The sequence below is a fragment of the Toxorhynchites rutilus genome, chromosome 2 (assembly GCF_029784135.1).
Source record: "Toxorhynchites rutilus septentrionalis strain SRP chromosome 2, ASM2978413v1, whole genome shotgun sequence".
In the NCBI taxonomy this organism is placed as follows: Eukaryota; Metazoa; Arthropoda; class Insecta; order Diptera; family Culicidae; genus Toxorhynchites; species Toxorhynchites rutilus.
In genome coordinates, this window is record NC_073745.1 from 183,078,430 (window position 1) to 183,222,608 (window position 144,179).

General features: G+C 39.4%; 5 protein-coding genes across 17 annotated transcripts; 3 read left to right on the top strand and 2 right to left on the bottom strand.

Moving 5' to 3' along the window:
- The first annotated feature begins 7,630 nt into the window (after positions 1 to 7,630).
- Positions 7,631 to 73,447, top strand: LOC129770059 (hillarin). 12 transcript variants are annotated; one of them, XM_055772666.1, is made up of 12 exons: positions 7,631 to 7,723; positions 33,059 to 33,599; positions 42,332 to 42,476; positions 43,599 to 43,789; positions 69,190 to 69,306; positions 69,372 to 70,033; positions 70,097 to 70,180; positions 70,240 to 70,598; positions 70,655 to 70,929; positions 70,995 to 71,108; positions 73,030 to 73,193; positions 73,279 to 73,447. In XM_055772666.1, the coding sequence occupies exons 2-12, from the start codon at positions 33,411 to 33,413 to the stop codon at positions 73,418 to 73,420; spliced, it is 2,442 nt and encodes an 813-aa protein (XP_055628641.1). In that variant the 5' UTR covers positions 7,631 to 7,723; positions 33,059 to 33,410; the 3' UTR covers positions 73,421 to 73,447. The 12 variants fall into 12 exon arrangements, with proteins under 12 accessions (XP_055628641.1, XP_055628635.1, XP_055628638.1 ...); XM_055772660.1 differs by having other exon boundaries at positions 7,648 to 7,723; positions 33,045 to 33,599; XM_055772663.1 differs by having other exon boundaries at positions 7,649 to 7,786; positions 33,045 to 33,599.
- LOC129766479 (uncharacterized) lies at positions 17,097 to 22,885 on the top strand. Its single transcript, XM_055767011.1, has 2 exons — positions 17,097 to 18,097; positions 18,808 to 22,885. Exons 1-2 carry the CDS (start codon positions 17,097 to 17,099, stop codon positions 22,883 to 22,885), a joined length of 5,079 nt encoding a protein of 1,692 aa, XP_055622986.1.
- Positions 73,448 to 73,524: 77 nt separating the features above from the next.
- Positions 73,525 to 84,776, bottom strand: LOC129770064 (uncharacterized). Its single transcript, XM_055772680.1, has 4 exons — positions 84,512 to 84,776; positions 84,271 to 84,459; positions 73,901 to 74,015; positions 73,525 to 73,844 (listed from the first exon to the last, which is right to left on the bottom strand). Exons 1-4 carry the CDS (start codon positions 84,589 to 84,591, stop codon positions 73,680 to 73,682), a joined length of 549 nt encoding a protein of 182 aa, XP_055628655.1. The 5' UTR covers positions 84,592 to 84,776; the 3' UTR covers positions 73,525 to 73,679.
- A 6,973-nt stretch (positions 84,777 to 91,749) lies between these two features.
- LOC129770061 (uncharacterized protein K02A2.6-like) lies at positions 91,750 to 97,275 on the top strand. 2 transcript variants are annotated; one of them, XM_055772675.1, is made up of 3 exons: positions 91,750 to 92,696; positions 92,750 to 96,842; positions 96,897 to 97,275. In XM_055772675.1, the coding sequence occupies exons 2-3, from the start codon at positions 94,688 to 94,690 to the stop codon at positions 97,115 to 97,117; spliced, it is 2,376 nt and encodes a 791-aa protein (XP_055628650.1). In that variant the 5' UTR covers positions 91,750 to 92,696; positions 92,750 to 94,687; the 3' UTR covers positions 97,118 to 97,275. The 2 variants fall into 2 exon arrangements, with proteins under 2 accessions (XP_055628650.1, XP_055628651.1); XM_055772676.1 differs by lacking the exon at positions 96,897 to 97,275 and having other exon boundaries at positions 92,750 to 94,894.
- A 23,236-nt stretch (positions 97,276 to 120,511) lies between these two features.
- LOC129770063 (lysM and putative peptidoglycan-binding domain-containing protein 4) lies at positions 120,512 to 121,652 on the bottom strand. Its single transcript, XM_055772679.1, has 3 exons — positions 121,494 to 121,652; positions 121,274 to 121,436; positions 120,512 to 121,216 (listed from the first exon to the last, which is right to left on the bottom strand). Exons 1-3 carry the CDS (start codon positions 121,505 to 121,507, stop codon positions 120,635 to 120,637), a joined length of 759 nt encoding a protein of 252 aa, XP_055628654.1. The 5' UTR covers positions 121,508 to 121,652; the 3' UTR covers positions 120,512 to 120,634.
- Between the last annotated feature and the right edge of the window lie 22,527 nt (positions 121,653 to 144,179).

Sequence of the window (144,179 nt, forward strand, 5' to 3'; positions counted from 1 at the left end):
TCCATCTGGAGGAGAGTGATGCCACAAACGGTTCCCCGGGAAGATCTCGAAGCAGCCGCTACACACACAAACACACATACACGCGCGGAATTCTTTCCGTTTGGATGCCATTCAGCATCGAGAAAGATCCGGAAAATAATCTGCCAGTTCCTCTGGGAATTTAAAATTACATTCATGTGAAAGAGTTTATTTGAATGTTTTCTATCCATGTAACACTGTGACCAAATATGTTTCAATCAAGTGCTATTAACAGATGGTTATCGAGTTAGCATTCACCACTGGTGGGCTTCCAGTATCGAGGAAAATGTGGAAATATCTAATCGTTACTGAAAATAATCTGCCAGTTCCTCTGAGAATTTAAAATTACATTCATGTGAAAGAGTTTATTTGAATGTTTTCTATCCATGTAACACTGTGACCAAATACATTTGGTTTTGTGATTTTTCAATCAATCGCAATTAACAGAATAGCTTCTGAAGATTATTCTTCCCCATCAGTAGGATATTTCCGTATCCAATATTGTATGCGCCCGCAATCGATTATTGCTCAGTCGCCGAAAGTTCCGAGCTCAGAGAGTTCATTCCCCTCTAGTTTGCCTTCCAAATTGCCATCGTAAACCACGCCTTCTCTCGATTCAATCACGCACAAAAAACATACTAAAGCGATATTCTGGTGGTGAGATGCATTCATTTTTCGTGAGGACATCGACAAGACAACATCGTTGCTGAGGGTGCTGGACGGCAAAGGATCGAGATCTGCGCTGAAACGCAAGCAGTTTGTTTGAAACTGTGAGGAAGCACAGAGAAGCCGATCCTTCAGGAGAAGAGAAGGTGACCATCGAAGCAGCCGCTACACACACACATATACGCATGAAATTCTTTCCGTTTGGATGCCATTCAGCATCGAGAAAGATCCGGAAAATAATCTGCCAGTTCCTCTGGGAATTTAAAAATACATTCATGTGAAAGAGTTTATTTGAATGTTTTCTATCCATGTTACACTGTGACCAAATATGTTTCAATCAAGTGCTATTAACAGGTGGTTATCGAGTTGGCATTAACCACTGGTGGGCTTCCAGTATCGAGGAAAATGTGGAAATATCTAATAGTTGCTGGAGAATAATCTACCAGTTCCCCTTGGAATTGAAAAATACATTGATGCGAAATAATTTATTCTAATGTTTTCTATCCATATAACACTGCAATCAAATACATTTGGTTTTGTGATTTTTCAATCAATCGCAATTAACAGGATAGCTTCTGAAGATTATTCTTCCCCATCAGTAAGATATTTCCATATCCAATATTGTATGCGCCCGCAATCGATTATTGCTCAGTCGCCGAAAGTTCCGAGCTCAGAGAGTTCATTCCTAATTTGCCTTCCAAATTGCCATCGTAAACCACGCCTTCTGTGGCTGCAGCTCAGGCGAATTTGCAACCCGGAGGAGAGATCCTCTCTGGAGCCACCAAATGTGGCTGTAGGTTGCGCTAACGCGAAAGTTTTCTGTATTAGCCGCCGAATGTGGCTACCAACGACCAAAAGGGGAGGAGGAAGGCTCTTTATCGGACGCTTTCTGGTAGGCCAGATCACGTAGAGCACATAACGAGTATGCGCCTACTGATGCGATCCGGTGGTACCACGTCACTTAGGAATTTCTTGGCCGGGCGGAGCCAAAGTGGGAGGGAAAGGGGATAGGGAGGATGGATTTCGGATTCTTTTGCCGAAGCTGTTCGGCACGTGATACTTACCAACGCCCGATGCGTTGGGTTGGTTCCTGTTTCCACAGCGTCCTTCCTGGTCTCGTCGATGCCGGTGTCCTTCCTGCATCTCCTATAGGCGTGTTGTGGATGTGATATTTGCTCGCCACGATGCGTTGGCATCCGTGGTCTGATTTAGAGACAAGGAAAGTGCCACACGGCTAGGTTGGAAGTGAGTTTGAGAGAGAGTGAGTTTATTTCAGGTTAAGCTCGTTTTTATATACAAAACATTGCCTCCTTGTGAGGTCTTATCTACCCCAGAAGGGCGTAGCATAACAGATGGAAAACACAATTATTCGTTCTATCTATACCAAACGGGAGAGCGAGGGCTGATTATTTACACACACACAGTCGTGTTATTTTTTCCTCTTCAAACATTTGTTTATTATTCTTAGCGAGCTCTCTTCGAGATTCTCGCCGCCTACGCAATTGTTTTATTGCCCTAACTCGGAAATAGACTCCGTTAATCGCACTCATTGTGCTCTCTCTGGGATTTCTCCCGTCCTTCGGTATTTTACGATCGGAGATAGGCTCCGACTGTAAACTCATTGCATCTATTTGTTCGTTTACCCGGCGGGTTATCGCTAGGCGGAGGGTTTTTGTGCTATTTTCTGTGTATTTAGGATAGAGCGTGATCTAATCATCTGCTCTATCATTCTGCATCGAATCATGCTCTAAAAGCGTGATCCGTGCGGCAACACCTTCTCTCGATTCAATTACGCACAAAAAGCATACTTAAGCGATATTCTGGTGGTGAGACGCATTCATTTTTCGTGAGGACATCGACAATACAACATCGTTGCTGAGGGTGCTGGACGGCGAAGGATGGAGATCTGCTCTGAAACGCAAGCAGTTTGTTTGAAACTGTGAGGAAGCACAGAGAAGCCGATCCTTCAGGAGAAGAGAAGGTGACCATCGAAGCAGCCGCTACACACACACATATACGTATGAAATTCTTTCCGTTTGGATGCCATTCAGCATCGAGAAAGATCCGGAAAATAAGCTGCCAGTTCCTCTGGGAATTTAAAAATACATTCATGTGAAAGAGTTTATTTGAATGTTTTCTGTGACCAAATATGTTTCAATCAAGTGCTATTAACAGATGATTATCGAGTTAGCATAAACCACTGGTGGGCTTCCAGTATCGAGGAAAATGTGGAAATATCTAATCGTTACTGAAAATAATCTGCCAGTTCCTCTGGGAATTTACAAATACATTCATGTGAAAGAGTTTATTTGAATGTTTTCTGTCCATGTAACACTGTGACCAAATACATTTGGTTTTGTGATTTTTCAATCAATCCAAATTAACAGGATAGCTTCTGAAGATTATTCTTCTCCATCAGTAGGATATTTCCGTATCCAATATTGGATGCATAAAACCTTGTGCCTCCAACGTAACGCTCTCGTTTTCGAAGTCCCCCAAATATTCATTCATTCAGAATGAATTCAGATTCAACTTCAAACAAATGATCTCTAAATCAACGATAGTCCTACGTCACCCTTGCGGTTATACCATAGATATAACCCACTTCCTGTTTTTTACTATATTCACTGTTCATGTTTGAAGCAAATAAATTGCTGGATAAAATTCCTGTCTAATGGTATACAACACAGCATATGTCGCAATAACGGTTTTGAGTAATATGCGTTTGAAATCTGAATAAATGGATAATTGATTTTTAAATGCTGACAAAAAATTTCAGCCAAATCGATCAAGTAGATCCTAAGATATCGATACCACCAGCTGAAAAACATGGTTTCGAGAAAAACACATTTAAAAATTTTCAAGGAGTATGTTTATTCCTTGTTCGAAATAGGAAAAGTCTTACGATTTTTTTTTATGTTAGCTGTTTGGATACAACGGGCTCTGTCTCTTCATCAAATGCCGGTTCTGCTGGCAACTGAATGAGTTTCTCATATGAAAGGGGTTCCCTATCAGCTTCAAGTAGATAAAGTTCATCACATCCGTTCAAACCTTCAAAGCTAGATCATGTGCTAGATCCAAAATGTTTTGCCTGATAACTTTTGCATCAGTACTTTTTAATCATTTTGCCCATATTTTTTTTTCAAACATGATTCATTGTTAAATTCATTCCATGATTCACTGATGCTGTCAACAAGATCCTTGATGTTGTAGTTTCACCATAATGTTTTAATTGAAGATTTACCATCGATTTCCCTTATAAAATGTCGGAAAGTTCGGCGTAGGTAATGTCTTAAAAGAGGCTATTGCATCCTGATCAGAGCTATTGTATTTTTATGAAGGTAATCTATGACATCTTCAGATAGTGCGGGTTAATTAGAAGGATGCCAAAATTCGCAAAGCCTGTTGCTTATTGTCTCGCAAATATTTTTTCACTTCAATATGAATGTGATTTTTGAACCAATCCCCAAATATTTTTTTTTGCCGTTATAACAACACATTTTAGGCCGTAAATCGAAAACGTGCCTAAATTGAAGAGGGCCGTTATTGGCGATCTAACGTACAAATCTACACCTAGGCGGCGCTGCGGTAAAAGTGATGATGGCTTTAAATTTTGCAATGTAAGTTTATGGAAGGCTTGTAGTTTCCATAAATCACAATGTTATAGTCATAAAAGATTATTTGATTGCGATTAGTTTGTAAGAAATTTAATTCTGCGCAATTTTATGTATAACATGTTATTTTCTTACCTCTTTCAGTAGTGAAAATTGTATAAATGTTGACAATAGTTGAATCAAAAAAGACGTGATTTATTTTTGAGTTTTAGGTTACCTTATCATCATTTTCTTAATTAAAAAAACAAAATCCAGATGTCTCACCGATCGTTTACGTTTTGCGTTAGATCGCCAATAGCGAAATGCCGTATAAAGAGCGGCCGTATAGCGAGGTATGGTTGTACAACAATACTATACCCCTTGAGGTAATCTCATACTTTTGGCTGTAATCAAATATCAAAAAATTCTTTTAGGACAAAATTTCCGAGGGCATAAGCTTCCTAAAAATGCAAAAATAATAAATTCGATTTTTTCGACATTCCAGACCGGGGTCCCCCCAAAAACCGAATTGTAGAGCGATTGATTTAATTTGGTTGATAGAAACAATCAAATTCATGAGGTACTTTTTGGATAAAATTAAGAATGACACCTTAAAAACCACTAACTTTTAAGTTTATCAGATCTAAAATGTTACTCAAATTCACTTATTTGGAAGTTTCACAACTGTATCCTGTATTAAATTGTTCTCATCTTTCGAATGAAAAAAAAAACTGAATTGTCCTACGTAGCGTAATTTTTTGAATTAGAGCCAGTTCAAGACATACATAGCCCGAAACAGAAAAAATGGGTGGGTTACATATATGATATAACCGCAAGGTTGACGTGAGACTACCGTTGTCTTAGTAAGAATTCGTATTCTATTGATTAAATTATCGATTGAATGAAACAATTTCCGAATTCCATTGAATTCATCATTTTTTCTTTGTAAGTAAAAAGTTTGAACAGTTACCATGTAAGATCAATTCATTCATTGTAATAGATTATGTTCTTCGTTACATATAAATTTGATGACCGTCCCTTAACTTTTGATATGATGCCCAGGACTACAAAAAAATGTGAACGGAAGAATTGTCAAACTATCATTTTATTTTACATTTCCCTCTGAAATTATTGCATCTCTCATGTTCACGAAGTTCTCGAACCGTGAAATTTGTTTGTTTATTAATGGATTATATGCTGTAAGCCCGTGACCCTTCTTTTAAAGAGCGACCGAAAACGTCTGAAACGTATAGTGTCGCTAATGACGATTTTCCCAGGCTTCTCAGTTCAGAAGTACGTTTTAGGGAAACATATTCCGGTCTGCGCAAAGACAAGCGAGTACAAAAATACAAAAACACATTTTAGTGTACACAAAAATACTCCTACTTGCATCTATTTGCAAAGCGGATTCCCCCAGGTACATTGATTTTGAAGTCTGTGTTGGGGAAACCGTGAATCGACCCAATCGAAACGAGGCTGTTAGGGAGTTTAGATAACGCTTGACATTTTACAGTTATTCAATTGTTTATCTCATGAAAAAAAAACTTTTTATTAATTGTGCTGGACGCGTAGAAATATTTCCTATCAATTGATGCAAACATCATTCCGATCTATTAACAAATGTTCGAGTAATAAGCATTCGGAATCTTTCATTTTTTCCTGCATGTTCTGTGTTTAGGTTTTCATTTCATTTCAGTAACTCTGTCTTTGTTGAAATTCGACCATATGCGTAGAAGGATTTTTTTGACGTGGGACTATGTATAACCGGAATATATTGGGGGGGAGGTTCATGGAGCGTGGGGAAATTGGCATTGCAAATTAATGCAGGTCGGGAGTATTTTTGCTCCGACTGAAATGTGTTTTCCCAATACAGACTTCAAAACCAACGGGAAATCGGCTTTGCAAATAAATGCAAACTGCGAGTACTTTTGTATTCACTTATTTTTGTGCAGACTAGAACATATTTCCCTAACACGGTCTTCTAAACATAAGAACCTGGGAAAATCGTGCAGATACTAGAGGCGAATGAACTTTCAAGTTAAAACCCTCTATTGTATAAGAAGAAGTTGAAGTTGTTGATTCAAGCCGGGGGTACTTCTGCACCTGCATGTTTTTTATGCACTCCAAAAAGTGTTTTCCCAACACGGATTACAAAAGCGGGTACGAACACAACGCTTTGGCTTGGTTATTCAAAATTGCATTGAACGATATGCCTTCATATCTTCTGTTTACTGAATTTCTACGCATACCATTAGATGATTAGGCAAAATGTTGATAACCATTTGCGGCGAGAACGCCTATTGATTAAACAAAATGCATTCGAGGTACATGTCAAAATCGAAACTGAGTAACTGAAGTTCATCAAATCAAGAAAGTTCGCTGTTCGAGAAGTACGTACACTTGAAAGATGGGAAATAAGTTCTTTCGTTCACATATTTTGTCATAGGCATCATACCAATCGTAAAAGGACTATCATTAAATTTACTTGTAACGAAGAACATAATCTATCACAATGCATGAATTGACCTTACACAGCATTTGTTCAATCTTTTTACTCACAAAGGAAATATATTGAATTCAATTGAATTCAGAAGTTGTTTCATTCAATCAAAAATTTAATCAATACAAACAAATAATTGCTAAGCTAATGTAGTTCCACGTCAACCTTGCGGTTATATCATGGATATAACCATCCCTTTTTTTTCATTCAATATGATCCTCTATTACCTACTGAAAGAATTTGGATTTTTATGTGAGAAAGATATGTTATGGCTTTAAATGGATGAATCAAAAATTAAATTCTTCTTTTGTATTCAAAAGACGAAAAATTTATGTATAAAAAGACAAATGAAAAAATATTTTTTGACTCAATTATATACAGTGAAAAGAAATCGGAGACTGTTTATAATCGAGTTCGCTCCGTAAGAATACTTCAATGCACTTGAACATTGCTGCATGGCCCACGCCCAATAATTTACTAGCTTTTTTGCAGTTTACACGAATTTTGAACTAAATCGAATGATTCGGTCTCCGTCAACAAATAAACGGAGTTTTGATCGAGTAATGACTCGCGTGCGGTATACATCGAGGTGAATTTGAATTTTACCACCACACCATACCATCATCATAGGTGAAGCGCGCTGCAATCGCCTTCTTTGGTATGTATTTCACCGAATATACACTCTTTGAGGTTTCCGCCTCGATATATGCCGCACGCGGGTCATACGGCGTAGAATCTCATAAAAGCTGCACGATCGGCTTGGAGGAATTCGCTCAGCAGTCAACAAAGCATAACAAGCATGAACGCGGAAGCTCTAAGCGATGAGAACATCGCCGTCTGAGTACTTGGCTCATCATCGTTCAGTTTCGACCTTACATTCGTCAGACATGATCGTGTTTGTTATAATTTGCAGCGCTCCATCTGTCTCTAATAAGAATTGTTAGCGGTAATCCATTTGAAAACCATTGAATGCGACGAAGAATATTGAATTCTTTAGCGTGTGTATTCGGTCAGTGCATTAAATGAATGAAAATAGTGTCGGTTGGATGAATTTTATGAATTGCGTTGTTCGAAAGAAGAGATGTGCGAATTCAACTCCGTGTCAAAGCAAATATGAGGCTCTAATCTAGGATGGATGCCGAAATTATACAGGTGTCTTATTGTGAGGTGTCCATCCCAGGCATCTGTTCTTCAGTCATCAGTTCCTGCATAGTGAAATGATTTACTTCACCTTAATCCGGAGATTGGAGAAAATAAATGATCATCATCTGCTCATTTTCTACAGACGCACAAATGAATGGATATGCATCAACTCTTAGACGACAGTGTTAATCTCTAGCCATCATACCACTTAATTTACGCGTCCCATGGTTCGCCCAGAAACATTGGGCTTTATTGAGACTGAAAACCCACTAAACCGAGACTTAAGTATGTTGCGAATTGCAACTGTTTATGTGTATTGAAAGCGTTGTGTCGTGTGTGTATTGGTGAATTCAGCAATGGAAAGCTCAGCCTATATTTCTCGTCCGACTCTTTTACGAAGGCAATGATGAGCGCGAAAATCTAAGATAACATCGATGCAATAAACTAACGAAAGATTCAAGCGACGAACGCTTTGACGTAATAAGTATGAATTGTACCGTTCAGCTGTTTGAGACACATTCACATAGCTATAATTGGCATGATGAACACTCAGATATATGTTCATTTTTCTAAATGAGCTTGTGGAAGAGAAACATTTCCTGTAGACAATATTCTACTCTTTGGTAAAGTACAATTGAGTGTACATATGCTACGATACTCTCCATTAATTTATTTATTTGTTGAATACATTTCTTTTTGTGATGCACATTAATAACACACACATTTAACTAACTATGCGTGCAAGAAAATTACGCGAAAAGTTTTTTGCTAATTATTTTTTTCCTAAAAGTTCAAAACGATCTCTATTCCAAGCATTGCAAAATTGAGTGTACATCTCAAACTTCTCCAAACAAATTAACCTTCTACACTACGTTTCACAACTATAGAACCGCTCATTTTTACTGAGTTTCCAGAGATATGTAAGAAGTCGGTTGAATTCAAGTATATAGTGTAGGATATAATAACTATCTTCATTTATAAGACTGGCCATTTAAGATTTATTGTTGAGTCCAAGGGCGAAACATTCAAAGAACTAAAATTCCGGCGTTTCAGATGGGAAAACTCTCCTTTTCAAAATTATCGTCAATTTCACATGAACTACAATAAGTTTCTAATTCGTAAGTCGTCTTTAGTTATCAATCAGTTCAAATAACCCATTCGGGGCGGTTTCGACCAAGCTGTGCCATGTTGTAGTGTGAATCTTGTTCTACGCAGAGGATACTGCTCGTTTAAGCTCTTTAAATTACTCATACTGCGTGTAAGCTGCATTTTTTATTCGTACGATCAATTCTCATAAGTTCTTGATAGGGTTTTAAGTGTGGTAAACAAGCTGACTAGTCCAAAATCTGAAGCCCCCATTCATGAAACCACGCCATGAGTTTTCGGATTTTATGAATTGATGCCAAATTACCCATTTAACACGGCGTTTTTGACGCAAACATTGTAAGAGGTTGTGTCCAAGACACGACCGCCTTGTTGACGTAGAACTACGCTGTTATTTTATTTAAGTCGCTTGTTTATAACTTCGGATATTATTTTATAATGCTGTGAAATTTTAGTAGAATGTTTAGTAGAATAGTTTGATCACCCTGAAATGGTATTTCAATTTGTAGAATAAGCGCTTCTGTAGGCACTCCTTAAGGTAAACCTGCCCGTTTACCGTGCCGGTCATCACGAAGGGGGCGCTCCGCTTTCCGCAAGAGCAGATCGCTTGCCACACCATGTACTTTTTGGCAAACTTGGATAGTTTCTGCTTGCGAATCTCCTCCGGGATGCTGAATTTGTCCTCTGCGGAGAAGAACAACAGGCCCGGCAGCTGACGAAAGTCCGCTTTGACGTAGGTTTCGTCGTCCATTACCAGGCAATGCGGCTTCGTCAGCATTTCGGTGTACAGCTTCCGGGCTCGCGTCTTCCCCACCATGTTTTGCCTTTCGTCGCGGTTAGGAGCCATCTGAACCTTGTAAGTACGCAGGCTCTCCCGCTACTTGGTCCGCTGGACGAATGAACTTAACAAATTCAGCTTATTGGCGACATCCCGGACCGAACTTCTCGGATCACGTCTAAACTACTTAACTACGCGCTTGTGATCTTTTTCACTGACGGAGCATCCATTTTTGCCGTTCTTCACCTTCCGGTCGATGGTTAGGTTCTCGAAGTATCGTTTTAGTACTCTGCTGACCGTGGATTGGACGATTCCCAGAATCTTACCGATGTCCCGATGTGACAACTCCGGATTCTCGAAATGAGTGCACAGGATTAATTCACGACGCTCTTTTTCGTTCGACGACATTTTTCCAAATTTACGAAAAATTCACAGTGAAGCATGGTCAACGTGATCTATACATTCTTATCTGATTATAAGCGAAAGCTGAAGATATAATTCCTAAAAATTAAATTTCTACAGCGTTTTTTCCGTGATGCAATTTGATGTGACACACCCTTTACTGTAGGCAAAAATTCCCCTTCATTCTTCTTCTTTTCCTTTGTTCACGGAGATAGTGATCCCCGATAATCGTTCGATTAATCGATTAATCGAATACTTCCTACAGAAATCGATTATTAATCGAACGAATACTGCACAACCAATAATCGAAGCGAACGAATAGTTTACGTCGATTAATCGATCCAAACTCAGAGAGAAAAAAACTTACGGCCGCTTCAGTGTTATCCTGAAAATAAATCATTATCTTTGACGCTCCCCTAAGTTCGTAAACGAAGCTTAATGCCGTCAACGTGAATTGAGCTTCGTTTACGACTTTAGGGGTGAGTAAAAGATAATAATTGATTTTCAGGCGGAATGAACACTTTTTTGATTCCATTAGGCTTTCTAGTAAATGAGAAATATTAATCTAACTAATTATTTCTTTCAGTGTGGCGATTAATGGATTATTTGGGCCGATTAATCGTATCGAATAACAAACTGCTGAAAACTATTCGATTAGCTGATGAACGAATAATTTCAAAAATCGGGGATTACTACACGGAGACTTTAAATCTTACGATTTCCTCTTCGTTGCTCGTTATTGACAGCTCTGTTTGGGAAATCACACAAATGGACAGAACAAATGTATGGGGAAATTATATTGCTTCCAATTTTCATAAATTTAAACCATATACACCCTATGGGATAGTAATGTATAACATATCAAACAAATCTTAGAGAATTTCCGATTCGATTGGTATGTAAATCGTGAAAATCCGTTCACAGCAAAAATAGTTATTAACGTTAACTTTAGTTCATAAAAACGTGACCTGTTTTCTGATTTGGCACCCTTAATGTAAGACGTAGTTTTACGTCAAAAACGGAGAAAATGATTCTGAATTCCTGTCTCCTGATGAAGAATGGGTAATTGTGCGAACATAGCGAAAGAACCCTAAAACAAACATTTCTAAATTGACTGTCAAAATAGCAGGCACTATTGGAAGACCTGTCAGCGCAGACGCTGTCCGGAGAGAAGCAAACAGGAACAAACTAAGAGATCGTGTTGCCTGTAAAAAGCCTTTCATCCCAAAGGTGAATATGGAAAAAATTGTAAGGGGATGTGCCTAGGACACGACCGCATTTTCGACCTACTACTACGGAATTATTCAATCCGCTTGTTCATCAGTTTGAATATTACTCTAGAATGCATCGAAATTTTTGAAATAACATTTTAGAATGATATTTTAGTGGTGATATGCAAATCATAAGAGTTCGTTCAGAGTGAAACTAGTTATTACCGTTAACTTTATTTCATAAAAACGTGACCTGTTTTCTGATTTGGCTCCCTTCCTGAAAGACTTAGTTCTACGTTAAAACGACTAGAGTTTGCTAAGGCACATGTAAATAGACCTAAGAAGCTCTGGAACGAGGTCCTTTATAGGGATGAGACGAAATCCAATCTCTTTGAATCGGATGGAAGACGGATGGTGTAAAGGAAACCAGGATCGGTACAACAGATTCAGCATTTGGTCCCCACAGTAAAACACGGCGGTGGCAGTCGGCTGATGTATAGTACAATGGCGGCTTCTGGAACTGAAACCATGGAGTTTATCGATTCGGCGATGAACAAGATGGCTTAATTGAACATCCTGAAATGAAACCTGCAGTCTTCCGTGCAGAAATTGTGTCTCCCTCGTGATTACTACTTTCAATAGTATAATGACCCAAAGCACACTGATCTCATTGTGCGGGAGTACCTCCTCTATAATGTCCTAATCAACTCAAAACATCTCAGCAATCACCGGAATGAACACAATTGAGCATCTATGGTGGTAAATCGAGAACCATCTGAAAAATAAAAAACCAGGGAACAAACCAGAACTTGAAACGACGATTGAGGGAATCAGAGAAAGCATTCCGTCTACAGTGACTAGAAATCTCGCCGAATTGATGCCACCGCGCTCGCAGGCAGTGCTGGATGCCAGAAAGGGCCATATCAGACACTAGGGGGTTGATTCTTGTTATCTGTTAACGTTTCTGAACTGATTTCAATTTTTCTTTTTAAGAAAATCTTGAACTGTACACTCAATTGCCGCGTCGTAATTGAGAGTTTTTGTTTGTCGAAGTCTCGGAGTAAAAATGTGATCATTTTATTGTTTTCTTAGCATTACATGATAGTGAAAAGGATCGATTTATATAAATATTTTTAAATTATTTATTTTTGAATCCTGATAAACTCAAGTATACCGAACCATCCAGGCGTGTCCACTCAATTTTGCGACTGGCTGTATGTCTTTTTGAAACTCAAGTCAGATTGATGTAATAAGATTTTAATTAGCTAATGTTCAGTTGTCCAGAGAATTCTCTCTCGAATTGCTGCCAAAAGTCGTGGGTTGGTTGAGTGTGTCTCGATTCTTCATATTTCAGTACGAAATTATTGATGTCTATTCGTATAAAATAGAAAACACGTGGCGAGTCTGTTTTCTACAACTAAATTTCTCCAGATGTTAGATCGTATATAGCAAATCCCTAGCGTACATCATGGTTCCGTCTCACAAGGCTGATGAACGGACTTTCAATGTGTTTCCTCACTGCTAACAGCCGCACAACTGAGCCAACATGTACATAAAAGCTAGCCAATAGAGTCACATTTTGTTTCACCTATACGTTCGCGAAGTTGCCTCCGCGTTCAAAAACAGCTCTTTCATTCATAATATAGTTCGATTAATTGCACTATGTAGGTGTGCTTTGCTCTGCCGGGAAAGGTGAATGAATAGACGCCACTATGTGAGAAAATGCCGAGGAGGTTGCGACAACTGTTTGGCTGTTTTGGAAGGCACTTATCGGTCTACTTTCCGCCTTCATGTCGATTTCGTGACGTAGAAGTGGCGTTATGGGCCTCGTCGTTTAGAGCCGAGGCGTTTACTATTGAATGAATGGTGCGATCAACTTAGGGTACAGGTAACCGAAGAAACTATGTGTGTAAGAATCGCACGCCTGTTGAATGAGCAACACACAAAACTCGAGAAAGAGTCATTGAATCCAACCAAAGCGGACCTCCACCACCGAGGTGTGTGGAGGCGCGTAAGGCGTTAATTAAATCACGGTTCGGTTAGGAATGTGTTCGCTGTTTATTATCGATTTTCGACACTTGGTCCAACTTTTACAAATGGTGACGTCATTCGAAAAAGAAATATCATCAACGAGACAAACAACCAGAATGCTTACAGAAACATTGATTGGCCAACAGAGTGCGCAGAAACAACAAAATTAAGCCGGTTATTTAATTATTTAGTTGAGTAATAAGCCAAATTAAGTACAATAAAATGTCTGTATTGTGATCGCGAAAAAGTCGCGCCGTTCACATGACCTAGTTTTTATAAATTTTAAACTTCGGCCTAACAGATACGTCTAACTGCACGAACAGCTGGACGCATTGGCTGTCGTTGCATAGTCAAGCGAGGGCAATGAACTGAACAACTTCATTTGCAGACATAAAACAGGCTGTCAAATCTACATTCCTGATATTTTACTATTAGTTCAAACTGTTCTCGCATGATTATAATATTTCTTTTGAATCAATATGTTTCACATAATATTATTTAACAAAAAATATGAAATGATCCTGATTTTTCCTGATTTTTCTTGATTTGTACTTTTTACATTATTAGAATGGAAATTATTCGTAATAAATATACAAAGTTTTTCTGGTTGGGAATGAGAATTGTCATAAAAGCCTACAAAAAAAAAGCTTACCAGTACGCACTTGCATAATGTTTAATCTTTTTTATTGTTTATTATCTATATATTCTGTAGCGATTCGCTTTATCGAAGATACCCTGTCGACATTTATTAAAGCTTGAAATTGGCGTGAAAACAAGATACTCTATCAGATTAGCACGCCCAAAGGCAGTTTCAAATCATTATATTTTGAATGAAAACAATTACTTGTTACAATTGAATAATTAAAACACGTAGTCCTAGTTCTTTCTTTACAACTGTGTCAATAAATTTCCTGATATTTCCACAAAAACTCATCATCATTAGCATAGTCTTACGAAACTAATCTCGAAGCTGAACTTATTCATTATTCTCGAAGCTCCATTATAAGCTTCTACTAATCTAACAGTCGATAAATTACCACAACTACTGCTCGCAACAAACTAGAGGAACTTCCAGAATTAGTCAATGCGATAGCCGTCGTATTCCATCAGAGCAACGCCAAACTTCATGTCTCTTTGCCAACACGACAATTTATGGTGGAGTCTGGCTGGGATGTGCTATATCACCAGCTGAACTAACCGGATATTGCACCATGAGATTATCACAGGTTAAGGTTCCTGCGAAATTCTCTCAAGCTTGCGAACTTTGACATTATTGACAGTATAGAAAATATATTTCTTTTGTATATGAAACAGTTTTCGGCGAGAAAGCAAACATATTCTGAGAGGATAAAACTTATAAGCTGCGTGAAAGATCGTGGAACAAAACTGTGCGAAACGAAACTTATGGTTTTTGGTACCAATAAAAATGGTTATCACGATTTTTCATTCAGAATTTGCTGCGAAATGTTGATTTGCACGATTATATACTCTTTGCAAAATATTAGCTCATTCGAACTTCATTTATTAGTGTCACAGACGTAAAAAATTGAGTTTTTTTGATAAACGAAAGATCACCGAAAATCGGGATTTTCAAAAAAAAAAATTGTTCATTCCAAATGTCTTAAAATTGCATTACTCGTCGGGATTTACTGCTATCTCGAAAAAAATAATTCTTTTTGGCGCTTCGTTTTTCCGTCTGAAAAGTCAATTTTTTTGAGATAACTGTAAATCTCGATGTGCCATGCAATTTTAAGACATTTGGCATCAACATTTTTATTCGAAAACCCCGATTTCCGGTGATTTTTGGGTTTTCAAAAAATTCAAATTTCAACGTCTGCAACACTAATAAATGAAGTTCAAATGAGCAAATATTTAGCATAGAGTATATTATCATGGAAATCAACATTTCGCAAAATGTTCCGAATATAACATCGAGATACTTATTTTTATTGGCACACGTTTCGTCTCGTATGCCGAATAAGTCCCAGAGTGTCGATTTTTGACATTTTTTTTCGAGATGACACTAGATCTCGACGTTTCATGCAATTTTAAGACAATTGGCATCAAATTTTTTGTTCGAAAACCACAATTTATTGGGTGATTTTTCAATTTTCAAAAAACTCAAACTTTGACCGCTTTGCGCCACTCTCCCTTGAGTCCGATTGAGCTGATATTTGACATAGGGTGTTTTTTCGAGGTGGTAAACAATTTTAGGGTCGATTTCTTCCCATACATTCATTGGCACCCTAATGAGCATCCTGATTTCTCCTGATTTTTATTTTCATTCTCCCTGATTTTTGAAAATAATAGTTGGCAACCCTGGTCACAACAGTCCTTCCGACTCATGTATTCGTGTGTTCAATGAAGTAGGGAAATATTTTGATCTGATATTGTCCAAAAATGAATTCATTCGTAGAATGAGGAAATAACTTAAGAAATATCAATTATACAGTCTGTACGAATCAATCGAAAACGGTGTGAATAAATAAATAAACAAAGATCAATTTCGATAGCGCAGACATCAAATGGACTAACAACGCTTATCACGATGTAATTGTAGAACATATGGAAATTAAATTTTTCGAGTTTTCCCATTTTCCTTCAGAGTTTTACGAAAATTTTCAATTGTCATGTTTGGTTGGAATATTGTTGGTTGAAATATGTGTAATGTTTTTATGCGACCCCACTCCCCCTTCCAGAGGAAGGAGAGGTGTCAAACTATCATAGGAACAATTCTTGTACTATTAAATCCTCACATTCCCATTTTAGTTCCATTTTCACTGTAAACGCAAGCGTTTCAAGCGTCACCGTGCCCTAGAAAGTTACATATGGGAACATTGTTATGGAGCGTAGTGTATTAACGGAGGGAACGGAAATGTCAAAGGAAGAATAGATAGTCATTCGTAAAAATATTTTTGATTGTTGAAGTTGGCGTGTGAATGGTAATCGAGCAACTAGAGGACAATTCATTTTATTATAAAGAGAGGAATTCTTATATCAATAGTTTGTGAGTACGTATTCATAATATTATTACACCGATACTTATAGAGTAATTTGCAGATTAATTTTGAGGAAATCAAATTAGCTGAGTTGAGAGAATCAGAGGTTATAGGTTATAGGCCGTTACTGAATTTGTGAGTATCAAATAAGCACGCCATAGAATATAAAAAAACAACATTATATTTGCAGCTTTAAAGCTTCGTTCGAGGTGTCAATAAATTTAGAACAGCTAAAAGAACAGTGTCTTGGATGATTTTAATCCCTGATTTCCACTAGCAACAATCTTTAAAGAAATTCAATTCATAATTTCGGCTAAAACGGTGACATTCAGGATGTCGTCAACCCAAGAAATTCCGGAGGAGGAAACGCAGTATAACTGCATTTTGTGCAAGCGTCCAGATAATGCGTAAAACAAAATGGTTGCCTGTGATAAATGCAACCGGTGGTGCCATTTTTCATGTGCTGGCGTGAATGACAACATAGAAAATCAACCATATTTTTGTCCGAGATGTGTGCATAAAGTGAGGCAGATTTCTGATTCGAAATCTGTGCGAAGCACTCGTTCCGTCAGGATTCAGTTGGAATTATTGAGACTGGAAGAAGAAAAAGCAGCAGAAGAGAAAATTTTGCTGCAAAAACAACAACAAGAAATGCAAGCGCTGAAGGAAAGGGAAATGTTACAGAAAAGATATTTGGATCAGAAATATAACCTACTTATCACTGAGGCGGAAGCAAGTGAGGCTGGTGGTAGTGTAAGAAGTGAGTGCAGTTCACCAAAAAGTACAGCAAGGGTTCGAGAATGGATGGAGAGGCATTCGGAGCAGGTGGCAGAAACTGGCGCGGAATGTGATCCAGCAGTTTTGATGTGCAATCGTACCGCACCTATAAATAATCCGAATATCAATGAGACGGCGAAAGTAAATACGCAACGTAATACACCATCTGCTCAAACTAGAGTGATTGAAGAAAACGAACATCGACAAAGACGATCACAGCAGCAGTATAACCCTCAGCAGCTCACACAAGGAATTAATGCATACGATCAACAAATACCACTTGCTGCCGTCCATTACTCGATTTCACCTGGAGTGCCTGGAGTGTCTCAGCAACCTGAATTGGCAGCGATACTACAACATCGGCCTCTACCGATTGAACCAAATAATTTGTCACAGGTTCCCCGGATAGTACCGAATGCACTTCAAAACCCACCGATTACGACAAATTTACAGGTCCAACAAAATAGACTACCTGTCTGGGGAGCAACGCAACAACAAATAGCGGCAAGGCAAGTGGTACCTAGAGAACTCCCAGTGTTTTCGGGCTTCGCAGAGGATTGGCCACTATTTATTCGCAGCTATTGGAATTCAACGGAAATGTGCGGCTATTCAGATGCGGAAAATTTAATGCGACTACAAAAATGTTTGCGTGGCAATGCACTAGAAGCTGTTAGGAGCAACCTACTCATTCCGTCTTCGGTTCCCCAAGTCATTGCGACTTTAGAAACACTATTTGGAAACCCGGAACGTCTAATAGGAGCGATGCTGAATAAAATTCGTAGCGCACCGATACCAAAACAAGATAAATTGGAGACACTCGTCACCTTCGGTGTTGCAGTGCAGAACTTAGTGGGACATCTAAAAGCAGCCAACCAGTATGTACATCTATCTAATCCAACGCTTTTACAAGAGTTAGTAGCACGGCTGTGCACCCGTGGCCGAGTGGTTAGCGTCCCACACTATCATGCCGGGTGTTCGGGTTCGATTCCCGTTCTGGTTGGGGGATTTTTCGTCAAAGAAAATTCTTCCGGCTTGCACTGTGGTCACGCGTATTCTAGAGCTTGCCACTTTAGAGTACATTCAAGGCGTGTTATTCGGCATAGAAATCTCAACCAAGTATTAATGAACGACGCTAGTTAATGAATACGTTGAGACGGCAAAAGTTCCACAGGGAACGTTAACGCCATTCAAGAAGAAGAAGAAGAAGAAGAAGTAGCACGGCTTCCGGCTAATATTCGCCTGGACTGGGCACTCTACAAAAAACGAATTGGTACTGTAGACCTGAGTAGTTTCAGTGATTATATGACATCGATTATGATTGCGGCTAATGACGTCACACCATTTGCTGATGGCGAGTTCGGGCGACATGCAAGGAACGATGGATCACGGTCAAAGGAAAAAGTTTTCATCAACGCCCATTCGCCAGAAGAGGAACACAAGGTGGGAATAGTGTATAAGAAATCGCAAGAAGTAGTTAGGCCATGTTTTGTCTGTGAAAACACAGGCCATAGAGTTGTAGTATGTTCAGATCCATGCCGATTGAAAATCGCTGGGAAGTAGTTCAAAAATTTCAATTATGTAAAAGGTGTCTTGTACCGCATGGTAAATGGCCGTGCAAGACAACACGAGCCTGTGAGGTTAATGGTTGCACAGTGTATCACCATCCGCTATTGCATTCGGGTCAGCAAATTGATAACACCAGTGCCTCGAGATCATCCGCAGTAGTTTCTGTCCATCAACAGAGACAAAGTTCTATTTTATTTCGCGTCATTCCGGTGGTTCTGTATGGCAAACGTAGTAGAGTAGACACCTTTGCGTTTCTTGATGAAGGATCGTCAGTGAGTTTGATCGATAAAGATTTAATTGATCAGTTGGGAATCGAAGGCGAAGATCAGCCACTCTGCTTGCAGTGGACATCAAACGTAAACCGTCATGAGGAGAATTCTAAAAAATTTTCTGTTGAAATTTCTGGCAAACATGGTCAGCAACAACGGTTTTGGTTGAATAATATTCGAACTGTTAGAAATTTAAATCTTCCGGTGCAGACACTCAATTTTGAAGATTTGTCGAGTCGTTTTCCATACCTTCTGGGATTACCAGTAAGCAGTTTTGGAAAAGCAGTTCCCAGATTGTTAATAGGTCTGGACAATCTACGTCTAGCGATTCCAATAAAAAGACGAGAAGGGCTAACCAATGGACCAGTGGCGGCAAAAACGAGACTCGGTTGGACAGTTTTCGGCAATACTGATAGAGGGTCAACCGGCGATTTGAGTCCCCATTTTCATATTTGCGAGTGTGGTGGCAGCCTGGAATTAGAGCAGATGATAAAAAAAAATTTCGTGGCAGATTCTTTAGGAGTATCTTTAACCCCAGTATTAGAAAGCGAAGAAGAGCGGCGAGCCAAGCGAATCCTGCAAACTAAGACTGCGAGGCAAAGTGATGGACCGTTTGAAACTGGTTTGTTGTGGCGCTATGATCGCGTGGAGTTTCCGTCCAGCTACGCGATGGCTGAGAGAAGACTAAAATGTTTAGAAAAGCGCCTGAAATCGAATTCAAATTTGAGAATAAGTATGGAACAGCAGATTGCGGCATATCAAATTAAGGGTTATGCCCACAAGGCCACAGATCACGAGTTAAAGAATGCTGACCCAAGAAGAGTATGGTATTTGCCATTGGGTTTGGTAATCAATCCCAAGAAGCCTGAAAAAGTGCGCATTATTTGGGATGCGGCAGCGAAGGTGAATGGTATCTCCTTAAATTCAATGCTGCTGAAGGGACCGGACCTATTAACATCTTTGCCAGCAGTTTTGAGTCGGTTTAGACAGCGACGAATAGCAATTACAGGAGACATAAGGGAAATGTACCATCAAATCCGAATCCGTGAAGAAGATTGTCAGTCACAACGGTTTCTCTGGCGTACTGATTCATCACAACCTCCAGATGTGTACATCATGGATGTAGCGACGTTTGGGTCAACATGCTCTCCGAGCTCAGCTCAGTACGTCAAGAATGCCAATGCTAAAGATTGGGAGAAGGCATATCCCGAGGCAGCTATCGCAATCGTAGAGAACCACTACGTCGATGACTACCTGGACAGCCGGGACACTGACGAAGACATGGCACAATTAGCGATCGAAGTAAAAGAGGTGCATTCGAAGGCGGGGTTCGAAATTAGAAACTTCCTATCGAATTCCAGTGTTGTTCTTGCACGGGTCGGGGCAATGAGTCCAGGTAGTAGGAAGGATCTCGTCGTCTATAAAGAGAATTCAGTAGAAAGGGTGCTGGGAATTGCATGGTTACCAGAGCAGGATATCTTCACATTCACGTTGTTACTGCCGGTAGAACTTCTAAGTTTAGTGTCCGGAGAAATAGTTCCAACGAAACGCCGAATTCTGCGTCTAGTTATGAGTTTGTTCGATCCACTAGGCATGATTTCCAATTTTCTCATACACGGCAAGGTTTTATTCCAAGAACTGTGGAGACATGGCATTAGTTGGGATGAGAAAATCCCAGAGGTGACCCTAGGCTGGTGGGATAAATGGGCTGGGCAATTTCCCCTACTAGAACAAATCTGTATCCCACGGTGTTATTTTCCGTATTATGACGTGGAAAGTTACAACACCTTACAACTCCATGTGTTTGTGGACGCCAGCGAAACTGCATTTGCATGCGTCGCTTATTTCCGTATAATACACCGAGGTCAGCCACGATGTTCTTTAGTGGCTTCAAAAGCCAAGGTGGCCCCTGTGAAATCACTATCGATTCCACGCTTGGAACTGCAAGCTGCTGTGATCGGCAGTCGTCTGATAAAGTCAGTAACTAACAATCATACGCTGTCCGTAGCCCGACGATTCATTTGGAGTGATTCTAGCACTGTATTAGCATGGATAAAATCAGACACACGAAAATATAAGCAATATGTAGCAGTTCGCATAAGTGAGATTCTGGAAGAGACTAAAATAGAAGAATGGAGATGGGTACCGACAAGATCTAACGTCGCTGACGAGGCAACGAAATGGGGTAAAGGACCTAACTTGGAACCTACCAGCAGATGGTTCAATGGACCAGAGTTCCTCTATGAGCCGGAAAATAAATGGCCACAACAGAAGGTAGATCAAATAGTAACAACGGAAGAGCTTCGAGCAGTCCACGTTCACCGTGAAGTTGTACATCAAGCTGTGATCGCTCACACTAGGTTTTCAAAGTGGGAGCGTTTATTGCGAACTGTAGCTTATACATTTTATTTTATCGATAAATGTCGCAGACTACGAACGACGGAAAATTTACAGCAGCTTTCACAATTTGACTATGAACGTGCCGAACATGCATTATGGCGTATGGCTCAAGTCGATGCCTTTCCCGATGAAGTTGTTATACTAAACCCACAAAATAAAAGTTCCCAACGAGTGGAGAAGACCAGTAAGATAAGGGCGTTGTCACCTTTCATGGACGAATATGGTGTCATCCGAATGCAAGGACGAATTGAATTATCATCGGTTGCAGAATACGACACTAAATACCCGATCATTTTACCGTCGAATCATCGTGTTACGGAATTACTAGTGGAGAAGTTTCACCGAATGTTTGGTCACAGCAACGGAGAATCAGTGGTTAATAAACTAAGGCAAAAGTTCCAGATATCGAAGTTAAGAGTCCTAGTGCGAAAAGTTAGAAGCAGATGTAATTGGTGTAAAATCAATCATGCCTTACCAGAGGCTCCTAAAATGGCAGCATTACCAGAGGAGCGTGTTACGCCCATGACTAGACCTTTTTCACATGTTGGTCTTGATTATTTTGGGCCACTGATGATTCGTGTCAATAGAAGTAAGGTGAAGCGATGGGTGGCATTGTTCACATGTTTAACCATACGTGCAGTGCACCTGGAACCTGTTGCGTCACTGTCCACGGAGTCTTGTAAACTTGCCATCCGACGTTTTATAGCACGTCGAGGAGCTCCAACCCAAATATTTTCAGACCATGGTACAAACTTCAAAGGTGCTAGCAATGAATTGAAGGATATACATAATGCGTTAGCAGAAAGTTTCACGAATGCAAACACCAAGTGGAATTTTATTCCACCTGCATCTCCGCACATGGGCGGTGCATGGGAGAGAATGGTGAGGTCAGTTAAATCAGCGATGGGAGTTCTGAACCAGTCACGTGCTCCGTCCGAAGAAGTATTCATGACAGTGTTATGTGAAGCGGAGTCTATGGTAAACTCTAGACCTCTAACGTATATGCCGTTGGAGGATTGCAATCAGGAAGCGTTGACTCCTAATCATTTCATTCTGCTGAGCTCCAGTGGAGTGAAGCAGTCTGAGAAGTTGCCGACTAAAGAGTCGGATGGACTAAGGAGTGTTTGGAAGTTTTGTCAGTACCTATTGGATCAGTTTTGGCGAAGGTGGATTCGTGAATATTTACCAACAATAACTCGGCGAACGAAATGGCATGACAATGTGAAACCGATCAATGAAGGCTGTTTGGTGTTGATTGTGGATGGAGCAGTTCGAAACCGTTGGATTAGAGGGAAAGTTGTGAATGTTATACATGGAAAGGATGGAATAGTAAGACAAGCGGACGTCCAGACTGCAAACGGAATACTGCGTAGGCCGGCGGTAAAACTAGCTGTTTTAGATGTGTTACAGAATAGTAAAGCCGCCTGAAATGGGCTGCATTACGGGTCGGGGAATGTAAACGCAAGCGTTTCAAGCGTCACCGTGCCCTAGAAAGTTACATATGGGAACATTGTTATGGATCGTAGTGTAGTTACAGATGGGAACATTGTTATGAAGCGTAGTGTATTAACGGAGGGAACGGAAATGTCAAAGGAAGAATAGATAGTCATTCGTAAAAATATTTTTGATTGTTGAAGTTGGCGTGTGAATGGTAATCGAGCAACTAGAGGACAATTCATTTTATTATAAAGAGAGGAATTCTTATATCAATAGTTTATGAGTACGTATTCATAATATTATTACACCGATACTTATAGAGTAATTTGCAGATTAATTTTGAGGAAATCAAATTAGCTGAGTTGAGAGAATCAGTGGTTATAGGTTATAGGCCGTTACTGAATTTGTGAGTATCAAATAAGCACGCCATAGAATATAAAAAAACAACATTATATTTGCAGCTTTAAAGCTTCGTTCGAGGTGTCAATAAATTTAGAACAGCTAAAAGAACAGTGTCTTGGATGATTTTAATCCCTGATTTCCACTAGCAACATTCACTATTAATTTTCGAGCTATGCAGAAATTTGTAATTTGTTTGTATGAGAGCCCCCTCTTTCAGAGGAGGGTGATATTTCAATCCATCATAGATACATTTTTCTTACTCAAAAACACTCCTATGCCAAATTTGGCTTCATTTGCTTGATTAGTTCTTGAAATTAACAGAAATTTGTGTGTTCATTTGTATGGCAGCACTCTCTCCCCTCCTTAGAGAGTGGGGAGGAGTGTCAAATCAGCATAGAAACATTTATTGACTCCTAAAACCTCCATTGGCTCCATTTGCTTGATAGTTCTCGAGTTATGATGTACTATGTGTTTCATTTGTATGGCAGAGGAGTGTCGTATCACCACAGAAAAATTTACTGCCCTCTAAAACTTCCACCCACCTGATTTGGTTCCATTTACTTGATTAGTTCTCCAGTTATGCAGAATTTTGTGTTTAATTTGAATAACAGACAAACCTACCACCAAGCAAACTCCCCCCCCCCCTCTTCGACTGCTTTCCTGGAGTGATCATTCAGTATATTCGTACCTAACATACATATCTAGAGTGAAGTGACCAGATGGTCAGAGGTCTTACGCGGGACACAGAAAACAAAACGTTATGTATATACGTTATGTGAACATAAACCATAGTTTAGCGAGTCTAAACTGATCAGTGTTATTTCTTTCTGAGTATCGGCACTCAGTTGTGATTTTTCGGTGGTTTTGATTTTGTTTACGCCCGAAAATCACTCGCTCAATCAGAGCATTTACGCCTGGCAAGCACGATTCAAATTCTACAATTTTCTTCAAATTACCGAATGGAATGCTCGAAAGTTCCAATTAATTTTTTAGTGTTAACGTATGCATTCAAAAAAAATGGACTAATTTCGGATGGCGATGAAAAATAATTTATAGAAACAAATTTTCTTAAATCTTACGTTTATGAGGTTTACAACAAAAATGATTCAAGGCTGTTGATTCACAGTAGCAGCACTGTCAAGCAACTTGATGATTTTTCCATATTGTAAGCTCCACCCCACAGCGAAGGAGTTGGACATCCTGAGACACTTTGTGTCCGCCAGATATAGCCGATCTGGTATTTACAATATCATCTCTTTGCCGCTCCTTAAGCCGGGAGATCGAAGCAACCGGCCAAACGGTGGAGAAGAATCTGGCCAAAATGGACTTTTTTATGCGGAAGCGTCAGACGAGACCGGCCGTATCTGAGCAGCAGGCAATTACCCAGAAGGAGTACCTTGAGGTGCTGGTGAAAAACACTGAAGGATGGATCGGCTGGAGAAAAACATTGTCGCGAAGACCACCAACCTTCCCAACATTCCCCAGCTGCACCCGATAGAAAACTTTTGGACGAATGGCCAAAATAGAGAGACAGACGAACACCAAAGCCACGAAAAGTTAAATAACACGCTGATATACATCTTTCATCGGCCATGGTTCAGGTTCCGGCCAACTTCCGTAAGACCGCCCAGCGCTTCATTTACGATACTTCACCACACAACTCTGCCTCTTCCTGTCGAGTATACACTAGTTCTTCAGGCTTATTCAAAACGTTAAGCGCTGACCGAGCTAGGGGACCAAAGATGAACTTTTCGTCTGACTCACGTTGGTCCCTACGGATCAATAGGGGACTATTATAAAAATCATTTTTCGAATTTTGTTGCTGTCGCTTCCAGTTGACACTCTCTATACAAAAAGCCCAATGTCAGTGCGATGAAACCTGCTCAACGTATTAATCTTTGGATGCATTAGAAGCGCTCTTGAACAGTTTGCCAAATAAAAGTTTTTTTGAGGTTCATCCATTTAAGAAAATCAACATGATCAAATTGTGATATTGAAATATTTTTTTAAATATTTTTTATATTCGTTTCTTTTGCCAAATGCGGGACGGAATCTTACGCGGGACATTTTGTTGAAATGCGGGACTGTCCCGCGTAACGCGGTCGTCTGGTCAGTTTAATCTAGAGGCCTTTGCTAACCGCAATCTGCGATGATTCGTCCGTTAAGTTACGAACGTTGAGACACTTGTGTATATAGAGGCGAATGAACTGCAAAGTTTAAATCCTCCTAAAAACAAAGAAGAAGAAGACACTTGGATAAAATAACAAAAATCTAGGCCTTTCCTGCACCGAAACTAGCGTTGGCAGAAAACATTTTATCTTCGACAGGAAAACTGCTTTTTCTTGTGCTGAAGGGTAAAAATGAGTAAATAAAAGCATATTTTTCAAAAACTTTAAAATGTTTGTATGTATGGGAGCAGACATTTTTATTTTTTTTTTTCATCTCTTCTGGGATTGTAGCCAAAAAAAAAAATCCAAAAGATGTCAACAGGGATCGGACCAAGACCGGCTAGAATGCAAGGCTGTTTTACACGACCACGCTATCCACATAGCTACTGGTGCTGTTGCATAAATACGTCGACAATGTCAACGCAACAGTGATACAAGATTGCTTTCATGTTATTGGACACAAATTGCTGGGCCTGATAAATGAATCATTGCAAACTGGGCACGTGCCTGAAGTTTGGAAGGAATCTGAAAAGAGAATTTCAAGGCTAAAGAAATTTTTGCGGTGTTCTTGGATTTGAAACGCGCTTTTGAAACAATTTCTAGGGCCTTACTGTTGCAAACATTGAAGCGCTTTGGAATTGTAGGGACATTATACAAATGGTTTGAGAGCTACTTGTGTGATAGAATTCAAAAGACTCGATTCAACGATTTTATTTCTGCTCCCATCGATAACACACTTGGTGTACCACAGGAAAGTGTGTTAGGGACCGTTTTATTCATTTTATATATTTATGATATGCGGCGGGTTTTACGTTTTTGTGATATCAACTTGTCGCGGATGACACTGTTCTGTTCATCACAGCTAAGGAGTTAAATGTAATCGCGGAGCACTTGAATGAAGATCTTCATTCTCTCGCTCGGTGATTGAAATTCAAACAATTAAAGTTAAATGTTAATAAGACAAAATACATGCTCATTTCTTCAGCAAACTCCAGATATAACGGTAATTTTGAAATCGATGGTGAGACTATTGAACGCGTTAAAGAAATAAAATATCTGGGAGTAGTTATTGATGACAGACTAACTTTTAAGTCTCACATTAATAATGTCATCAAAAAGGTTGCTAAAAAGTACGGCGTCATTTGTCGTTTGAAGAATGAGTTAAACGCAATTAGTAAAGTCAAACTATATAAATCACTCGATAATTGTGTGATCGAATTGAACGAGGAAGTGAGTTGCATAGATATAATACAAGAAACGCGATTGATGCAAGAACATCTAACTTTTTATTTAGCAGGTTCCAAAATTCACTATTGTATAAAGGATTAAAATTCTACAATTCGATGCCCAGAAATATTAAACGAGCGGCAACAATGGCTGAGTTCAAAGAATTGTGTCTCTTACATGTAAAATCTGTGTTGTGAATTTGTAAAAATGTTTCAATGTTTCTATGTTTGCATAAGCTATCATGTTCGTATTGATGATGATGGATTTTTGTTGCATTATTGTTGTTGTACATTAGATTTGAAAAAAAAAAGACGGGTGGGTAATGTCGGGGACATAACCGGAGTGACGTAGGACTATACAAAGGGGACAGCTTTTGTTAAATATATATTTTAAATATATTGTTTTATTTTCTTCTCCTACGTGAATACCTACCTATCTACCTGAAAAATGGATTAGTTTACTGTTTACTCTTTATGAATATGTTGAGGGTTGAAAAGAACCTTTGGTGTTGTGTTTTTGTTATCACTCGATATTCCCATCTTGTTCGGTTAAACCTTCCTGTTTAGCTATTACGTTTGCCACTCGCCACAGCTTTCACAGTTGGAAAATTTCTTCCTATCTAGCTTGTGACATATTGTTCAGTAAATTACATTTAATGCGACGTGCCGGAGAAGCACTTTGCCACTCACTGAAACTAATTGTTGCCTTGATGAGCGCCGAACCGAAGCTGCTCTGTTCTTGATGCGGGTTTTCTGATTGTCGTGAGCAGCTTTGCAAGCCAACTCGAGCACTCCGACGGCCGAAACTCTATAATCGCTGTTAGGTATACTGGTGCTCCGGCACCAATCCGTTCGGCCTAGTTACCCTTGCGGAGCAATCAGTGAATGCGACCAACAGAGAACTGGAGACCTGCACGGTTCGAGTGAGACTTTGCCTTTCCCTTAACTTGTCCTCCTTTGTTACGTCCACGATGCCGATGCCGTACAATCACACGGGTTTACGGTTTGAAAGAAAATAAGATATTTTTTTGGGGTCCGCGTGTTTTATACTCTAGTGGTACACACTCACAGGATAGAGACAAATCAGCAGACTCAGCCAGAGGGGCGAGTCCAACGAGACGAACGAATGAGCGTTAAAAGGGAGCGATGGCAAAAAAATACATTCATTACGATTTGTTCGCTCATTCTTTGTGTGGACACCGACTGGACAACATCGTTGCTGGACGGGCTGGACGGCGAGGGATCGAGTGCCTTTCTCAAGGCAAGAGGGCGGAGGTGGTAGCGCTGGAGTAAAATAGAGTAGTGTTTTCAAAGGGCCTTTCTCAAGGCTAGAGACGAATGAACTGAAAAAGTTTAAAGTCTCTAGAATACAATACCATTACCAATACCATTTGTTCGCTCGTTGGATTCACATGCAGGCTAAAAAGGGTCCTTTTCAGGATCACAAAATTATCTTCAATCTAAAGAGTTTATTGTTTTGTTGTCACTCGATATCCCCATCTTGTTTGGCTAAACCTTTCTGTTTAGCGATTGCATTTGCCACTCGCCTCAGCTTTCACAGTTGGAAAATTTCTTCCCATCCAGCTTGTGACATATTTTACAGTAAATTACATTCAATGCAACGTACCGAAGCGCCACTCAGTGTCGCATTGGAGGCGATTTGAACCTGTAATTGAACATTTGCGATGACAGTGGTACAGTGTCGACTTTCAATGTGCGGTCATAATTTGGATCTCTATGTTTACAAAAATGTCCAACTAAATAAGTCGCATTACATGTCCGTCCAATTAGCTAAATGTCGAACTAATTGTAAATTACTGTACTTTCAATCTGGAAACAATTTAAGAGTTGGTGAAAATTGAATAATCTTGAAAGTCCCCAACTATCAATAAGCTCAGAACTACTGCCAAATTCACATACTCATCAGATCCTGGCGAACAAATTATAAAAACATCAATTTGTGTTTTATTATTATTTTGGATAATGTTTTAGAACGCATTGAACTTTATTTCCTAAACTCTTTTTTGGAAGGTTTAATGGCCCTGAAAAGCGCCTTGTTTTATGGAATGGTTCCAATTTAGAAAACTTAGTACTCGTGGTTTTGAAAAAAAAAACATTTCGAACGCCCTCGATGCCGCCTTGTTCTGGATTTGCCACCAAAGCAGATTGTAAAAAGAGCAAACTTTTTTCTTCTTCTACCTGATGCCGTTTTGCGATTGCGTTTGCCACTCGCCACTCGCTGCAACTGCCTGTTGTTGTCTTGATGTGTTCTGTTCTGAATGCGGTTTTTCTTATCGTCGCGAGCAGCTTTACCAGCCAACTCGATCACTTCGGCGGCCGAAACTATATAACGGCGGCTAGGTGGACTGGTGCACTGGTACTAACGCGCTCGGCCTAGCTACCCTTGCGGGGAACTCCATATCAACACGGTTCGAGCGGGATTTTGCCTTTCCCTTCACTTTTCCTCCTTTACCATGTCCAGACATGGGTGCTTGGGTTGGTTTGTTGATGTGTTGTGATGCGAACCGATGTGGTGTACGGTTTGAATGAGAATGATCGTTACGGCAGCGGAGCGGGGATTTTTAAGCTGACTGGCTGGCTCGAGAATTACGCATGTGTGAGACTGCGACCAATGTTTCGTTCATTTTTTTCTTTTTCCTTTCCAATCGTGCTTCATTCTATTTCGCTGCTGCTCTGGTTGCCCGTTTTGGTCGGTACGATTTGAGGAGCACAAAATGGACCAATCAAAAATGGGCACATAGTGAATTTTAAGAATGCTTGATATTTCACAATTATTCAATTATTTATCTCAAGAAAAATGAAATGTTATTCGTTAGAATAGATGCGTAGATATATTTCCTATCAATTGATGCAAAAACCTTTGCGATCTATTGAGAAATGCTCGAGTTATAAGCGTTCGAAATCTTGCATTTTTTCCTACTTGTTCAGTGCCTAGATTTCCATTTCACCCCCTATATCTTCCGGTTAGACGTAGTCCTACGTCAAAATAAATGAGTAGTCTACAAAAGCTCGATTTTGAACACTAGCGAAACAATGAAATGTTCTAGGATATTCAGTGGAAACCGGAGTCGAACCAGGGACAGCCCAGACGGAATACTCGTTAACTATCGTATTAGCAGATGGTTATATCGATTTTTTTTCTCTGTACCGCGGCAGATCTCAGTGTAAGTATCTAGTGGAAACTTGAGGATATCGAGTTCGATTCCCGATCAGACAAGGATCTTCTCGGGTTGGAAATTTGCTTGACAAGCCTTGGGATTATATCTTTATTTTTCGGTTTCCGTCTTTTGTTTAATGTTCTTACGATAGCAATTTATGTCTGCAACAGAACCAGTTCGTTTTATTTTGCATACTGGTTCCTGATGTGCTTTGTTAAACCTTAAAAATTATCTTAATGATAAATCGTCCTGCTCAAACCATTGTAGGGGTCTTATAATATTACATCTCATTATAGTATAAAGTTGGAAAGTATTTTCTAAGAGTAAAAAGGAGAGCATAAATCTATATCTTTCGCGGTCTGGGCCGTGTATCTGGCAAGGTATGCGAGAGGCTTTAATGTGTGCTTATTTGCAATGTATATCTTGTGTTGCTCGCTTACGTTGTTCTTATATTGCTATAGCATACATATTATATAAAGTTGCGTACTTGCGCATTTTCTGTTATTTTTAGGCTCATTTAATGTAATAAATCGGGATGCCAAAACATGTGCTGAAAATTAAATTTGGGTGTGGTAATGGATTTTTCAGAAATATCGCCTCAAATTATATTAATGTGAACTTTGAAAATATACGAAAAATCATCATTTGGGAACTTTAAAAATGCTTTCCTATGGTTCGAAGAAATGTTTATACAAGCATCGGGACTTTACTGAACGTTAATCGCAGGAAAACATGTGGATTTTGAATTACCCTTTTTCTTCAACTGCAACTACATGATGACTACCTCGGTGCACTGAATCAAACAGCAACAGGTGAAAGTGAATTCCTGCAACGATGTTATTTTTGCGTATTAAAAGGAAAATGATTTGATTAGCCTTTCAGCGGCTGCAGTCGTTTCAATTAGGTAAATTCACGAACAGTTAGCTGTACAACCATATCGAATCCATTCGGAGTTTCCGACGCAAAATTTAAACGGTATAATCAATCACCAACGAAGTTGAGCATTATACCCTAATCGTGGAACACGCCAGGCATACCCATCTGCCAGGCTAAACTTAAAATGACATCATACCAACATATTTTTATTTTGAGTAATTTGATACTGCTAGGATTTTTGAGATGATGAGGCTTGTTTGTACTAGTATACTTTAAAGCATGGGATGACATAAATCTAACATTTTTAAGATCAAATGACTAACTGCAGCTGGCGGTTGTCAGAATTATGCAAGGTCCGGAATTTATGAAAACAAATAAACCAAGCTATCGCTATATATTTGGTTTGTCTATATACCAATGGATGTGGTAAAAACATGCGGAAAATTCAATTCATGGAATTCGAACACGCTCTCACAAAAGAGCAAAAACAAACGAAAAAAAACGCAAAGTTCCAATGCATTTCCCTTCATTTACTTCGTTCGTGCATTCCAATGAGAAATAGTTTCGTACATTGCATTTTTACTTGTTTTCTCTCGCGAAATCTTGTGGGGTTAAACAACAAGATCAGCTCAGTTGAGTTATTACAAATAGTCTTAGTTCTGAAATAGGAAGAATATTTCGTAAGGATTGAGACATTATGAACAATTCCTGCAGGAATACTAACATGCGATAATGCAGAAATGATAATACATAAATACTAATGAAAAACGCAGCTTTGGTCTATCAAAGCTGCGTTTTTCCATTAGTATTGCGTTGAATCATAACACAAAGTTGTTTTTTTTTCTTTCTTCCTATAATACCACACAAACGGGAACTATGTTAGTTACAACGTTTCGTGAAACTGTTATGACTGAGTCCGTAGTAAACAAGAGAAAGAAAATAGAGAAATAAGGCCTGTGTGTTGATCTGTGAGCGGATCGCGGAAAAATGAATAGCTCTGAGTCACCACATCGCAACCGCTCGAAATGGTAGTTGCGAGTTGTCGTTCGAAGCGGTACGGACGTGTGCATGGCCAAATCGCGAACGCGGACCCCGAAGTAATTCTTTGCTTGATCTCATGAAAAATGGAATGAAGTGAAACGAGTTTTCGAAAAGAAACGCCACATATAGCATCTGAAGAAATTCCGGAACAGAAGCGATGTCGCGAAAGGTAAAAGTGTACGAAACAAGATGTACCTAATAACATTATGCCTGGCCGAATATTCCTGTGCCACTCTGCTCGGGGTGAAATTTTTCGCCGAACTTCTACCAATGAGTTTATGGCTGTTGAAGAAGAAATAAAAACACATATTCGTGGAACGTTGGTTTGTTAAAACATGTTAACTGTGTTTCCAAATATGCATGTTCAGTGATGGCGATTCCAGTTTGTGAAGCAGTGTGTTCAAATGTGTTCAATGAACAAATTGTCTCATCCAAATTTATCAACTACCTTTTTCGTTGATGGTGTTGTAAAAAAACAAATTCAAGCCGTAGAACAACACGCATGCAATGCAACAATTGGGAATATATTTTGTGCGGTTAAACACCGATGACTCTGAATATACCTACATAAGCATAAGTTACAAAATCACAAACTTTCGAAAGTACGTATATGGTTAGTACATGATCTGCCAATCAGTTATATTGCGAATAAGATAAAAGGCAGATGTCATGCTCAGAAATAATTTTAATCCTCATGTCAAGGTTCGTCGTTCGCCTGTACCGGGGACGCGTTCAAGTCTTTAGATCATCATGATCATCTCAATGAGTTTTCACTCTTTTTAATTGTAGTGGCGCATTCTTGTTTCCTTAACTTAGCAAATTCTTGTATCACGAAAACATATGTTCTTGGAAAGGCAGAATAGGGCGCTTAGCAGTCAAGCGGTGGAAAAGATTTATCTGCAGCAGACGTTTTTCAGTTAGGAGTGGTGCTTTTACTTTGTTATTTCATGCGCCCTTATAACATCGTGATAAATTACGCTTACGAAAGGATTACAAAACTCTGTGACCGTTATTGTTATTTATTTCGCGTTGTGTTTTCATTGCTTTTTCAATCCTCATAATCCTTTTACTATTTAAACCTCTAGGTTTTCCCAAAATTTTATGAGAATACTTACAAAAATCCAACATTTTTCCATCTAGTAACTACTCAATCCAAAATTGTTTGAGATTATCCACATATGCTAGAAATCGTTTGATTCGATATAAACAACGAAATTTGCTCATATTGAGAAGTAACAGTTATTAACCATTATTCAAGATGAAAATCTACAGCAAGCATAAAAATGGCAAAGTTTTCATTTCGCTAAAATGAAATGAAGATGTTGAACAGATACTACGAGAAACTGAGGTTACTGTGCGATGTCCAGGTGAAAATTTGAACTTAGAACCAATCCCAAGCACACACGTGTGGCGCGATCGCCGATGAAAGTGGAAGTGAGCGAAAAGTGAAACTCGAATACTACTATCGTAATGCTGATTGGGCCAGTGCGGTGAGTCTGAAATAAGCGGCCCATGAAGTGAAGTGAAAGAAAACTAGCTGAAACAGCGAATATTGGAAAAAACAAGTGCGTTCAAGGGGGAAACCAGCCAAAAATTGGATAGCGAACTACAGGCGAAGTTGAACATGTATCGCCCAAATTTCTACGAATCGACGTGTTTGCGGTGCAGTGAGGTCGTCTATCAGGTGGACCGCGTGGGTCCTCTCAAGGACTTCACCTTTTTTCACTCGGGCTGCTTCAAGTGTAAAAAATGTGGAACCAAACTCACGCTCAAAACCTATTACAACAACCAGCACAATCATGATGATAAAGAGGTAAGCACGGCGCATTTATTTCATTGATCAATTGTATTTTGTTTCGTCCCATGAGCTTCAAAGTCAGCAAACAAAATGTAAACAGGTTGATCATCACGGCAAAGTCACTATTTGTTCTGAAGAATTGTTGTTATTGTTATTTTTTTCGAAATTATATACAAATATAAATGTTAGATAAGCATACCCACCCAACCTGAAACAATAAACACTAGAAAGACTGAAACTTGCAATCTAGGAAGTCCAAATCAGTCAGAATTACTGCATTGCGAGAGAATAACTAACGTGTAAAGAAATCCGTTTGAAATTAATTTTTGATTTTTTTTTATACAGTTAAATGCCAAGTTATTAGTAAATATTAAAAATGAACAGAAATATTTCACTTTGGAAAAAAAAATAAGCATTATTATTTGTATTTATTTTTTTACAAAGGAAAGTGAAAATATTTTTATGTGTAAATCTTCTGCAAAAATACTTTTGATTTTTTTATTGTTATTATTTGTATTTATTGTTTCATTGTTGCAGCAATTTCACAATTATTTCACAATTTTTGCGTTTGTTAGAATCGGTTACATTTGATGATTTTGCAGTTGATCTTTGTGCGTCTTCATATTCTGATGAGTTTATCTGTCCTGCAGCTCTGTATTCGGTGGAAAGATGTTCTACTAATTGGAACAAGAAATCTTCCCGTTTTATTAGGTATTACTGTATTTAAGCAGTTTTCTGCACCTGACTTCTGACGGAAATAATTGTTCATCTAGCATTTAGTTGATAGCAAGCCTGACTGTTTTCAATGAACATATTCATATTCCATAAAACATATTTCCTAAACCAACACAAATTTATTTGTTTGTAGGCGTCTACTTTTTTGGTTATTCTCTTGAAACGAATAAATCGTAGGATTTATTCGTAGAACTTTTCTCTTGAAACGAATAAATAGTAGGTAGAATCGTAGAACTTTTCTGTGGCCATAATTTTTCTAAAAAGATGGAACCACACTTTGGTGAGTAGTAATAACCCGGTTAGATTTTTCCTGTCTTGTAATTTCCACACGCATATAAAACCCCAATATATGCACGTATACCCGCTATAACTGTTGTCCAATCGTTCCTCAAATTAGGCAGCCTTCTTCTTCTGTGCACTTTTTAATGTGTTTGATAATATTGTTAATATATGTTAATATATGTTATATTATGTTAATATATTGTTATATTATCAACGAGATGCACTCATAAAATTATCTGATATGATGTTCTTTTTTGCGAAGCCTGATCACCCTTTCCAGTGCTTGGAAATATCTGTATCACATCAATCTTTTCAGCTGAATTTCCACATTCGATCATTATACCATTGCATTCGAGATACCGAAAATGAACCAACGCCGAACCTCACAATCACAGCAAGCCCCTCACAGTTGATTCATCCAGTTTTGTTCATTCTCTTTTTCGTTCTGTTCTGCGTTCGCGGAATGTGAGCAAAAGAAAATATCCCTAGTTTTGTCATTCATTGATATTAATATACCAGTACATTCACTATCAGCATCGTTCTCGGACACTGATAAAACGGAAAAATTCGTTGAGGAAGATAACGAAGTACAGAATGCTCATAATAGTGACAAGAAATTAAATTGTTCAAGCATGCAAGGTTTCCACCTAAGTTAAAATGCTTTCATTTTACATGGTGAATATGCAATTCCAATTCCACTTGTCAGAAATGCTTCAACTCCAATTCCGATGTAAAAAAACACCGTCTTGACTCAAATTTCATACATTTGATTTTTGACTCAAATTCCGAACATACGAATATAAAATGGTGGTGTCCAAGACACGACCGCAATGGGAATATTTCGAGTTTCCTTTTGCAAACGGATTAAACTGTGCTATAGGATTAGCGGATGAAATTGCCAACATCCAGCTTTGGCTGACACGGCTGCATTCGCTACTCGGATCTATTCTGCAGAATGCCTCCTCGCCGTCCAAACCTATGAAATCCTTAGCTGTGTGTGTGTGCATGCAGATCTTGCTCTTTTGTTGGCATTTTCGCTTGCGCCACCGATTTGCGTTGCCCTTTCGGAGTAACTTCAAAAATAAGCAAGGCACTGACTCAATGAGAAAATCACACACATATCGGGATATTGAAAATGAACAGTCGCAACATTCCTGAAAATTAAATGGCAATGAATAAATGTGAATGAATTCTCATGACTCGAGCTTTGAGGAAAGCTCAGATAACACAGAATGAATATCAATGAACTCAGTTGTAAATTTGTTTGTCGTCGAATGAATGACAGCAGCATCGACAAGCAAAATAAACGCGTTACACTGATAAAAATATATTTTCAATATTACTTAACAAGCTCAATATTTCTAAGCCCTGACCCTTTCACACCTTTGAAAGTAAATGATAGCCTTCCAGGAATACCACCTTCGTAAAATTTTAACCACACAATACCATTTTCGTCAAAACGTACAGATTGGTACAGATTTTTTTTCCGCGTGTGAAATTTCTTACAGTTGGACAAAGCAACATGAGGTACATGACGACTTTTACGCCGCGGACTTTTTTCCGTAAGTAAAATTGCAGACAACGCCGTAGCTGAAAAAAGTCTTTATATTGCACTCTGCAATCAAGTTCTAAAACGATTTAATTTCAATGATCCTTTGATTACCAACATGCCGATAATTGATCCATCTAATGTCATAGAAAGGAAGCATACTACCTTGATCAAAAAGTTCCCGGAATCACCACCGTGTGACGCTCTCAGTCACTCGATTTTATTTTTCATTTTTTTGTAGGTAGGTCATTGACATTCTATAAAATTTGTAGTTTTACATTCCTAAAGGTTACTCTGTATTGAGTACATCTGCTATTGTGCCTGCCTCGATTTTGTACAATATGCAAAATTTGCAAAATCAATCGTTATTCGTAAACATTTGGCTAAAAACGAAACGAATATGATTCAGCTACACCCAAACTAGCGTTGACAGAAAAAATTCATCTTTGGCAAAAAAATTATGCCATTTCGTGTGCTGGAGAGTCAAATGCGCAAATAATGAGCTGTTTTAAAAGCTTAAAAATGTTTTGTATGTATGCGAGCAGACATCTCTTTCTGTTTTCTTTTCTCATTTCATTTGGGATTGTGCCAAAAAAAAGGCAGGAATGCAAAGATATTCCACACGACCACGCTATCCATATAGCTGCGAGCGCGTTATATTGAAGCGTGATAATATTACACCTCATCATAAAATGAAGTTGGAAAGTGTTTCCTAAGAGGATAAAGAAGAACATGAACGAGAATATATGTTCCTCCGTCTGGGCCGTGTATTTGGCAAACTATACGAAAAGCTTTCATATGCCTTAATTTAAATGTGTCTTCTGTTCCGCTCGCTCATATTGACTCTAGTATATATATTATACAAATGATATACATGTATTGGGGAGTAGAACATTTTTTGTAATTGTTCAACTCATTTAATGTAATAAATCGGGATGCCATAACATGCGATAAAAATTAACTTTGGGTGTACCATCGAATTCACCTCGTAGAGGGACTTTTTCCTCGAGTGACTCAAGAAACCACGTTTCAGCACCCGAGATGAGATAATGGAAAAATCGAAGATGACACTGATGGCCATACCGCAAATCGAATATAAAAAATGTTTCGCGGATTGGATCAAGCGCTGGCATAAGTGCGTTGCAGACGATGAAGCGGACAATATCGATATTGGTGAATGATTTTGTATTTTTCATTTCCTGAATAAATTCAGAGAATTTTTTGAAAATGTAATATTTTTCCGTGAAAGACTAGCTAATTGGCTTTAATATGATATGTCGATCATCTGAATCGATCCAGTAGTTCAAATACTGCAAAAAATTTGGATTTTGATTTTTTAATTATTGATTTTATTTGTTTTTTTTTTTGCTGTTTGCATGGCTTTGGGCTAGAGGGCGCTATATTTTTTTATATTTTTTCTTGAAAGCTGATGTTTTTTTTTTAAATAGAGAATGTTTATTTCAAAAGGGAAATATTGAAGCTCAAACCATCGAAAATGCTCAATTCGCCCGCTCTTACTGGAATCCGTCGTTAAACATGTCCTAGAAAGGTTCAACTATGACCGAAACCATAAAAAGGAAATGAATCTGGGCCTAGGGTCACGGGCGGAAACTTGATTGGAGGTCAAGAAAAAAAAGAGGTTCTATTATTATCTTTAAACGGGTAAGATGAGGTAGAATCCGAAACCACATTCTAACTTGAGCACGAGGAACTTGACACTATTTGATTTTTTTATATCGAAGTTCAAAAAAGTGCACAAAATCCATCATTATCTTCTTTTTATTTAATTACTAACTGACCCAAAAATTTGTTCCTTTGTTATCAATACCTTCAAACATTCACGTTTTCTTATGATTTAGATTAGATTTAGATTATTTAGATTATTTTCAGACACAATTCTCGTTAAAGATTTTTCAACCACTTGCAAGAATAACATGTTTCTCCGTTACATGGAATAAATGTTTGATACAGAAAATATGATAGAATAAAGACAGACCTCCCCTCTTTTCCCCTTAAAGAGAGGGGAGGAGTGTCTCTTCACTATAGAAACGTTTTGTTTCCCCTAAAATCTTCACATGCCAAATTTGGCTCCATTTGCTTGTGCTTGATTAGTTTTCGAGTTACGCAGAAATTTGTTTCTCATTTGTATGACAGCCCACCCCAAGAGGGGGGGGGATGTTAGGAGGAGTGTCGAACCACCATTGAAACATTTATCGCATCCTAAAACCTCCACATGCCAAGTTTAGTTCCGTTTGCTTGATTAGTTCTTGAATTATGCAGAAATGTATGCTTCATTTGTATGGCAGTCCCCACCCCCCTCAGAGAGACTGGAGAAGTGTTGATTCGCCATAGAAACGTTTTGTGTCCCCTAAAATCTTCGCATGCCAAATTTGGTATTTTCTTGATTAGTTTCCGAGTCATGCAGAAATTTTACTTTCATTTGTATGGCAGCTCCCCTAAGAGAGGGAGGAGGAGTATTTAACCACCATAGAATCATTTATTGCACCCTAAAACCTTCACATGCCAAATTTGGTTTCGTTTGCTTGATTAATTCTCGAGTAGTTCAGAAATTTGTGTTTCATTTGTATGGCAGCCCCTTTTTAGAGAGGGGGGAAGGGTCTCAAACTATCATGAAAACCTTCCCCGGCCCCAAAAACCCCTACATACCAATTTTCATGTCGATCGGTTCAGTAGTTTCCGAGTCCATAAGAATCAGACAGAAATCCATTTTTATATATAGATGCAGAAGAGGAGAAGGAGTCATCAGTTATGAGCCCATTTTTGAACACAAATCTAAATAGCTTATATCTACATAGATATAAACTTAAGTCTACTAAATCTATAACTAAAGAAATATATTATGGATAAAAATAGCATTTTCTTCTACGTTGCCATGTTGTCCGGAACATTATTTGTAGAGGGTTGTAATAACTTTATTGCCAGGTGATGGTCATGAGGGCTCTCTTGGGAAGTCCGTGTAGCTGCTGTAGTAAATTGATCTCATCTGGTACTAATTCTGATTATTTATATGGAATGGAATGGTGAACGGACAAGTGAATTCAGGGAAATGAAAAATAATAACATAATTACCTCTAAGGAAACATATATGGGTAACATAATATTTAGATCGCGATTACTTAAGCTATTATGATCTGACCTGTGTGAGTATCTTTTCAATCCTCTAAATCAGCAAACCGTTAAATTCTTTAATTATACATTTCTTTAAATAACATGCTCGATATAATGATATCCTGGACGACAATTACATTAATTGTTAGTAGCAAGACCTACACGATAAAAACGTGAATTGAGCATGAATAAATCTCTATCAACGTTCAACCTTTGAGTCAGGCTCTCGTCAAATTTTTGGGGAGAATAGAGTAAAGGGTGTGTCACATCAAATTGCATCACGGAAAAAACGCTGTAGAAATTCGCCCAGTAGACCGATCCTTTTGAAAATTTTAGACAGTAAAATAAAAACTATTAAACAACTTTTGGCATTTTCTTTTTATTGATACTTCGAGCCCAAGCCCGTATGCTCGCACCTTCCTCTTTACCCCGTCCATAAGGTTTTGTACAACGTCAGGTTGTAGTTTTTTTTGAACAGAAATCCATTTTCTCTTGAAGTCCGCCTCCGATTTGACAACTTTTGGGTTCTTCCGGAGGGCCTGCTTCATAATCGCCCAATATTTCTCTATTGGGCGAAGCTCAGGCGCGTTGGGCGGGTTCATTTCCTTTGGCACGAAGGTGACCCCGTTGGCTTCGTACAACTCCAACATGTCCTTTGAATAGTGGCACGAAGCGAGATCCGGCCAGAAGATGGTCGGGCCCTCGTGCTGCTTCAATAGTGGTAGTAAGCGCTTCTGTAGGCACTCCTTAAGGTAAACCTTAAGGTTTACCGTGCCGGTCATCACGAAGGGGGCGCTCCGCTTTCCGCAAGAGCAGATCGCTTGCCACACCATGTACTTTTTGGCAAACTTGGATAATTTCTGCTTGCGAATCTCCTCCGGAACGCTGAATTTGTCCTCTGCGGAGAAGAACAACAGGCCCGGCAGCTGACAAAAGTCCGCTTTGACGTAGGTTTCGTCGTCCATTACCAGGCAATGCGGCTTCGTCAGCATTTCGGTGTACAGCTTCAAGGCTCGCGTCTTCCCCACCATGTTTTGCCTTTCGTCGCGGTTAGGAGCCTTCTGAACCTTGTATGTACGCAGGCCCTCCCGCTGCTTGGCCCGCTGGACGAATGAACTTGACAAATTCAGCTTATTGGCGACATCCCGGACCGAACTTCTCGGATCACGTCTAAACTGCTTAACTACGCGCTTGTGATCTTTTTCACTGACGGAGCATCCATTTTTGCCGTTCTTCACCTTCCAGTCGATGGTTAGGTTCTCGAAGTATCGTTTTAGTACTCTGCTGACCGTGGATTGGACGATTCCTAGCATCTTACCGATGTCCCGATGTGACAACTCCGGATTCTCGGAATGAGTGCACAGGATTAATTCACGACGCTCTTTTTCGTTCGACGACATTTTTCCAAATTTACGAAAAATTCACAGTGAAGCATGGCCAACGTGATCTATACACTCTTATCTGATTATAAGCGAAAGCTGAAGATATAATTCCTAAAAATTAAATTTCTACAGCGTTTTTTTCCATGATGCAATTTGATGTGACACACCCTTTAAAACCATCCATAATCATCTCCAAAATAATTCCAAGATCCATCCCTTCATTGATTCTGCCAACTGATAGATGCCTGTTCGAAATAACTTTTTACTTTTTTCTATATTCCCTATTCATGTTTTAAACAAAAAAAATTGCTGGATAAATTTCATGTCTAATGGTATACAACATAACATATATCGCGGTGACGATTTTTCGTAATATGCGTTTGAAATCTCTAAATGAATGCTCGTTACATTCCTCATTTCGTAGTGTGATTCCTCTATATATAAATCCAAGACGTAGTCCTACGTCAAAATGAAACGAAGATTGCCTAATTCACTGTTTTTCAAACTACGTTTTGCTATTGATTGTTGAATTGTACAAAACAAACTGAAACACCCGAATTCTCTCAGATTACCGGAACACTTTATTTTACTCTCTCGAGCAATACTACAGGACTGAAAAGTCCCGGCATTTTTAACGAAAACAATCGTTTTAGGGCCCAGCTGTATTTATTCCTCAACATAGTTTCATTCGAGGGCAATACACTTGGAATAGCGAGTTTCCAACATTTCGATTCCTTTTTTGTAGTACGAAACGTCTAAATCTTCGAAATACTGAAATACCGTGCCACTCTGCAGACTTCCTTTTGGACTCAGGAGTGTGGTAATGGATCCCCGTTTCATCCATTGTCATAAAACGTCGAAAGAAGTCCACTCGATTACGCTTCAACAACGCAAAACCGGCTATTGAATCATCAACGCGCCGGTGTTTTTGGTTAACAAACGCGGCACCCATCGCGCGGATGGCTTTTTCATGTCACAAAATGTCGTGCAACATGTATCCCATTCATTATTTTGAAATGCCTACGCCTCAGCTAACTCGCGTAACTCCACTTTACGATCGTTCAAAACGATTCGTAGTCTCTTTTGGCCTTCTAGAGCGAGGTACATGTGCAGTGCTTATACGGCCCATTTAAACTCACTAAACCACCGACAAACTGTTGCTCTCGAAGGAGCAGAAGTGGAATAACATTTCGCCAACCACCTCATTGATTGTTCAGGAATTTGTTTGTTTTATCAAAATACGTTATTCCTCTTTTTCCAATCTCTATACGAATGCTCAGGTAGTGACACTTAAACAACTGTAGTTTGTGAACTCCACACATATGCTAGTGACAGATAAACCTCTCGAAGTGAATCTTATTCATTTTTCCCAAAACATACCTTTTCCCAAACTATTCATGTCAGGCGATCATGTAAGATTCAACGTATTGTAACAGGTGATCACGTATATCCAAGTACACTCGAAAAATGTTTGAGTCGAAATGAAATGGGCTATTATTGATTGGATTCAATTAATCGTCCCCTATCTTTTCAATGGCCATTGACACGTTGCTATTGAATGTTTTTTTCTTCGAATCCAAAATGCAAACAAACGTTAGATATCTTCATACAGATGTAAACATGCTCAACAAATCGTTTAATTATCTTGTATTGATTGACTATTCCAACAGGTTTACTGCTGCTCACATGTGCCAAAGAGCGGTCCAGGGCATTTGGATCAGACATCAGTTGGCATTAGGCAAGCGTTGAATGTACCCAAAAGCACAAACTACGTCAACGAACAGATAAGGGGTCATCGAAACGACAGCGTTGATGGTAAGTTCGTATTGCTCACTGAACATGTTAAATATCCAATCGTCATCACTCAATCGTGAAATTGATGAAAAAATTGAACGTCCTAAGAGCAATTTACCCATGTCTGTTTTTTGCCACTGAATCATGTTTTATATTCCATAAAAACACACTATGCAGCATTGTATCAGTTACTATAAGACTATGCAGATGTGCATTCATGGTTGAAATTATAAACGCAGGTACGATCGATCAATCTTGGATATGCGGTTGTTAGCTTTTCTCATGTATTGTTTTACTCGGATGGTTACACTTTGGTAGCCATAAGCAATTTACAACGATTTCTTTTCAGTCGTCCTCACGTGGTATGTACTTTTGCGAAGACGACAATCGGTGGATGAAGATTATTATCGAAAGTGTGTGCAAACAATCTATTTTAGACGTTGAACTTAAATTTGAGAATATGGAAACATTGAATGGTTCTCTGAAAGATAAATCAACAGTAGAAGTTTTATTGTTGCCACGGTTCAATTTTGGTGATTTGATACAGCATTATGCTCAGTCAAAAAAGATTGGAAATTATTCAGTAAAACACTAATTGTTTATTTTTCATTCGATTTTATTGTATCAAATAGTCCAATCATAAAATCGTCAAAATATTTAAAAAATCCAATGAATCTACCACAATGGAATGTAGTTCTAAACTTGAATTCTCTTTTCATTAGATTATTCTTTACGCGATTCAGTGTGTTAAGAAAATTCCTAGAACTGGTTGACTGACAACAACATGGTATGAATGTATTCGTAAGACACGGAAAGCTCACCGGCTATCTCTCTCAAGTTTTAAATTTCAGTTAAAAATGTTTATTGCCAAAGGCAAACTTTTCGCCACATCACAATCAATACAAAACGCTCTCAGTATAATTCATTCGTATGCGTTCTTTGATGGAGTATTTTTTCGACATGTTAAAAAATGAAGGTCCTAAACCTAAGAAAAATTTTACAAGAGATATTCATTGCTCTGAAAAAATACTATAATTGACATATTTCTTCAAATTGTGTCCTTTTGAAATATGTATGACGTTTTAGAAATATATATATGAAATAACCTACTCCAATACTAATTACATCCACCAATTTCCATAGGACTGCAACGACAAACAACACCTAACGGCTTCAATGGAATCCGCGAAGGCAATTCACCTCCACAGACTGATCCTGACTACAAATATGGTCGCTTTGATGCCAGTGCCCTACACATTGCCCACGCACTCAAGCAAACGGAAATTCAGAAGGCGTACGACAAACCACGAGAAAAACCAATCGATTATTATTTGGTAAGTTCATGTCGGCCTCTTTTCTAAAATTACAGTGAACAGCTCAGGTCTATACATCGCGATCAGTACTCCCCCAACTCCCCAATGCGCTCTCTTTGAATTTATTTTGAGTTACGCATCGCCAATGTTTTAATTACTAGAGCGTGGATGACTCAATCTCTCAATACGTCTTCACAAGCTAAACATTGTTTATCAATATTTACTGGCGGTATATTATATACAGCCCCGCTTGCATCTGGAATTCAACCATCTTCGCTGTAAACGAAGTAAAACAGAAACATTAGCCGCGGATTGCATTATGGCTGCGACATCTCTGCGCTTCTCTTTGGACGCTCAGTGAGGTTACGGTATATAAAAGCGATTAGATTTCAAAATGAAATAAAATACGGTTGTTTTGGGCGAACTTGGTGCGAGTTGATTTTATTAGATGGTATAATTATGATTTAAATTATAGGTGATACAAATTATCGGTCAAGAGTAAGGTTTTTTTTCCAAAATATATATTTTTATCAAGGCTCATATGGCGTTAGCCTCACGGGGCCGGGAGTCCAATACTTTGACAATATTTCTTATTATCTATGTTAGTAATATGTAACCGATTACTCGCGGTTGGCTCGAGGTTAGTATTACAAGTGTTTTCGTAATTGGGATGTTGCTGTCTCCAATGCTCTGTACGTGTGCCCGACACGGGATACTTCCTATTGGGATGCAGCTGACCATTAATCAGCAACGCCCCCCTAGCTATACCTCTTATCTAGCGCGGTGCGTCTTTCTCGGCTCGAGGAATCCAGGATAGAATGGTCACTAGCCGGCGCAATCATCAGTTCGTGTAGAGTTGTCATGAGCGGTACAACCTTTGGCTCTTGTTGAATGATCAGTGGACTGCACAACCTTTGGCCCGTGTATCTGTAAAGAGTGTGTGTATGTATTGCCGCGACTAAGTAAAAGTTTATCGATCGGATAGGAGGGATATGAAACGGGGACACAACGAAGGAAACATCATTAAACGTTGACATCGGCGTTTCTGAGGAACAGGTATAGATGAAGCAGAAGATCAGGATCACGGCTACCTAAGATATCACGGACGGGGATATCCGATTGTCTGCCTTGTGCTCTCAGTACTCTAGAGAGCTGAGAGCGAGCAGCATGGAACCGGATACACGACCAGACAACATGCTCGATGTCGTGGTAGCCATCGCCACAATCACAAAGATTGTTTGCTGCGAGCCCAATGCGATAGAGATGCGCGTTTAGGTTGTAGTGATTGGACATAAGCCGAGATATCACGCGAATGAAATCACGACCTACATTCAATCCCTTGAACCATGTACTCGTCGAGATCTTAGGGATAATCGTATGTAACCAACGACCGAACTCATCTTCACTCCACATGCGCTGCCAACTTACGAGCGTGTGCTGACGAGGAATGTGAAAAAATTCGTTATAAGCAATTTGCCTTTCAAAAAGTGTGCCTTCTGAAGCACCCACCTTAGCTAGCGAGTCCCCGGAATCGAGCAATGAGAGGGAACCCATGCTAAGGTAATCTTGAATAATTTTTCGACCAAAACACTCAATAGTTGTCTTATTCTTGTTAGGAAATAAGATGAGCGTTTATCAACTTTTTCCCCTCCCTAGAGTAAGGTTGCCAACTATAATTTTCAAAAATCAGGAAGAATGAAAATAAAAATCTGGAAAAAATCGGGATAGTTCATATCGGGTTGTCCGGACAGTTCGTGCCAATGCAGACTTACGTATATTCAATTTGATTCTACATTTTTATTATTTCGTTCTACAATCTTTCGTCATATTTTACGCAGCTTAAAAATTATATCCTCCAAGAACATGTTTGTTTGCTCGTATTTTTTTAATACTGGCCATAGAGTTGAAGTTCTTGTGATTGAGAAAATTTTGCAGGGATTTTTTTATCGTTTATATATTTTTCCCAAAAACCTACAGCATCACTATAGTGATTTGCTGAGAAATCAATATTCAGAATTTCTTTGAATTCATCATCCATACTTTGGAATGAACCCTTACTCATTAAATGAAGAAAGTGTATCGGCGGTGAATGAATTGTTGCTTTTTTAATTTTTTATATTATTTGATTCAACTATACATATATTTACTACAATTGGTTCTACTTTGAATCTGACGATAAAATTTTATTAAGAAAATATTATTATACAACAACTAGTAGTTCAACAGAACACAACCTTTCCTCAATAAGCTTTTACTTTCCATTCCCTTCCTTTCATCCTGTGTCTCAGATCCTAAAAGTATTATAGTATAAGTTATTTTTTCTAATTGTTAATTTTGGTTTTTGTCTGCGTAAATTATATTTTTATTGTTTTTTATCATTGTTGATAGTTATTTGTGATACCAATTGGTGTGTAATTATTAAATTGTATTCCTTACTTGGTTCCTCAATGCACACGTTTTCTTTTCTCTTGAATTTAGCTTTGAGAAACTATATGGCTGTAATAATGGCTAATGGATTCCAGAGTAGAGGCACCAGTATCTCAGAATATCAACAAATATTCACGAGAAACGAATATGATTTTGTTCCAGGTAAATGACTTTTTTTCAGCTTGAAACACACTGTCCTCATTATATAGATGACAATAACAAACGAGTTCATTTTGTTCATATCGCTGTTGCATGAGCAAATTTAATATAATGAATGAATGCGACATTGAGTGGGGTTCATAACTTTGCTGTTATTTATACTTTGGATATCAAAAGCAACAAATTGATATTCAGCACATCCGAAACGATATTCGTTCTGGCAGTGAATTTAAGTTCAAAAAAAATTTTATTTGGCGAGACGGTAGGAACAGCATATGCAGAATGGATACAACGAGTGGTTTTAGCTACCGTCAAGTCATTTGCGACATCGGGAATTTCATAAGGTGTTTCCGATTACGGCATCCGGTAACTGCAAAACCCAACCGCACACAGCAGCCTCAGGTTAGAAGTTAACAACAGCTGATATTCATTCGGCTGAAACGAAATTCAGTTCTGACGTTTCCGATAATCAAGATGAAAATGACACTGGGTGGAAAAAATAAACATCAAAACATATTGAAGGACAAAAGTTCATTTGCTCATATTCAATGGTTGCCAGGATCTGTCATTTTAATTTTCGTTTGGAATATATAGGTTTTCGATGCAACCTAGCCCGAAAATCTATGCATTTGATCTTAGCGAAGATGATTTTTTCCAACACTGAGAGGCACATCTAACGAGTTGTGTATTCCGGGTATAGTAATGAAGTCCTCTCTGGTTGATGGGAAACTTTCCATGTGTTGCATGAACAGTCAGAGCATTTGCGTAAAAAGATTGACAAAAATAGACGAATTGCGAAAAAATAACTCAAATTTCAAATGTCGATATAATGTGTGTTGGTGAATCGTGGCTGAACGATAGGATTCCCGATGATTTTTTGAAGATTACTGGCTATACGATTATTAGGAACGATCGCGTATTTAGACTAGGTGGTGGAGTATTAGTATACGTAAAGGAATCGATCAAGTATAAAATTCTTAAGGTATCCCAAAACGATACAGGGAAGCTCAACACGGAGTTCATACTGAACGAAATCGACATTAACGAGGAAAAGATTCTTTTCGGTTTTTTCTACAATCCACCGGACTGCGATTGTTCACAACAGATGACCGATATTCTGAGCGATTTAGCGATTTAAGATATCAGTACTCCAGAATAATATTAATGGGTGATTTCAATACCAACCTTTTGAACAGATTATCAAATAAAACTAAACGTTTTGAAAATGACATGGCTAATTTTGCGCTAGAATCGGTAGGTATTAAACCAACTCATTTCTTCAACACTGGATCCTCACAAATTGATTTGGTTTTAACCAATACTCCTGAAGATTTTATTAAGTTTGACCAGGTTAGTGTACCTTTCATGTCAAACCATGATCTACTGTTTGCCTCTGTTGATGTCGGTCCAGTTTCTATAAGACCATTTCAAAATTAATAAGTATTATCAATGAAAAACTCAAAACGGTCGGCTGATTTACATATCAATAATTGGCAACTTTGCCATTTCGGCTAAAAACCTGGAAAATTCTTGTTGGAATACTATTTACCAAATGCTGCTGAACGATTTTTTCGATTTTTTTTTAGTGTTTCCGAAATTGCGACCTTGAGCTCTTCAATCGTGGTGTACCGTTTTCCCTCAATATAGATTCTGCGTACAAGGATCTCCCTAAGCTTTTCAACGGGATTCAAGTCTGGAGAGCGAGCCGGCCAGCCCAAAAAAAATAAGTTTTTGGTCCTTAATCCATTGCTTAGTTTCCTTGCTGATATGAATATGCTATGATATGTGAATTTCTTGTGACGATATCCATGCAAAACGGTAGGAGAGAGGATTCCAGAACTTGTATGTAATGATGTGAAAGCTATCATGAGCTTTCCGGTTGCACAGAATCCCGCCCAAACCATGCACGAGCCTCTACCAAAATCCTGGTTGAAAAATACTGTTCCTTCTACCGTAAATCACGCCAGACCCGAAGAAACCATCAGGACCATTCTAATTGAACTTTTTTCGTCAGCGAAGATAACCTATTCATTGAAGAACTTTTCGTTATGGTATATAGCAAAATGTATTATTTTGGAAACATCTTTTGTCACAACATAACATGTCCCACCTTCCGATGTAAGGTGGTGTAAGATTAGGAGCTTTAACCTTTTAAACCCTCTTCATGTGAGGATTTTTTACCAAAACTTAACGAATTGTCACCCAAGTAACATTTAAATTGAAATATTGCCTCATTTTCATAAGCTATTTTAAGGTATTCGAAGCTGTTTTAGCTATTTCCCGCTTATTGCGGTCAGAGAGCTCCGATTTACATGGAGCTCGCTCCTTCTTACCGTATCCTTGAGGATTCGTCAAATAATTGAGCACTACTTGATGGGATCGTCCATTTCGACAAGAAATTTCTCTTATACCAACATTTTTTTGCCTTTGGCATTTTCCAGATTTATTGATCAAAACTACTAAAACAACGGAAAAATGTAACTGGTCTTATACAAACTTGACACTTGAAAAATACAAAACCTTACGAAAAAATTAGTGGGTTATATCTATGACATAACCGCTTAGCTGAGCAATCATTCGTTTGTATTGATTAAATTCTTGATTGAATGAAACAGTTTCCAAATTCAATTGAGTTCAATATATTTGCTCTGTGAGTGAAAAAAATGAACAAATGCCGTGTAAAGTCAATTCATTTATTGTGATTGATTGTTCTTCGTTACAAGTAAATTTAATGACGGACCTTTTACGTTTGGTATGATGACTAGAACAAAATATATGTACGGAAGAATTATCAAACGTTTGATGAACCAGCCTAAGGCTGAAAATCTTTCCAATAAAGAAAAAAAAATTATCAAACGATTATTTTATTTTACATTTCCCTCTGAAGTTTACATCCCTAAAGGGTACATACTTCTCGAATCTCGAATTTGTTTGAAACTGGGAAGTTCATTCGCTTCTAGTGGCTGCACGATTTTCCCAGGTTCCTAAGTTTAGAAGATCATGTTAGGACAGACATATTCCACTCTGCACAAAGGCAAGCGAGGACAAAAGTTTGCATTTATTTGCAGAGCCGATTTCCCCAGAAACCTCGGTTTTGAAGTCTGTGTTAGGAAAACACATTTCAATCGGAACAAAAATACCCCCGATTTGTATGAATTCGCAATGCCGATTTCCCCACGCTCCATGGATTTGAAGTCTGTGTTAGGGAAACACATTCCAGTCGGAACAAAAATACCCCCGACTTGCATGAATTTGAAATACCGATTTCTCCAGGCACCTTGGTTTAGAAATCTCTATTAGGGAACACATTTCGGTGGGAACAAAAGCTCCCCTACTTTCGTGTGTTCTTTTTCTTCTTTTTGGCTTTAAGAGGGTTTAAACTTTTCAGTTCACTCGCCTCTAGGCTCTTTCGTGTGCTTGCAATGCCGATTTCGCTGCTTGGTTTTAAAGTCTGTGTTAGGGAACATTTTTCGATGAGAACAAAAGTCCCCCTACTTTCATGTATTTGCAATGCCGATTTCCCCAAGGCTGCTTGGTTTTGATGGCTGTGTTAGGGAAACCGCAAATCGGGCCAATCAAAACGATGCAGTTAGGGCGTTTAGATAACGCCTAATATTTTACAGTTATTCAATTGTTTATCTAATGAAAAACAACATTTTGTTAGTTGCGATAGATGCGTAGAAATATTCCCTATCAAGTGATGCAAACATCTCTCCTATCCAGTACGAAATGTTCGAGCTATAAGCATTCGAAATCTTTCATTTTTTCCTGCATGTTCTGTGTTTAGGTTTCCATTTTACCCTCCATATATTCCGGTTAGACGTAGTCCCACGTCAAAAAAACAAACGTTTACGCCAGTTAAGATTTCACGGACGTGATAATCTTTTTAAAAAACGCGACCACACTTGTCGATAACCTAGCACTAACTAACTTTTATTTGATTATTTAAATTTTTCTACAGTTCATAATGCAAAGTTGCAGTTTCGTGCCTCTGCTTATCCACGCCGAAAACTGCCAAAGTTTATTGATCCAAAGTTGTCGTCAGCATACTTCGATGACCCCGTTCTGCTGGCTCGATTGCCAACGACCGCCAATGTTGTTGTCAGCAAATTGTTGCTGTCGCCGCCCGGGTACCTCCGTTGCTAACTCGTCCCTCCTTTAGAGATGAGGTTCCGTCCGAATCACATCTCTAATCGTCATGGGTCTGAGATTTGGTTGAATGTCCTTCAATGGTTCCTGTGTTGGTGTAGTACTGGGTATTTGTTTTATTTTGACTGTAGCTGATCTGTGGGAAAAGATTTTCAAAAGAATCACGATACCTATTATCATGCAGGGGAATGAAATGATTCCACCCATAATGGACCAAGCTGGCCATTCTATACTTGTGTTGTTCAATCGAATATATTCCATCTCCTTTCTCATCTCCAGGTGTAGGTGGTGTAAATGTTCCAAGCTTAGGTTTGCTATTGTAAGTTGCTTTTGTATTGTAATTCCATCCAATGGTAGTTGGATTGGGCTTCCAACCATGTTCTGTATTTCGTTAGAATAGGATATGTTGTTGATGTTGATTTCGCAATCGTGGAACGTAATTAAAAATGTTCCGGTAAATGTACGATTTTTGAGTCCGCAGGTTGAAGTGAAGGAAATGTTTTTATCCGAGTTTAAGATGATATTTTCGTCATTGATTATGGTGATTTGATCCTCTGGCGGATTCATGGTGTAGTTACAGGTTGCTTGGTTCCCAAAAAGTAGATTTGGTATGCATCTTGAGTTGTCGAATACTACTTCGTAGGTTTTGTATATTGTTGGTTGTAGTGTATTGACCATATAGTTGCCGGTTTCGTGAGTTAAATAATTTCTGTTTGTCAGATGAATTTGCTTGTGATTGTTAGTAACAGGGAAAACATGAATCTTATTGAATATCCTTTTATCTAAGATGGGGGTTTTTATCAGGAGAGTCAATTCCTTGCCGTTCGTTGCGATCGTTGTGTCTGCAAAGTTGAGGGCTTCCACTGCATTATGAACCGTAATATTTTGTTTGAATACATCGTGATATAAAATTTCAATTTCATCTTGACTAAGTATTTTCTCATTAAGGATTCCTGCTTTTGCTAACGATATGCTATCAACTATCTGTTCTAGTTTTTCTGCTAAATATTTCAAATTGAGTAAAATGTTCATTGAATATATTTCTAATGATTTTGAATTCGACAGTTCTATTGCGTCTTTAGTTTTGAATACCAGTTCTTTCAATTGTAAATTAAGTGCTCTATTTATTCTAACTTGTTGATTATTATTGGAGATAAGATCATTAATTGAGGAGTTTAAAATTTTCAAGTCGTTTGCGTCCGGACTTCCGGCTATAAATTTCCAGGCTGTTCCTAGACTATTCCAACGTTTTTGCCGCCGAGAAGGGGCTAGATTTTCTAGAGTTTGATGAATCTGTTCGAATGTTTGTTTTGTAAGGCTTGTAAACTGATTGGGTTTCAATTGCTCGAATTGTATCTTAAGAATTTCTACATGTGTTTTCAGAGAGGTGACATTGAAATGGTGCATATAATAGTGAGATGTTTGTTGAATTCTAGCGGTACCTAAATTGAAAGCAATAATGGGAAGATGGTCTATCCTCTTAACGTCTATCTTTTCAGTTATTACTATTTTTAAGAACATTAGAATTCTGTAACGAGAAAAAATAATAAAACAAGATTATATTTTCCTAATCTTAACATCATCTTTATGTATCCTTCTTCCATCGTCCATAGTTACGGTGCTTTTGTTAACTTGTTTAACTTTATTTTTCTTGTAACGTTTTTTATGTTTCATTCTCTGTCTGGCATTTTCATAGATCTCTTGATTAGGTTCTATCACCACGGCTTTCTTGAACTTATTATGGTATTTTAAATCTTTCTTTTGTTTTTCTGAAATGTTCTTGTAAACTTTTTCTATAATTTCTGGAGTTCTTGAGGAAGGAAGTATAACTTCGTAGGGGGTATGTTCAGTGGAACTATGGATGGTGGAATTGTATTTATTCAGTGATAGGAAAAGTAGGTCAGTAACGGATTTTTCTGGATTCTCGTGCTTGGTTATTCTGTAAATTTCTAAAAGAGTGGAGTGGAAACGTTCGACAATTCCGTTCATTTCGCTCCGTCCTGTAGCTGTGACATACGGTTCGATATGATGGGTATTATAGAAGTTTACCAGATCTCCAGTCATGAAGGATTTTTCACCGTCCATGACTAATATTTCCGGAGGATTGTATTTTAAAAGGATTTCTTTAACTGCAGGAACTATGTCAACTGCGGCTCTTGAATCTATGGGTTTGATTTGGGCGAATTTAGAGAATTTGTCGACATAGGTTAGGAAGTGGCCGTTTTCAAGGAATAGGATATCTATGTGGGCGATTTTAAAAGGAGCATTTGGAATTGGGGTTTCTTGAAGTGGATATTTGATTGGTTTTCGGTCATATTTGTTTTCGTTACAAATCTGACAATTGGTAACAAAATCTTTTAACTTTTGAAAAATTTTTGGAAAATAAAACTTCCTCAAAAGTTGTAACTTATTTTCTTCAGCACCACGATGTGCACGATAATGCTCGCTTCGGATAACGTCCCATTGGTCGTCTTCTTGTTGAACATCTTGAAGTATTTTTTGACAAAAACGAATTTTTAACGATCTCTTATTACCAAAGTGTTTTTTGTAAACTTCCTGTATTTGTCCCATAAAGGGTTCATCGGCTGACAATCCGTTTACTTTGGAGATATTAAAGTGATTTTTGAGTACCTGTAAAATAGAAGCTTCATTAATATTGGATAATGATATATCTACCCTAGTATAGTTTGGAAATGGATGCGTGACAGTTGTTTTATCTGGACCTTTCTTCAGTATTACTTGATGCTTGAAGGAGTTGAGCGGAGCTTCAGTCGAAATAATGTAAAAATCATCGCTATTCTCGGCAGAGTGCTGAGTTCCTGTCATAGAACATACCATTCTGCTTAGAGCATCAGCGACTACGTTTGTTTTTCCCGGTTTATAAATGATTTCGAAGTCGTGCTCTTCTAAATAAGCCTTCCATCTCTTAAGCTTTGCGTTTGTATTTTTAGGCGATAAAGCAAAAGTGAGAGGCTGATGGTCCGTTAGAATCTTGAATTTTGCACCGTAAAGATAGTTTCTAAAAGTTTGAAGTGCCCAGAAAATCGCTAACATTTCTTTTTCTGGAACTGAGCAATTCTCTTCTGTTTTAGATAAGGTCCTGGAGGCAAAATGTATGGGTTTATCCTTTCCCATCTCTCCTTGAGACAAGACTGCGCCGATTGCAAAATCAGAAGCGTCAGTCGTGAGAATGAATGGTTTATTGAAATCCGGGTAAATGAGAATATCAGAAGAGGAAAGTAAGCTTTTCATTTTGTGAAAGCATTGCTTTTCCTTGTCATTCAATGAAATTTTCTTGTTAGATGAGGGTACACTCTCCCACCTTAGAAGGTTTGTCAAGGGTTTTGCAATTTTTGCAAAATCTTTGACAAATCTACGGTAATAACCCATCATTCCTAAAAATCCACGAAGTTCTTTTAGGTTTTTGGGTTCTGGATAAAGATTGATAGTTTCAATTTTTTTCTGATTCGGCTTAATTCCTTCAGAACTTATTATGTAGCCAAGAAATTCAACCTCTTGATGGAGGAATTCAGATTTATCTAATTGGATTTTAAATCCTGCTTCATTCAGAGTTTTGCAAACAATATCAAGATTTTTAAGATGATCTTCTAAGTCTCTACCGAAAACTATTACATCATCGATGTAGACGTAACATATCTTTCCTATATGTTCTCTTAAAACATCATCGATTGCCCTTTGAAAGGTTGCGGGCGCATTCTTTAAACCAAATGGCATTCTAGTAAATTCATACTTGCCATTATTGATTGAAAATGCCGTTTTTTCAATGTCGGATTCTTTCATTCTTATTTGATGAAAACCCGATGCCAAGTCTAATGTTGAGAAATATTTATGTCCTTTCAATTGGTCAATCACATAACCAATTTCAGGCATTGGATAACGATCGGAAACGGTTTTTTCATTAAGTTTCCGATAGTCAATCACCATTCTAAATTTTTTTTCACCGGAAGCATCTGCCTTTTTCGGCACGATCCATACTGGAGATGTCCAGGCTGACCGGGAGGGTCTAATTATACCGTCAGCTAATAATTTATCCACTTGTTTTTTAACCTCTTCTGCATAGGCTGCAGGATAAGGGTATACCTTCTGATGAACAGGTATGTTATCAGTGGTATTGATCAAACATTCAACGGTTGTTCCACATGTAAGTTTGGAATTTGGTTGATGAAAAACTTCGTTATGTGCATCAAGTACTTTCAGAAGTCTACTGCTTTCATTTGCTGACAAGTGGTCAGTTCTGAATAAATGATTTGATGTTGAATTTATTGAGCTGTACTGCAAAAGTGGGGCTTCCAATGTCTCGTTACCTTTTTTCAAATGTATGACACTATTTCCAAGATCAATTTTTGCATTCAAAGATTTCAAAATACCTGTTCCAATAATACCTTTAAAAAATGGGTGAAATTTATGAAGTAAAAATTGAGCGGAATGGTTTATTTTCGGGTAAAAGAATATTATATCAATTGCGGATGTTGCTCTGAACGTACCATTTGCACTGGAAATGTTATCTGCTTCAAAATTGTATGGCTTAGAAATTTTATACGAATAGGCTAATTTTGGTTCAATTATATTAATGTTCGCTCCAGTATCTATCAAGAATGGGAATTCTCCAATGTTAGTTTTCAAATTAATATACGGAAGGGTTGGCTTTACCAACTCGGCTTCCATTCTAAAAAATTAGTCTGTGATGAAGAGGGTTGAGGTTCACTTTCCTGCTCAGCTGCGGTTTCCTCTGAACTTGGCTCACCAGAACAATGAGCATCAGTTAGAATTTGTTCCTCTTCCATTTTATAATGATTGTAATAATGGTCATATTCAGGTTCATAATCATAATAGTGTTGATCGTCCGTGTATTCAAGCGGATGTGCAACACGCTTGAAATTGTGTATCTGATTTGAATGTGGGTGCGGTCTTTTGTTGTCTATAGGAGGTCTGTTACCGTAGTTTATGTTGCGAGATCGGATGCTGTGATCAACCTCCATTGGTTCGGGTCTAGGTAGTGGTTTTGGAAACCAGGGCCTAGGAGGTGGTTGAAAATTTTGAGGAGAAGTTGGGAATTGAGGTCTAAATCCTTGGAAATTTTGCCTGTCAAATGGGAAGTGTTGGAACGGTTGAAAATTTCTGGGAGTCGGAATTGGAGCAAACTTCCTGAGAGGTGGTCTAGGAGGGATTTTTGAAACATCAAAGTCTCTCGGCTTGGGGATATGTATGGGATGTTCATTGCGAAATGGAGCTGATCGGGAATCCATATTATAATAATCCAAGCAGAATTGATATGCTTGGTTCATGGTTTGTGGATTAAATGTTTTGAGGAGTTGGCACAATGGTTTCTCCAACCCTCTAATAAATGCATCTACAGATTTTTCTCTGAAAAAATCTATATGCGAATCAATGTGTAGAAAATATTTCTCTTCTGTTTGAATTTGAGCTATAATCGAAGATAAGAGTTCATTAACTCTTGAATAATAACTTCCCAAACTTTCATTGCCTGACTTCTTAATGGAGGTCAGTTCGTAATCTAACGTTTTGAGATCACGTTTATCTCTATAATATAGCAGAAGGGTCTTTTTAGTGTCAGCCCAATCGTGTTTAATATTATTTGCGTTTAAAATATCGGCGGCTTCGCCTCTTATTTTTCTACGCACGGAACGTTCAATTAAATTTATTTGGCCTGCGGTTGCCCCGGCGTCTCGGTACATACCAAAAACGCCTTCGACATCCATCAACCAAGCTAAAAGCTCGGTTGCCTTTCCGTCGAATGGTTGCAGATCACGGATAAAATCTGGCAACCTACCTAAATCTATAAACTGTTGCATCGTTAAAGGTGCAGCAGCTGGTGCAGGGATTGGTACACCTCCTGGATTTGACATTATTCTGTCGAAATAAAAATTGAATCTACTCTTTTTTCGACTAATTTTTACAAAACGATTTAATAACTATTTTTTTGGAAACGCAATTAGCTTTTTTGTTTTCACTCTTGAAGAACTAAATCACTCTGTTCACTATTTTTGGTTGAGAAATGAATTACAAATTTCACTTTTTCTTGAAAAATCACTACACTTAGGTTTCTAAAAATAGAAAATAGAAGAATAACTTACATAAAGGACCTAGTCCTGGATATGGCCAACATCACACGTTGGACTTTTCGGTGGCTGTCCTCTGTAAACGGGGGATCTACAAGCAGGCACGTTTGGGTATCCGTTTTACTTCCGCTACTCCGGGCCAGCGGTGCCGATCGGGATCAGGTCCTCGGTGTCTTGTAGTTCGCTTTTGCGATGTGTAGTACCTGGCTCTTTGAACCAGTAATATTCGAACACAACCTGGCTCTTTGAACCAATAAAAACACTTTAATCAAGATTTTGGTTGCACTAATTTTTTCTTAAGAGTTTTGCACTACACTAAACACTTTATACAATTCCCGCTTTAGAGGATCTCGCCGGAGCCTCCAGTTAAGATTTCACGGACGTGATAATCTTTTTAAAAAACGCGACCACACTTGTCGATAACCTAGCACTAACTAACTTTTATTTGATTATTTAAATTTTTCTACAGTTCATAATGCAAAGTTGCAGTTTCGTGCCTCTGCTTATCCACGCCGAAAACTGCCAAAGTTTATTGATCCAAAGTTGTCGTCAGCATACTTCGATGACCCCGTTCTGCTGGCTCGATTGCCAACGACCGCCAATGTTGTTGTCAGCAAATTGTTGCTGTCGCCGCCCGGGTACCTCCGTTGCTAACTCGCCTTACGGTTTACGCTCAGCGCTTGCACACACACATATGAAAATCATTCAGTGTATGGTAGTCACCAATGCCAATACACTAGAATATAAGTTGCAGTGTTTGGATTTCGATCAAAATCGAATGATACACAATGTGTCATGCAAGTAAACTCTCACGAACATATAACCAAATATGAGAGGATCATTCAAATACTTGTATGAATGTCAGTAATCACTTGTGTAACATTTAGTGATTAAACTAAGAGAGGAATGAAGACTGTTGATTGCATACCCGATCTGTATCAAACATCGCATACCATTTTCGAAGCCTGCATACAAGTTTGAACCGCATATATCCTCCCATTTTACTATAGCGAAACTCACTGCACAGAAAAGTGCAAAGCAATAAATGATACAAGAAAAATTACGTCATCATTCAGTCACCGTTTGCGGAGAGCAGCGAATGGGAAAAGAGATAAAACGTGAGAGTTTTTGCTTCTCACTGTAGCGGTGTTGCTAGTAAAACTATGCGGTCTATATGAATATACATATTTCAAGGGATAGCGGCGTTGAAAATGGAAAATATAATCTGACTACCCTCCCTTAGCCTCTATCGAGCTAAATAATAATATAGTTTGCACTCTCTGAGACTTAAAAATCAGGATCTGCTACATTAGCTGAATATGAATCTTTCGCTTTGCGTGGTCCGTATGATCCTGCTGTTTCATGATGCATGGAGAGGTCGATATGCATATGTTAGAGGCAAAGAAGAAAATAAGCTTTCTGACCAAAAGCGTATATGATAGCTTTACTTGCATGCTGGTGTGCAATAAAGTGCGAGCCGATGCAGAGTTGTCTCGTTCTCTTTTGTGTCGTTATTTGCAACACATAACAACAAAAGAATACCGCTGGGGGAAATGTTTCCTGAAAGATCATATTTGAACGAACTAAAGCGATTTTTTCAATGAGTGGATCATTTGGCAAACACTGATAAGTTGAAGCATTGTTCGTTTACAATGGCAAAAAGCTACCAGATCATCACCTGGTCTTATAGAAGTTGGACAGCGTGTTACGTAACAAAATTCCATTTTTCTTCCTAAATAAATTCACGCGCCTCTGGAAGCGCTTTGGAACCGCGGGATGTTTATGTTGAACAGGGGGATGCTGGTCAACGTCAGCGCCCACAGCATTACGGGACACTGTGCGGTTGTTGCAAGACAAAGAATTTCTCATCAGAAAACACGAACTCTTGACCTGCGTACCGCGAAAGTATCAGTTTGGCTCTGCTCAGCCTCTTCTTCGTTGTAGCCTTCGTTACCCCGTGAACCTTGCGTTTTTGTACGGCTTGTATCCCAGGTCCTTCGTCATGATGGTATGGGCAGTCCCAATGCTGGCGTCCTCGCCGAACGCAGCCGCCCGGATCTCACACGGTCCTTGGCCGAGCCCGTCTCCCAGTACCGATGAATGTTGGTATAGATGGACTTCCTCTTCATCTCGTGGTATTTCAACCGCTGAAATATGTCGCTCACCTCTCGCAAACAACTCTACTACTCCTTCATTGTCCACAGTGAACGAACAACAAATCACAGCAAGTCTGTCGACTTTATCCTCATATCGTTGTGTAGGTGCATACCATGTGCATTCTGTGTATTAGTATTGTGGTGTCAGCTTAAGCCTCATATATAGGCTAACCGACGCGCATGGTACACAAAATGCACATAGTGCGCACCTACACAACGAAGAAAAGTTGTATTCGAATTTATTGAACACCCTGTATATGCTTGATCAGTTAGATAGGGGCGTGTTCCCCCAGTCAAGATGATAAAGCACGTGTTGTAGTGTGCTTAACAGGTGCTAGTAAGCAGGCACCGATTAATGCATCTCGAATATTTACTATTCCGAATGTGCTCCCGTGGCCGAATGGTTAGCGTCAAACCTAACTAATGCTTGCCTTGTTCATGCTAATAAAAGAAGATGACAAAAGCCAAGTGGAGCCGTAATTTTCGAGATAAAGGGGTGGTCCAAATCTGAGAGAGAGGAGCCAGCTCGCATTTGTTGTGATCACCCTTATGTCAGCGCAAACCAGTCACGGTGAACCAAGGGGAAGTATTGAAATATGTAGAAAATTTCAACATGACATTTTTTCGCAAGACATTTTATGTGAAAATAATTTTGACGTCGGACTACATCTTTCACAATAAAACCGCTTCGCCGGTTGAAAGAAATGGTATGATAACCGCTTCATTCGAAAGATAAAATGTCTACGCGTTATATGCTTGTTACTTATTGATCCAAAAACTTGTTTCAATAGCTCAAAAATTGTTTTGAAAGCAATCTATTGAAATCACAAAAATCTATATATAATCAGGTGCCAGCTAGGAAATCCACTCAATTATAATTGTACAGCGGTTAGATCATTTTGGAACATTTACTGCTGCAAAAAAAAAACAAACTTGCTGCTGTGAAGAAGGCGACCATCAAGAAGAAAACTGCTGCTACTGCTGGTGTGGCTGCCCGAAAGCAAAAGTCAAATAAATCCTTAAAAATCGCTGCATGCAAGCCGAAAACGCCGAAGCCATAGAAATCAACAACAACTTCGAAAAAAACTATCATCGCCACACATAACGCACAACACGAGAGAAAACAAGATAGTGTTTTCAGCAAATCAAATCCAGTTCTTTTCAGAAAGAGTTTATCAAATACTGCGGTTAAATACATTCTTTTTGTAATTTTTACGATCAAGTGTGATCAACGTAAGATTACAATGAATCTCGAGAAAGACAATTCATTCCTGCTCGACACTCGCACGAACAATGTTCACTCATCAACGTCACAAACGGGAAGTGGGTGTTGTGAGGGAGGGCAGAGTGAGCACAACTGATTGGAAGCGACAGATATGTTGTGTATGGGAATTGGTGTACAAATTATATCACACATAAAGGGGAGAAAGAATCATGACCCTTTTAGTTTTGTGGACAAGACTTATTGGTTCACCTTCACTATCGGTCAATTCGATTGGATCTTCAGTGATACTATTGCCTTGATAAGCGACATGCATGTCAAATTTAAAATTTGTATATGAATGGTCCATCAGTGATGGGCAGGAATATCATGGCAAAGATGACGAGAGACTGGTAGAATAATTCTCATCTTCATCCGAATCGTGATCACTGCCTGTTAAAAATGTAGACACAGCATCCTTTTTTTATTTCCATCGGACACAAACAAAATTCCCTCAAAATGCACCTGAGAGAAATCAATGTTAACTCTTTTCATTGGAAGATTAGCACTTATTTTATATATTCCACATACGTTGCATATTCAAATTGCATCGGAGAATATACAATCATCGCCCACATTGCAAAAATCGATTCATTGAGCTTGCAGCAATAGGTCAACCTGGAACCAGTGAAAGAATGAATGAATTCGTGAAAACTGGATGAACGATCGGAAAAAGTCACAAATGAGCCAAAAACACCCATAAATTCACACAAGATCTCCACCGACAGACAGATCATAAAGATCAGTTTGCTTCTTATTTCGGATATTGTTTTAGAAATCATCGAAATAATTCTTTAGGGCAACCATATCGAAATTATCAAAAGTAAAAAAAAAAACTTTGAATGGGCCGATGCTGCTGGAAGCCATGATGTGGGCTGACCTGGTACATCTTTTATTATTTCCTACCTGATCAGTGTTCAAATTTTTTACCCCCCATATATTCCTTTTAGACGCAGTCCTAGGTCAAAAATCAAATCGGGGATAAAAACGCACAAATGTACTCACAAACAAAGGTTGACAACAACTTGCTTGATTGAAATTGTCAGATTAGAATTTTCTTGATGAGAATGCGTAAAAAGAATAAGAAGAAAACAAACTATCTGTCATTCAGCTGGCTCCTCTCTCTCAGGACCAAATCACTCCGTATGACCAAATCACCCCGAGTTTCCCTATATGCGTTGCTACAAATGCTCCAGGAGCCAGTATGTTCTACCGAGTTGGAAGTCGAATCAGTGTTGCCACATTTTCATCTGTACCGGAAGGTGTAAAAATCTTTTTCATCTTTACTTTTTCTGTACCATCGAAAATATTTATCCCATTTATTTATTGCGGGCTCATTAGCATTTTAGCAGTAAAGGAGCCGAATTTTAATCGTGTACATGTCACATGGGTATCATATCTATAATTAGCACATTACACAGTTGCCATTCGCCAGTATTCCTTCTATACCATTACATATGGTACATTCACACAGTAGCCATTTAGGCGTAAGAGTATTCTTTCTGTTCTTCCATTATCCAGTTAGACCACCGGACAGCGGAGACAGTTGATTGATCATTGTTGAGTTATTTATAGAACAGCAGGCCGATGTGTCTTGCAGAGCAGAGCAGTTGTATGGATGAATCGATCTTATTTCGACCGTGGATCGATCTCCATCGCTGATGATTGTTGCGTGGACGTAGCTGTTCTGTAACAACACAAAGATGGTCAAATGAGGGCCCTGAGTTTTGAACTCACGATCGATCGCTTACTAAGCGAACGCGCAACCAATGTGGCTACGGAGACCCCCTATCGAAAATATTTGTTGCAGAAAAAAACTGTTCATTTATTTTCTACAAAATATTACATTTACTTACTATAATTACAAGCCTCGAATCACTCGTGCGTTTGATTAGGCATTTTTTGTTCACCAATCCTGTAAATGTTCGAAGTAAGTTTGCTTATGAGATTTCCTCATAAGCAAACTTACTTTTAGGGCAGGGAATTCATTCTGTTCCACGAAAAAAAAACTGCTACAAATCCTTAAAAATCATCTGCCTCCGCAATTTATTGTTCTGATAGTTTCTACTGATGCTGCTGCAAACATAAATATTCTTGCCGCTTTTCAAATAACCAGATTTTTATCACAGTTCTACTGAAATTCTATATTATTTCTTTCAGAAATCTCTGTCGCAATCTGTACCATTCAAAATATGTGTTCCATAGAAAAATCTGTTCGAAAAACATTACTCGAGTCTCAAATTACTCATTTGTTTAATGATTGTTATACTTGTTACCACTCTTGTTAAACTTTGACCGCATCAGTAATCAAAAGTTTCGAGCTGCCCTATACTGTTTGCTTAGAATACAAGAGTGTCATCATTGTTACTTTGTCGATTTAGATGTTTAGTTTTGTTGTTGCTATATTTAAAAAAATCATTCGACAGTAACTGCGGAGAGTATTAAAATGCGAGCAAACTGTCATTTCTTTTCAGGAAATCAAATTTTGTCTTTACGGAGCAATTTGATATTTAGGCACGATATTCATTTTCTATAAAAAAAACTGAAAACGCCTTTTTGATGCTTGTTACACTGGGGATATTTTTTCGGGATTTAACATTGCAGCAGCCTTGAGGGACCAATCATCGAAATGTTAGCCTGTTTCTCTCTGTTTTTCCAACTTCTACTTATTTGGATGGCACTAACTTTCCCAGTGGAACTTTTGCCTTCTCAATGCGTCATTTTTATAAGTAGTACTTAGTTGAGATTTCTATGCCGAATAACACGCCTTGAATGTGCTCTGGAGTGGCGAGCTCTAGAATACGCGTAACCTCAGTGCAAGTCGGAAAAAATTTCGCTGACGAAAAATCCCCCGGCCAGAACGGGAATCGAACCCGAACCCCCGGCATGTTAGGTGGGACGCTAGCCACTCGACCACGTGAGCACCTTTACCAACTCCACGTGTCCGAAAATGACACATTCAGAATATGATTTCAAATCCAGATGGACGAATCGGCGCACAATGAAGAAATTCACAAATTTTGAACAAATATAACATGGTTTTGGGGGGGTCTTCGTAGCCACTTGGTTTCGCGTTCGCTTAATAAGCGATCGATCGTGAGTTCAAACTCAGGGCCCTCAATTGACCATCTTTATGTCCATACAACTGCTCTGCTCTGCAAGAAACATCGGGCTGCTGTTCTATAAATAACCCAACAATGATCGATTTCAACTGTCTCCGCTGTCCGGTCTGCTGAACAATGGAAGAACAGATAGAATACCCTTACGCCTAAATGGCTACTACAGTGTAACTTACCATAATGTAATGGAACAGAAAACCTAACGCCTAAATGGCTACTCTACTACTGTGTAATTTACAATTTATAGAAACATAATTATATGCACATGTACACGATAAAAACGCGGCTCTGTTACAGATAAAATGCTAATGAGCCTGATAAATAAATAAATGGGATAAAAAAAACATGGTTTTGTGGAATTCTGTGATTCATAACTTTTACGAAAGCCTGCTTATTTTATAGGAACGGTAATTTTTCATGCTATGATATGTCAATATTTTCTAGTAGTTGGAGGTATCATCATAATCACATAAGTGTCCGGATTTAGATGCATTATGATATAGATGATTTGTTTTAGTTGCACAAATGTATCCTCATATGCGGGTGGAATGATGTGTGGATATCCTATTTTCTCCGATAAGATAACTTTGTCACGTAATATTTTTCAATTGGGTCCTTTTTTTACTAACAATCTTACAGCAATATTATTCTCGTGGATGCTAGCATAAAAGCATTCAAATCAAATATCTCGAACAAACGGGTATAAGATATAACTTTACGACACATCAAGTGGCATCTTATCTATCAGATGTGCGGCTTGACTTAGCTTGACTTGACAGCTCACCTCAAGGGTGTTGCGCCGGAAAAATGTTCAGCTCTTATATAAAGGTTCAAAGAAACGCCATATTATGTAGCACTCTCACTTTCATTAAAAACGATTGTTCCTCATGGTACATGGACCATGAAATATCAGTAGAAGAGAAAATGCAACAACAACAACAACAACAGCTTCTTGTTAGGAAGCAAATAACTTAGCAGCAAATAAGGCATTCGAGGAAAATAATGGAACAAAAACAATATAACTTTGCTACATGCTCGAATAAACACAACTCGGTTCGTTCAGAGATGAAGAGTCTAGAAGTAAGAGCTTTTTTTACTATTTTTCATGGAGTATCATGGTCAGATGTCCACGGATATACCAAGCAGCGTAGCCACATTTAAATCTGTACCAGAGGGGTTAAAAATCTTTCTCATCGTACTTTTTTTCCAAAAATCTATGCCATCGAAAATATTCGTTGTAGAAAAAAATCTATTTTATTAGCATCAAAAAATACTCATTTATTTAGTACAAATACTGCATTTACATTTGCAAGTCAATCTTGTGTTTGATGATGCTTATACATCGGTTTTCTGAATCTAGACTGCATACTATAACTGCGTTTATAAAAATTTTCGAGCTGCCACCACAATGTTTGATCAAATCTTTTGATCTCAAAATAGGGTTAATCGTATCGTTGCTGAGCCGATTTCGAAGCTTATTTTGTTCTGATAATATTCAGAAAAAAAAATCGCTCGACAGTTGCCGAGGAGTGAGGAATAGTGAGAACGTTACAAACATGGAATCGTAGCGCCGAAAATGCGAGCGAACCGTCAATTCTTTTTAGGCATCCAATTTTCGTCCACCAATCCTTCACATACTCGTCTCCTAAAACTGTGATTTCCTTACGGAGTAATTTTACCTTTAGGATACGAAATTAATTCTCCAGATCTTGTATATTCTCATCGTAGAACCGTGGAAACGCCTCAAACACATTTTACCTGAATTACTTCGAATTATTTAGTCCTTTTTGGGCCCTTGGATATATATACGGCCATATATACGGTCTGTGTTAAGTCAGACTGGACCATGTGACATTTTTATGATTTCGAGAAAAATGAACTTGAAGTTTGGTGCGATAGGGGGTTTTCATTAAGCGCTCAAAACAATGTCAATAAGTTATTCCTGCTGTACGCGTGCTGTACAAAATGTTTAACCTAATGCAATCAATTTGAATTTTGCGACATGGTCCCCTCTGACTTAACACCGACCATATGTCCCTCAAAAAATGCTCAAGATGGTCAGGGATTTTCTCACATGCATAACTAGCACACAAAACCAGTGAATGATATGTAGGGGAAAAAGGGGGGAATTTGGACCACCTAAGCAAATCGCCTAATATTTCCAAACCAATACGATTTAAATCAAAAATTTCACATTGTATACTGAGCTACACTTATTTTCTCTTAATCAATAATGTTTAATCAGTGTATCAAGCTTCAAACTACCAAATATATCATAAAATAAAAGAGATGATTTTTGGACATTAAAATTTGATGCGGGGTGATTTGGACCGTCTGTGAGGTGATTTGGTCCAGTGTGTGTTTCATCGAAAAAAACATACTTATGTTTATGTAATGTATTTTGGGATAATGTTACGATCAGTAACAGTGTTTTGGGATCGATACCAGGTGTCTTGGCCAGATTCCAGACCAGAAAAATTGGATTGACACCATCTCGAATTCTGCATGAAACTTTTCACTGTTGTTCGAGCATTTTCAAACACTTTCGTTGTTGGTCAAAGAAAATCCGTTCTTGATGGCCTGACTTGCTTTTTCAAGCTCCTCCTTCTTCCAACTTTGTCTGCCCATCCTCTTTTTGTAATTCCGTGACATCTGGAAACAATTAGATTAAAGAAAAGCCTCAAACCTGTAGGACCAATTCACCCCACAGAAACGTGTCCATGTCACCCCACACAACATGCAAAAATTAAAATCCAATTAATTTCATTCATTGTTATCAAACTTATAGTTTCGCTGCATCAAATTGTTCCTCTTCTGTAGACGAACAGACCTTTACTGCAATACACGAAAAGTTTGTTTAATCAGCGGGAAAAACCTTAAAACCACGATCGGAAAACTCCCATTTTTTTAAAATCAAAGTGCTTGTTGTTGAGCCGTACTTTTGGAGATCAAGGGGTCCAACTCACCCCGTGTTACCCTACATTTGACGACTACTAGATCTGGGCAATCGAATCCTTTCAGACGACGATAAGAAATTCCGTCCTAATGAAACTGATCAATTATTGCACCTTAATGTTGCTTTGTTCAAATGTAAGAAATTTCACATGCGCAAAAAATCTGTACCAATCTGTACTTTTTGACGAATATCGGTACTTTGTACCATACAGGATCTGTACTAAAAATATCGGAAAAATCTGTACCTTTCCAGATAAATCTGTACGTGTGGCAACACTGATACCAAGGCGGGAGTTAAGAAGTATGAAATGTCGGAAAAATCTCCCATCCGAAAAAAAATTGGTGACTTGAAAATAGTTTAGGTAGACATCATTAAGATTGGAAAATACGTTCGAATTCATTTTTCATTTTGAACTAGAATTCGAGAATTAAAACCTTACATACTTCTAGTTTACATGATAAATACTTACCAGGATCCGAAAAAACACAAAATACCACCGAGAAACAATTAATTTTCTTCAAAAATCGGTTGAAACAACACTCGAAACAGCCAAAACGAGGAACTGGTCCTGAATTTTGTCGCGTCTTTAAGTTGTTAAGTATGCTTAATACGCAATTTTTATGAAAGACTATTGTTTTAACTACAGATGTTACAAATTTCTTCGAATAATGAATTATTATAAATGAATTGAAGCACAGTATTGGATCATTTTTTCTCAAAGTTCTGTCACTTTCTTTTTTTGCTTGAGCAATTTATCTCAATGTTTCGTCCGACACTGTAGCATCCTTTCCCTCCGTTTCCTGCTTTAGCTTCAGCTGCAGTTTATGATCGCGTAGCACCGTCGGACGACCGGAACCAGACTTTCGTTCAGTGCTCTAATTTTCTCCAAAGTGTAAGAATATTATAGATACCGGAACGGGCGTATCCGGCGTAATGAACGAACATCATTGACGATCATACATAAAACTCCAGGTGATTGAGGTCCGGGGAGCCGGGACGGCAGATAGTTTTATCGAATAAATCAGTCAAATTCTGTCGACATCGCGCTTGGATGATATTCGCCATATGAACCGGTGTGCCGTTCTGTTGAAAGACGTAATGATCCTTCCCGTAGAGATCCTGAAGTGCCGGGGTCACAACCTACTCCAGACCCTCGGTCTTATAGTACGTGGCGTTGATTTTAAGGTTTTTCTCTATAAACACCAGTGAGAGCCTCCCACCCCTGGATAAGGCCCCCAAACCATCACCGACGCGACGCTCAGGAATCGCGGGATGTTTATGTGGGACGGGGAGATGCTGGCCAACGTCGGCGCCCACAGCAGATCATTTTGGACATTGTGCGACTGTTGCAAGACAATGATTTTATCAACAGGAAACACTAATGTCTGACCTGCATGCCGCGAAAGTATCAGTTTGGCTCTGTCCGGTTTCTTCTTCGTTATAGCCTTCGTTACCCCATGAACTTTGCTTTTCTTGTACAGCTTGTATCCCAGATCCGTCGTCATGATGATGTGGGCAGTAGCGATCGACATATCCAGATCAGCTGCGGTCTTCAGGATCGAGCGGTTCGTTTTTCGACGAACCCGCTCCCTTACCACTTTGATGGCTGCTGGCGTTGACCAAACCCGTTTCCCGGTATCAACGGATGGTGGTATAGATGAAAGTCCGCTTTACCCCGTAGGATTTCAACCGCCGGAATATGTCGCCGGGTCACTCAACTCTCGCAAACAACTTTACTACGACGTCGCAGTACTCCTTCATCGCGCGCGGTGAACAAATGACAGCAAGTCGACACCGCGCGTCGGTTAGCCTATACATGAGGCTAAAGCTGACATCAATACCAATTCACAGAATGCACATGGTGTGCACCTACACAACGATGAAAAGTTGTATTCGAACTTATTAAACACCCTGTACAAGTGTTAGGCGGCTCTCACACCGGAGTAATAAGCAATTAGCAAGCAGCGATACGCAATATGGAACAGGCAACATATTTTGTTGTACTTTGCATACTAAAGCAATTAAAACGCCTGATATCATGCGAACAATCTGCTTGAAGAACGAAACTTGCCAAAGTATGGCTATACGAGCGACATGGTACGTCGTGTTGCTAGCGATATATGTTGCTCTACAAAGGCGTTAGCGATATCTTATTGCGACGGTATGCGAGGTCAACAAAAATCTAATGAAAAAACCTATTGGCGATAATATTGATTATTGCATGTTGCTAATTGCTAGTTGCTTATTGCTCCGGTGGGCGAGCCTTAGTTGAAAGTATTAGCCTTACACTTTGATTTTTTTTGTGATTAAATTTAATTAGTATTTTATATTATACTAGCTAACCCGGCAAACTTCGTCCCGCCCATTTACTTGATTAATTCTCGAATAATGCAGAAATTTGTGTTTTATTTGTATGGCAGCCACCCCTAAGAGAGGGGGGAGGGGTATCTAACCACCATAGAAACATTCATTGCACCCTAAAGTTTTCATATGCCTAATTTGGTTTAATTTGCTTGATTAATTCTCGGGTAATGCAAAAATTTGTGTTTCATTTGTACGGCAGCCCCCTCTAAGAGAGGGGGAAGGAGTATCTTAACACCATAGAAACATTTATTGCATCCTAAAACCTCCGCATGCCAAATTTGGTTTCATTTGCTTGATTAATTCTCGAGTAATGCAGAAATTTGTGTTTCATTTGTATGGCAGCCCCCCCTTTGAGTGGGGGAAGGACTGTCTAACCATCATAGAAACATTTATTGCACCCTAAAACTTTCACATGCCAACTTTGGTTTCGTTTGATTGATTAATTCTCGAGTAATGCAGAAATTTGTGTTTCATTTGTATGGCAGCCCCCCCTTAGAGAGGGGGGAGGGGTCTCAAAATATCACGAAAACCTTCCCCGGCCCCAAAAACCCCTACATACCAATTTTCATGTCGATCGGTTCAGTAGTTTCCGAGTCTATAAGAATCAGACAGACAGACAGACATCATATATATATATATATATATATATATATATATATATATATATATATATATATATATATATATATATAGATAGATAGATTATATATTATATTATTTTTATTACAGGCTCGCGAGGAGCAGGCGAAGCTGGAGATGAAACATAGAAAGGAAGAGGATGATTTGTATAGGAAATTCGCAAGAAAGCGTGAAGAAGAAGATAAGAGAATGCAGAGTGAATTGCAGGTAAGAGGAAAAGACACAATTTCACTTGAGAAAGCTGCGAAAATAGCTCTCATTTGTACTTGTAGGATGAATGGGAACGGGAACTTCAACGACTAGCTCATAAATTCGAAAAAGAGATGACTACCTCACGACGCACGAGAGAAGATCAGAGCATTCTGACTTTGAAACACGAACAACAAAAAGAAGATCTGGAGAAGAATATGACAATTCGTAAGACAAAGAAAAAAGAAAGTCTGACAAGAAAACTGCTAGAACACGAGCGCTCAGAAACTGCGGCCTTAGTAGACCGTCAGTCTAGTGAAATGTTAGAACTCATCAGTGCTCGACGGAGTGAATATATGCAAACCGAGAGCATATTTTTGGATGATGAATTCACGGAAGGCACGGTCACTTTGGAATATCCGCTGGTTGCACCGAAACCCGCTCCGCCAGCACTCAGCAAATTTCAAATCTACAATGATCCCGTTGAGTTCCACGACGTCGATCAAATTGCTATCACAGTTGCTCAAGAAGACCAAAAAACTTTCACCGACCTTGTACGGCAGCTAGTTGGGCGATGTACCTCAGATATTGAGAAGGCGCGTACAATCTTTCGTTGGATCACAGTTAAAAATCTCAACACAATGACATTTGACGATGACCTACGAGGCGATACTCCCATGGGCTTACTCAGAGGCATCAAATATGGTACAGAAAGTTATCATGTTCTTTTCAAGCGGCTATGCAGGTTTGTCCGAAGCATACGAGCAAAATAAAAAAATCCGAAAAAAACAATGAGTATATTTTCTAGCTATGCGGGTTTACACTGTGTGGTGGTCAAAGGTTATTCAAAAAGCGCGGGTTATCAGCCAGGTGTTAAATTTCAAGATTCAAGGTAATTGTAATATCGTACGCCATAAGTATTAAATGTCCTCATTACTACCACTTTCACAGCCATCCGAAAAACTCTAGATTCCGCAATTCCTGGAATGCTGTATACGTCGCAGGTGCGTGGCGATTCGTACAATGCAATTGGGGGGCCCGTCATTTGGTCAACGCGAAGGAAGCACCGAAAAGCGGAAAAGGTAAAAATGACAGCCTGCGGTACGAGTACGATGACCACTACTTCCTGACGGATCCACGTGAATTTATCTACGAGTTTTTCCCGCTACAAGAAGATTGGCAACTGCTCAAACGTCCGATCACTTTGAATGAGTTTGAGAATCTACCCTTTGTGAGGTCGCTATTCTTCCGGTATGGGCTCCATTTTGCTGATGAAGGATACGGTGCCGTTGTTTATACTGATGATACTGGTAAGATATTGAGACTTTTTGAAACAGCATTACTCTACAGACATTTCTACGATCAGGTGCCGCAACTGTTAGAATAGCTATGCCGTCCGACATGCAAGGCTGTCTGATATTCCATTATAATCTCAAGTTCTACGATAGTGAGGAAGATTCATACGATGGGATATCACTGAAACGCTTCGTTATGCAATCTGTTATAAGTAATATCGTAGCATTCCGAGTACATGCGCCCTGTTCAGGGGCATTTCTGCTGGACATTTTTGCCAATGCCGTTACACCTCAAGAATACCTTACTGGCGAACCGATGAAATTCAAAAGTGTGTGCAAATTCAAGGTATATTTATCAAACGAGTTATATTTTTCAATAAATTAACTTCATATTTTGTTGCTTTATTTTAGATTTGTTGCGAAGAATTACAAACAGTCATGGTTCCGCTTCCAGATTGTGCTAGTGGCGAATGGGGACCAACCAAAGCAACAAGACTTTTTGGTTTGATTCCAATTACTCATCAAGTATGTATCCTGTCCAGTTTCTGTAATTGTCATATTTTTTTTTATTTATTTATTTTGGCTTAACGTCTTTACAACATGGCTTGATGATAGTTGTCCGACATTCTTGCAACACTTGGGTACTCGCAGATCCTCCTCGAGTATTGTTCAAGTTTCGTGCCCGTAGAGGACGACCGGTCTTATTAGCGTTTTATTCAGGGAACATTTCGCACGATTGCTAAGTCGGTTAGACCTTAAGTGTTTTGGAGATCATAGGTGCGACTCCCATTGATAATGCGTCTCCGGATCTCGCGGCTGGTATTATTGTCAGACGTCAGACGCGTTGATATTCAGTCCAATTCTCTCTGCTTCGTGCTTAAGTCTAGTGTAATGTTCAGCTACCGTCTCAAATGTTCTGCCGACAACGTCTACGTCATCAGAGAAGCAGATAAATTGACTGGATCTATTTAAAATCGTACCACGCAAGTTAAACGCCGCTCGTCTCATAACAACCTCTAGCGCAATGTTGAACAGTAGGCAAGAGGGAGCATCACCTTGTCGAAGCACTCTGCGGGACTCGAATGAATCAGATATTCGCACACAGCACTGTATTCCATCCATCGTAGCCTTAACCAGTCTTCACGGGGAAGCCGTTTCGTCCATGATTCTCCATAGCTCTTTTCGTGTTATTGAATCGTATGCGGCTTTAAAGTCGATGAATAGATGGTGCGTAGGGACTCTGTACTCACGGCATTTCTGGAGGATCTGCCACAAGCTGAAGTTTTGGTCAGTAGTAGACCGACCTTCGATGAAGCCGACCTGATAACCTCCCACGTATCTGTTTGTCAGTGGCGATAGACGACGGAATATGATTTGGGAAAGCACTTTGTAGGCGGCATTCAGGACGGTGATTGCACGAAAGTTTTCACAGTCTAGTTTCTCCATTTTTTGAAGATAGGGCAAACAATCCCATCTTTCCACTCCTGCGGTAGTTGTTCTGTTTCCCGAATTCTGAAAATCAGCCGATACAGATTACTAACAAACTTTCCGGGCCCATTTTGATAAGTTCCGCTCCGATGCCATCTTTGCCAGTTGATTTGTCGTTCTAGCTGTTTGATAGCATTCCTAACTTCACCTATCGTTGGGAGTGGTACATCTTCCTTATTTACTGCACCAACGTAATCGCTTCCATCGTCTTCTAGGTCCTCTGCCTGTACGCCATTCAGGTGTTCATCGAAGTGCTGTCTCCACCTTTCGGTCACATCACGTACGTTCGTCATCCTTATTCCGACACATTTCTGCTCGCGGCACGAAGCCTTTTCGGGATGCATTGAATTTCTGGTGGAACCTTCGCGTCTCATGAAAACGGTGCAGCTGTTCGAGTTCTTCACGCTCCTCTTTCTGACGGCGCTTCTTTCCCCGGAAGAGTTGGGTTTGCCGTCTCCGCTTCTGTCTATATCGTTCCACGTTCTGACGGGTAGCTTGACACTGCTTTCTTCTCTTGTAACACTTGCCGACACTCATCATCGAACCACTCGTACCGTCGTCTTCGTTCCACGTGTCCTAGTTGCTTGGTGCTTTAGTGGTGCGGCTTGCAAGGCCTGCGACCAACCCCACTATCTCGCAAGAGGACTAGCTGCTTTACGTCCCGAGAACCACCAGGACTGGACAAACACGCTTATAGCGGCCTCAGTTCGCTTAGAGGAGCTGTTTCCGGGATTTTGTGGCTTGTCTTGGGGACTGGCAATGCCCAATGCTCATCACACCACACCCTAGACAGTTCCCCTGAACCAGTGCAAGCCAGAAAAACGATCTATGACAATAGTATTTCTGACCCGAACGGGAATCGAACTCGAAGCCCCCATCTTGACAAGCGCCACGGTTACCACTAGACCATAGAGACCACAATTGTTTTCATAATTTAACTACCTCGAATTGATTACAGGAGCCGTTGATTTTTGCTGGTCGTGGAATTGAGCTACAATTCCGGATGTCACGCCCGTTGACAGACTTTATGGCAACTTTACATAAAAACGGTATAGAAGAGAAGAAACTTTCGAAGTATGTACAACACAACGTGATAGGCGATACAATTACGTTCAACATCAGGTGAGAGCCAACAAAATATCGTAGCAAAATGGTTTCCGCCTAAGGTTTTTATTCTGAAACATATTTTTCATTCGTTCCATTTTAGTTTTCCACAAGAAGGCCAATATGGTTTGGATATCTACACGAGAGAAGTTGGATCTATCTCTAATAACAACAACTCCTCCAGTGAAAAACACCTGCTTACCCACTGCTGCAAATATTTGATAAATTCTTCAAAGCGGAACTAGAATAAAATGTCGAACCACGTTCACTTATTTGAAGTTTTCGTTGAATTAATTTGTTACTTGTTCTTGTAAATATGCTAACCAAAAGTTAATACTATTTTAACATAATTTTATAAAACATATTTATTACTTCAACCAAGCTACAAAACACATCGTAAGTTAACAAAGTTCATTAGAAGATAAATGCAAATTTGTGTAGATAAAATACCATTGAAAACCCCGAGTTGATCTATTAGAAAATCAAATACGCATGCCTATGCATTCATCGCTGTAAATCTTCTACAATTTTCTCTTCGAAATCAATTATTTGTGACTCGATTTTTCTCAGATCATTCAGCTCACAGGTAACGGATGCTTTTACTGATTCTCTCCTCTCCAGCAGGTTTTTCCATTTTTGGCGACTTGCCTCGACCCGTAAAACAGCTCGCTAGAACGAATTTTAATAGTGAGGTTCGGTAGTATTGATTGATTTGCGAAAGTTACCTCCAGTTGTTGCTTTTGGAATTCGATTTGCTTTTCGTAATATTTCAGTTGCCATTTTAATTTATTAACAATCAAAGGTCGTGTTTGCTCTTCGACGCTTTTTCCGGTTGGGCGCCTGTAAATTACGCAAACTATCTAAATATTTGGTTTCATGTTTAATTGATAACTTTTAACATTTTATTAAATGATGAGATGACAAATTTATGACGCATATTGCATATTTCGAGAAACTTTTAGGGGTACAAATTGAAAATGTAAATATCGGTCGCGTCACGAAAAATGTCCATTTTTGAGCACATTTTGCCCAGTCTTTTATTAATAAATTCACAAAATTTTTGCACTAAAACATTTGGGCACTCCTTAACAATCTAACACATGCATTAGAATATGGATTGATTTTAGCGATTTTTCATGCGATTGCCCTGCCACCTAGTGGTGAATCCAGCTAGGCATAGCCAATCGTACCAACCCTGTTGTGTAGAGAAAAAAAATAACAGCGTCATCATACCCCGGAGCAAAGAAGTTGGACATCGTGTGGTGCTTCAAACCTGGCCAAAATGAACATTTTTTGTGGAAGCATCAGTCGAGACAGACGTGTGTAAGCATTAAAATAAGTGAATGAAGGTGCTGATGAAAAACTCTTTCTGGTAAAGCGCGTTGTGGCCACAATTGATGACGAGATCTACTTGACGCTGGCCGGCAACGGCTGGCAGTAGACCAGATACCTGATGTCCCCGACTATGGAGGGAAGCAACGACGTCGAATAATTCTCCCACAGTAATTTACATTTTTATTCGCAGTAGACTTAAAATCTATTTTTTCTTATAATCCAACATAAATTAATTTGCATTGCCTAAGAAAGTTGTCTGGATCTGAAAAAAATTACACTTAATACAATCACGTGACAAATTAAAATCAAACATAGAAGCTACACGGTTAAATATACGCAACAGTCCGGTAATAGCACCATAAGCCCCGTAGTTCGTTCGTCGGATGGGAAGCCAGAGAAATGCAGAATTCCGAAGTTGTCTAGGCCAGAATATTCATCCTTTGGAGGATTGCAGGGTAGTCGATCCTTGATTTCAATGCATTAGATATCACCATGGCTCGAGCAGTGTTCCTACGCGCTTCCAGTGCGTCTAAGTTAATAAGCTGACATCGACTTTCATAGCTAGGTAGACGACAAGGATTTCGTCACGGCAACAGACGCAGAGCGAAGCGAATAAATCGTCATTGCACACTTTCAATACGATACAAACTGTTCTGATAATACGGGTTCCAAACTGCAGAGCACTACTCTAGCCCTGAGCGAACGAGGCAACAGTAGAGAGTCTTCAGACAGTAAATGTCGTTGATGGATTTTGTCGTGCGAAAAATAAAACCTAGTTGTTTCGATGCCTTGTTGACAATGTATGCGATGTGACTCTTGTAAGTGAGCTTTGAATCCAGAAGCACACCAAGGTCATTAACACACTTCAGGCGAGGTATAACGACGTTTGAAATTGGATAATCGAAGGAGATAGGATTCTGAACATTTGCTGGGATTCAATACCATCCTATTCGTCTCACGCCAAGCTACAAAGGAATCCAGTTGTCGTTGCAGAAATAAACCGTCGTCAATGGATCTGATGTGGCGAAATATTTTCATATCATCCGCGTAAATGATTCCTCTAATGAATAGTTGCAGTCGTTGAGGTGACATACAAAAATAAGTGGTCCGAGTCGGTTGTCCTATGTATTCTTGAAGACGATGCAAAGTACGAGGACAGAAGCTCTCCAATCTTCACGCAATTTATTCGACCAGTCAGATAAGACTAGAACCATTGCAGCAAATTACGTTTCAATTTGGCCACTGCAATTGCGTAGTTCAATTTGTCGAAGGCAGCTGACATATTGGCATAGATGCCGTCTGTCTGGCATTCCTCCTAGAAGCCGTCGATGATATGCGATGTGAAGTCGAGCAGGTTCGTAGTTGTAGAGCGACCGGGCATGAATTCGTGCTGATCGTTACTGATTTGTTGCTTACAATGGAACAGCATAGGCGACAGAGCTACGAGTTCGAAAAGCTTTAAAGGTTGAAATGTCCCTGTAGTTATCCATGTTCGATTTGTCTCCTTTCTTATGTACCGGGAACATATACGTCGTTTTTCAAAGGACTGGAAATTAACCGCTAGACAATGATAGTCCAAACAAGTGACGAAATGGGGCAAATAACGGTTGAGCGCTTTTTTTATTACAAGTGAATGAATATCATCGGGGCCGGCAGACATTGATGACATCAATTTAACCACAGCCTCGAGGATACAGTCATCGTTGACAAGAATTCGGTTCAATGAGACCTCATGGACCGGAACATTCCAGGTGCCTGTCGATGCTTGTTCGATTGATATCGTGGTATTATCAAACATACCCGAGAATTTGAGTGCAGAAAGGCGACGTATATCTTCGGTGTCTGTGACAACTTCATCTTTGAGAAACATTGACGAAGGCATACTGCTTTCCTTTCTTTGATCGTTGATATATTCCCAAAAGGCCTTCGGGTTACATTTCAGCTTTTTCTGAATGAGTTTCTGATAACAAAGCAACGTCTACTTTGCAACTTATAAACTTGGTTCAATCTACGGTAGTGTTCTCTATGTGACAGTACAACGTGATTTGCGGAGAGACATACTAAAGCCCTGGATCACTGAGTGAGTGCTGCCCTTTTTAGAGTCTTCAGTTGTCTAAGCGCTTTAGTCATCCATGGAACACGATTGTCAGAGAAAGACTGTTTCGGAACATGCTTGTCGATTACATAGCCGAGAATATGCGAGTAGGTCTGCACTGCGAGGTCAACATCATCTTTGTCAAAGACACTAGTTCAATCAATATTCGACAGTACTGCGCACATGCTTTGGATGTCAGCTTTAGAGAAAGTATAGTTGACAGGATCAATAATTGGTTCGAAAGTGATGAATGCCTTCGTGTTAAGGAACAGCAGCAGAGAAGGATGATAGAGAACATGTTTCACAAGTGGCGCCGGAGCCTGTAGCCTGTATAGGAGCATAATCTCGTTGAGAAACGAAGCAAAGGTTCAACATGCGACCATTCTGTTCCCGATGATGTTAATTTGCCGAAGTGTGGCTGCGCTATACGTTTCGAACAAACTTGAGATGATGGTGGGATGTGTCGATAGTGAGGGATCAGGTTACTGAAAGCCATCACGGAGCGGACACCATTTGATTCCAGATAGAATGGAATCACCGAGGATAAAAATGTCGTTGCGAGGGGAAGTTCTCAATAATACCGACGTTACGGAATGGAAATGCTCTTCAATCATGGCTGTGTCTCGAATGCGGTCCGGAGGAATGTAAACGGCGCAAAAGTACAGCTTTCAGTCGTTTGATGCCAGGGAGAAACAGACTTGTTCGCCCCAGTCCAACGAGCATTGCCGAGTTTGAGCACCCTCCAGCTTCAGCGAACTGCAATAGCAACAGTACGGAATGCCTGCCGGAAGCTGCCGCCTACATCAAGAATTATTACGCGAAGGTCTTTTGGCCAGGCCTAGTCTCGATTCATTATGCCAAAAAATCACTATAGGAGATGGTTGAAGATAAATGTTGTACCGAAGACCACCAACTCTGCCTTTTAGAGGCGAATGAAGTGAAAAGTTTAAAGCCTCACATTCAATACACCACCCTCACCAACTATACCAACGTCCCTCAGCTGCAACCAATAGAAAAAAATGGGCTTATCTTAAACGGAGGATCTACTCAAATAATTTCGTAGCAAAAACGGAGAAGCAGCTATTCGCCAAGGCCACGAAAGTGCTAGAAAGACATGCCGACATTTATCTTTTCATCGGCTACGAGTAAGGTACCGGTCAACAGCCGCCCGGTAGGGTGTCGATGCATTTTTGTAAAAGGCTTAACAAATGTAGGATTTATGAAAAATTTGTTCCATATAATATCTTTTGTAATTCATTTGATTGCCATCCAAGAATATTCCATTTTTACGCAAACGTTATTTTAAATTTTTTTATTGAATTAAAGATTATAAATTTTTGAATTTTGTCCCTAGGTCAACTAAGCGGTCGTATAACGAGCACCCTTCAACTATTTTCTAACGTTAGGCAAAAATTTGATCGTTGAAAAGTCGGCTCATTTTCCATACATTGGCGCACGCCTATACAATATTGAGCTAAGCATAGCAAAAATATGACTAACCGCGACCCACGGTATGAATTATTCTTGAAAGCGAGTTCCATAGTAGTTGTATATAGCATCTCGAAATTTGTCAATGAGAGGTAGGCACTTGCTCTATTGTTTTGGCCATGGCATTCACATTGTCTCTGACCACTGGTGTTCATTAAACATAGTTTTCATGCTGAAATATCTATTTCTTCTGTTTGCACCTTATTTTCAATCCTTTATCGCGCTATCCGCGATTTTCGTATTTTCGTTATTCGCTTGTTAGACTATTTTATAATTGATTTCTTCGATGAAAGAAATTATTTCTACTGTGCAGTAATACAACGATTATCCGTGAACGCGAATTTCACAAAAAACTAATGCGATTAACTTAGCGCTGTGGTTCGCTGAAAAAAGTGAACCGAGTTGAAACATGCGTGTGGATTATATGATCGGTGTTGTATCAGACCGGACCATGTTACATTTTTATGATTTCGAGAAAAACGAACTTGAAATTTAGTGCTCTGCAATTTTCAAATCAAATTTTTTCGCTCAATATTGTTCTCAGAAATGTTAGCTGCTCTCTGACAATACTTTGACGTATGATAATTGTAAAAAAACATCTAGCATCGGGCCAAAAAAGCAGTTATTTGGCTCCCTATACGTACATAGTCCACTCTGACTGAATCAAATGAGGCATTTTTTAAATTTGGTTCACAATGATCGAACAATTTCGAAATATTTCTCAATCAAATAACAGTTGTGAGTCAAAGTGTGCCATTGTGTTATGAAAATTAGAGTGAGAAGGACTGCGTAAAAGTTTGGTTGCGTTCAGCATAACAGTCTCTGCCATTTGGTACAAGCATGAGTATGATTGCACGGCTTGCATTATAAAGCATATACATCCCATTTTCAATCATATTAGGCAGTATTCCTTAATATAATCGTCATCGTTGAGAATTCATTGTCATTGTCATCACTAGAGTCGAAACGGCACTCTGAAATAGCACATTTTGCGATCATTTACACCGAAGACCAGCATTTTTCACTGATCCGTTCAGTCAGAGTGGACCAAGTATATTTTTTAATATACTCAGAATGTGCACATTTTACACAAACGGGTTCAAGCACATTTCAACAAGGTACCTATTAGCTTCAAGAAAATTTTTTGTTGGTTTGAATTCGGCGCCTGGTAATGGTTTAAATTCAATATACAAATGATTGAAACATGGCTCACTCTGTCTGCGCATGATGTAGAGCCATTTCACCATGGTAAATAGTACATGGTCCGCTCTGACTGCATACTATGAGGGGTTTTCGTTGATCAATCATAACAATTTCGATTCGTTATTCCTGCTGTATGCGAGATTTTCCAAATCTGATAAATGTGGTATGTAGTTTACATAATGCTTAACCAAATGTATAAATAACTCAAAATTTTCAGTTTTGCGACTTGGTCCCATCTGACTTAACACCGACCATATGTCGAATGAGATTGCACTCTTCAGTACACTTATTATTATACTCTTCAGTTTACTCCTCGGTGTGAAAGAGTGAGGATAAGCGCGCTTCAGTGCTGGACACAGGTTTTCGCACACTCGAACTCCCAAGAGTAAAGTGAGTGTAAGTAGTGAAAATGCCGTCATTGGTGTCACATGTTGAGTATGGTCTGGCTCTCCTTGGGAATTACTTTCAGACAAATCTATTGTCTCTCAACCTAGCGAAGACCAAACACAAACCATTCACCTAAGAAAAAATAACAATATCTCTTGATCCTCAGATTTTAATCCACCGAAAGGATGCATAGCTTCAAATATCTGGACGTCATTTAAGATTCAAACTTGCCTTGGAGTTTCCATGTGAATTTCGTTGAGAAAAAACTCGCTTCGCTTTGTAGTATTCTGAAGAGAGTATACCCTTGCATGCCTCAAAAAGCATTAATCAGTTCTACTTTGCGTGTATCCATTCTCAAATCTTGTTTGGGAGTATGCTTGCAAAACTAGACTGAAAAAATACAGACTATGCAGAACAGGTGCCTCAAAATAATTTCTAGAATTCCGAATCTGAACTCTAGATCAGTATCAAAATAAGTCTCACCGTATTTTGCCTCTTTTTGGATTGCGGGAACTTCAGTCCATGAAACTTGTACACAATAACAACATACATCACAACATGACAATCCCCACCGCGAATCATCATTACGATACACGACCAGTTGCCAACTATAATTTTAAAAAATCAAGAAGAATGAAAATAAAAATCAGGACGAAATCAGGATAGTTTATATTGGATTGCCCAGAAAGTTCGTGCCAATTTTTGGGAAAACGAAAGCATAATTTTTGAAGGCAGACATACATTTATTCAGTTTTATATGCACAGTTGTGTTCCACAATCTTTCACCATCCTCCCAGAACATCTTTGCTTTTTAATCGAAAACTGTTGAAGATATTTTTTTGTGCTGTCCATAAAGTCGAAGGTTTTTTCCCCTGAGATAAGTTTGCAGGGACCTGAACCTGTGATAATCTGATGGTGCAATAAAGGGTGTGTCACATCAAATTGCATCACGGAAAAAACGCTGTAGAAATTCGCCCAGTAGACCGATCCTTTTGAAAATTTTAGACAGTAAAATAAAAACTATTAAACAACTTTTGGCATTTTCTTTTTATTCATACTTCGAGCCCAAGCCCGTATGCTCGCACCTTCCTCTTTACCCCGTCCATAAGGTTCTGTACAACGTCAGGTTGTAGTTTTTTTTGAACAGAAATCCATTTTCTCTTGAAGTCCGCCTCCGATTTGACAACTTTTGGGTTCTTCCGGAGGGCCTGCTTCATAATCGCCCAATATTTCTCTATTGGGCGAAGCTCCGGCGCGTTGGGCGGGTTCACTTCCTTTGGCACGAAGGTGACCCCGTTGGCTTCGTACAACTCCAACATGTCCTTTGAATAGTGGCACGAAGCGAGATCCGGCCAGAAGATGGTCGGGCCCTCGTGCTGCTTCAATAGTGATAGTAAGCGCTTCTGTAGGCACTCCTTAAGGTAAACCTGCCCGTTTACCGTGCCGGTCATCACGAAGGGGGCGCTCCGCAAGAGCAGATCGCTTGCCACACCATGTTCTTTTTGGCAAACTTGGATAGTTTCTGCTTGCGAATCTCCTCCGGAACGCTGAATTTGTCCTCTGCGGAGAAGAACAACAGGCCCGGCAGCTGACGAAAGTCCGCTTTGACGTAGGTTTCGTCGTCCATTACCAGGCAATGCGGCTTCGTCAGCATTTCGGTGTACAGCTTCCGGGCTCGCGTCTTCCCCACCATGTTTTGCCTTTCGTCGCGGTTAGGAGCCTTCTGAACCTTGTATGTACGCAGGCCCTCCCGTTGCTTGGTCCGCTGGACGAATGAACTTGAAAATTCAGCTTATTGGCGACATCCCGGACCGAACTTCTCGGATCACGTCTAAACTGCTTAACTACGCGCTTGTGATCTTTTTCACTGACGGAGCATCCTTTTTTGCCGTTCTTCACCTTCCGGTCGATGGTTAGGTTCTCGATGTATCGTTTTAGTACTCTGCTGACCGTGGATTGGGCGATTCCCAGCATCTTACCGATGTCCCGATGTGACAACTCCGGATTCTCGAAATGATTGCACAGGATTAATTCACGACGCTCTTTTTCGTTCGACGACATTTTTCCAAATTTACGAAAAATTCACAGTGAAGCATGGCCAACGTGATCTATACACTCTTATCTGATTATAAAACCAAAGCTGAAGATATAATTCCTAAAAATTAAATTTCTACAGCGTTTTTTCCGTGATGCAATTTGATGTGACACACCCTTTACTCGGTTAGTTTAGCTAGTAGGACAGTAGCTTTTAGCCAGACTTCAAAATAATGTTTCATGTGGTCAAAAAGACAAGAAGTGTAGTATTATCCTTATGGGACACGATGTCTATCACACTGGCTAATTTTGGATCTGCCAAATGTATGTAAAGCTGTCATCATACTTCTATGATACTGGAGTGAGAGAAAAAAGATCTCTCAATACTATCCTAAATGCTTATTAATTCAATTCGCGTTAACGGTATTGAGCTTCATGTTCTGTCATTGTGAAACGAAAATGATAAAAGATTCTTCAGGTTTTTATAAACACATCTTTTCAAATAAAAATAAATGTACGAAATTTCATTTTTCTCTTTCGAATACGTGTTCTACGCAACAGAGAAAGTAGTTTTTTACGAAAACTGTAAATATATTAAACACAAAACTGTCTGATGATTTTTTATTATAATGATAAGGTTTTTGTGGAAATATCAGGAAATCTAATCAAGTTTATCAAACTAGAGGCACGAAGCCAGTTTTAAAATATTAAAATTTGAATGAACATTTTTGTATCATGTTATTTAATTGCTTAAAACACGTATTCCTGACTCTTATTTTAAAAAAAACCTCTATACATTTCCGATATTGTTACTGCCACTTTTCATTATAATATAAATTGTCTTCAGACTCAATTTTCGTATAAGATTTTTTCACCACCTGCAAAAAAGCATTTTTCATTTACATAGAATACAAATTTGACAAAGAAAAGTTCATTTTCATTCATAATTTTTATTTTTAATAAGCGTGTTCAATTATTACGCTCCCCGAACTCGTAGCTCAATGTCCTGAAAAATCAAGAAGATAGACATCCCTGTATACGACAGGCACAACACTTATTGAGAGCTCGAGCAACATCTAGCATTGGTTAAAAGCGTTTTCTTTTTTATGGACCGTCTCAATTCTATGTATTACCTTTGCATATAAAAATAATAGCTCATTCCGATTTGTTCAAGGTCTAGTTGCGATTGCTTCTAAAGACAAAAATAAACACTTTTGCCATATAAATGTGTCAACATGTAAATGTGGACAGACAGCAGTCTGTCTCATCTCCTTTTTTTGACAACAATGTTTAAGCCACACAATTAATGATTATTTAATCTGTGCACTCTTTTTGGATCCCTTAAAAGAATATAATTTCACTGGGGTCCAATTATTATCTCAATGGCTATGGTTTGTCCTCTTTTCCCTATACGTTATAGTGTCCTGTCTAAAAAAAAGGTTACCAACTCTAGAATGCTCAAGCATAAGTACACTAGAGATGCGGTTGAGAGGAGGGAAAAAGAGGTCACATGCTTATTTGGTAGTATATCTATTGACTATATATGCCATATTGATAGTCATCTTATGTTTGGAGATTTTCATGATTTTTGAGTCAACCTGTACTTCAGTAGAGCTTTCGTATGTCAAAATATGAATGAAAACAGAAATCGCTCTTTCGGTAGCCATCCGACCATAGTTTTGTGTGCATTGTATTTAAGGAATTTTGCGTTCAGCTTATTAGACCTCATATCTTCAACAAATCATCAGTTTGGACAACTGTTCATATATTCTAGGGGAGATGAACAGATATTTTGTATAATCCCGGCGATTCAGTCACATACAAATTACTTTGATGTTTAGGGGCAAAATGGTCAGTGTTAGATACCGACTTGCAATGTTCTCTTACAATATACCTTATCACAATCTGCTCTTGAAAGGATTCCTTTGTGGTTGGACTCTGGAAAATATACCGCACCAACTAAACCAAGCCTCATTATGCGGAACGTGTTTCTTACTACATTTTTGTATGAATGTTGAAAATTCAAGAAACAATGCATAAATCTATCCCATTTAGCATGATATGTACGAATGTGCACTTTGCCTTTCTAGGTGACCTCTTTACCTCCAAGCCAAAAAAAGTTCGATTTTTCAACTTATTTCTGATGTTAAAAAATGTACTATTTTGAACTATTATAGTAAAAGTCGTTTGCTATCTTGAACAACAACAAATTGAACTACAACATTCTTCGAAAAACAGGGATTGAAGCGGTAGGTGGACGCTGGGAATGGACATACTCCTTAGGGTGACCACTTCAACTATTCGTAAATAGTTTTCATACTGGAATACCTATATATATTCCGTTTTTGGTTATTCTAATACTTCGGTCGATGTGCATTCGCTAAGCGGATGATTGTTTCATTCGACCCGATCCAACCGATATCTCTTCGGACAGAAATCATTTCTTTCCGTTTATAACCGTTCATTATCTTTTCTTTCTATAACTAATTATACAAAAAAACTGACATGATACCAAATAAATGCGAGTAATAATTCTATTGAGCACATACGTACCATTTTTTGTCACTATCATTCCTGTGATCATTTTTCATCAAATCTAGGATATTAAGATGCTCATCGGTATCGGTGAAATTCCATATAGTGTTGAAATACGAGAGTATATTATCTAACAATCCTGCCTTGTAGATTTCGAATACGCGATACTTCGGCGCTATCTTGTTGTATTCATCAAAATGTTCGGGACTGAAATTCCCAATGTCAACAATGTTTATTTTTCAATAATAAGTCTACATACCTGATTTGTTCTACCATTTCATTATATTTTTTTAGAAATCGCATTTTGTATTCACTAGGTGTATTATCTTCCTGTTGCATTATTGTTCGGTATAAAAAAGTGAGATATTTTAAAAGCTTCGATCGTAATCAAAATGTTAAGACTTTATTCAAATATTTGTTTGAAATTAAATGTATGCAACGATCCCACGACACTCATTTGCCGGGCTTTATTTGTTTTGTTTGGTTTTCTCATATGATATTTATCTCAAAACAGAACAAAATCTACAGTGAGCAAAAAAATTGATCATAATGGCAATCAGTGCTACCAAAGGGATAACATCAATCACTCGAGCATATTTCACACTGAAAATTTATTTTTTGTAAATTTGGCACATATTGTTAGGTTAAAGGATTCTTATGATTCCATTTTTATGAGAATTATTTTTTGTCTATTTTACCTCAGGAGCATACGTTGTTTTAAGTTTCTATATTGTGCTTTGGTCCGTTCAATCCTCGAGTATGATTGTGTTGTATAGTCACCTTACTATCAAAATGGCGATCAGCGAATCGAGGCGATTCAGCGCAGATTTATTCACTTCGTTTTGCGATGTTTGCTTTGGAACGATCATTCAAATCAAACATGACCATATCAATTTGTAGATTTCAATAAAAGGATACCAAATTTACGTTCTCATACATTCATTTGGACCCCTTCGTCTCGCACTAATTGCGGGAATAACCTAAGTGGTGCGGACTCAATCCACTTCATTTTCAAGCAAATTCATGCATTTTTCAAGTGATTTCTTGCAATAAATTTTCAGACCACCAGAGATGCCAGATTAACAGATAAGTTTTTAAATTTACAGACATATCTGTAAAATACTTTTTATTTTTGTTGCAGACTATTTGAATATACAGCAATCTACATTTAATGCGACATTCATCACAACAAAGATATTTGACTCACCGTATGACATTTTTCCCTAGTTTTAATGTATAAAAAGTTTTTATATCTAGTTTCTATCAATACACATTACGTTAGACCAATTTTTTGAGTCATTCATCAACACTTTGCTGTCCGGCGTAACCAAAGTGATTACAGTGATTGTTTTGCAACAATATCATGTACATGTCAACGTTTTATGATTTCATAAGTACTTTTGTCCTGACATCATTGCAGACGAAAGAGACGATATTATTCTTCACGATGAATAAAAAATTGCATTAATTTTCGATACATACTGTGTGGTACACAATAGTAGTACGACCGGTTTGAACATGTGTTCTCACAAACATACAATCAGGCGTACTCTTAGCTGTGACGTCATAACGGCAGTGTGAAAGTAACCGGAACCGCATAAACCGTTGCTTAGTGATCATTGATCCTTGACCTCACTTCCATCATCAACGAGCACGAGGTAAGACGTTTCTCTGTTAAAACAGCTACGCTGGGTGATTCCCTAAAGAAGCTATATTCTGGAAACTCACATTGGCGATCCTGCCAGGAGTTGCTTAATATAGCAACATCTCAAATCCTGTAACCTGTCGATTTTTGCCAAGGTTTCAATAAATTAATAATTTTGAAAAGGGAATCACCCAGATATTGGTTGGTGGTTATTGTCATTTTCTAGCTATCTAAAACTAAAAGCGTTGTAGCGGAACGGGATGTCCGCGGAAGATAGAAGGGTAAAAAAGACCTTTGTGTTTCAGCGGAACGGGATGTTCGCAGCAATTTGAAAATGTTTGTTCGTAGAGTTGTAGCGGAACGGGATGTCCGCAGATTTCCATTATGAGGTAAATTGAAGGGAAGTGGTCCAGCACTTTGGCGGAACGGGATGTCCGCAGATTTCCATTATGCGGAAAATTGAAGGGAAGTGGTCCAGCACTTTGGCGGAACGGGATGTCCGCAGTGGAAGTCCGCAGGTTTCCATTGTGAGGAAAACTGAAGAGAAGTAGTTCAGCATTTTGGCTGAACGGGGTGTTCGCAAATTGCTTGTAGAGCAAGAAAACTGTGAGCGGAACGGGATGTCCGCAGAGTAAGATGTACACAAACAAAACTGACTCAAATGCCGTTGCAATCGTCCTTCTAGCGAAGCGTGATGCCCATATTGGATCCATGTTCGGCAGTGCCAAAAAAAATAAACTGAGATTGGACGAGAAATGCGCTACATCTATTGTGTGAATCCAGCGAAATGTGGAGCAATTCGCCACAAGTCTTGTGCTGTAAATGGCACATTACGCAGCTCGGAACCGAGCACTGGGGAGAATTTATCCTGCATCATCGTGTTCTATTTTCTCATCGCTGCAATGATTTGGTTCGCCATCTTCACGTATGTGTGACATATGAACTTCAAGACGATCGGAACGATTCATGATCGAATTAGTAAGAATGTATGGTACTTCCTTTTGATTGCGTGCTCCTTGCCTCTGGTTCTGAAGGTTACGGTTATGCTTCTGAGTGAAGTCGATGGAAACCAAACAGTTGAGGCTTGTTTCGTGGATTATGTAAATCCTCCCATAAGAGGGTTACTTCTAGGTCTAGGGATTTTGACTTTTGAGATGAGGATTATCGACGGTAATTAAGTTGAAAAATTCCCGTGAGACAATTATTTCAACTCGTGTCAACAAAAAAGATTCGCCATATCATTTTTACGTGAGGTTTTTTTACGTGACGTATTTCGAAACAAATGAAGTGTCTTTTTAGTTTTTGAGTTATAATTTTTCAAATTTAAGTTGTTTTCAGTATTCGTTCGGATGGGAATCTGTACCATGCTTGCGTTCTTGTTTATCATACCTACGATTTCCTGTCATTTACAGGAGTACACAATAGCGAGAGTTGATCAATTGATGAAATAAATTATTCGTGAAATATCATCGATATACAGAGACTTGACAAGTGCGTGCAAGATTCGGCATCGATCGAGTATCGTTATCCTCCGAATAGATTTTTATTTGTCTGTTCGTATCCGCTATTGTTATATCATAGTGGATAGGTACATACTCGACCGTGGAAACCTGGGGTCGTTATTTTCGAAGGCGCTTCAGACCAGACGTCAAGGAACCAGTTAGATTGAAAAACACAAGGTGAAATCGCACAGACCTTCGCGAAACGACAGGAAATCCAAAATCAAGGTTGATTGCCGATTTCCACTATGGCATGGGCAGGTATCATGTCCTCATGTGTGTTTATTTTGTGTAATAGTAATCCACGAAACACGGATGCGAAAAAGAATCAGAGAAAAAAATGAACTTCCACTGAATCAATACTCCCTGTTTATTTACCTTCTGAGATGCTCCGGTCTTCGTCAAAGTATTTTGTTTGTCATTTTATGTTTTGTTTACATCCAGTCATTCGTTTTATGCTTTCCATTTCGCATCGACTCCTTACAGGGGAATGGACAGCAGCATTTTTCAGTATCGCTCCCAGTGCAAGTACAACATGACAAAGGTGCAAAATCAGTGGGTGAAACATCAATTCGGCTTTAATTAAGGATACCTTGTCGCACAGAGAATATTATTTTCAGAAATGTTGCATATTTACCAATCAAGTTAGATGTGCAAACGAAGCGATTACTGTTATCAGCATATACTATTTTTCACTTTAATTTTTTTTTTTTTGGAGAAGAGGGAAGATGTGTGGTACACAATAGTAGTACGACCGGTTTGAACATGTGTTCTCACAAACATACAATCAGGCGTACTCTTAGCTGTGACGTCATAACGGCAGTGTGAAAGTAACCGGAACCGCATAAACCGTTGCTTAGTGATCATTGATCCTTGACCTCACTTCCATCATCAATGAGCACGAGGTAAGACGTTTCTCTGTTAAAACAGCTACGCTGGGTGAATCCCTAAAGAAGCTATATTCTGGAAACTCACACATACTATACATTTACTATACTATACTTCGAAATTTCATGCTAGAAAAATCATATGTTTTGAACAACTGAACCGATTCAGATAATCGACATATCAAATTGAAGCCAATGATCTGAACTTCTTTGAAAAAATACATATATTTGCAAAAAGTTAGGATTTTCGTTTTAGTAATTATATTGATTGTGTAAGTTTTCCATAGTTTTTTCGGTTGAAGATAGAGGGCGCTATATTTTTTCATAATTTTTTTTGAAAGCTGAGGTTTTTTTACGTGACGTATTTCGAAACAAATGAAGTGTCTTTTTAGTTTTTGAGTTATAATTTTTCAAATTTAAGTTGTTTTCAGTATTCGTTCAATATCTCTATGCAGCTAGACTAAATATATGCGACTGGAATCGCGAGTGTAGTAATTCGAAAAAGACTAGCTTAAATTTAATATGTCGATTACCCAAATCGTTCCAATAGTTCAAAAGTTATGAATTTTTGAAAAAGACATTTTTAAAGAAAAGGCAAAAAATGATTTTTCGTACCATCGGTTCAATTTGAAAAATCATAACTCAGAAATGACGAAAATCACATTTCTGATTCCTGGATATATTATGTAAAAATCAAAAATCAAATACAATCAATAATTACAAAATCAAAATCCATTTTTTTGCAAGTGTTTTTCTAAAAAATACCATCTAATTTTATTTAATTTGATATGTCGATCATCCAAAATACGATGTTTGAATTATTGAAAACCAAGTGTAACAAACCTTTCATACATATTTTCAGGATCCTTTTGATAGAAATACATCGTTTCATTTCAATTGGAAAGGAAACCTCGTGAGAAACTGTAATGCCTTCCCAACAATTAAACTGGTGTTTGACTCGGAGGATTACGTCCATTATCAACAAGAAGTGCAAATTGCTTTATCGTTATATTCATCATCAGCACTAGCGGATCATAATTACGTGGATTTCATTCGGTCAGCTTCACTAGCAAAGCCGTTACCGACGTTAGAAAAAAAACATTTCACTTTCAGTCCGCACTACCTAGGGAATAACGAACCCGGTAACCGCTCGTTTACTTAATTTGACTTTCACTTGCTCGTTCACATTTTTTACAATTTTTTACAGTTCACGATTCAGAAGATTTTTTCTAGCAGTCTTAGATAGTGTGCCCTTTTATTAAATTCTAGTCGATAAGAATTTTGCTCGTTAATTCTATTTTGCTATTATAGATACCGAGAGAAGACGGTATCATCGACCAGATGAAAGCTATCGATACGGTTTGCTTATCTTTAGGGCATCCGCACCAATGCGTTGTTACAGACATTTTAACAACCCTCACCATAACGCAGCAACCCCACTGGTGGTTGCGGTTCAGGTGTGGGAAATAGTAATCTGCCTCTCGGTGAATAGTGAGTTAACAAATTTGGCAACGCGATAGCAACCGAGCCATGTGTTGCTATTTTCAACAAATGTCAAACATCTGTTGTGGGTTTCATTTGTCTTGTGTTCGTTTTTTTGTGATTTTGCTCTGAAATATTATTTCGGAAGTGTATATATTACATTTATCTACCAAAAAATGAGCGCGACGAAAGGAGAATTAACTGACACATGTCATTTCTTCTAGTAATAGCAATCGTATTTAGCAACTTGCGGTGCGAAAAAGAAGTGATACTATAGCAACCGTGATAGCAACGACGGGTGCGCAAATCGACGAGCTAATAAATTGGCCGGCTAAAACTCGAGACTAGAAACCTTGAATAAAGGGTGTGTCACATCAAATTACATCACGGAAAAAACGCTGTAGAAATTCGCCCAGTAGACCGATCCTTTTGAAAATTTTAGACAGTAAAATAAAAACTATTAAACAACTTTTGGCATTTTCTTTTTATTCATACTTCGAGCCCAAGCCCGTATGCTCGCACCTTCCTCTTTACCCCGTCCATAAGGTTCTGTACAACGTCAGGTTGTAGTTTTTGACGTAGGACTACGTCTTTCATTTCTATACCGGGGTGTAAAATCAAAGTTTCGAAAACGAAAGCGTTACGCCGGAGACCGAGATTTTGAGCGTTAATAGCTCCTAAACAACTGAACGAAATGGTATGATAAACACTTCATTCGAAGGATAAAATGTCTACGCGTTATATACTTGTTACTTTTTGATCCAAAAACTTGTTTCAATAGTCTTAAAATTGCTTTCAAAACAGGCTATTGAAATCACCAATCGGTATATAAGCGAGCGGCGCTCGGAAATCCACTCAGTTCTAATTGAACAGCGATTGGAGCATGTTGTCGCTGTTGCGGTGAAGCTCTTTATTTATCATGAAAGCGCGGATGGACGGTGTCACCAAGAGCCTGTTTGTGCACCCTAGGCCAGAAGGGAATCTATCAGGAGGAGAGTGATGCCACAAACGGTTCCCTGGGAAGACATCGCTACACACACATACACGCGCGGCTATTAACAAGTGGTTATCGAGTTGGCATTAACCACTGGTGGGCTTCCAGTATCGAGGAAAATGTGGAAATATCTAATCGTTACTGAGAATAATCTGCCAGTTCCTCTGGGAATTTTCCAAATATATTCATGTGAAAGAGTTTAATTGAATGTTTTCTATCCATGTTACACTGTGACCAAATATGTTTCAATCAAGTGCTATTAACAGGTGGTTATCGAGTTGGCATTAACCAATGGTGGGCTTCCAGTATCGAGGAAAATGTGGAAATATCTAATCGTTACTGAAAATAATCTGCCAGTTCCTTTGGGAATTTTCAAAATATATTCATGTGAAAGAGTTTAATTGAATGTTTTCTATCCATGTAACACTGTGACCAAATACATTTGGTTTTGTGGTTTTTCAATCAATCGCAATTAACAGGATAGCTTCAGAAGATTATTCTTCCCCATCAGTAGGATATTTCCGTATCCAATATTGTATGCGCCCGCAATCGATTATTGCTCAGTCGCCGAAAGTTCCGAGCTCAGAGAGTTCATTCCCCTCTAGTTTGCCTTCCAAATTGCCATCGTAAACCACACCTTCTCTCGGTTCCATCACACACAAAAAGCATACTTAAGCGATATTCTGGTGGTGAGACACATTCATTTTTCGTGAGGACATCGACAAGACAACATCGTTGCCTAACGTGCTGGAGGAGGTGGACGGCGAAGGATCGACACATACACGCGCAGAACTCTTTCCGTTAGGATGCCATTTAGCATCGAGAAAGTTCCGGAAAGATCTAATCATTGCTGGAAAATAATCTGCCAGTTCCTTTGGGAATTTTCAAAATATATTCATGTGAAAGAGTTTAATTGAATGTTTTCTATCCATGTAACACTGTGACCAAATATGTTTCAATCAAGTGCTATTAACAGGTGGTTATCGAGTTGGCATTAACCACTGGTGGGCTTCCAGTATCGAGGAAAATGTGTAAATATCTAATCGTTACTTAAAATAATCTGCCAGTTCCTTTGGGAATTTTCAAAATATATTCATGTGAAAGAGTTTAATTGAATGTTTTCTATCCATGTTACACTGTGACCAAATATGTTTCTATCAAGTGCTATTAACAGGTGGTTATCGAGTTGGCATTAACCACTGGTGGGCTTCCAGTATCGAGGAAAATGTGGAAATATCTAATCGTTACTGAAAATAATCTGCCAGTTCCTTTGGGAATTGTCAAAATATATTCATGTGAAAGAGTTTAATTGAATGTTTTCTGTGGTAATGGGTCTGTAATATATCTATGGTCCGTATGTGTACGAACAGGAGAGCGGAGGGAGAATAAATATATATACACGAGATTGTAGAATCGACTACACCGGTGTTTATTTGATCGTGTAATTTTCACAAATTGGCGACGATTGTGGGACGATAATTTGTAGTGGGTGCATAGGATTTCTTCTGGATTAACAATCATCAGCTGAAGGTTGGTGGAAAAAGCTCTCGATTGACGCTACTGACGCGCATATGAAAAGCTCCGCACGGTGAGAGCGAGTGAAACTTCTTCTTGGAAGTGAAAGAGATAGGCGCATGTAAGCCTGGATGATCTGCGACTTGACAGCAGGGCTCGCGACGAGAAAGCGGTAAGATCTGCGACTTGACAGCAGGGCTCGCGACGAGAAAGCGGTGAGATTTGCGACTTGACAGCAACACGGAAAGCTTCGCGACTAGTGAGCGGTGAGCAACAAGAAAGTTTCCGCAACGAGTGAGCGGTGAGATATTCTGCTTGGAAAAAGCACACGTTGCCGTGACGAGAAAAGCGAACAAGGTTATTGATTGGATGTAAACAAGTCTGTGAACGATTGAAAAATCGGTTTGATTTAACGAAAAGAGGTAAAATATTGGGATAGATTATTAGAATCAATTGTAATTGATGTTGTTTTAAGGATGGATAAGCTGAAGTGTTTCTCGACCCTACCACCGTTCTCGTACGCGGATGTGCCGCTGGCCGAACGCCGCAGTAAGTGGCATGTCTGGAAAAGAGGGTTTGAAATTTGTCTCCGTGCTTCCAAGGTGACGGATGCCATTGAAAAGAAAGATCTACTGCTTGCTCAAGGTGGGTTCGGTCTTCAGGAGATATTTTTTTAACATTCCTGGAGCGGACGTAGAAGAAGACAAAAATAACGGTATCGATCCGTATGAGGTGGCAATCACAAAGCTGGATTGTTATTTTGCACCCCAACGCCATGAAGCGCACGAGCGGTACCTCTTCTGGGCCATGCAACCTGAGACCGACGAGGGTTTGGAAAAGTTTTTAATGAGAGTTCAGGTTCATGCCAGTAAATGCAATTTCGGGATGTCAGCAACCGCAAGCAGTGGCATTGCGGTGATCGACAAGATGCTGCAATTCGTACCTCCGCCGCTGCGGGAAAAACTTCTCCAAGATTCCAACTTGAACATCGAAGAAATGATCAAGCAAGTTAACGCACACGAGACCTCACGATCGGCTAGTGATCAAATCAGTGGTAAAAACATTCTTCAGAATACACCCAAAGCAACGGAAACAATGCAAAACATTCGGGGATCCTGCAAGTATTGTGGGCGTTCTCATGGGCCAGACGCGTGCCCGGCATGGAATAAAACCTGCGGGAACTGCCACAAAAAAGGACATTTTCGAGTCGTTTGCTTTAATCGTCCTGCCAGGGGACCGGGGAATTTCGTACCATCATCTTATCCGGCATCGTCATCGACCTTCGCGTCAACAACAGGAAAAAATTCACTGAAGAGAACCCACGTTCAAGCTTCTCCGGCTGCTTGGTATTCGAGCGGCAGACCTGCACAAAACAAGATCGCGAGGTATGCGCGGAAGGTACATGCTATCGACGATGCGGAAGTTGACAACGAAGAGGTCGAACTTGTCGAAATGGTATCATCGGTTCATGATTCCGAGGAGTTGGTTTGGGCCAATGTTGGCGGTGCACTAATTGAAATGCAGATCGATTCAGGTGTACAGTCAAACATAATTGACGATCAAACCTGGGATGTGATGATTCGTAATGGAGTACATACAATCGGGGGAAATCAGCAACCAGATCGGAGATTCAGAGCGTATACACAGAAAGATTGCCTATTTGTAACCAACATGTTTGACGCAGAAATCTCCATCTGCGATGGGTCGAAGCAACTGGAAACGGTAGCACGTTTCTACGTTGTTAAGGATGGTCCTCAGCCTCTATTGGGGAAGAACACCGCAAAGCAGCTGGGTGTTTTGATAGTTGGGCTTCCGAGTAAACAAGAAACAGTTCAACATGTAGACATTTCGCGACCATTTCCAAGCATCCGTGGCGTGAAAATACATATCCCGGTTGACATGTCAGTAGAGCCTGTCGCCCAACGATTCCGACGATTGCCTTTCGCAACTCTGCAGCGTGTGGATGGCAAGTTGAAAGAATTGTTGTCCAAGGACATAATAGAACGAGTTGTGGAACCCAGTCGCTGGGTATCGCCAATGGTTGTCGTTGTCAAGGACAGTGGTGATATTCGACTATGCATCGACATGCGCAAAGTCAATAAGGCGATTCTCCGCGAAACCCATCCGCTTCCGACCATCGAAGACGTTCGCTGGAAGCTGAATGGGGCGCTTTTCTTTTCAAGACTGGACATCAAGGATGCGTTCTACCAGCTTGAGTTAGACGACGGAAGTAAACCATTGACGACGTTCATTACTCACAAAGGTAACTGCGATTAATTTGGATATATGATTACAGAGTTGTTATGAAATAAGACTTGTAAGGATTTTATTTATGGTTGTTTAACCATAACGAGCACATACTTAAAACTTATGACAAGGTAGATAATACTAGCATATTGCTTTATTTATTTGCATGCAAGGTTTATTCAGATACAAAAGGCTCGTGTTTGGAATATCGTGTGCTCCGGAGATGTTTCAGAAAGTTCTTGAACAAATCTTATCGGACTGTGGGAATGTCATCAATTTCATCGACGATATAGTCATAGCAGGAAAAACGGAGCAAGAGCACGATGCTTCGCTGAAGCAGGTTCTTGATAAGTTGCGATCCTACGGTGTTCTCCTGAACCAATCAAAATGCGTTTTCAAATTGACTGCAATAGATTTTCTGGGTCATCGCTTTGATAGAAACGGCATGACTCCTTCACAAGACAAAATTAAAGCTATCGAAAACTTCAGAACTCCAACCAATTCTGAGGAAGTTCGCAGTTTTCTTGGCTTAGTAAATTACGTAGGGGCTTTCATTCCGGACTTGGCTACGAAGTCGTTTCCACTCCGGGAGCTCACCAAGAACAAAACTGAATTTAAATGGGGTGTCGAAGAGCAGGCAGCATTCGATCATCTCGTACGAGCCATAGGAAGTGTAGAAAGCTTGTCCCATTTTGATCCAAAGTTGAAAACAAGAGTTGTTGCGGATGCCTCCCCGGTTGGGTTGGGAGCAGTTCTCCTACAATTTTATGAAGGAGAACCGAGAGTTGTTTCTTTCGCTAGTAAAAGCCTCACTGACACCGAACGTCGATATGCTCAGACAGAGAAGGAGGCTCTGGCACTGGTGTGGGCAGTAGAGAGGTTTCAAATCTACCTCATCGGTGTTCGGTTTGAGCTAGAGACTGACCACAAGCCCTTAGAAGCTATATTCTCACCTGATTCATCGCCGTGTCTTCGAATTGAACGTTGGGTTCTGAGACTTCAGTCATTCAACTACGAAGTTGTGTACCGCAAAGGCAAATCGAATATTGCCGATCCATTGTCACGCCTTTCGCAATCATCAGAAGCGGTATCATTTGACCCAGATTCCGAGGTCTACGTTCGTAGTGTCCTAGAACTGGCTGCTATCGACCTGAATGAACTTGAAACAGCATCTTCCAACGACCCAGAGCTAACTCAATTGCGAGAGTGTTTGGATCGTGGGGTGTGGAATCATACATCTGAGGCAATCAAGCCATATCACGCCTTTCGGAACGAGCTTGGAAAAGTAGGAGACCTCGTAGTCAGAGGATCAAGATTAGTGATTCCACGAGACTTGAGGCAACGCATATTGCAATTGGGACATGAGGGTCACCCAGGTCGTACTAAGATGCAGCAGCGTCTGAGGCATACCTGTTGGTGGCCAGGAATGGACGAGGCTATAATTCGCACAGTAGATTCGTGCACAGGTTGCCAGCTGGTAAGCCTGCCAAATCGCCCTGAGCCTATGGAACGGAGGAAGTTGCCGGTTACGCCGTGGACGGATATTGCCATTGATTTTATGGGTCCGTTACCTTCGGGAGACTACTTATTAGTTATCGTGGATTATTTTAGCCGTTATAAAGAAATCGAAGTTCTTCGGAAGATAACGGCAAATGAAACGGCTGAGCGCCTGGAACGCATTTTTGTTCGGCTTGGGTATCCTCAAACTATCACCCTGGATAACGGTCGCCAGTTCGTTAGCGATGAGTTTGATACATATTGTAAGCGTAAAGGTATACACCTTAACAAGACCACCCCGTATTGGCCTCAAGAGAACGGTTTGGTTGAGCGCCAAAACCGGTCACTTATCAAAAGGCTCAAGATCAGCCAGGCTCTGAAGCGCGATTGGAAGCATGATATGCTTACTTACCTATTGATGTACTACTCAACACCTCATAGTACCACCGGAAAGACCCCAAGCGAGCTAATGTACGGGCGAAACATTCGGACAAAAATACCTACCTTGCAAGACGTGAGCACTGCTGTACCGCTTACTGACTATAGAGATCAAGATCAAGTTGCGAAGGAGAAGGGGAAGGAGAGAGAAAATGAACGACGTAGGGCGAAACCGTCGAACATTAAAGTCGGAGATAAGGTGTTTGTAAAGAATGTTCTTCACGGTAATAAGCTGACTCCAACGTTCAATCCTGCCATTATGACAGTGGAGGCTAAGCAGGGCCCTAGAGTAACAGTCCGCAATCAGGAAACAGGAAAAGTTTACGATAGAAATTCTAGCCACCTGAAAAAAGTAGTTCTTCCAGAAGTTCTCGTTTCTAATAGAAGTATATCGTTCGCTTAGCTGTATTTCAGATATATTTCAATGTTGATATTTACAGGATCCGGGCAGGCTACAACAGAGCCTTCGATTCCGGATAATGTCGAGCAGTCTGATGATTTACCGATTGATGGACCGCAGAAGCCAGAGGAGACAGCTAACGCTGAAGCAGCTGCTGTCATGCAGCAGTCAGGATCCGAAGACGATTCTGCCAATCGTGGTAGATCTCAACGCACTATCAGGTTGCCGAGGCGTTACAATGAATGTTTTATGAAATATTAATTGTTATAAAAAAAGGGAGATGTGGTAATGGGTCTGTAATATATCTATGGTCCGTATGTGTACGAACAGGAGAGCGGAGGGAGAATAAATATATATACACGAGATTGTAGAATCGACTACACCGGTGTTTATTTGATCGTGTAATTTTCACATTTTCTATCCCCTGTTTTCTATAACACTGTGACCAAATACATTTGGTTTTGTGGTTTTTCAATCAATCGCAATTAACAGGATAGCTTCAGAAGATTATTCTTCCCCATCAGTAGGATATTTCCGTATCCAATATTGTATGCGCCCGCAATCGATTATTGCTCAGTCGCCGAAAGTTCCTAGCTCAGAGAGTTCCTTCCCCTCTAGTTTGCCTTCCAAATTGCCATCGAAAACCACACCTTCTCTCGATTCAATCACACACATAAAGCATACTTAAGCGATATTCTGGTGGTGAGACACATTCATTTTTCGTGAGGACATCGACAAGACAACATCGTTGCCTAACGTGCTGGAGGAGGTGGACGGCGAAGGATCGACACATACACGCGCAGAACTCTTTCCGTTAGGATGCCATTCAGCATCGAGAAAGTTTCGGAAAGATCTAATCATTGCTGGAAAATAATCTGCCAGTTCCTTTGGGAATTTTCAAAATATATTCATGTGAAAGAGTTTAATTGAATGTTTTCTATCCATGTTACACTGTGACCAAATATGTTTCAACCAAGTGCTATTAACAGGTGGTTATCGAGTTGGCATTAACCACTGGTGGGCTTCCAGTATCGAGGAAAATGTGGAAATATCTAATCGTTACTGAAAATAATCTGCCAGTTCCTCTGGGAATTTTCAAAATATATTCATGTGAAAGAGTTTAATTGAATGTTTTCTATCCATGTAACACTGTGACCAAATATGTTTCAATCAAGTGCTATTAACAGGTGGTTATCGAGTTGGCATTAACCACTGGTGGGCTTCCAGTATCGAGGAAAATGTGGAAATAACTAATCGTTACTGAAAATAATCTGCCAGTTCCTCTGGGAATTTTCAAAATATATTCATGTGAAAGAGTTTAATTGAATGTTTTCTATCCATGTTACAGTGTGACCAAATATGTTTCAATCAAGTGCTATTAACAGATGGTTATCGAGTTGGCATTAACCACTGGTGGGCTTCCAGTATCGAGGAAAATGTGGAAATAACTAATCGTTACTGAAAATAATCTGCCAGTTCCTCTGGGAATTTTCAAAATATATTCATGTGAAAGAGTTTAATTGAATGTTTTCTATCCATGTAACACTGTGACCAAATATGTTACAATCAAGTGCTATTAACAGGTGGTTATCGAGTTGGCATTAACCACTGGTGGGCTTCCAGTATCGAGGAAAATGTGGAAATATCTAATCGTTACTGAAAATAATCTGCCAGTTCCTTTGGGAATTTTCAAAATATATTCATGTGAAAGAGTTTAATTGAATGTTTTCTATCCATGTTACACTGTGACCAAATATGTTTCAATCAAGTGCTATTAACAGGTGGTTATCGAGTTGGCATTAACCAATGGTGGGCTTCCAGTATCGAGGAAAATGTGGAAATATCTAATTGTTACTGAAAATAATCTGCCAGTTCCTTTGGGAATTTTCAAAATATATTCATGTGAAAGAGTTTAATTGAATGTTTTCTATCCATGTAACACTGTGACCAAATACATTTGGTTTTGTGGTTGTTCAATCAATCGCAATCAACAGGATAGCTTCTGAAGATTATTCTTCCCCATCAGTAGGATATTTCCGTATCCAATATTGGATGCATAAAACCTTGTGCCTCCAACGTAACGCTCTCGTTTTCGAAGTTCTCCAAATATTCATTCATTCAGAATGAATTCAGATTCAACTTCATACAAATGATCTCTATATCAACGAGAGTCCTACGTCACCCTTGCGGTTATACCATAGATATAACCCACTTCCTGTTTTTTTAACAGAAATCCATTTTCTCTTGAAGTCCGCCTCCGATTTGACAACTTTTGGGTTCTTCCGGAGGGCCTGCTTCATAATCGCCCAATATTTCTCTATTGGGCGAAGCTCCGGCGCGTTGGGCGGGTTCATTTCCTTTGGCACGAAGGTGACCCCGTTGGCTTCGTACCACTCCAACACGTCCTTTGAATAGTGGCACGAAGCGAGATCCGACCAGAAGATGGTCGGGCCCTCGTGCTGCTTCAATAGTGGTAGTAAGCGCTTCTGTAGACACTCCTTAAGGTAAACCTGCCCGTTTACCGTGCCGGTCATCACGAAGGGGCGCTCCGCAAGAGCAGATCGCTTGCCACACCATGTTCTTTTTGGCAAACTTGGATAGTTTCTGCTTGCGAATCTCCTCCGGAACGCTGAATTTGTCCTCTGCGGAGAAGAACAACAGGCCCGGCAGCTGACGAAAGTCCGCTTTGACGTAGGTTTCGTCGTCCATTACCAGGCAATGCGGCTTCATCAGCATTTCGGTGTACAGCTTCCGGGCTCGCGTCTTCCCCACCATGTTTTGCCTTTCGTCGCGGTTAGGAGCCTTCTGAACCTTGTATGTACGCAGGCCCTCCCGCTGCTTGGTACGCTGGACGAATGAACTTGATAATTCAGCTTATTGGCGACATCCCGGACCGAACTTCTCGGATCACGTCTAAACTGCTTAACTACGCGCTTGTGATCTTTTTCACTGACGGAGCATCCTTTTTTGCCGTTCTTCACCTTCCGGTCGATGGTTAGGTTCTCGAAGTATCGTTTTAGTACTCTGCTGACCGTGGATTGGACGATTCCCAGCATCTTACCGATGTCCCGATGTGACAACTCCGGATTCTCGAAATGAGTGCGCAGGATTAATTCACGACGCTCTTTTTCGTTCGACGACATTTTTCCAAATTTACGAAAAATTAACAGTGAAGCATGGCCAACGTGATCTATACACTCTTATCTGATTATAAGCGAAAGCTGAAGATATAATTCCTAAAAATTAAATTTTTACAGCGTTTTTTCCGTGATGCAATTTGATGTGACACACCCTTTAGTAACGCATTGGTGCGGATGCCCTTAGAGAATTAATATGTTTTGGTTTGCATTCCTGATATTTTGATTTGAGAAATATTTCAGAAACGCTCTAAAATAGGCAATTTGCAACACATGAAATTCGAGATTGTTTCGACTTACAAAATACAGAATTTGGGCGTTGTGATAATGATAGCGGTAGTCGATTTTAAGTAAGATTTATGTTAGATTTAAGAATAAGTTAAATTGTTAGATTGTTAGATTGTCAAGAATAACATGGGCCTTCGCTACATTCTTACGTAAGCTCAGTAAATAAGGACTAAAAATGTGGCTATCACACCCGTTGAAATATGGCAAAAGATAAGTAAGTCTACATTTAAGAGTCTGACTCCTTCAAACCGATGTAACTGAGCTTGTAAAAATAAACGGATTCATAAAAAAAGTAACTCTACATCCGATCGTCCTAAATGAATATCGTTTTTTAATTTCCATATTTGGTAATTCCAATGAGAATGTCCGCGGGCACGATCCTTCAACTTGGCCCAAAGTGATTAATCCGATGAATTGACAAATGGCAAATCATTTGCGGAGATGAAATTCGGATGGTTTGTTGCTAGTCCCGTTTTTTAACCGTTCTAGGAGTTTTTTTTTGCATCGTTCGAAACATATTCGCTTCAATCTAATAAATGACTCACACATCGATGTACGCACCAATTAATTTCTCTAATTCATTTCGACTGATGAACGAAGAGGATTGTGTTAAACAATATGGTTACATTGGGCAGCCGTATCGACCTCGGACGTACTTTTTTGGACCTATCGCCCACATCAGCTGTTTCTTTGTACTGTTGTAGTGTATGGAACACGAATCGTTCATTGATAGAAAACGGTTCTGCTCATAGATCTGTTCTTCCCGCACTTGAATAACGTAACAACTGTCACACACTTCTTGTACAGACCGAACATGATTTTTGCTAGGAAACCTAACAAGTACGGACGGAACCGCAAAAGTTGGTGAGATTGAAGGGGGACATCGAAATGCGCGACTGCAGTATTATCACTTTTCTTCGCTCCAAATTTCTCTGCTGAGAGCAGTCGCGTTTTCAATGGCCGAATTATGGTATTATACTTGATAATGTAAATACGGTTTAATTGAACCTTCATTCAATCATCAAAAAACTTTCTACAATATTTTTTGTTTGTTTCAATATAGAAAATCCATAAATACAAACATTCTCCAACACAGCGATGGAGTCGTGGATGGCATCGATGGCTCTAGCGAGGCGCGTTCAACGTCTGACAATGATTCGTGCTCTCCGATCCGCTTCTACTACCAGAACGTTCGTGGTCTGAAATCCAAAATTGATGACTTTTTTCTGGCTTGTTTGGAAGTGGAATACGATGTCATAGTGCTAGTTGAGACATGGTTGGACGAAAGAATCCACTCTGTTCAACTGTTCGGCAATAGTTTCAACGTGTTCAGGATGGATCGCAATCATAAAAATAGCTTGCGTAAAGTAGGAGGAGGCGTTTTAATTGCTGTCAGGAAAGTCCTCGATTCTTGTTTATGCACCGAAGGAATGATTGATAGTCTTGAGCAAGTGTTCGTACATATATCGGTTACAGACTGCAAAATTTTTGTTGGATCTTTCTACCTACCCTGCGAAAAACGTGGTGATAGGAATCTTATGGCGAGTCACGTAAGCTGTATAGAAAAAGTACGTGAACGTGCCGAAATCGACGACATCATTGTTGTCACGGGTGGCTACAATCAGCCAAACTTGGTTTGGTCATGCACTACCAACGGAAACAATTTCGCGTATCCTATTTCGGTGCGATCTGGACTCGGACAACAATATTCTGCTATCGAGGTGTTATTGGACGGTGTAGCACGATGTAATCTGATCCAATGCAGTACGATTCGAAACTATAACCAGCGTCAGTTGGACCTGATTTTTGTCAGTGATAGAACGGCTTGTTCAGTAACCACAACTGTCGACCCACTTGTGCCGTTGGAGTTCATCACGTTTTGCATTGACAATACTGGATCCGGTAACCAAGTTGATGCTATTTACACTTATCTGAAATCAGTTTTTGATAGGATTGACCACGACATTGCCTTGAAGAAGTTTGCTAAACTCAGATTTTCTAGTAGCCTCTGCCGCTGGTTGGTATCGTACCTCAAGGATAGAATACTGCAAGTCAAAGTAGGTTCTTCGTTGTCGAATGTTTTCGTGAATGAAACTGGAGTTCCCCAGGGCAGCAATCTCGGTCCCTTGCTATTTGTACTATTTTTTAACGATGTCACTGTACCGCTTGATGGAAGGTGCAAACTGGTATATGCCGATGACCTGAAAATATACATCGTTGTGGAAAGTTTGGACGATCACTACATTCTACAATCACTGCTGAACAAATTCTACGACTGGTGTAAAAAGAACAGAATGACTATTAGCATTGAGAAATGTATCGTTATTTCATTCCATCGAAAACTAAGCCGTGAGATCTTCTATGTTGACTATCGTATCAATGATCAAAAGCTTGAGCGTGTGGAGTGCGTCAAGGATTTAGGCGTCCTGATTGATTCCAGATTGACATTTCGAAACCACCAGTCTGCCGTAATCGACAAAGCGAATAGACAACTTGGATTTATGTTTAGGATTGCGAGAGAGTTTGAGAATCCGCATTGCCTTCGCTCTTTATATTGCGCGCACGTTCGTTCTCATTTGGAAAATGCTTCAATAGTGTGGTCACCGTATCACAGCAACTGGACGAATCGAATAGAAGCCATTCAACTTAAATTCATTCGGTACGCCCTTAGAGAGTTACCTTGGAATAATCCGCAGAATCTACCACCCTACGAAGCTCGCTGTCAGTTACTTGGACTGACTACTCTCGAGAAAAGGAGAAAACTGGCAAAAGCTGTTTTGGCAGTCAAAATTCTTACATCTGAAGTGGACAGCCCAATATTACTGGAATCGTTGCAAGCAAACGTGTTACCCCGTAATCTTCGCCAGCGCAGCGGATTTCGGCGTATGCCACGGAACCGTTCGGATTTCACAAAAAATTCATCGTTTCAATCCATGTGTTCAGCATTTAATGAGTTTTACCATTTATTTGATTTTAATGAGTCCTCATCTGTCTTCAAACTGAAAGTGCTCCAGCTGCTTAGCTCAACTAGATAATTTAAGCGGCTTAAAAATGATGAATCTCTCAATTGTTTATGTTTCAACGTAGTGTTTGTTGCCCACATGTATATTTGTAGTTTTTCTTTCATGTAGACCATGTTAAGTCCGATGAATGTATATATAATTAAAAATAAAATAAATAAAAATAAAATAAAACACCGTTTCGAATTCACTAGAACTAGTTGTCTTAAGCCATTTTATCTGAATCAGTATGAATGTGAGAGACAGCAATGCGAAGCTTGTTTTCCAAATGACTGTCAGTGATTTTGTTCCTTTACTTTGATTTCACTTCTTTCATAACTGAAACAATTGCTGGATTCAAACAAAGAAGCCATAAAATGGGCATGTTTTTTTAGTTCTGGAAATCGGGCTGCTGGAACAAATCTGGAGTAGAAATCCATGACATCATGGTTTTCATATTTGTCTCGCAACCAGGGTTGCCAACTATAATTTTAAAAAACAAGGAAGAATGAAAATAAAAATCAGGATAAATCAGGATAGCTTATATTGGGTTGTCCGAAAAGTTAATGTCGATTTTTGGGAAAACAAAAACATAATTTTCAATCAAAGCATTACAATTTAATGTTATATCCATAGTTCTGTTTCACAATCTTTCGCCATCTTTCACACAGAAAACACACTAGACGGCTCACCCGCGCGGTTTTCGCAATATCAAGTCGCAGCCGGAGCTCGGTGTAAAACACATTCAGCGGCTCTCGGCGGCTTCACTAGCTGCCAATATTATATTTTTTAGACGGATGCAAGAAGAGTCTATGGTACAAGGTACATCTGTTTGGTCAGTAAGCGGATTAGAGGGGCGGTATATAAAGACAGAATGGTTGAAAACGAAAGAGGAGATGTTTACCTGAGCGAGAGGGAGAGAGAAGTTGATCACAAACGTCTGAAATATTGCATTTCTCGACAATTCGGATGGAATTCGAGTATCCGTAGCTACATGACCGCAGAGTGGTTTTCACACATTGGCTCACCTGAGAGTACATTTATGTGTGCCTTGCTTTATTTACACCTTTCGAAAGCACATAAACACCAATACTCTCACAAAACCGTTGCGGCGCATCATCTCCATCGACCCACCGCAGCGTATGAGGAACCGTACAACAGTGATATTGGAACCGCACACACCCGCCCCGCCTTATGTGTTTTATCTCATTCACATTTCAATATCTAGGCTCCGCAGCGGTCTGTCATTGCAAAATCCGCGCGGGAGAGCCGTCCAGTGTGTTCTTACGCTTAAAAAAGTTTCCAGCGGTTAAGCCGAGTTTATACGTTGTCAGTTACTCTATCGCGAGTAAACGCCAAATGATCCGAAAATTACGAACGTACCCATACCACGAAATTTGATATTTGATTTGCATGTATGGGGCTACTCGCAACCGAGCTACTTCAACGCGAGATGAAGAATAGAAGGTTGGAAGCTTCACGGGTTTTGGTTGTGTTAAATTTTGATTGTGTTAGTAGCCACAATATGAACAAGTGAGAAGAGTCACTGCGTCTAGCTCCGGAGTACGTGTCACATTGGGAATGTATGTCTGCTTGAAATAATGTGTCTCCCCACTGGTACCGGACCAACATATATCGTGTCAAGAACCTGATTGTACTCTTCCGATTCGGCTGATCCTACATAGACTGTTTATGAGTAGTAGCAGCTCCCCCAAATACAGGCCTGGTACACACGATTACATAATCGAGACGGCTGCCTGCTGGAGAACAATGAACTGCAAGGTCTACATCAGCTGATCATATACATCATATCATATCATATCATATGTGCGATAGGAGAACGGAAAAAACAATGTGATTTGCCGTTCTCTCCTTCTGGGATCTCATCACGAACGAAGCGGTCACGTTGGTGAATTATTCATCACTTCATCGTAGATTGGAGATCGTGAAATATGACACAGAGTAGGATCAACATCAACAACAACGCACAACAAAAATTGTAAATAGCGGAGCGAAAGTAGTCCGAGATGGTCCGCCAGTGGTGACATTTAATTTAATAGATGTAATTTGTGAGGTGAAATACCTGTAACTGTAAATATAATGTAAAATCTAAACGTTGTGATATGTAAATATAAATTGAGTTTTTACATGTGAATTGTAATTAATGTGAAATGGAATTACACGGATGTGATATGTTTGTTTGTGAAGGAATGTCGGTAGCATATGTGATTGCACTTTGAGTGTTTACGCATTTGGATTGTCGTCGAAATTTGAGTGGATGTGTACTTTTTGTTTTTGCCGACGGTAGCGGAGTTTGTGTCTTATGTGGGGGAAATGAGTAGAGAGTGCTGAATTGGTCAAGGATGCGTATAATATTGGAGATTGAGCAAGAAGCACAGAATCCGCTGGATGTGTTTTTTCCAAGTTAACAGCAATTGTTGCTGTCTGTTGTTATCAGCGAGCCGAAATAAGTATGTTAGGTAAATATGTCACCTTTAGCTTGATGCCGTCGGTTATAATAATGATTCAACAAATACCAACAGATAGCCTAAGATTGGATAATTCTGGACAGATTTCCCGGGAAACCGTTATCATCCCTGATTCTCGATTGTACCATGTGCGAAGGTGCGGTCTGCGAATATGTGACCCCTGGGAGAATTTTTCATATTTAGCGTTAGTGTATACATAAATCATTCTTTAGAAGAATTGTTGAAAATTTTTCTGTTTTCTTTATATAATTCTTTTCGGCTGTATTCTTATTTCAATGATTTTTTAATTTTTGTAAATATTGTTTGCTGGTTTGTGGTATTACTCCAACGAAAAATAAATATATACATCCATTTTTTAGAAATATTTAGAATTTAGAAAAAAAGCAGAACCCAAAAGAAATTCTGAAATCTATTGTACACACGAAGGAATATTAACACAACGGTACATTTTTTAAATAAAAATGGTATTATTGTTTGATATATGAGATGAAACACCTTCGAAAAAAGTACATCCAGGAATGCCAGATAAGCAGATTTTTTTTCTGCTATAGTGTAAATTGTATTTCAAATGTGCCCTTTTGATTCTATTGTAGTTTTAAGAAGCCGCGTATGCATTCAATTTGATTCGATGATTTGTGAAATTAAGTTTTTATTTATTTTTTCTTTGCCTGGTGTCAAGAAAAATCCCAAGTAAAGTAGTTTTTTTCAAACCAATTTTTCATAATTTGCTCTCCGTATGATTTTTTCGGCAGTTAAATAAATGGCATCTCTGCCAGCGATTAGGCAGTTTATGATGACGGATAAAAACTTAACGAATTCATCGCGTTCGAGTTGTCTCAATGTGCAGAGCTGAGTTGGCGATGTGATTGACATCGCCAACATAGATCGGGTTGCGGTTGCTCAATGTGTAGAAGGCGTAAGACGCAAGCGGAAAACTTTTTGTCTCAATCTATATAGTTATATATAATATCATAGCTGATTTACACATTGACCAGTAATTGGCGCCAGTTACTTGAACGTCAACGGCACGCCATATTTAGATCACCAGTTGACTGGTGCTGTGCGTTTATACACATTTTCAGCAACTGGACAGCTTGATTGTCACTTTATCCTCGATGACGAATGACAGTGGCGACGTCTGGTGGCGATAACTATTTTGGGAGGCAAATTAATCTTTATCGGTTTCGTAGGCCCGGAGGCAGTTTTAAATTGTCAAAATTCGAATGAAAAATTCTACTTCTTGTTAATTTACTAATTAAAACACGTCGTACTGAACCTTCATCAGCTGTTTTTATATAAATTTTCTGATATTTCCATGATTTCATAGTCTATTATCATTTTCGCTTCACAAATCGAACACATGAAGCACAATGCCGTCAACGCGAATGGAGATTCTTCCATGTATACTTTGAGGGAATTGAATTTGATGTTCCTTGTACCCAGAGTTGCCAATAATATTTTTCAAAAAACTGGAAGATCGCTTTTAAAAAAACTGGATCCTGAAAAATTATTTAATTTGAAGAAAGTCGGCTTTGATTTATATTTTTTTGCCTATTCCAGTGCTTGTGAAATAGAATTTATTTTGAAATTGAATATTTGAAGTATAATATTTACATGTAGTTCATAAAACAGTGAAATAAACCAATAATTAACCATTCCCGCCACTCGAACATTACTGTGAAACAATATTTGAGGATCTTCTAGAACCTCTAGAACATACAGTTTTATTTTGATAAAACTTGAAAAAACTCGAAGAACGTGGAATCAAAAAATTCGGCTGTGAGTGACGGATCTCTATAGTAGCATAACCGAAAAAGAACTTGAAGTTATTAAGAACCAGAGCAAGATAGTCCAAAGCCTCAAGGAGGACGGTTGTAATAGCTGTTGTCCATTAATATTACGTAAAAAAAAGATAACTTTCCGTCGTCGCGATCAAAGTTCGATACAGAGTACGCGCAATTGACACTGGAACATATTACCAGGAATTATGGTTTCAAAGTAGTTCTCTCGGTTATCTTCTCAGGTTTCCAAAAGATAATTCTCCTCCGTCGCGATTGAATTTCCACAAAGCTCACGGGCGATGCATAATAGAACATAACTCCGGGACGATTGTTTCTAGAAGAGTTCTCTCGGCTTCTCAGGTTTACAAAAGATAACTGCCCCCCTTCGAGATTGAAATTCGATATAGATAAATAACGGAATATATCGCCAGTCCGATTGGTTCTAGAGTTCCTCCAGTTATTTTTTGAAGTTTCACAAAGATAACTCTCCGCCGTTGCGAATGGAGTTGTATAAAGTAAGAAATACGTAAAATAATACGTAAAATACGCTATGAACAACATATCGCCGGGACGATTGATTTTAGATGAGTTCTCTCGGAAAGCTTATCAGATTTTAACTGCTTTAGAAGCGATAAATAATAGAATATATAGCCGGTCTAAGTAATTGTACAGGTTTTCCTTTTCCGGTTACCTAAAAATAATGTTTGCCGCATGTTGTGGTACATGTGATTTTCGGATTTTTATTTCGTTCAATGGTCGATTGATGTAAACGGATGTAAACGGAAGCAAGATTACTTGGGTTTAATATTCATATCATTTGAAGTCAATGGAGCATATTGACCATATGATCTTATGAACTTTAGAATGATTCGGAGGACCTATCACATCTAATGCTCATAAAAACTCAAAGTCAGCATAGCACGCGGGCTCTATGAAACATTTAGGGTTAGATTTCTTGTTATAAACATTGCACAAGTCGTTGTTGAAAAGGTAGATCAATTGCTCTGAGCTTCAGCATGTTTTGGAGGAACTAGAACATATAAAATGTATATAAACTCAAAGACAATGTGGAACGTTGCTGCTTGGGTAGGCACCACACGCTATGCGCGCTTACCGTATTGAATTCGAATGTGTAAGCAGAAGGAAAATAATACTGAGAGTGTGTAAGAAAGAAAGATCAATCCAAGGGAAATATACCTCTGATCGATCGAGCAAACAATGTCAAAAACAAAATTGTTTGAGGAATAGCAAGGTGAGGGAGGAATATTAATGCATTGTGAATTCATTTTACATGAAATTGATGAAACTGAAGCACATATATAAAAAAAACTGGATAAAACTGGACAATATTTCAAAAAACTGGAAGATTTTAAGGTTTAACTGTTTGACTGGATCAAGGAAAAAAAAACTGGAAGAATCCAGTTTAAACTGGAACATTGGCAACGCTGCTTGTACCGTCGAACCAGTGTTGGCAAATGTACAGATTTATCCGGAAAGGTATATTTTTTCAGTTTATTTTGTTTTGTTCTGTACAGTAAGAACACAGATTTTTCTCATAAAGCACCGATAGGAACTGTTTTTAAACGGTTTTATTTAGCTTGCACTGTAATTTGTAAGTTTGTATGTTTGTACGTTCATATGTTTGTAACATGTTTGTCTGTAGCACATTGCCACATCGATAGAAATTTGAGCCCCTTCCTGTTGACCGATTGATCTGAAATTTGGAACACACCTTTATCTCTACAGTCATTATAAAACTGGGAATTTCATGATTTTAAAACTCCAAGATGGCTGCCGCTACAAAATGGCGGATTACATATTCTCCCAAACTCCTTCAATATGGGTATCAAATGAAAGGGCTTGACTAGTAGAACACTGTTATTCATGAGAAATGCAAATCCAAAATGGCCGCCACCACAAAATGACGGATTACATATTTTCTCAAAACCCTATCAATATGGGTATCAAATGAAAGGGCTTGACTAGTAGAACACAGTTATTCATGAGAAATTCAAATCCGAAATGGCCGCCACCACAAAATGGCGGATTACATATTTTATTTGAACTCGATCAATATGGATATCAAACGAAAGGGATTGACTAGTACACACACACACACACACACAACACAGTTATTTATGAAAAATGCGAATCAAAAATGGCCGCCACCACAAAATGACTGATTACACGTTGTCTCAAAACCCCATCAATATGGGTATCAGATAAAAGAACTTAACTAGTAGAACACAGTTATACATGAGAAATGCAAATCCAAGATGGCGACCACTACAAAATGGCGGATTACACATTTTATCAGAAACCCCATCAATATGTATATCAAATGAAAGGGATTGACTAGTAGAAGACAGTAATTTATGAAAAATGCAAATCCAAAATGACCGCAGTCCCCAAACAACTAATTACTTTTTAAATGGTTTCATTCAGCTTGACCTGTTTGTATGTATGTTTGAATGTTTGTAGGGTTGTCCCATATTAATAGAAAATTTCCCCGTTCCTATTGACTGATTAATCTGAAATATGGAACATACTTTTAATTCTACTGCCATTATAAAAACTACGTATTCTATGACCTTGAAAAATTTATTTTGGCCTTCGCTAAAAATGGCTGAATGACTTGGCATGAAGAACACGAAACATAACAAACAACATAAATTCAAAAAGGTCGCCGCCACTAAATGGTCGACTATGTATTTTTCGCAATTCCCTCAATATCGGTATCAAATAAAATGATTTGACTAATAGAATACAATACATCATGAGAATATTCCGAAGAAAATTAGGTAAGAAATAAACGTTGGATTTCCATTATCCACAGTTAGTTGTTTCATCATATACCCCACGATGTTATTTTAGTCTCATCATTGCCCTAGATCAATGAAAGAACGGATGTGATAATTACTAACAGCTACTTGTCAAATTATTTTCTAGCTCTTAGTACATTAAACCGTTTAACTTAAAAAGGTTTTTTTACTTATTTTATTTCCTAGTTTCTCTACATTAAAACCATTCAAAAAAATTGTGTTTTTAGGGCAATAAAACAATTGCGTAGGCGGCGAGAATCTCGAAGAGAGCTCGCTAAGAATAATAAACAAATGTTTGAAGAGGAAATATGTAGATAACACGCCTGTGTGCGTGTAAATAATCAGCCCTCGCTCTCCGGTCTGGTATAGATAGAACAAATTATTGTGTTTTCCATCTGTTATGCTACGCCCTTCTGGGGTAGATAAGACCTCACAAGGAGGCAATGTTTTGTATATAAAAGCGAGCTTAACCTGAAATAAATTCACTCTCTCTCAAACTTTCAACCTAGCCGTGTGGCACTTTCCTTGTCTCTAAATCAGACCACGGATGCCAACGCATCGTGGCGAGCAAATATCACATCCACAACACGCCTATAGAAGAGGCAGGAAGGACACCGGCATCGACGAGATCAGGAAGGACGCTGTGGAAACAGGAACCAACCCAACGCATCGGGCGTTGGTAAGTATCACGTGCCAAACAGCTTCGGCAAAAGAATCCGAAATTCCGCCATCCATCCTCCTTATCCCCTTTCCCTTCCACTTTGGCTCCGCCCGGCCAAGAAATTCCTAAGTGACGTGGTACCATCGGATCGCATCAGTAGGCGCATACTCGTTATGTGCTCTACGTGATCTGGTCTACCAGAAAGCGTCCGATAAAGGGCCTTCCTCCTCCCCTTTTGGGTCGATTGCACAATCAGCGCTCGTTGGTAGCCACATTCGGCGGCTGATACAGAAAACCTTCGCGTTAGCGCAACCTACAGCCACATTTGGTGGCTCCAGAGAGGATCTCTCCTCCGGGTTGCAAATTCGCCTGAGCTGCAGCCACAATGACAGTAGAATTAAAAGTATGTTTCGATGTTTGTTGGGATTTTTCATGATTTACTGTGTTCTACCAGTCGAGCATCTTCATTTGATACCCATATTGATGGGCTTTGAGAAAAACATGGCGCCATTTTATGATGGCGGTCATTTTGGATTTGCATTTTTCATAATTTTCCATAAATTTCTGAAAATATGTAATCCACCATTTTGTAGTGGCCGCCATTTTAGATTTGCATTTTTCATAAATAACTGTATTCTACTAGTCAAGCCCTTTCATTTGATACCCAAATTAAAAGGGTTTTGAGAAAATATGTGAACCATCGTTTTGTGGTGGCGGCCATTCTGGATTTGCATTTCTCATGAATAACTGTGTTCTACTAGTCAAGCCCTTTCATTTGATACCCATATTGATGGGGTTCTGAGAAAATATGTAATCCGCCATTTTGTAGTGGCCGCCATCTTGGATTTGCATTTTTCATGAATAACTGTGTAGTCAAGCCCTTTCATTTGATACCCATATTAAAAGGGTTTTGAGAAAATATGTGATCCGTCAATTTGTGGTGGCGGCCATTTCGGATTTGCATTTCTCATGAATAACTGTGTTCTACTAGTCAAGCCCTTTCATTTGATACCCATATTGATAGGGTTTTGAGAAAATATGTGATCCGCCATTTTGTGGTGGTGGCCATTTTGGATTTGCATTTCTCATGAAAAACTGTGTTCTACTAGTCAATCCCTTTCCTTTGATACCCATGTTGTTGGGATTTTGAGGAAATATGTGAACCGCCATTTTATGGTGGCGGCCATTTTGAATTTGCATTTCTCATGAATAACTGTGTTCTACTAGTCAAGGCCTTTCATTTGATACCCATATTAAAAGGGTTTTGAGAAAATATGTGAACCACCGCTTTGTGGTGGCGGCCATTCTGGATTTGCATTTCTCATGAATAACTGTGTTCTACTAGTCAAGCCTTTTCATTTGATACCCATATTGATAGGGTTTTAAGAAAATATGTGATCTGTCATTTTGTGGTGGCGGCCATTTTGGATTTGTATTTCTCATGAATAATTGTGTTCTACTAGTTTTTTTTTTTTTTTTCCAAAATATATTTTTTATTAAGGCACATGTGGCGTTAGCCTGACGGGGCCGGGAGTCCAATATTTCGACAATTTTTGTCTTACAACTATGTTAGTAATATGTAACCGATTACTCGCGGTTGGCTCGAGGTTAGTATTACAAGTGTTCTCATAATTGGTATGTTGCAGTCTTCGATGCTCTATACGTGTGCCCGACACGGGCTACTTCCTATTGGGATGCAGCTGACCATTAATCAGCAACGGCCCCCTAGTCTGTACCCCATATCTAGCGTGGTGCGTCTTTCTCGACTCGAGGAATCCAGGATAGAATGGTCACTAGCCGGCGCAATCATCAGTTCGTGTAGAGTTGTCATGAGCGGTACAACCTTTGGCTCTTGTTGAATGATCAGTGGACTGCACAACCTTTGGCCCGTGCATCTGTAAAGAGTGTGTGTATGTATTGCCGCGACTAAGTAAAAGTTTATCGATCGGATAGGAAGGATATGAAACGGGGACACAACGAAGGAAACATCATTAAACGTTGACATCGGCGTTTCTGAGGAACAGGTATAGATGAAGCAGAAGATCAGGATCCCGGCTACCTAAGATATCCCGGACGGGGATATCCGATTGTCTGCCTTTTGCTCTCAGTGCTCTAGAGAGCTGAGAGCGAGCAGCATGGAACCGGATACACGACCAGACAACATGCTCGATGTCGTGGTAGCCATCGCCACAATCACAAAGATTGTTTGCTGCGAGCCCAATGCGATAGAGATGCGCGTTTAGGTTGTAGTGATTGGACATAAGCCGAGATATCACGCGAATGAAATCACGACCGACATTCAATCCCTTAAACCAAGCTTTCGTCGAAACCTTAGGGATAATCGTGTGTAACCAGCGACCGAACTCATCTTCACTCCACATGCGCTGCCAACTAACGAGTGTGTCCTGACGAGGAATGTGAAAAAATTCATTATAGGCAATTTGCCTTTCAAAAAGTGTGCCTTCTGAAGCGCCCACCTTAGCTAGCGAGTCCGCTTTCTCATTCCCCGGAATCGAGCAATGAGAGGGAACCCATGCTAAGTTAATCTTGAATAATTTTTCGACCAAAACACTCAATAGATGTCTTATTCTTGTTAGGAAATAAGATGAGCGTTTATCAACTTTCATTGAGCGGATTGCCTCTATTGAGCTGAGACTGTCTGAAAAAATAAAATAATGGTCGATGGGCAGTGTTTCAATGATCCCTAGAGCATAGTATATCGCACCCATTTCTGCGACATACACGGAACAAGGATCTTTGAGTTTGAAAGAGGCTCTGGAATTTTCATTGAAGATGCCGAAGCCAGTGGACCCGTTTATGTATGAACCGTCAGTAAAGAACATTTTATCAGATCCAACTTTCCCATATTTTTCCGAAAATATCGACGGAATAACATTGGAGCGTAGGTGATCTGGTATTCCATGGATTTTTTGTCGCATGGACAGATCAAAAATGACAGAGGAATTGCAAAAGTATGGGAAGCAAACTTGGTTGGAGATGCCTGGTGAAGGGTGCACGTCGTGGGTAAGGTACTCATGGTATAAAGACATAAAACTTGACTGAGGAGTCAGTTGGAGTAGATTTTCGAAGTTATCAATCACCAATGGATTCATGATCTTGCAACGGATGAGAAATCTGTAGGATAATTCTGTGAACCGAAGAGTAAGCGCGGGTACTCCTGCCAAAACTTCGAGACTCATCGTATGTGTCGAATGCAAACATCCCATGGCTATACGCAAGCAACGATATTGTATTCTCTCCAGCTTGAGAATATGAATCCTGGCAGCTGATCGGAAGCAAAAACTGCCATATTCTAACACTGATAATATCGTTGTTTTGTACAACAGAATGAGGTCTCCTGGATGGGCACCCCACCATGTTCCGGTTATTGTTTGGAGAAAATTGATTATTTGCTGGCATTTCTGTTTCAAATACGCAATGTGTCTCCCCCAGGTACATTTAGAATCAAAATATACACCCAGGTATTTGAAAAACATAGAGTGTTGGATCGTTTTGCCGGATAGGTAAAGCTGGAATTGGGCGGGTTCGTGCTTCCTAGAAAAAACGACCATTTCAGTTTTCTCCGTAGAGAATTCGATACCCAGCTTGAGGGCCCACGTGAACAGATTGTTCATGGTATCTTGCAACGACTTTTGCAGAGCGACGGGATTAGTACCCGTGATGGAAATAACTCCATCGTCTGCAAGTTGTATCAGCGTGCAGTCTCTAGTTAGACAATCATCCATATCATTGACGTAAAAACTGTACAAGAGGGGGCTTAGGCAGGAGCCTTGCGGTAGGCCCATAAAACTGTAACGAGAAGATTTTGAGTTGCCATGAGAGAAATTCATGTGCTTTTCTGACAGTAAATTGTACATGAAATTATTCAGAATTGGTGAAAGTCCACGATTATGAAGCTTCTCTGAGAGAATTTCCATGGAAACTGAATCAAATGCCCCTTTGATATCGAGAAAAACGGAAGCCATTTGTTCTTTGCGAGCAAATGCGATTTGGATTTCAGAAGATAGCAGCGCGAGACAATCATTCGTCCCTTTACCTCGGCGGAAGCCAAACTGCGTATTTGACAGCAAATTGTTCGTTTCGACCCACTTGTCTAAACGAAGTAGAATCATTTTCTCTAACAATTTGCGAATACAGGATAACATTGCAATCGGCCTATACGAGTTGTGATCGCAAGCCGGCTTGTTGGGTTTTCGTATGGCTATCACTCTCACTTGTCTCCAGTCATGCGGGACAATATTCAGCTCCAGAAACTTGTTGAACAAGTTCAGCAAACGCTGTTTTGCCAAGTCGGGAAGATTCTTCAACAAGTTGAATTTAATCTTGTCCGACCCCGGAGCTGAATTGTTACATGAGAGGAGGGCAATTGAGAATTCTACCATCGAAAAATTCTCATAATCGCATTGGAGCGGAATATCGCGTACGACGCTTTGTGCAGGAACAGAATCGGGAAAAACCTTCCTTGCAAATTTGAAAATCCAACGGTCAGAGTATTCCTCGCTTTCATTGGTATGGTTCCAGCCACGCATTCTCCTAGCCGTATTCCAAAGAGTACTCATAGCGGTCTCCCTTGACAAACCATTGACGAACTTCCGCCAATATCCACGCTTTTTTGCTTTAATCAGACCTTTTAGTTTGGCTTCTAGAGCTTGGTACTTTCGAAACCATTCCACTAATCCAGTTTTCCTGAATTTTTTGAAAGCGGATGATTTTTCAAGGTAGACCTTTGAACATTCCTTGTCCCACCAAAGTGATGGAGGACGACGTCGGAAAGTGGTAGCAGGAACACGTTTCTTTTGAGCTTGAAGTGCGCTATCGTAAATCAAACTTGATATAAAATTATACTCTTCAAGGGGAGGAAGTTCATGCATCGAAATGATTGCTTCAGATATTAATTCTGCAAATTTTCTCCAGTCAATATTCTTCGTGAGGTCATACGCAATATCGACTGACTCACTAGATTTTGATTCATTGGCGATCGATAAAATTATTGGTAGGTGATCACTACCGTGGGGATCTTGGATTACCTTCCATGTGCAATCCAGGGATAATGAAGAAGAGCAGAGAGATATGTCTAGCATGCTTGCCCGTGCAGGAGGGTTGGCTATCCTAGTTGCTTCCCCAGTATTTAAAACTGTCATGTTGAAGTTGTCGCACAGATCATAAATCAACGTGGCACGGTTGTCATCGTAGAGTGACCCCCATGCTGTTCCATGGGAGTTGAAGTCACCTAAGATTAACCGCGGCTCCGGCAATGCCTCGATAATATCAAAGAACTGATAGCGGCCTGCAGTAGTCCTGGGAGGAATATATATCGAAGCAATGCAGAGTTCTTTGCCATTGATTTGTATCTGGCAAGCGACAACTTCAATGCCTGTAATCGATGGGATAGTGACTCTATAGAAGGAGTGACGTTTTTTGATCCCCAATAGTACGCCACCAAACGAGTCGTTACGATCTAGGCGAATAATGTTGAAATCGTGAAAATTCAGCTCGTCGGCTGAACAAAGCCATGTTTCACAGAGAGAAAATACATCACAGTTAGAACTGTGAACTAAAAATTGAAATTGGTCTAGTTTAGGGATGATGCTTCTGCAATTCCACTGTATGACAGTGGTCAAATCCTTGACCTCTTGCGCTGAATTAGGCATCGAGGGAAATGAACGCTGCTAAAAAGCCACATTTTTCTTTCAAAAATGTTCTCACAACCGGAAGCAAACAGAATACTATGCTTTTAAGAGGATCATTTATATTTAAAGCATTTAAAATGTTATCCACAAGGTCTGAAAGCGCAAGCAGGCCAGGTAGTGACTGTTGCTTCGACCGCGAAAATGGAACAGACGTGTTCGTTGTTGTTCCGGGAAGTGCTGAGGACCCCTGGTTGGTAGCATGACCACGTAAACCGGGAGGTACTTGCTTCGGCCTATTCTCAGCACGTTCAGTTCGAGGCTTCATTCCAACTTGGGAAGTTTCGGTATTCTTTCTGGGGAGTGATGGAAAAAAAGTAATTTTTCTTTTCCTGATGGCACCCTGCGATGTACCGGAACATCCGGCATTGGGAGCGTCAGCAACAGGCTCGTCGTTCTGCAGAATGGAGTAGGGATTGTCCTGTGTCGTTGGCACGGAACTCTTAAGCATTTCTGCAAAAGTCCGCTTGGAACGTTCCTTTAAGGAACGCTTGAGTTTTTCCCCTCGTTGTATGTACACCGGGCATTGAATAAGATCATGAGGAGTCCCGCCGCAATGAAGACACTTGTGCTCTTTCGCGCAAGGATTCTCATCATGGCTCTCTCCACAATCTGCGCAACGTTTTTTATTGCAACAATAGGCGGCCATGTGACCGAGTTGCATACATTTGTTGCATTTCATTACCCGGGGTACAAACAATCGAACAGGTAAACGAAGTGCCCCTATTGCAACGTAATTTGGAAGGGCGGAACCCTCAAAAGTCACACGAAAAGAGTTTGTCCGATTGAGAATTCTTTTGTCATTTTTATGTGACACAGATTTCAGTCGATCGCATGCAAGAATCTTCACAGTTTTTAGTGTGGAGTTCTTGAAGCGACCGACACCATCGATTATCTCTTTTCGGGTAAAACCCTTTTCGGTTATTACGCCGTCTATTTCGACGTTGCAACAAGGTACGTATACACGATACTCAATCGCAAAGAGGTCGCAGCGCGTTATTTTGTTCGCTTGGGTCCTGCTTGAGACGACAACTCGTAGTTTGTCTGGCCCCATCCGTGTAATTTCGGTAACGTCAGAAAAATGTTGAGTTAGTTCCTTCGAGATACGAATGACATTGAGAGGTTTGGATTTTCGTCTAAAGTACACAATGAATGGGCCTTTGGAGCCTTCAGGGTATTCTTTAGGACGAAAATCCAGTTTCTCGTCGATTTCCTCATCTTCGGAACTATCAACTTCGTAAACAGAATTTTCTACCTCAATTTCTGCTTCATCCTCCTGCACTTCAGGAGGAGGTTCGGTATCAGAAATATTCAATTGCGTCAACGGGGGGTCCTTTTCGCCCTCAGCCATATTAGAAAAATCGGCCAACTGTTCGATATGAACAGAATATAATAATTATCAAAATGAATAAGTAAAAAAAATATTATAAGGTTATGCTGCGGATAATATTTATATTAATTTATTTTATTTATATAAAATTCTAAAATGAAAAAAAGTTCCAATAAAATTTCAACGGTAATGTAACCAAGAAAAAATAGACACCCCTAATGCCAACGTTTGCCGATTTGGTGAACACACAGATGAACAATGGTGTAAATCGAGCACAGATGGTAGAAGGAATGATAGGAGGACAAAAGAAAAATAAACTTATACTTGCCGCTGCTGTGTGGCGTGTGTGATAAATCTGTCTGAATTGTATCCTCTGCGTCTCGGTCGCGCACCACTTTGAGCTTCGCTCTACTCGCAAGCGCAACCGATGAAAAAAAACACAGTCTGATTCGATGTGGAAAAAAACACCTTTGTTGGATCGTTTCGAAAACCTATCCGATCTACTTGCGAGTTATCGAACGAATACTACTAGTTAAGCTCTTTCATTTGATACCCTTGTTGATGGGATTTTGAGAAAATATGTAATCCGCCATTCTGTGGTAGCGGCCATTTTGAATTTGCATTTCTGATGGATAACTGTGTTCTACTAGTCAAGTCCTTTCATTTGATACCCATATTGATAGGGTTTTGAGAAAATATGTGATCCGCCATTTTGTGGTGGCGGCCATCGTGGATTTGCATTTCTCATAAATAACTGTGTTCTACTAGTCAAGCCCTTTCATTTGATACCAATATTGACCGGGTTTTGAGAAAATATGTGAACCACCGTTTTGTGGAGGCAGCCATTTTGGATTTGTGTTCTACTAGTCAAGCCCTTTGATTTGATACCCATGTTGATGGGGTTTTGAGAAAATATGTAATCCGCCATTTTGTAGCAGCCGGCATCTTGGATTTTTTAAATAATGAAATACCCAGTTTTATAATGACTGCAGAGATAAAGGTGTGTTCCAAATTTCAGACCAATCGGTCAACAGGAAGGGGGTTAAATTTCTTTTAATGTGGTAAAGCGCTACAAACAAACATGTTACAAACATACAAACATACAAATTACAGAGCAAGCCAAATAACACCGTTTAATAATTGTATTCACCATAGCCGAAAAAGATTTTTCCCCTTCCAGTACAAATAAATATATGGCACCACTGAAACTGCCTGGCATTTCGATTTCACACAAATGTCTAATATGACGCACTGTTTGGAAGAAATTGTCATTTATCTATTGGCGCCAGTATCTAGAAAATTTTCTATTCGCTGGCGTGGCCAATTGCTTGTTCGATACTTGCGCAAGTAACTGGAGCCGGGTGTTTACATGGCTCTAATAACTAGACTCTAGTGATTGGATTCTTCTACTAGCGCGTTGACTGGCACCGTCTAAATCAGCCTTAATTCTTCGTATCGTTTGACGTTTACACGCAACCGAGTAAATCCGGTTTCACTGCCGTTACACGAATTTATGCGAGTGTGAGCAGAACAGAACCAAAAACGTGAAAAAGTCCTTTGAGTACTAACTAGAACAATTGTCACAAAATTAAATTAGCACGGAAAAACGGAAAAGAAAACAGAAAATGATCAGCTTGGACACACACGATTAACAAGAATTACTCACAAAGTTATTTTTATTCAATTGTATGGAAGAATTTTCAACTATATTCTTAATTTCGCTCATACGATTTTGTTTATCAAATCAGGCGGCGGGCCGCATGAACAACGCTGGAGGGCCGCAGGTTGGCCACCACTGCTCTAGAGTAATTTGTACAAAAAAATACATTCCCATATATTCAACAACTACATTACTGCGGAGCATCCAAGTATTCCTCCTCATCTTTGAATCAGCGTAACGTACCAAACAAATGAATCATGGGATGAGCCCGAATGGTTGGCATCAAATTACCGAAATATCGAGGTATGATCGCGAACTTGTCATTCTGAAACATGTGCTTAGTTAAATTAAATTTTCACCCCGATCCTGCATTCCGACGGATTTGCATTCTGTTCGAGTTATTTTGCATTCCCTTTTCGGCCGTTTTGCCCATTTAATGTTCGAAGTGAAACAGATCGAACAAAATGCAGGAATATCTCGAACGGAATACAGAATGGAATTTCATCAAGTCGTTCGAAATATTTCGAGTCGATCAAAATACAGAACACGCCCGAAATTATGTAACCGACATTTTTCTTATAAACCGGAATGAACACTTTCATTTCATGGAGTTTATTTTTACCCGCAGCTGTACTTGAAAATGATGATAGACTCAAAAAGATTAAGTGAAATGAAAACGTATGAAAGCAAAATTGTATAACAGGAATTTTCAAAAAATAAATAGTTCACTTTCTTAGGAATTGAAAAATAATTTTTAATTTTTTTATCCAATTTAATGTGTTGGCTAAATATCAAAATTTTATTACACGTAATAAAATATTACATACCGAACAACTAATGTTACTCTAGTTGGAGACATAATCTCTCTTGTATATGAATAACACAAACTTTTTCGTGTAACGGTCACGTTTTATGACTAATAGTTTCATTAACAATGTTTTCGTGATGGTAGTTTTCGATGTGTTCCGCTACATATATTACATATATCAAAGGAATAGCAAAACAAAGTGCAAGAATAAATACAAGAAGACAAATCCATGATATATCACAGTCGGACCCGTTACAAGAGAAATCACTCGCAGGCAATCGTAATGGTCGTGGCAGAGGCAAATTTTCGTCGTACTCTCCACTCAAAAGCGGCTGTCTGGATAACGTCTCGTCGTTGGATAAAGTTTCAAGATCAGTGTAGGTTTCGTCGAGATGTTTAGAATGTGTAGCCGCATCTTTCACGGAATCATTTTTGTATGAGGCACTGCTAACAGCGGCCACAATAAGTTTCTCATCTAAATTGGTTTGCTTTTCTAATACAGATGCAAAACTTCGGGACACATCAGGAATGTTTTTCGGGCTACTGCTCCCGCTGCTATGAACTTTCGGTAGTGTTTCTAATAATATTGAATGTGGGGTAATTGGCACTTTGATTATCTTTCGCGCATAAATTTCGTTTTCTTTGTCTATTTTGTTGAGCTTTTTCAATTCAGCGATCTAAAAAGTATATTCATGATCAGTATCTTATAAACTAGCTACCGCTGTGTATCTTACCGTACAGTTGTATCTCAATGCAACAGCTTGGAGCGTGTCACCTGGTAAAACTTGAGCCTCTAACCATTTTTCAGAAGGATTCTGTTTTGTTTCGTTCAATGGTAAACAATCATTCGTTTCCAGTTGAGATTCCACGTAAACATGATTTGGTGTATGTTTGACTCTGAATAACGACAGAGCTATGATTACATTTCAGAACATATACAATTACCTAACTAACCGTTGTCTTTTCATATTTTAAACACAAGTAAAATATGTATTTATATATTCTTCTGGAGTGAACAACATTCAAATAAAAATATCACCAATGTCGAGGAAATTGCTTACACGCAATTCGTCACTTGTATTTCTTCGATTGAAATGTGCAGAAAACAATGCAATTTATATGTCAAATATGTGCTTCATAGGACTGTTCAAAAATTTGAAGATTTGTTTGCTAGAAAGGATCTATTTAAATTTTTGGAACATAGGTGTCGCTAGGCGAATTTTTATTATTGGCGATCTAACGTACAAATCTACACCTAGGCGGGGCTGCTGTGAAAGTGATGATGGTTTCAAATTTTGCCATGTGAGCTTATGGAAGGTTTGTAGTTCTTTCCATAAATTACAATGTTATAATCATAAAATATTATTTGATTGCGATGAGTTTGTAAGAAATTTAATTCTGCGCAATTTTATATATAACATGTTATTTATTTACCTCTTTCAGTAGTGAAAACTATAAAAATGTTAGATCGCCAATTGGCGATCTAACGTACAAATCTACACCTAGGCGGCGCTGCGGTGAAAGTGATGATGGTTTTAAATTTTGCCATGTGAGCTTATGGAAGGTTTGTAGTTCTTTCCATAAATTACAATGTTATAGTCATAAAAGATTATTTGATTGCGATGAGTTTGTAAGAAATTTAATTCTGCGCAATTTTATATATAACATGTTATTTATTTACCTCTTTCAGTAGTGAAAACTATAAAAATGTTGACAATGGTTGAACTAAAGAAGGAAATTCGAGAGCATAATCAAACACAAGTAGAAAAATGCACGATTCCTGCATGTGAGAACTACCTTGGAAAGCCCGGAAGTAAAATATACGTGATTTGTTTTTGAGTTTTAGGTTACATTAGCATCATTTTCTTAGTTCAAAAACAAAATCCAGATGTCTCACTGATCGTTTACGTTTTGCGTTAGATCGCCAATTCAGAACGCTGAAATTGACAAATTTACGCAAAGCTGCATTTGCTCATGCGACACCTACATTAGAGCTCAGAACCACAAAAGCGATGATGTTTGTTTATTCTACGCACTTAAAAGCGAACAAGCAAGATTCGTTGGTGATTATTAATGTTATTTCTCTTTAGATTCATTTCAACCATTAAATGTCAACAGTATATGGTAATAAAGTTGTAGTTTTGTATATTCACGGTGGTTTCAAAACGCAGTTTAACTAAAGTCATAGATAATCTTCGAAAATTTTAAGTTTGATAATATGGTTGTAAATCTAAGGCCGTCCGCACACGAGTCAACTGAAAATCGATCCCAATTTTTCTTCATCTCAGCTGTCAAACTTGAGCTCAACTTCGATCCGCACACGAAGCAACTCGAAACTGACAGGTATCGTTTAGTTTTGTTCTTTAAATCGCAGAATCTGACTCTGGAGCTTTTGTGAAGCGACAAAGGCAATGGATTTTTATATATTATTAATCCTGCCACGTCCAGATATCGACGAACCCCAACATCCCTAAACGGCTGACAGAAATGCGTGATCATGATCTCGCCTGTGTTACGGCATGGGATTGTCAACGGTTGAGGTAAACAAACAGAAACAATAGATGAGTGTAAAAGCCATGAAGTAATCTGATTCTACCTATTCTAGTTTTTTCTGAGTCTTCGTTGAATTTGAATAACGATAGATCTACTTATAAAAGAAACTGTCAGGTATTTCTTAAATCAGATGTATTCAAATATCTAAATAATGCTAATTTGCTATCTAAATTGAAGATTGATAAAATCTGTTACTACAACCGCGAGTAAAAACTGGCTAATCAAATGAGTGCGGCAAATGAATCACCAAAAGTAAGTTCATATAAGAATTATAATTAATTATTACTTAACAATATGTACTTCTCAGGAAATTTGTAATATTATTCTAAATAAACTCCACTATTGTTAGAATAAATTGACGAATTTGAAGACTCATTTGAGACCGCACAACACACTTTCAAAATAAAAATTGTGAATAAAAAATAACTTTTTCGTATCAAATATGCATTCTGTGTAATTAGAAATCACATTTTTCACTACTGGTGAAACAATCTTGATCGTAACTGGTGTCTAAAGATAATTGTATATAATAATAATTGGTTTTTGTAGGATTATCAGAAAAAAATTGGAAAAAGGTTGAATTCAATTCACTTCAAGTCAGCCACGTGTTTTAAATTATCAAATAATACAAAATAAAAATATTAATTCAAATTTCAACGATTTGAAACTGCCTTCAGGCCTGCCAATCTGATAGAGATTGTGATTTGTCATATAAACAACAATGTCGACACCGTAAAATTTCTTTGACGAATTAGTTGAACGAACCAGGGATGCCAGGTTTGGAGATTAATCTGTTTACATGATTTTCCAATTTGTAGTAAAGATTTTTTAAACCGACAATTTCACATTTTTCCGCACATGAAATACATAAGTAAACTGCTATAGTGAATCGAAAATATTCATTTTGCATAACAAATATTTTTGTTCAGCAACAGAATCTATTTCAAGTTCATATGTTATTATTATATTATATTATTAGGTTCATGTGGTTGAATATATAAATTTATGTCGAAATTCATATTCATAGAATTCGTTCATCTGTTATTAACACTTCTATACTCGCGCATTGGTCTGTCAGACCGAAAAATCAATAATTCATTCATTTCTCAGAAAATATCAATACTACGACTTTGCGATTCTCTCTAGCTTCGTTATTCGTCGTGCGTTATCGTTTAGCGTATCGCATGTGCAAAGGGGACGTGTGCCACTTTCTTAACACTTTCGGTCTGACACACCGACGCGAGTATAGAAGTAACTTTTTTGTACAAGTGCCTTTTTTCATATTCTAGAATATTATTAAATGAAATATATAAATTAATGTTAGTGGCGTGAAATATTTATAGAATATAATGCATGAGACCATTACCGGACTATTCCTATTTGGTTTCAGTCCCTTTTGTAACTGGATTGAACGGATCCATATATTAACTATTCGTCGTTAGATTCATACGTTCAAAAGCAAAATATAGATGTTCGACTTTCGTATAGTTATTCGCTAAATATAATGGTCATACATATACACACTTGTGAAAGAATTTCAGTCGTGGAAGAATTGTAAACAGTAAACTATAAACTAATCGGTGGCTTCTGGTAATTTTTAACAATTACAGTTTCGGGGTATTTTTTTATAATGAACAATAAAGACAAAAAAACAAGGAAAAGAAAAGGGAGTTAATAGAAATCCTTTTATATAATCTTTTTATGCCCTATCTAAAAAAAAAGGTATTAATTCTTAGTTTACCAAGAATACAGAGACAAAGAATATTAGAAATATGTAAACTTTATATTCCAGAACCTTTATCATCTGGTTTTTATCTAGAAGGTCGTTATTCATTCTTCTCTTCGATAAAAGGCCCGAAAAAAATGAAACAACTGCATGAAATGTAAAAAATATGTTTGTTTCGAGCATGCAGTTATGCTATGTTCTGATTCTTACTCCAATGAAACCACAATCGATTAATACGTTTTTATGTTATTTTATAGCTCTTTATACTTTCATGAATTATATTCAGTTGCTTAATTTTAATTAATAACAAAGAAAAATTCGAATTTCAATATTTGTGTTGGAGTATCAAAAATTACTCTGTTTTGAGGAGGCTGAATTAGATGACTAATAAAACATCATAAAGAGGAAGAAAACATATTTTTTGGAGTTTTTTCATTCAATCATACCCTCTTCTTCAAATAAATGCCAAGAAAGCCTGAAAAATACACAATGGCAACATTACAGAGAAGTTCAATTTTCGGTCTGTGACACCGTGCGCGAGTATACGTGTTATGATTTTGCATGCGAGTACAGGAGGGTTAAACGAAGCTAAGCGAAGAATACCGGACTGAATCGGCGAATTTGCAGAGGTTGGCGAAAATGCTCGTAAAAACTAAACTAGAAGTGATATTTACAAAATATAAAAAGCATCGTATTCGTAAATAAAGGGAGAACAAAACGATATGAATTGTGTTTCATTATTTGTTGAAAATCATAAGAATAACATTAACATAAGACATAACAAAAATAGTACAAAAGTGATTTCTCTTTTTCAAATGGTAATTGCACATAAAAAAGTCATCATTTGGTCATAGCTCTTTTTAACATCTTTTAGTATAATGTATAGACATTGCATTTTTCAATCATTTGCAATACAATAACAGAAGTCGGATAATAAAACGGAAGGATAAAGTGCGATTCACATACAATATCCACGTCACGTTCACGTTCCGTCATGTCACGTTACGTCAATGATTCTGCCATGCAATTCTCATGAAAACATTCACATACACTAGCAACGTAACGACCCGTCAGCATACGTTCAACGGAAACGACCGGCAGGATTTGTAGAAAGGAATAATTGACGGAGACGCACGGCTCGTTTGGTTTTTGTCTGGGCTTTGAATCTTGGCTTCTGTTTTGGTTTGGTTGTACAGTAATTTACATCTAATTCGACGTTAAGATAATTGAACAGATATGTGATGCAGCACGTTTAATTGGACATTTTTGTAAACATTGAGTTCGGAGCCCAAACTATGGCCCACATTGAATGTCGCCACAAGTCGCGAATGTCCAGTTACTGGTCAGAATCGACTCCAATGCGACACTGAGTGGTGCCTCAGCATATCGCATTATAAATAACTTACTGTACTTTATATGCCAACATATCTCTTAGCTCCAAATTTCAGAGTGAAAATCAGTCGCGACTAGCTGAGAGAAATATTCTATTTTTTTATTGTTGAATAAGAGTCGGACTATGGGGTTAATTGAATTCAATGATTTTCATTGAATTTTTCAAAATTTAGAACTGATTCTATGCATGCTGATTTGAAAGAGGGCATTTCAATTTAAAATTGTTGTAGGTTGCAACACCATGAATAACATTAAATGAATCATTCGTTCGACATTTGACGTGACGGTACTGGTGGGAGCATTGACTGCATGTGTGAATTGGTGGAGGATTGTTGGAAAGGTATTTTTGCGCGCTATAATATAGTCCTTGACAGTGTTTTGTTTGGTTAAGTCGTTCGTGAGTTATAGTGTCGCAAATATGGAGCAAAATAAAGAGAAAATCCGACATATTTTACAGTACTACTATGACAAAGGCAAAAATATAAAAAGGTTGCTGATTAATGGTCAGCTGCATCCCAAAAGGAAGTATCCCGTGTCGGGCACAGGTACAGAGCATTGGAGACAGCAACATCACAATTACGAAAACACTTGTAATACTAACCTCGAGCCAACCGCGAGTAATCGGTTACATATTACTAACATAGTTATAAGGCAAACATTGTCGAAATATTGAACTCCCGGCTCCGTCAGGTTGACGCCATATAAGCCTTAATAAAAATATATATTTTGGAAAAAAAAGGCAAAAATGCATCTCAAGCTGCCAATAAAATTTGTGCAGTTTATGGACCCGATACAGTTTCCATTTCCACCACACAACGATGGTTTCAACGTTTTCGTTCTGGTGTAGAGGTCGTCGAAGATGCGCCACGCTCTGGAAGGCCTGTCGTCGAAAATTGCGACAAAATCGCTGAATTAGCCGAGAAAGACCGGCATAGTAGCAGCCGTAGCATCGGCCAAGAGCTGGGGATAAGTCATCAAACCGTTATTAACCATTTGAAGAAGCTTGGATTCACAAAGAAGCTCGATGTATGGGTGCCACACACGTTGACGCAAAAAAACATCTTTGACCGTATCGACGCATGTGAATCGCTGCTGAATCGCAACAAAATCGACCCGTTTCTGAAGCGGATGGTGACTGGCGATGAAAAGTGGGTCACTTACGACAACGTGAAGTGCAAACGGTCGTGGTCGAAACCCGCTGAAGCGGCTCAGACGGTGGCCAAGCCCTCATTAACGGCCAGGAAGGTTCTGCTGTGTGTTTGGTGGGATTATCAAGGAATAATCTATTATGAGATGCTTCCCTATGGCCAAACGCTCAATTCGGACCTGTACTGCCAACAACTGAACCACTTGAAGGTAGCACTCATGAAGAAGAGGCCATCTTTGATAAACAGAGGCCGCATTGTCTTCCATCAGGACAACGCCAGGCCACACACTTCTTTGGTGACGTGCCAGAAGCTCCGGGAGCTCGGATGGGAGGTTCTTTTGCATCCGCCGTATAGTCCGGACCTTGCACCAAGTGACTACCACCTGTTTTTGTCCATGGCGAACGAGCTAGGTAGTCATAAGTTAGCCACAAAAGAGGCCTGTGAAAATTGGCTATCCGAGTTTTTTGCCAATAAGGAAGCGAGCTTCTATAACAGGGGTATTATGAAGTTGGCATCTCGTTGGGAACAAGTCATCGAACAAAACGGCGAATATTTGACTTAAAACAGATGATTGTAACTAATTTTATGAACAAATGAAAATTCAAAAAAAATACCGCAGGACTTTTTTGACAGCCTAATATCTCTAATATCTAATACACAGTATAATTAGGATTACTGCATTTTGATTGATGCTAGAAAATATCATTAACTTCCTTGAATATTGGATGGGATATAATTCACTTTATATATGTATATATATTAATAAATATTTTCAAACGAATACATTTGTCAAACAAACTGAAAACTAAATATTTTTATACTGTGCCTTCATTTTTTGAGTTTAACGTGCAAAGACCCTTCAATAAAAATGGCATTGGAACAACAGAGTAAAACTGACATACAATTATGACGGATGATTGCTTTTTGATTGGCGCGTGCTCCAGCTGGCGAACCGCCAATTAAAAGGCACTCCAACTAAAAAAGCGCAATAAGCAAATGGTACTGTAAAACTGTGAAAAATATATAAATAAAATACAATCGAAAACTCTTTTTGTCGTTTAGGAGTTTGGTTTTTTTAAGTTACTACTAGGCATGTTTGCGGATTAATGCAAAGATATGATATGTTGATCCTTGAAATAAGTTTGAAAATTGAGAATTGGAAAAAAATATGAAATTCATGTGAATGGAGACGACTTTTGTGTACAGCACATGCCACTGGGGCCTTTTGGAGTTTTGATTTTTTTCGTCGGTTGACGTACAGTCGAGTTTTTGTGAGAGGATTGGATCGGAGAACATATTTTGATTGTGCGATAGCTGACGGATGGAGGCAGGCTGTTTTGTTTGTTCGAGGCAGACGATTTCGGTCACGGCAAGGCGGAGCGGACGGTGTAGCCACGCCGGTGCAGTTCTATGTCGTTGTTTACTTCTCGCAGTTGCGTGAGATTTGTGCAGCCGCATTTTCGCGCGAAGTTGCATTCAATCTAAACGACATTCTAGAGTTTTAGAAGATCCAATAGTTTTAGAGGTTTTTATATATCTAATATTGTCTTCGTGGTAAAGAGCGCATTGACGTCAACGTAACATCGATTTTCTTTTCTTTTAAATCTAGCTAGACGTTGACTTTGATGTGTATGTGCAAGCGGCCATAAGAATTCCATGCAAGAATATTCAATGTAGTGTGCGTTTCGACCATGAGAATGTTACGGAGGTCGAGAGAAAAGTTTGAATTAACTTACATTTGTCTCTTTTGCTCACCCATGTTTTTTTCTTGGGATTAGTAGTTCACCTTGAATGTCAGTGAGTTCTTCTTGTATGTATCTCCTTTTCGGGTTTTTTTTGAATAGAGGATTGACGTTGCTTTTCCTTCAATTATGTCATTCTAACCCTTACTACAAGAACAATGATTTCGTTAATAATTGCTCGACTGATTACTTGAGAAATCCAAAATCCAAATCGCAGGTATCAAGTTTTACTTTTCGAGGTTCAAATATAAATTGCAAGACTAGGTTCAAGATGCTAGAGTCCCAATTCGGAAAACTTCCGTGATTTCCGTGTATTACAATGGAAGAGCATGACGTGCGACTAGGCACAAGTATTAAGTCCGATCCGAGTCTGATAAGACCTTATCAGGTGACCCTTCAATATATTCAATCTTCAAATGCATTTGATTTTCGAGTTTTTGCTCCGTTGAACAGAGGAGACTTTTCAGGTTACCGTTCAGCTGCTACGAAATGCATTTGATGTTCGAGTTTTCATTTCAACGAGTAATTGGGTCCACGCTTACAAAATTAATTCACTTACCAGAGTTATGATCCTTTTGCAGAGACCTTTTCAGGTCACCCTTTAATATCTTCACGGCTACGAAATGCATTTGGTTTTCAAGTTTTCGTTTCGTCAAGTGATCTCTAGTTTGCGTTAGCATAATCACATCACTTACCACAGTGAATCCTGATTATTACCCCTTCCCACTAACAAACTATCCCTTCCATGATAAACGCTAGGGAACCACGCTATAGAGGCGACCCTTCTGGCCTTCGGGCGGCGAATATCATACTAACATTCCTACCCTTCCCCTGGTGACTGTAAGGACGTGGCCGGCGTCGTTATTGATCATTGAAAGCTCGAATCACCGAAAATTGCACAACGAGAATGATTTGCTAGTCCCAAGCGTCATTCTGTGTGTTCTTTGTGCAATTTGGTTGGTTCAGGTCAATCACGGAGAGCAACTACGAATTGTACAGTCTACCCAAGCTCAAGCTCAAGCACATGCCACTGGGGCCTTTTGCTGATTAAGTAAGTAAGATTTCTCCCAAAACATCATAACTTTACAACCATTGAGTCGATTTCAAAAATCGTCATATCAAATGAAATCTTATTCTTCTATGAATCAACTTCAATCTGTTATTCACGCAAACTCAAAAATTATATACTACAGAAAAACCTTAATTATAAATCTTAGAGAATTTGCGACTTAATTTTCCACAATTTGCTCTTTCACACCAAATTTCTATCAATTTTAAACCTCTCAAATTGAATTGTCAAAATGATAGGTCAAAGAACGAAAAGCAGGAAAAATTAACAAATAAAATCATTATATTTTACATTTCCCTCTGAAATTATTGCACATCTCATGTTTACGTAGTTCTCGAACCGCGAAAGTTCATTCACCTCTAGTATCTGAAATGACGACTTTCCCAGGCTTCTCAGTACAAAGCGAGTACAAAAGTACTCAACACCAAAAATTACCCCCGACTTGCATGTAGAGACGTCGGTTAATTGTTCGATTAATTCAAACAATCGAATATCTGAAATTATAATCGATTAATTTTGTATCAAATAATTTGAAATCAAAATATGAATACATCGAATAATTGTCACTGTAATCGCGATTAATGAAAAAAGGAATCTTTCTCAAGGTTAATGCATTTTTAGGCTAAGAATTAGGCTATATCATTTTTTTATCCAACCATTTAACATCGACAACCCGATAGACCACGCGACCAGAATGACATGGTGATATGTGATTATTTCAAGAAATAAGAATTCGTTCGATTAAAAGACAATTATTCGAATGAATCGAATTTTGAAAAATGCCCCAACGATTAATCGATAATCAAATAAATGAAATGTTTATTTTATTTTTGACGTAGGACTACGTCTTTCATTTCTATACCGGGGTGTAAAATCAAAGTTTCGAAAACAAAAGCGTTACGCCGGAGACCGAGATTTTGAGCGTTAATAGCTCCTAAACAACTGAACGAAATGGTATGATAAACACTTCATTCGAAAGATAAAATGTCTACGCGTTATATACTTGTTACTTTTTGATCCAAAAACTTGTTTCAATAGTCTTAAAATTACTTTCAAAACAGGCTATTGAAATCACCAATCGGTATATAAGCGAGCGGCGCTCGGAAATCCACTCAGTTCTAATTGAACAGCGATTGGAGCATGTTGTCGCTGTTGCGGTGAAGCTCTTTATTTATCATGAAAGCGCGGATGAACGGTGTCACCAAGAGCCTGTTTGTGCACTCTAGGCCAGAAGGGAATCTATCAGGAGGAGAGTGATGCCACAAACGGTTCCCTGGGAAGACATCGCTACACACACATACACGCGCGGCTATTAACAGGTGGTTATCGAGTTGGCATTAACCACTGGTGGGCTTCCAGTATCGAGGAAAATGTGGAAATATCTAATCGTTACTGAAAATAATCTGCCAGTTCCTCTGGGAATTTTCAAAATATATTCATGTGAAAGAGTTTAATTGAATGTTTTCTATCCATGTAACACTGTGACCAAATATGTTTCAATCAAGAGCTATTAACAGGTGGTTATCGAGTTGGCATTAACCACTGGTGGGCTTCCAGTATCGAGGAAAATGTGGAAATATCAAATCGTTACTGAAAATAATCTGCCAGTTCCTTTGGGAATTTTCAAAATATATTCATGTGAAAAAGTTTAATTGAATGTTTTCTATCCATGTTACACTGTGACCAAATATGTTTCAATCAAGTGCTATTAACAGGTGGTTATCGAGTTGGCATTAACCAATGGTGGGCTTCCAGTATCGAGGAAAATGTGGAAATATCTAATCGTTACTGAAAATAATCTACCAGTTCCTTTGGGAATTTTCAAAATATATTCATGTGAAAGAGTTTAATTGAATGTTTTCTGTCCATGTAACACTGTGACCAAATACATTTGGTTTTGTGGTTTTTCAATCAATCGCAATTAACAGGATAGCTTCAGAAGATTATTCTTCCCCATCAGTAGGATATTTCCGTATCCAATATTGTATGCGCCTGCAATCGATTATTGCTCAGTCGCCGAAAGTTCCGAGCTCAGAGAGTTCATTCCCCTCTAGTTTGCCTTCCAAATTGCCATCGTAAACCACACCTTCTCTCGATTCAATCACACACAAAAAGCATACTTAAGCGATATTCTGGTGGTGAGACACATTCATTTTTCGTGAGGACATCGACAAGACAACATCGTTGCCTAACGTGCTGGAGGAGGTGGACGGCGAAGGATCGACACATACACGCGCAGAACTCTTTCCGTTAGGATGCCATTCAGCATCGAGAAAGTTCCGGAAAGATCTAATCATTGCTGGAAAATAATCTGCCAGTTCCTCTGGGAATTTTCAAAATATATTCATGTGAAAGAGTTTAATTGAATGTTTTCTATCCATGTAACACTGTGACCAATTACATTTGGTTTTGTGGTTTTTCAATCAATCGCAATTAACAGGATAGCTCCAGAAGATTATTCTTCCCCATCAGTAGGATATTTCCGTATCCAATATTGTATGCGCCCGCAATCGATTATTGCTCAGTCGCCGAAAGTTCCGAGCTCAGAGAGTTCATTCCCCTCTAGTTTGCCTTCCAAATTGCCATTGTAAACCACACCTTCTCTCGATTCAATCACACACAAAAAGCATACTTAAGCGATATTCTGGTGGTGAGACACATTCATTTTTCGTGAGGACATCGACAAGACAACATCGTTGCCTAACGTGCTGGAGGAGGTGGACGGCGAAGGATCGACACATACACGCGCAGAACTCTTTCCGTTAGGATGCCATTCAGCATCGAGAAAGTTCCGGAAAGATCTAATCATTGCTGGAAAATAATCTGCCAGTTCCTTTGGGAATTTTCAAAATATATTCATGTGAAAGAGTTTAATTGAATGTTTTCTATCCATGTTACACTGTGACCAAATATGTTTCAATCAAGTGCTATTAACAGGTGGTTATCGAGTTGGCATTAACCACTGGTGGGCTTCCAGTATCGAGGAAAATGTGGAAATAACTAATCGTTACTGAAAATAATCTGCCAGTTCCTCTGGGAATTTTCAAAATATATTCATGTGAAAGAGTTTAATTGAATGTTTTCTATCCATGTAACACTGTGACCAAATATGTTTCAATCAAGTGCTATTAACAGGTGGTTATCGAGTTGGCATTAACCACTGGTGGGCTTCCAGTATCGAGGAAAATGTGGAAATATCTAATCGTTACTGAAAATAATCTGCCAGTTCCTTTGGGAATTTTCAAAATATATTCATGTGAAAGAGTTTAATTGAATGTTTTCTATCCATGTAACACTGTGACCAAATACATTTGGTTTTGTGGTTTTTCAATCAATCGCAATCAACAGGATAGCTTCTGAAGATTATTCTTCCCCATCAGTAGGATATTTCCGTATCCAATATTGGATGCATAAAACCTTGTGCCTCCAACGTAACGCTCTCGTTTTCGAAGTTCTCCAAATATTCATTCATTCAGAATGAATTCAGATTCAACTTCATACAAATGATCTCTAAATCAACGATAGTCCTACGTCACCCTTGCGGTTATACCATAGATATAACCCACTTCCTGTTTTTTTTTATTTATTAATATTATATTTCATCCGACAAGTATGTCTTAATGAACAAATGTGTAGTGAAACTAGCTGAACACGAAACGCTTAATTCTACTCTTAAATTCGTTAATCGTGATATTAAAATCAAACAAATGGGCAACATCGTTGAAGCATTCCATTATTGAACGTATTGGTTCGTGGAGGGAGTAGTCTCGACGTCTGAACGGCAGGCGAAGGAAGTCAGAGCGACGGAGAGTATAACCAGGAACATTGATGGCGATTTGCGCAAGTACGTTTGGAGCATCAATTTCGGCGACAAGAAGTCGAGCGATGAATATTGCCTTAGCCCGTTTCCGCCTTTGCTTCAGCATTTCCAACCCTATCAACTGACATCGATGTTCGTACGGTGGCAAATTCAGCGGATCATTCCATGGAAGGAGACGTAGGGCGAATCTGACGAACCTTCCCTGAATTGATTCGATGCGAGCAGCCATAGTGCTACGATAAGGGTCCCATATTAATGAAGCGGTTTCTAGAAACGGCCACCACATAGAACCACGCACGAATACAAGGATCTCAGCGTGTAAGGATCTCGGAATTCTCTGCTCAATTTGCTCACAAATCCCAATTGACCACGAGCCTTGTCTATGATGTCTTCGTAGTGGTTCCGAAATGACAGAGCTGGATCAAGGAAGACACCGAGATCTCGAATCGTTTGAACTCGACTTAACACTTCGTCCCCGACAGTGTATTCGAACGACAAGAGGTTCATCTTGCGGTGGAAGCTTATGACAGAGCATTTTGGTATGCTTAGTTGCATCCTGTTTACGCGACACCATGCAGCGAATTTATCAAGAAGTTTTGGAGTTTACGACAATCTTCAATGCTGTTGACGTCAATGTACAGCTTTAGATCATCAGCATATACCAGGCAACAGTCGGCTCCAAGATACACGATGGCATCGTTGATGAACAGTGAGAATAGTAGCGGTCCCAAATTGCTACCTTGAGGAACTCCGGAGCTGCTTTCAAACCAGGTTGAGGTGCAAGAGCCAATTTTGACTGCTAGTTTTCTAGCGAGGAAATATGAGCGAAGCCATTTAACGAGCCTTACAGAGAAACCAAGTTTTGCTAATTTTGCCAGAAGTATACTATGGTCAACCTTGTCGAATGCTACTTTGAGGTCGGTGTAAATGGCGTCAATCTGTCGGCCCTCTTCAATTTTTCTAAGACAGAAGGATGTGAATTCACACAAATTTGTAGTGACACTTCTGCCAGGAAAAAATCCATGTTGGTTCGGGGAAATGTAGTGTCTCACCTGACGAAACATGTGTTCCGACATAATTATTTCAAATAGCTTTGAGCAAGCACTCAGCGATGTGATGCCCCGATAACACCGGACTTCGTTTTTGCTTCCTTTTTTATGCACCGAAAACATGAACGATGCTTTCCATCGAGTCGGGAAGGTTGCAGTTCTCCGAGACAAGTTGTACAAATGAGTGAGTGGCTGCTCCAGATGTTCGAAGCATTTTTTCAGAACACACGCTGCAATTCCATCAGGTCCAGGCTGATAGGAAATTTTTAATTTCTCGACCGCTTTTCGTATCCCTTCTGATGATACTTCAGGTGTATCAGCGTCAGCGCTCCCAATGGTTCATCCAAATACTTTGCCGAAGGTAGTGTAGACTCTTGGCGCTTAGATTTCACAAAATTCCAGAAGCTTTTTGGATTGCGTTTCAAATTTCGTTCCATAAAGACCACATGTTTACGATAGAGTTGACGGTATTGACGGCTGGCGATGTTTACGATAGAGTTGACGGTATTGACGGCTGGCGAATTGGAACGACGCTTTGTTCATTGATGTACGATTTCTTCGGTAAATCTTATGCGCAGCGTTGCAGCGTTTATTCCTACGTCGAAGCTCAGCGTTTGACCAAGGTGGTTTCTGCGGGGGACGTAGATGTGGAACGAATAAGATGAAAGCGCGTTGAAGTATGAGAGTGAACTTCTCGACAGCATCATCCAGATTTACACACTGGATCATTGGCGACCAGTCCACTGACGATAAATATTGGCCCAATCTGTTGAAATCAGCTTTTTTGAAGTTAAGTGCTTCAACGTCAAATTCATGGTCATTGAGCTCTAGTAAAGGCTTGTCAATTTCGATTGTACATGAGAAAAGTGGATGGTGGATGTCGGTTGGAACAAGAGGATTGTCAATTTCATCAATAGTCAAGTAGTTAGTTATCTCCTCATTGACAAATAACAGATCAAGCGTATTCCCGGAGTGGTTTTTCAGGCAGTTCATCTGCCACATGTTATTGGAGCTCATGCCGTCAAGCAGAACAGAGTTGGATTGAGTAATAGATGATATTGTGAGATCCACGCAACATCTAGAATTATCGTTTCGAATCCATCGCAGTCCAGGTCTGTTGTAGTCACCGAATACAGCAACCGAATCATGCCCGGAGTGTGAGACTACTGATTCCATACAGTCGATATGGAGATTAGACAACTGCACATCCGATGCCTTATCTGGAGGAATATACACGGCACCAATGACAAGCTTACATTGTGACATGCTTAACCACACCCATACGTGCTCAATGCTGTCTACGTTAGTCGGAATTAGACTGGACGGGATGGTATCCTTCACAGCAATGAGGACACCGCCTGAACGCTTCTTAGTGCTCGTCAACGCAGTGCGGTCCCCCCGATAAACAGAATAATCGCTGCTAAACAGCATGTTAGAAGGTATAACATCATCGAGCCAGGTTTCAATTAACACGAGTACGTCATATGGCGAAGCAGTAACGGAAGTAAAAAAGCCTTCAATCTTAGTCCGCAATCCTCTTACATTCTGGTAGTAGATGGATACTCCAGAATTTCGATGGCCACGAAATTGATGACTTGTGGTGGCCATACCAGGACGATTGCTGATAGGTGACAGGAGGCTGCAAGCGATGGGCAAATCAGGAGTCATCGAGTACATAGGACCATCGTACTTGCCTTTGATGTCGAGCTGGAAGACCCTAGTACCACTCCCACACGTAGGGCCGGGACGACTGTTGCTGGCGGGAGAGACTCGACTACGGCGGGGGCAATAGGGCTTCCATAGTACTGTTTTCGATGCGTCCCAGTGTTTGATTAACCAGAGGTGATTGATGAGGTGAGACTGGTGAAAATTGAGTTGCACTGCAAGTTGGAACAATATCAGGCGATGAAGGGCTCGAACAACACGAATACTTGCCTGGAATAAATGCTTGGAAGACCCCGTCATCGTCCACAACCACAGGGCCAGAACGACTGAGATGGCAAGAATGAGCAGCAAGCGCGACTGGGTTGGGAGGATTAGAGGGCTTCCATGATGCTAGAGGCAATGCGTTCTGGGATGTTTATAGCCGATGTACCATTTATACTACCATGGCACCCTCTTGGCGATCTGGTGTCACTGAGTATAAGGATGAATCTGCATTCGGTGTTCGTGGGGGTTGCCAAAAATTTGCAACGGGTCTGTTATCCTTGAACTCTCTGAGCAATATACCCTTAGGCCATGTTGCAGTCGAGAGAGCCTTAGCTTTTAGGTTGGAACTGATTCCAAGCTTAAACGAGATGAATGACATACTGCTAACATCTTTTCCCTTGGCGATGAGTCTGAACACTTCGATATCGTTTGTTCCTAATCTTTGTATGGCCAACTCATGAACTTGTTCCACGGTGACATTGCAAGAAATGCGGGATAGGTAAAACCAAAACTTCTGCTTGGGAGCGGGTGCAGCGAAGTTATCAAACGATGGAGATAATGAGGATGCAGTTCCATGCATCAGATCATTTTGGTGGCGTTCAGTGGCTTTTTGTTCTGGAAACAGACGTCGACTGCGTATCGATCCAGCAGTGTACGCAGGGCGTGTTGACGATTTCGGTGTAAGTGAATTGGAGTTGATGAGGGCGGTAAAATTCATGCGTAGTTCGCTTTTCAGCTCGTTTAGAATTTCCGATTTGATCTTCTGGGCGATCTCATTATGAGCATTTAGCGCATTTTGATATCCGGCCTCATGAGCGCCACGAATTGTATTGCAGAAGCGGATGTCATCCATCAATTTGCTAAAGGATTTGCACATCCAGAAAAGTTGCGTGTTCTTTTTCATCTCATTATAGAACGCTGAGGTGAGATTCACACATTTTAGGTGAAATTCCGCCTTGCAGAAGCCGTTACAAAAGATGGATTTGTCGGCGATATCGGTAGCGCAGGCATGGCATGTAGCTGTCATAATGACGGAACAATTTTGTTCACCAATCAGACGAGATAATAGATCACGGTTACTGCTGATTTACACAGTCTCCCTAGTTGACGGTGGAATCAAGATTCGGAAGCGCCTACAATTAGGCAGCATAAAGACACGAGCTTTCAAGCTTCGGAGCGATAGCTTGGCTTGGATAGTAGACGTCGCTTCAGTACGAAAAATTGGCGTGGAAGATAGAATGTCTTATTGTTTGATTTCACTAACAAAGAACACAAATCAGCGAAAATAAAAAATGCACAATAACGGTACGCCGAGTCAATGCACATCCTAACAACGGTACATCAATATACAACTTCAACGCGGAAAGAGGCTCGAAATGCAGAGGAAAAACACTAATACAACGATGAGAATCACGATCGATAAAAACACATGCACATGCACAATCTCTAATGTTACATCACAACTTAGACATATTTTACATCCGTTTCTAGTGTGTATTTTTTCATCTGGTGCGCTGCGAGCGAAGTAAAGCTCATAAAAAGTGGTGCGCTATCGAGACAATCCGGCAGCAAGACACATCATCACACACGCTACACAGCGGCGGCAAGTAGAAGTTTATTTTCCTCTTTCTTCTTCCATCATTCTGAATAGCTTCTGTGCACGATTTACACCATTGTTTAAACTTTGTGTTTACCAAATCGGCAAGCGTTGGCATTAGGGGTGTCCATTTTGATACATCACCGTTGAACTATTATTGGAACTTTTTTTCATTTTCAAATTACACATAATAACAAAAATTGAAATAAATAAAATTTTCAACAATAACTAATATAGAAATATAATTTCTTTTACTAATTTGCACAATAACGGTACGCCGAGTCAATGCACATCCTAACAACGGTACATCAATATACAACTTCAACGCGGAAAGAGGCTCGAAATGCAGAGGAAAAACACTAATACAACGATGAGAATCACGATCGATAAAAACACATGCACATGCACAATCTCTAATGTTACATCACAACTTAGACATATTTTACATCCGTTTCTAGTGTGTATTTTTTCATCTGGTGCGCTGCGAGCGAAGTAAAGCTCATAAAAAGTGGTGCGCTATCGAGACAATCCGGCAGCAAGACACATCATCACACACGCTACACAGCGGCGGCAAGTAGAAGTTTATTTTCCTCTTTCTTCTTCCATCATTCTGAATAGCTTCTGTGCACGATTTACACCATTGTTTAAACTTTGTGTTTACCAAATCGGCAAGCGTTGGCATTAGGGGTGTCCATTTTGATACATCACCGTTGAACTATTATTGGAACTTTTTTCATTTTCAAATTACACATAATAACAAAAATTGAAATAAATAAAATTTTCAACAATAACTAATATAGAAATATAATTTCTTTTACTAATTTATATTTTCCAAATTATTATATTCTGTTCATATCGAACAGTTGTCTACTTCTTCGTTTTTATTAATATGGCAGAGGGCGAGGAGGATCCCCCTTCCACGCCAAAGAATATATCAGATAATGAACCTCCTCCTGAAGAGCAGGAGGATGAAACAGAAGATGAGGAGGAAAATTCTGTTTACGAGACAGAAAGCTCTGAAGATGAGGAAAAAGACGAGAAGCAGGATTTTCGTCTAAAAGAATACCCTGATGGCGCCAAAGGCCCATTTATCGTATACTTTAGACGAAAATCCAAACCTCTTAACGTCATTCGCATCTCAAAAGAGTTGACACAGAAATTTTCCGAAGTTACCGAGATTACTCTGTGGGGCCAGACAAATTACGAGTTGTCGTCTCCAGCAGAACCCAAGCGAATGAAATAACGCGCTGTGATCTCTTTGCGATCGAGTATCGCGTATACGTACCCTGTTGCAACGTTGAAATAGACGGTGTAATAAACGAAAAGGGTTTGACTCGAAAAGAGATACTCGATGGTGTCGGTCGCTTCAAGAACTCTTCACTAAAAGTGTGAAGATTCTTGCATGCGATCGACTGAAATCTGTGTCACTTAAAAATGACAAACGAGTCCTCAATCGGACAAACTATTTTCGTGTGACATTTGAGGGTTCCGCCCTTCCTAACTACGTTGCAATAGGTGCACTTCGTTTACCTGTTCGGTTGTTTGTACCCCGGGTAATGAAATGCAACAAATGTATGCAACTCGGTCACACGGCCGCCTATTGTTGCAACAAAAAACGTTGCGCAGATTGTGGAGAGAGCCATGATGAGAATCCTTGCCCGAAAGAGCGCAAGTGTCTTCATTGCGGCGGGACTCCTCATGATCTTACTCAATGCCCGGTGTACATACAACGAGGGGAAAAAATCAAGCGTTCCTTAAAAGAACGTTCCAAGCGGACTTATGCAGAAATGCTTAAGAGTCCCGTTCCAACGACTCAGGACAATCCCTACTCCATTCTGCAGAACGACGAGCCTGTTGCTGACGCTCCCAATGCAGGAAGTTCCGGTACATCGCAGGGTGCCATCAGGAAAAGAAAAATTACTTCTTTTCCATCACTCCCCAGAAAGAAAACCGAAACTTCCCAAGTTGGAATGAAAACTCGAATCGAACGTGCTGAGAATAGACCGAAGCAAGTACCTCCTGGTTTAAGCGGTTCTTCTACGCACCAGGGGTCCTCAGCACTTCCCGGAGCAGCACCCAACACGTCTGCTCCTTTTTCGCGGTCGAGGCAACAGCCACAATCTGGCTTGCTTGCGCTTTCTGACCTGGTGGACAACATTTTAAATGCTTTAAATATAAACGACCCTCTTAAAAGCATAGTATTATGTTTGCTTCCGATTGTGAGAACATTTTTGAAAGAAAAATGTGGTTTTTTGGCAGCGTTCATTTCCCTCGATGCCTGATTCAGTGCAAGAGGTCAAGGATTTGACCACTGTAATACAGTGGAATTGCAGAAGCATTATTCCTAAACTAGATCAGTTTAAATTTTTAGTTCACAGCTCTAACTGTGATGTATTTTCTCTCTGTGAAACATGGCTTTCTTCAGCCGATGAGCTGAATTTCCACGATTTCAACATTATTCGCCTCGATCGAAATGACTCGTTTGGTGGCGTACTATTGGGGATTAAAAAATGTCACTCCTTCTATAGAGTCACTCTTCCATCGATGACAGGCATTGAAGTTGTTGCTTGCCAGACACAAATCAATGGCAAAGACCTCTGCATTGCTTCGATATATATCCCTCCCAGAACTACGGTAGGCCGTCATCAGTTCTTTGATACTATCGAGGCAATGCCGGAGCCGCGGGTAATCTTAGGTGATTTCAACTCCCATGGAACAGCATGGGGATCACTCTACGATGACAACCGTGCCACTTTGATTTATGATCTGTGCGACAACTTCAAATTGACAGTTTTGAATACTGGGGAAGCAACCAGAATAGCCAACCCTCCTGCACGGGCAAGCATGCTAGACATATCTCTATGCTCTTCTTCGTTATCCCTGGATTGCATGTGGAAGGTAATCCAAGATCCCCACGGTAGTGATCACCTACCAATAATTTTATCGATCGCTAATGAATCAAGCTCTCGTGAGTCAGTCAATATTTCGTATGACCTCACGAATAATATTGACTGGAGAACATTTGCGGAAATAATATCTGAAGCAATTGTTTCAATGCATGAACTTCCTCCACTCGAAGAGTATAACTTTATATCGAGTTTGATTTACGAAAGCGCACTTCAAGCTCAAAAGAAACGTGTACCGGCTACCACTTTCCGACGTCGTCCTCCATCACTTTGGTGGGACAAGGAGTGTTCAAAGGTCTACCTTGAAAAATCATCCGCTTTCAAAAAATTCAGGAAAACTGGATTAGTGGAATGGTTTCTAAAGTACCAAGCTCTAGAAGCCAAACTAAAAGGTTTGATTAAAGCAAAAAAGCGTGGATATTGGCGGAAGTTTGTCAATGGTTTGTCAAGGGAGACCGCTATGAGCACTCTTTGGAATACGGCTAGGAAAATGCGTGGCTGGAACCATACAAACGAAAGTGAGGAATACTCTGACCGTTGGATTTTTAACTTTGCAAGGAAGGTTTGCCCCGACACCGTTCCTGCACAAAACGTCGTACGCGACATTCCACTTCAAAGCGATTATGAGAATTTTTCGATGGTGGAATTCTCAATTGCCCTTCTCTCATGTAACAATTCAGCTCCGGGGTCGGACAAGATAAAATTCAACTTGTTGAAGAATCTTCCCGACTTGGCAAAACAGCGTTTGCTGAACTTGTTCAACAAGTTTCTGGAGCTGAATATTGTCCCGCATGACTGGAGACAAGTGAGAGTGATAGCCATACGAAAACCCAACAAGCCGGCTTGCGATCACAACTCGTATAGGCCGATTGCAATGTTATCCTGTATTCGTAAATTGTTAGAGAAAATGATTCTACTTCGTTTGGACAAGTGGGTCGAAACAAACAATTTGCTGTCAAATACGCAGTTTGGCTTCCGCCGAGGTAGAGGGACAAATGATTGTCTCGCGCTGCTATCTTCTGAAATCCAATTCGCATTTACTCGCAAAGAACAAATGGCTTCCGTTTTTCTCGATATCAAAGGGGCATTTGATTCAGTTTCCATGGAATATCTCTCAGAGAAGCTTCATAATCGTGGACTTTCACCAATTCTTAACAATTTCCTGTACAATTTACTGTCAGAAAAGCACATGATTTTCTCTCATGGCAGCTCGAAATCTTCTCGTTATAGTTTTATGGGCCTACCACAAGGCTCCTGCCTAAGCCCCCTCTTGTACAGTTTTTACGTCAATGATATGGATGATTGTCTAACTAGAGACTGCACGCTAAGACAACTTGCAGACGATGGAGTTATTTCCATCACGGGTACTAATCCCGTCGTTCTGCAAAAGTCGTTGCAAGATACCCTGAACAATCTGTTCAGGTGGGCCCTCAAGCTGGGTATCGAATTCTCTACGGAGAAAACTGAAATGGTCGTTTTTTTTAGGAAGCACGAACCCGCCCAATTCCAGCTTCACCTATCCGGCAAAACGATCCAACACTCTATGTTTTTCAAATACCTGGGTGTATATTTTGATTCTAAGTGTACCTGGGGGAGACACATTGCGTATTTGAAACAGAAATGCCAGCAAAGAATCAATTTTCTCCAAACAATTACCGGAACATGGTGGGGTGCCCATCCAGGAGACCTCATTCAGTTGTACAAAACAACGATATTATCAGTGTTAGAATATGGCAGTTTTTGCTTCCGATCAGCTGCCAGGATTCATATTCTCAAGCTGGAGAGAATACAATATCGTTGCTTGCGTATAGCCATGGGGTGTTTGCATTCGACACATACGATGAGTCTCGAAGTTTTGGCAGGAGTACCCCCGCTTACTCTTCGGTTCACAGAATTATCCTACAGATTTCTCATCCGTTGCAAGATCATGAATCCATTGGTAATTGATAACTTCGAAAATCTACTCCAACTGACTCCTCAGTCAAGTTTTGTGTCTTTATACCATGAGTACCTTACACACGACGTGCACCCTTCACCAGGCATCTCCAACCAAGTTTGCTTCCCTTACTTCTGCAATTCCTCTGTCATTTTTGATCTGTCCATGCGACAAAAAATCCATGGAATCCCAGATCACCTACGCTCCGATTCTATTCCGCCGATATTTTCGGCAGAATATGGGGGCAGAGTTAGATCTGATAAAATGTTCTTTACTGACGGTTCATTCATAAACGGGTCCACTGGCTTCGGCATCTTCAATGAAAATTCCAGTGCCTCTTTCAAACTCAAAGATCCTTGTTCCGTGTATGTCGCTGAACTGGGTGCGATATATTACGCATTAGGGATCATTGAAACATTGGCCATCGACCACTATTTTATTTTTTCAGACAGTCTCAGCTCAATAGAGGCAATCCGCTCAATGAAGGTTGATAAACGCTCATCTTATTTCCTAACTAGAATAAGACAACTATTGAGTGTTTTGGTCGAAAAATTATTCAAGATTACCTTAGTATGGGTTCCCTCTCATTGCTCGATTCCGGGGAAAGAGAAAGCGGACTCGCTAGCTAAGGTGGGCGCTTTAGAAGGCACACTTTTTGAAAGGCAAATTGCTTATAATGAATTTTTCCACATTCCTCGTCAGTATCCGCTCGTAAGTTGGCAGCGCATGTGGAGTGGTGATGAGTTCGGTCGTTGGTTACACACGATTATCCC

Bases quoted from the DNA above. Each gene is read 5' to 3' on its own strand.
- LOC129770064 (XM_055772680.1), bottom strand. From the start codon at position 84,591: ATGCAACAGGAAGATAATACACCTAGTGAATACAAAATGCGATTTCTA. The intron at 84,460-84,511 runs GTATGTAGACTT...TGGGAATTTCAG, and splicing joins GAAATGGTAGAACAAATCAG to TCCCGAACATTTTGATGAAT. The intron at 74,016-84,270 runs GTACGTATGTGC...CGTAATTTACAG, and splicing joins AATGATAGTGACAAAAAATG to GCGCCCAACCGGAAAAAGCG.
- LOC129770063 (XM_055772679.1), bottom strand. The intron at 121,217-121,273 runs GTAAGATACACA...TATACTTTTTAG, and splicing joins CATTGAGATACAACTGTACG to ATCGCTGAATTGAAAAAGCT.
- LOC129770059 (XM_055772666.1), top strand. From the start codon at position 33,411: ATGTATCGCCCAAATTTCTACGAATCGACGTGTTTGCGGTGCAGTGAG. The intron at 69,307-69,371 runs GTAAGAGGAAAA...TTGTACTTGTAG, and splicing joins GAATGCAGAGTGAATTGCAG to GATGAATGGGAACGGGAACT. The intron at 70,599-70,654 runs GTAAGATATTGA...TTCTACGATCAG, and splicing joins TGTTTATACTGATGATACTG to GTGCCGCAACTGTTAGAATA.
- LOC129770061 (XM_055772675.1), top strand. From the start codon at position 94,688: ATGCAAGGTTTATTCAGATACAAAAGGCTCGTGTTTGGAATATCGTGT. The intron at 96,843-96,896 runs GTATATCGTTCG...TGATATTTACAG, and splicing joins AGTTCTCGTTTCTAATAGAA to GATCCGGGCAGGCTACAACA.
- LOC129766479 (XM_055767011.1), top strand. From the start codon at position 17,097: ATGCAAGCGCTGAAGGAAAGGGAAATGTTACAGAAAAGATATTTGGAT. The intron at 18,098-18,807 runs GTATGTACATCT...ATTATGTAAAAG, and splicing joins CATCTAAAAGCAGCCAACCA to GTGTCTTGTACCGCATGGTA.